The 144,179-nt window shown below is 37.7% G+C and overlaps 1 protein-coding gene and 1 long non-coding RNA gene across 4 annotated transcripts in view; both read left to right on the top strand.

The window, feature by feature from the left end:
• Positions 1-1,774, top strand: part of LOC131188512 (uncharacterized) — a 5,919-nt gene extending 4,145 nt beyond the window's left edge. The window contains exons 3-4 of the long non-coding RNA XR_009152792.1: positions 334-392; positions 1,334-1,774. This is a non-coding gene — a long non-coding RNA (uncharacterized LOC131188512). The remainder of the gene's footprint in view (positions 1-333; positions 393-1,333) is intronic.
• Positions 1,775-6,631: 4,857 nt separating this feature from the next.
• On the top strand, positions 6,632-107,071 carry SIPA1L2 (signal induced proliferation associated 1 like 2). 3 transcript variants are annotated; one of them, XM_058166486.1, is made up of 22 exons: positions 6,633-6,907; positions 33,716-35,367; positions 39,099-39,232; positions 44,197-44,385; positions 46,962-47,136; positions 48,215-48,318; positions 59,630-59,787; positions 60,856-61,432; positions 68,627-68,901; positions 76,107-76,364; positions 77,631-77,714; positions 79,333-79,430; positions 80,555-80,658; positions 82,429-82,814; positions 84,225-84,449; positions 90,838-90,955; positions 92,961-93,180; positions 95,006-95,137; positions 98,625-98,678; positions 99,575-99,692; positions 102,234-102,315; positions 105,862-107,071. In XM_058166486.1, the coding sequence occupies exons 2-22, from the start codon at positions 33,912-33,914 to the stop codon at positions 106,006-106,008; spliced, it is 5,094 nt and encodes a 1,697-aa protein (XP_058022469.1). In that variant the 5' UTR covers positions 6,633-6,907; positions 33,716-33,911; the 3' UTR covers positions 106,009-107,071. The 3 variants fall into 3 exon arrangements, 2 of the variants coding, with proteins under 2 accessions (XP_058022469.1, XP_058022479.1); XM_058166496.1 differs by lacking the exon at positions 98,625-98,678 and having other exon boundaries at positions 6,634-6,907; XR_009153147.1 differs by lacking the exons at positions 95,006-95,137; positions 98,625-98,678; positions 99,575-99,692; positions 102,234-102,315; positions 105,862-107,071 and having other exon boundaries at positions 6,632-6,907; positions 90,842-90,955; positions 92,961-93,097.
• Positions 107,072-144,179: the final 37,108 nt, after the last annotated feature.

Genomic DNA, 144,179 nt, shown 5'->3' on the forward strand with positions numbered 1-144,179 from the left:
TTGTAATAGCAGGCGTGTCCCACTAGAAGTCTGGAAAATGCATTTTTCCCACTTGTAGCTTCAAAGTCATGTTCAAAGGCAGTCCCAACATAGAGTATGTTGCAGTAGTCAGGATACCTGGTTAATGCTATAACTAGAGCACCAGCCAGAGAAAAGCAAAGAGTTAATTGGAGCCAAGAGTCTAGGAAAATTTCAAACTCAAACAGCTAATTCTTCATGGAGAATGCAATCTCATACACAGTATTGACAGTAATGTTTCAAGATGCTAAATTTTTATTGACAGTAGTACTTCTGTCTTGCTAGGGTTTAATGACTTGAGTTCTTTTCATCCAGCCTCTCACAGTCTCCAAGCAGCCACTCAAGACTTCGATAACATCTTCAACTTAGCCAAGGTAATAATGTAAAGTTATTTATACTCTTTGTATTATAAGAATAGCCCCAAACGGGTGGGCTTCAAAAATTTTAGCAAGGGGTTCTCTGACCGGTTGCTGGGTGGGCATGGCCATGGTGGGCATGGCTTAGTCGGCTTCCTGCACCATGGCGGGTGTGTGTGTGTCACTTTTTTCCCTCCCTGGGCTCTGGAAGCTTTCTTCAAGCCTCCGGGAGGGTGAAAAAGGCCTTCCCAGGCTCTGGAGGCCCTCTGGAGGCTGGAAACGAGCCTGTTTCTGGCCTTCCCAAACTTCCAGTAGGCTCATTTTTCACCCTCCTTGAGCCTCCATGCATGCCCTGCACTTACCTGCATCCAAAATGGGCCACGTGGGGACTCCTGAGAGGGGTGGGGTGGGGTGGGAGGGGCCAGCTAGGAGTGGGATTTGGGGGTTCTCTGAACTGCACAGAATCTTAACTAAAGGTTCTCCCGAACCCCTGCAAATCCCCAGCAGCCCACCCCTGCCCTAAATGATAGGAGATATCTCCCAATGGTTTCTTATAGATGTTTAAAATCATGAGAGAGAAGACCAAGCCTTGTGTCCTCCCCGTCTCCCATGCTGGACCATGGGCTTGAATTCTGCTCCCCTATGAATACAAACGCAAACCATTCTCTTAGCATAGATAAAACCCTTGTAAAACAGTTCTACCAAACCCTGAACCTTGCTACAAGTCTAGCAAGGAACTGTGGCCCATGGTATTAAATGATATCCAAACAATGAGTAAAGTGGTTTCTGAACGCATGTATATTACACACTTCCTGTTTGATATTTATTTATTTTTTGGATTTTCTTTGCCATTGCACATTTATTTTTGCTTGATTGGTATAAATGTCTCCCTAACCCCTCCCCAACAGATACGCTAAATAATCATTCATAATATTTTTTGATAACTTTATTTCGGAAAGAATAATGAAAATTTGAAAGCGTTGCCCCAGAAGCACCCAAGGCAGGAAAGGGAGAAGCAAGTCTGAAAGAGGTACCGGTCGGTGGATGTTCTCAGAAGTAAGCATAAGTGATGGGTATTAAGAACGAGTCAATATATGTTTTAAAATGACATTTGCAACTGAACCCTACCCTGCCAATAAAATTGACTTCTTTATTTAGCGAGTACAGATCTGGTAGTTGAAAGGCTTTGATTTCAAGTGGAGAAAGCAAGGAGAATGACATTGAAAGATCACCAGCCACGGGCTTTTTAAAATCCTGCTTGTTCTCATACTGTATTGTTGCTCCCCTGATAATGATAAGTATTTGGAACTTGTCAAGCCGTAACAAATGTACAACTTGTGAATGTTATCCTGGCACAGAGAATGCTTGATTAAATTAGTTAATACATCACAGTCCCAAAACTAATTCTGACAATTTGGATAGATACCTTTTCCATCACCTCCACTGAACTCCTCCCCGCCCCCACTTCAGAGTAAGCATGTTTAAAGTCAACAATTTGGTAAAAATCCAAGTCAAAGCCTGGTTTCTTGTTTCAGAAGGGGAAGAAAAATAGGTACGGAAAAATAGGAAATGGAGAGATGGGAAAAAAAATCTAATGGAATGCTTCCTCTGAAAGCATTTTGACAGTTTGCAATAATTATGTGGCCAGAGAAAACTATCTGACTTCATAACATTCATTTTGAGTTGTGCAATAAAATAAATGTCTATTCTGTCAGATTTCTAGAGATTGCTGAACTGATTTATGTGTTAGCCTGACAGTAAGGGGTACAAACAAATAAAAACTATACAAAGAAATATATGAATACATATACAGATTGCCATTCATCTTACAAAGATGGCATTGTAAGATGCCATTCATCTTACAAAGAAGTTTTCAAACTCAAAATATTGCATGCATGCATAAAGTAGTGCCTAAAACCATGAGAAAAAATGAACAGATTAGTCTGAGGCCAAGTGCAGTAATGTTTTTTTAGTAGCCATAAAGTATTAAAATTAATGGAGTAAGCTACCCAGAGTCACTGTGTATGACTTGGGTGGCCATATAAATGTGTTTAATAAATAAACAAATAAGATTGCATTTAGCTGTTCAGTGAAGGCATCCCATTCAAATGAATTCACATTGTAATAGCAACTAATATTTCATGGACTGCTTCAGTTATAATTGAAATGTGATAGGCAGAATGTTCCTATTTTTGTAAGGACTGCAGATTTCTAATATGCAAAATTAATTTTGTAGAACACTGCAGAAAAAAAAATAATAGAGGACACCTAGTGGTAGAGAGTTGTACATTCCTTTTTCCTCAAGACAATGTGCATTGTGTAGATGGTGCAATGAAACTGTATTATACTTTGTAAAACTCTATATAGATTAGGCTTCGTTACTCTAGAATAAATTTACTACTATAAATATATGCAGTGGATTTTGTTGTACTGCAGTGTAGACTAGGAATAGTGCTGATGGCATTTTGTGTGTATTGTATTGCAATACAGCAATATATCTATTAATTATTCCTAGGGAAAAGAGTGGCAGATTATGAAGAAAAAAAGGATCTAAACATAGCCAGAATATTAGCACTTTGTGGGCTAATAAATTCTGAGTGTGAAGACAAGGTATCTCTTGTAATTTTATATATTATTTTAAGAGGATAAAGAGAGATAATGTAGATATTAATACAGTATATATAGATCATTTAAAGAAAATCTATGAGGTCACTAGGAGTCAAAAAACAACTTGATGGCATAAAAATCAAATCAATATGTAAATATACATGAAAGACTTTCACCTACATACAAAATGGATATTATTATTACTGGTTACAAAGATTTTCAGACTGGACTTTGCATTTTCATGTACCTATCAAGTCCTTCCCAAGAACCTGAGATAGGCAGAGGTTATGGTTTGATTGCATTAAAAGTATCATTGCAGGATGTAAACTGTTCCAAGTAAAGCTGCCTTTGGAAATTGACTGATGTGATTTCGTTCATGTGATGATGTTCAAGTATTGCTCCAGATGTTTTGAGGCTACACCCAAGATACTTATTACTATTGGCACTATCTTTGCTTTCTTTTGCCATAGTTGTTCTACTTCTATTTGCAAATCTTTATATTTTGTGATTTTTCTCCAGTTCTTTCTTTTCTATTCTGCTGTCTCTAAGTATTATAACAACCATTATCCAGTTTTCCCCCCCATATTTCTTATCAACAATTGTTAAGTCTGGGGTGTTAAATCTTAACAGTTAAGTGTGGGATATTATGTGGCAAGTTCTTGAGTTCTAAAGTCTCAGAGCATTTTACTTTCTTCATTTTCTATTACTTTATTTACTCTATGTCCCACCAGTTCTTGCTGGTAAGCTTTTATGGCATCTTCACTCTCCATCACATACTCTTCCAATGATCTCTTTTCTTCTTCAGCTGTCTATGTACTTGCAACATTCCACGCCCATCTATTTTTTTTAATAAGTAAAATATGTCAACATTCCTGCATGGAGGAAGAGCATGATTCTTGGTCATTGCTTTTCTGTCTTCTTATCCAGGGATTTAGTTCTGCTTGAGTCGACCACTTTTCAAACTGTGTATCTAATGATGATGATGATTTACTGCTATTCAACTAGTAATATTCATTCACCTACAATAATGGATGATCTCTGCAATGCCTCAGTATACTACATAAGTTGATCATTTCTGATGAAATGATGATCACATGACTGGAACTATGCATTATGTGTATTTATGGAATGTATGAATGGCTCTCTGTTTGGCAAAAAATCTCCCCTCTGAACACAGAGAGATACATTTCCATGGATGAATATGTAACTACATTGAGAATTTACATGGGAGAGTACATTTTAGATGATACTGATGTGAACTTGGCTATTCACAGTAGAGCAGTCAATACAATTTTCATTTGTTGTTTAAAAACAATGGGAAATCCTTCACAGAATTGTTTGCCCCAATAGTTGGATTACTATTGTGTAAAATTTAAAGCAAGGCATCTGAGAAAAAATTCATAGTATAATAAAGCAGGTCAGGAAGAAGTCTGATTGCGTGGGAAAACTCAAGGTGAAAATGAAAACTTGGCTGGTTGCATATTTTAGAACAATCCTGAGTATGTGTCAGTGTCACTGTAGTGTCTGCTCTATTTCAAGATTAGTCATAACAATGAGATTTAGATGACAGTTGGATTTTTGTGCATGTCATTGTATTACTTGTTTCAAAATACAGTGAAAGTCATTCAGCAATGACTAACCCCTATGTCAGTCTGGTAAAGAACTGAAATTGTGACAGGCAAATCATGTGCAAAAACATGTAATAAATATATAGTTTACTATACAAAAACAGTCTTGAGAGAAAACAAAATTCAGCTATGGATCTATACAATTCCCCTGTATTTAGGCAATTCCAGGTCTTAAAAGATGGTAAGAAAGTATTTGGTGGATGAATGATACAGAGTTGAAAAGTCACTTAATAAGAGAAATGGATTTTATGATTCACTCAAAACTTCAAGATTATGGCATGAAGATCTTTATCTGTCTGACTTGGAAACTAGATTTGCTATATAAATCAATGCATAGTTAATCCACTAATTTCTGCTGAGTTTTCTTGCCAGCACTATATTGTCAGATTCAATAAGTTCAGATTTCCTTTATTACAGGATGTGCTTTTCCTTCATTTGAAGAACTAATGCTTTAATAAATGTCACTTGATGCAATGCATTCATATCCTTCTAATATTTTTTACATCCCAGACTCCATTTTGAACTGTGATCAACTATTTGATAAGTTCAAAGGCTTCAAATTCCAATATGTGTACATTTTTTTAGAAAAAAAAATCTAACCATTAGAGAAGCTGGTTTGATTACAGAACAGTGGGAAGACCTTTTAACATATTTTTAAACCAAAGTGACTGCCAGGCATGACATACATTGTCTCGTATATAGTGTGTAAATTTTCTTCTTTGGGAGCAATGTAGGCTGTAAAATAAAATCTGGTCGGAAGTTATGCTGATGCTGTGAATAACTGAACACAATATGTTTGTTGGGAATGTGATCCATAACGAAGTCAGATAGGTGAGAGATTGTTGTTACTATTTGCTCATAGTGATGATCCCAAATGTTCCTGTTACTGTAAATCATTTTTGGTTGGTGATCAGTTTTATAGTGGGATATCTGTTCCAGCAGAGATCTCTAAACTATAGTATATTACAATCATCCCAACCAACAACCTCCAGATGTACTGAATTATATTTTGAACCGGTTTATGTCGCCTGAGGGATGGAGGAGAGTTGTAGTTCAGTAATATGGAGGACCCTGTTCTCAAAGTCTGATCTATCATCTTATTGTGGGTGGAGGCGTTGTCCCCCACCTCTTGAAATTGAACAGCTGTGATCTAGCTCAGGGGTTTCCAACCTTGGCAACTTTGTTTGAGGATTAACTCCCAGAATTCCCCAGCCAGCAAAGCTGGCTGGGGAATTCTGGGAGTTGAAGTCCATCAGGCTTAAAGTTGCCAAGGTTGGAGACCCTTGATCTAGCTTATTTTGGAAACGCTGAGCCTCTCTATAAAAATATGCGCATGTTATGGCTGGAAGGCTACGAAGCCTTCTCCGCAATCTCGGAGTCAGCCTTACTTTTTCAGAAGGACCTAACCATGCAACCTCCTGCCGTTCTTCAGTTCAGCGCCTCATCCTCCTCCATCACGCGGAAGAGAACTAAGAGTTTGCGATGCAGCTGGGAATCCGGCCGCTGCCAAGCCTACCCTCTTAGCAAAAAAAGCCACTGGGAGTCGTTCCGACGAGCTCTGACGCGCATCGCCAAGCAAGTAAACCCCGCGCGATCACTTGCTCCACTCGGGGCTTTCCGCAGATAAACTTTCCCCAGTGAGGGCATCTCTCTCTCTCTCCCCCCCTCCCCCCCCGTCCAACCCCAAAAGCAGAACTGTCAGGAGACGAACCCCGCCCTTGCTGCCTGGGAAAGAAAGACAAAAACAGAAGACGGCGGCGGCGGCTTCCCACGGCAGAGAGAAAAACCATTGTAAAAAGAAAGAGACCGAGAGAGAAAGGAAGGAAAAGGAGCGGCAAGAGGCCGGGCGGGGCCTACGGGAAACGGGGCGTTTCTCCGAGAAAGGGCGCGACCCAATCGCGTGCGCCGAGGGGACGCCTAGAACGACGGGAGCCAATGAGGCGCTGGGGAGGCGTGGCTGGGAAGAGGAGCGAACCTGCCTCTTCTTTCTCCCCCTCCCATCCGGCGGCTGAGGCGGACCGAGCCGCAGCTCGCCTCGGGTGGCTGCGCTACTCTGCGCTGGGGAAACAGTCAGGTGGCGCGCGGCGGGGAACTAGCCGCTGGTCGCCCGCCCCCTCCCTCCCTCCCTCCCTCCCTCCGGGAGAATTCCCCCCCCCTCGCCCTCCCGAAGCGCTCTGCCCGTCAGTCGTTCAAACGCGCGTGTGACTCTTGGAGGAGCGGAGATCTCGGGCGACGGGGGTCAATGGAGCGCCTGGACGGGAAGCAGCCCGCTCGGGCGACCTGATTATGACAAGGAAGGTAAGGCAGTAAAAGGGGTCGCCGTCTCCGCCCGCCCTGCGTTTGTTTCCCCGCGGGGCTTGCAAGGAGGGCGCGGGGAGCCGGGAACGGACGTTCCTTCCCTTCGAAAGGCGGCTTCCCTTCCCTATTGCCGAGGATGCCTTTTTTTTTTTTTTTTGGAGTGATGAAGAAGCTAGAAGACTTTGGGGGGCGGGTGGGGGAGTGTCTTTTGTAGTTTGGGGGAGGCGGGTAATGGCACCCCCGGGGGTCGCGTGAAAGAACGTGTTTGGGGAAAGGGGGTTTGTAGGAGTAAAGAAAGGGCGCCCCTCTTTTAAACGTTTGGGGAGAGGAGGGAAGCGGAGGAATCCCTCAGAAGAGAAGCGTGAGAATTTTTTTTGCATAAATACTTTTTATTTTTTTAAAACAATAAGACATAAACGCTAACATAAAGCATATATACTCCTACTTTACATCAGCTTGGTTTCGGTATTCCTCTCTTATTTACATTTCCCCCTCTTTAATTTTCTTTAATTATACTTTGTCTTTTTTTTTTTTGGTCCCATTATCCCTCATTTCTGTATATATTCCAGAAGGTGAGAAATGTTGAGAAATGTTATTAGCTTGGGCAAGATTGACCCCGAGACCTGCCGCGTCCTCTTTGGGCATCGGGAACTCGACCGTGAATTTCTCCCCCTCTGGAGCCCCCGAGGGAGACGGGATGGGCGGTCGGAAGGGAGGGAGGTGTGACTCTGGAGCGGGGATAAGTGAGGACGCCAGGAGTTGTTGTTTCGCTTGCCTGCTGGGGGGGCTCGGGCCGCTCCCGTGAAAAAAAGAGCAAGGTGTGTGTGTGTGGGGGGGATGCAAAGGGTCGGACAAGCCGCCTTCCAGAACCGCCTTGGCCCCTCTCGCCCTGCAATGTTATAGCTGGTATATTTTGACCGTCGCCACAGATAACATGCACATTATTAATTTCATCCACATTTTGCTTGCAGTGGTAGTGGTTCCTGCTCAATCCACTGACTTCTAAAAAGAACGCTGTCCTTTGGGGATATATAAACTTGTATCTCAGATACGTTTCTCTCCGAGGAGGAATAGCTTACGGTGGACGGAATCTTGCTTCTTCCTAGATGAGGGGAAAAATCTGCCATCTGCTGCAAATTCAGTGGCTGTAATGTTTTATGTATGAAAAATCACAAAGAAATGTTTTTTTCCCCCTCCTGTTGCTGCCAGTTCTTGGATCCCACCCACCCTCTGAATATCTGTGCGCACATATTCCCTTTGTTTAATTTTCTGGATTTCTTTAAAGTCGTTGGTGCCCTGGTGTGATGCAAAAAAAATAGCCCCATTTTATGAATTTTTGTTCAACTTTCTTGTAGAAGGGCTTCTTCGCACTGCTGTTGAGAATTTAGTTCACAAAGCTCACAGCATTGCTTAGACCATTACCATACGTCTCTGCTCAATATATGAAGTAAACTTGTAAAGTGTTGTTTTATTGAAACATATTTGAAGAGTTGTTTATTTGTTTGTTTCCAAAATATTGCTTGAAACATCTATGTTGTGGCAAAGGCTCTTTTAAGTGCATACTTTATCCAGTCTTTTTTTTCCGGTCACTTTTCATTTTAAATGTTAACGCTAGATGGCTTTCTTGTATCATTTACAAAGTACAGCACTCTTGAACCATCTTTTGATTTCTTATGCTCCATTATTAGAATATGGTATCACTTCGTAGTAAATGATTTAAACCAAATATAAATTCTTCTTAGCTTGATCGTTTATGTCAAGACTTTGTTTATTGCATTTGCACTTTTGTTTGAAATTTCTCTAACTTTGTGGTAAACAAATAGTTGGGAAGAAAAATCCACATTTGCATTCAGGGTTTTTCACATTATTTTTCAATTAACATAATTTCCCCAGCACAAAGAAATTAGTAGTCTTACTTAGCTTTACTAGAAGCTGCTGAATTTTTGTTTAACACAGGTGAAATGAGTGCTTGTTAGCATTTAAAAAGAACATAGAGCAGCTCTTTAAGGATTTTGTGGTATGAGGGAAAATAGAGTTTGAAGAAAGTATTGTGTCTTATTGTGGTTAGTAATTATATGAAACGGGGATAAAAAACTCTTTATATGAATACTTGCTAGGAAGTATGCTTGTGATTATATTTCTCCTTTGCTTAAGGTCTGCTTAAACTTTTTCTCTCTGAACATAAATGATTCCAAGATTCTACTTCAATGAGTAGAATTAATATCTAGAAGTCCTGTATGGGATTTGGGTAGGCTTGTAAACTGAGTAGATCTCAACAATGCTGCAAGAACTTTGTGTACTATCTGTGTTTTCTAGATTATTATTGTACCTAGAAAATCTGAGTTGTTTCCAGCTTATATAGTTTGATAAAATCACTGATTGTGTTGCATTACAGTATTAAAACAAGCTCAGATAAATCTCAAAACAACCCAACATTTATATAAACTAATTTTCCAGCAAAACTTTTAACTAATTGATTGTATTAATATTTTTAAGTATTTGATTTATACAACTTTGAAAAGGAAGGATAGGAATAAGATAAGCCAAGATGATCTATTCCTTTGATTAACAAGAGATATCTCTCAATATTGTTTCTAATATTTTGATATCATCAGTCTTTCCAGTTGTAAGGTGGTTGTTTATCACTGAGAAGGATGTGTGAGTAAATTTGTACAGAATTGGTTTGTATGTCTTTCAAATATTTCCCTTGCATCCAGACTTAGGGAAATATTTGTTTATTTACATAGATTGTGCCTTAAGTTATTTCTTCTAAAGTAAGCTCTTGTTTTCTTCTTTCTCGTGGTTTAACAAAGTTTGGAACAATTTGTGTGCTTTATAAAATGTACCTATTGTAAATGGCCATTAGTCTTCTTACTTTCCCCCCCACCTATTAAATCAGTTACCCACTTTGAATTTTAGAAATGTTGGTATTTCAGAATGAAACTGTTTTATTGGCTTCTACTTCCTCTGAATGATTGTTCGATCTCAGTTTAAAAAATAGTGATGTAATATATGTTTCTACTTTGAAGGTGGATTTAAGATGCAGTTTATCCATATGGCAGACAGTATTCTTGAATTCTTGAGGCTGCATCCTATACAGTACATACATTGCTGGAAGAAAATATGATTAAAGAAATTCACTACAGATGTTCTTTGGTTCCTACCTATGCATATTTCAATAAATGATTTAAATTTCTGATAATTGGTTACTAAAGCTAATAGTGTGGTTTTTAAAGAAGATATGTCATTTATAGTTCTTAAATTTCTAAATATAAGTTATATACATACTGATTTTCAAATTCAGTAAAATTGCAAATTCATAGATTACATGTGTTCTTTTAATTAATACTTTAATTAATACTATGTGTTCTTTTAATTAATATTACTTGGATGTTTCTTACTGAACTTCAATTTCACAAGATGTATTTCTAGGATTCAAGGCTTTTAAACGGGGCCTCTGTTTTTAATTTTTACATAGGAAATTTCTTTGCAGGAAATCTTTTGCTACTTTACAAAGTATACTACCTTTTAATTAAATGAAAAATAAATCATGTACAGTATTATGTACATTGCTATGTGCATTGCCTTTTCATTAAGTCTGGCATTTTAGTAACATAATTGAATAATGTAACTAACATAATTGATAAACTTTGAGCAATATGGAACAGGTTTTCTTGTTTGTTTGTAATGCAATTGTTTATAAGAATCCCTAGTCAGTTTTTATAGCAATGAGGTTAGACAGTTTTGAAAACAAATTGTTGCTCTGGAAATACAGGCATGTTTAGGACACCAGCTGCTTCATAACACCATTGTTTTTAATATTCATTTGACACTCCAGTGTCTCTTTCACAATTTAAATACCAACATGGAAAAAGCACACATAAAATGAAAAATTAAAGGATACATTTGTGGGATAGGGAACAAAATGTAATGGGAATGCACTGAACAATATGGAATCCCCAGATACCTATTACTGGTATTTATTATGCTACCGTTCAGTGGGATATAAATCAGTCAGCATATGAGGTGAAAACTACCTGGAAGATGAAGATGAGATCCCTTTGGTGGTATTTTAGACTGAGCAAAAATATTATAATTCCCATACTCCAAAATCTCAAGTTATTCCACCACCTGGTTTTAGGCAAGAGAATGGAGTGTACCAGTTGGACATGGTTGCTTGAAAGTGTCATAAACCCTGTTATGCTGGCATCCAGCACATAACAAGATGGGTATATGTGCCAGTATGGTGGGCAATCCACCATACTTTAGAAATACCTTTTTATATCACCTTTATTATTTTGATAACTAATTCAAGGCGACAAACACACCTAATATTCTGGAAGTTTATCAGAGGGAAATCTAACCTAGAACTAAAGAGAAATTTCCTGACAGTGTGAACAATTAGTCAATGAAAAAGTTTGCCCCCGGAGTTGTAGGTACTCCATTGCTGGAGTTTTTCTAGAAAAGATTGGATAAACATTTATCCGGGATGGAATAAGAACACTTGCTTTGGGCAGGAGGTTGGACTACAAGACCTCCAAGCTTCCTTCCAGCTATATGATTCCTTCCTCCTCCTATTTTCCCCACAACAACAACCCTGTGAGGTGAATTCGGCTGAGAGAGAGTCTTTAGCCCAGTCATCCAGCCGGCTTTCATAGTCATCTTGGCTTTCTTCTCATCTTTGGACCTGGAATAGTGATCCAAATAAGATCTTCATATTTATTAATTAATTAATTATTTATTTATTTGAATTTATATCCCGCCCTTCTCCGAAGATTCAGGGCGGCTTACACTGTGCTAAGCAATAGTCTTCATCCATTTGTATATTATATACAAAGTCAACTTATAAACAGTGTGGATAATCCCTATCACTTTGTACAACTTTTATCAATGGAAGGAAGATTAATTTCTTGTAAAGTTTCTCAGAGTGAACTTACTGAGATACTAATAGTGGTCCTACTGTAATTAGAAAGGTCAGGAATAAAGAAGGCAGCAGATGGAAATTTTTGAAAATCCCTTTTATAGAGATCAGAAATTGATATATGAAATGAAAATTAGAAAGCTATACAAACTCTAAATTATATTTGATTTTAGTTTCTTACCTGAAAACTGATTTCTATCACTGTAGGACTGATAGCTTAAGTTAGACAGCTTAACATTTTTCATTAGCAAAATAAGTGTGCGTCCTTGAAAGTTCTAATTTTTTTAAATTTGACATATATAACACACTTTTCTACTATGGCAAATACTCAAAGTGGCAAATGTGTTTTCTTTCTCTCTCCCCATTAAAATTTAAAAGTGAGACCCAGATTGGACCCAGATTGGTATCTTGGTGAAAGCATCAGGCCAAGAAAACTGAAGGGAGTTATCTAGTCCAGGCAGTTACCACGAGTCAGAAACTGACTTGAAGGCACTGGCTGAGGAATTCTGGGAGTTGAAGTCCACAAGTCTTAAAGTTGCCAAGGTTGGAGACCCCTGTTTTAGATAGCAGGCTGTAAGATATTTCAGTGGAAAACAGAACTTCATGCAGTTATGGGGGAGTTCATTCCAGAACAGAGAACAGCACAAGGTAAAGCTTAAACTGGAGGCATTTTTTAGCAGGTACTTTTTGCAGAGCTTAATGGTGGGACAGGTTCGTAATAAGAAAGGTGCCCCTTGAATTATAATGTATGCTGATCAATATCAACAACTTAAATTGTATTTGGATATTTTGCTACTGCCATTATATGAGCCCTGTTCTTTACGCTAATTAATATCCTAATTGGGTTTTGTATCAAATTCAGTTTCTGAACACTTTTCCAATGTAACCTCTTATACAATATGGTGCATTAGCCATGATGAGTTATTCCAGTACTATAAAAAAATCAGTACCTGTACACATAACTCTAGTTTTCTTACTCCCTTGCTAGTGTATCAGTGTATGTTTATTTTGGCTGCTTTATTATAATAAAGTTTGTAAATTAATACTTGGTTTTACAGATTGCCGTCCTAGATAATTTGGGATAATTTGTGTTGTGCTGTCTTTAGTTTGAAGGAGGAAAACATAATTTAAATAATTGTTTATGCTATATTTCAAGAGTAGTTTGTGGAAGATATGCCTATGACAGGATTCATTTTTCTAGATATTGCAGAACACATCATTTGATGACAACTGTGGGAAATTTATATATTGATTGATTATGCCTGATGAAGTCAGTGTTGAGTTTTTGCAACCATATATATATAAGGTGTTTTCTCCATGGTAATCAGTCCCTAACCTGGTCCTTCAGGCCTTATAATAGTATATTCATCATTAGTATTATTAACTAATTAATTTTGCTGGTTGATTGTCCTCTTTTTCATTCTACCCTACTCAGCATTAAAATCTTCTCAAAGTCTTATGGATCTGAAATAGGATAATTTGAGCCTGCTTATGTGTGCCTTGGGTGAGAATTCCAGATTGGTTTGTTTGATAATATATTTGTTTTTGCAATTAAATGCTGAAAATTTAGGATTCTTAAACATGCTACATTTGTATTAATGACAAAACTTTTTTTTCATTGTAACACTGAAATTAAAATTAAAACTATTGAAAAAACTAGATTTGACTATATTAAAAAGAGAAACTTTTATTTAAACTCCAGTTCTAATATTTGAAAAAAATGTAATAAAATTTAATTGTTTGAAACAGGCATGTAATGTAAATTTAAGAAAAATTGCCAAAGTATGTGATAAAGAGAAGTGGTTGATATCTCTATCAATTTTGCTAGCAATTTTTTTCAGTAGGGGGTTGGACCAGTGGTGGGTTTCAAAATTTTTTGCTACCGGTTCTGTGGGCGTGGCATGGGAAGGATACTGTAAAATCTCCATTCCCTCCCCAATCCAGGGGAAGGTTACTGCAAAATCTCCATTTCCTCCTGATCATCTGGGACTCAGGAGGCAGAGAATAGATGAGGGGCAGGGCCAGTCAGAATTTTTACTATCGGTTCTTCGAACTACTCAAAATTTCCGCTACCGGTTCTCCAGAACTGGTCAGAACCTGCTGAAACCCACCTCTGGGTTGGACATAAGAATGCTCAGTTTGCTTTCTGTATTTATCTAACTAAGCTATTTAAAAGAACTATATCTTACCTAACTAGTTGTCTTAAATAGTTGCCAATATGTTGTTAGGTATGAGTATATAATCATTCTTAAATATTTGGACAAATACATAATAACTAATTAAAACTGTGCCAGGAACTGAACTTTTAATTGCTTAGTATAATACCCAATGTCTTACATACAGTAAATGAAAGAAAGAATAGAGTGCAATTTTTAGGGAAAAAAAGATTATATATTCAATTATGTGCATTCAAACTATAGAAATATGATTGGTAATATTCTGTTTAATTGAGATAATTTTAAATAGAACGTTTAGAATGTTTGTAGAAATGGGTAGTCTTGTATATTTGAAAATAATTAAAGGATTTTTTTATTCCTTGGTGTTGTACAATTGTGACAATAAATACACTGGGTAGATAGATTCTATGCTCAATTAAGCTTGAGTATTCAAAATAAACCTTTGGAATTACTTTTTTTTCCCCCTGAATCTCTTTTTATCCAGTTATGGTTGGTAGAACTTAGTACAATGGTAAAAACTAATTCAACGGAGCTGAAATGCACTTTTTATTATTTTAAATTTACTAAATCACCTAATTTAGAAAATTAAGGAAAGAATTATCTACATTAAAGAAGGAAAATTACATAAACATCTGATAATAGAAATTTTAGATGTGGAGAATGCTTTGTAGTATCATAGATCACAGAGTCCAGCCTCTTGTCCAATGAAGGAATGCATTATTATGGGATCCCTGACAGATGGTCCCGTGACTTTTGTTTAAACACTCCCAGCAAAGTAGAGTCTATCTCATGAGCAGTGTGATCTACTGTTAAACTGTTTGTACTAATAGAATCTATTTTGCTGACATCCTATGTTCCCTCTAAGTACTATCTGCATTTATGTGCATGCATGCACATCACTCATGAAACTTGCACAGACAGTAAAAGGCAGACTATGTACAAAATTCAGATTAATTAATAAATAAATGTAACCACATAAAACCTCAGGCTTACAGTTTGCAAAGAGTCCTGGGCAAGCTTGCTGCTTTGGCTTAACTGCAGCGGCAAAGGTTGTTTGGTAGCACTGCAGGGTGAACAGAGCTGGAGCTCATGGCAGGAGTTCCTGATCAGTCAATGGTGCAGGAGCACTAAGTGTTTGCTCCTGCAGTTAAATGAGCTGGTGTCTTTTGCCCAGGGCTTTCCCAGTCTTGGAGCAGTAGAGCCCCAATTGCATGAAGGGAGTCCCCTCCCTCCAAAAAAAGGTTGAATTATTTTCTCTCCTTACTCCCCCTTCCCCCCCACCAAAAAACCCCCATTTAATGTCTTCCTTCCCTCCTTTCAGAAAATGTTTAATTAATACTAATTAATTAATATCTGTAGAATTTTTACATGCAAAAAAGGTTTGGAGTTATTGTTAATAATACAAACGTCAGTTTTTAAACATTTAAATAAGTCCAGAATACATCCAGAAAAGAAGGAAAGAATCGGGAAAATGAACAAAAGAAGGCTCTCTCTAAATACCTTTTAATGCTTTTTTTTCTTTTTCTAATTTTTTTAATTGCACATCAAATTTCAAAGGGAAGGGGAAAATTATAAATGCTTACAAAACATTGATTGCAATTATCAGTGATCAGTGACTAGTGAGGTTAAATTATAATGTTGTTAGCATGTATGCCGGGGTGAAATCTACTTACCTTCCTTACCAGGTTTGGAAGTGCACGCGCCGCGCATGCGCAGAAGGTAAGAAACACATTTTTTACCTTCTGGTAAAAAATCTGCTCCGCCATTGCTACTGAATCACCGACCTACCGGTCACGATCACTACCGGATCACACAATCTGGTCCGATCCAGGAGCATTTCACCCTTGGTGTATGCATTGAGCCAGTTAAGGCACTGGGCTAGGAACTGGAGATTGCGAGTTCAAATTCAGCCACAAAGCCAGCTAGGAGAGGGTGAGGGTTGGTCCAGCCATTCATTCTCAGCCTTAAGAGGAAGACAGTGGCAAACCACCTCTGAAAAATGTGGGGATGGTTGCCAGGAATCCAAATGACTTGCAGGCACAACTTTTTAAGTGTATACAATTATTATACTTTCTGGTTTCTATCCTTGAAGAGATATGTAAATATGCTAACATGTTATTATTGTGTGTATTTCCAATTTACTTGTATACTCATATTGTGGTGCACAAATGTATAGTTGGTTTGGGAGAAACAGAACAAAAGTCTCCCCCCCACCCGGCATATGGCATGTCAGAAATTAAAGGGAATGTTGCTGACATTCAACTAAAATCTACTTCTCTGTAATTCAAAATCACTGTTTGTTGCCTTGGAATAATTCTGACCATTGTAGAGAACTCTCATGTCTCCCTGCAGTCTTCCTTCCTCCAGGCTAAACGGGGCCAAGATAGTTTGTTATCCACCAAAATACCTAAATTCTTTCTTTATATACTCCTGCCCAGTATGAACACTCACATCATGCTTTTGATTTTTCTGCCCCAAGTGAAAGACTTCGTGTTTGTTATTGTTAAAATTAATTTTACTGATTTTTGCCTTTGTTCCAGTTTGTCAAAATTTTCTTTTATTTTGATACTGTCTTTTAAGATTTGTGTCCATTCCTTAATCACTTCTGCATTGTCTAAAATGTAATGATGTATTCTAACTCTTCATTCAAGTTATTCATAAATATGTCAAACAGCAGGATAGAATAGACTAGACTAGGCTAAGTTAGGTTGGGCTGGGTTGGGCTGAACTGGATTGGACTGGACTGGACTAGAATGGAATAGAACAACAGAACAGAACAGAACAACAGAGTTGGAAGAGACCTTGGATGTCTTTTGGTCCAACTCCCTGCTTAGGCAGGAAATCCTATACCATTTCAGACAAATGGTTGTCCAATTTCTTCTTAAAAACATCCAATGTTGGAGCATTCACAACTTCTGGAGGCAAGTTGTTCCACTGATTAATTGTTCTAACTGTCAGAACATTTCTTCTTAGTTTTCAGTTTCTTCTCTCCTTGATTAGTTTCCATCTATTGCTTCTTATCCTGAGAATCTTAAAAATATCCCAGTGATAACATTGTTTGACATTTCAGCTTGATGTGGAGCCATTGTTGTATGTTTGCTGGATACAGTTGGTCAACCAGCCTGATCATCCAGTGTATATGGTCTGGTTCACATTTGCCATCTTCTCCATTAGACTCTGTTTGAGATCTATCTTGTTTACAGTGGAGGGAATACTCAATTGCCACACTAGGGAAGTTCACAAATAGCTTGTGGCATTTGGATTAAGAGGCTTGAGCAGCACTAGCATCCAGTGATGCAGTTAAGAGACTACTCCATCAAAATCTTGAAAGAGTGCATTGAAGCACAAAAGTCAACATGAGCAAAAGCAAGACGACCCTGTCAATGACCAGCCCATCAAGTTTCTCCAAAGAAGATGAAGGTAAGAAACACATTTTTTACCTTCTGGTAAAAAATCTGCTCCGCCATTGCTACTGAATCACCGACCTACCGGTCACGATCACTACCGGATCACACAATCTGGTCCGATCCAGGAGCATTTCACCCTTGGTGTATGCATTGAGCCAGTTAAGGCACTGGGCTAGGAACTGGAGATTGCGAGTTCAAATTCAGCCACAAAGCCAGCTAGGAGAGGGTGAGGGTTGGTCCAGCCATTCATTCTCAGCCTTAAGAGGAAGACAGTGGCAAACCACCTCTGAAAAATGTGGGGATGGTTGCCAGGAATCCAAATGACTTGCAGGCACAACTTTTTAAGTGTATACAATTATTATACTTTCTGGTTTCTATCCTTGAAGAGATATGTAAATATGCTAACATGTTATTATTGTGTGTATTTCCAATTTACTTGTATACTCATATTGTGGTGCACAAATGTATAGTTGGTTTGGGAGAAACAGAACAAAAGTCTCCCCCCCACCCGGCATATGGCATGTCAGAAATTAAAGGGAATGTTGCTGACATTCAACTAAAATCTACTTCTCTGTAATTCAAAATCACTGTTTGTTGCCTTGGAATAATTCTGACCATTGTAGAGAACTCTCATGTCTCCCTGCAGTCTTCCTTCCTCCAGGCTAAACGGGGCCAAGATAGTTTGTTATCCACCAAAATACCTAAATTCTTTCTTTATATACTCCTGCCCAGTATGAACACTCACATCATGCTTTTGATTTTTCTGCCCCAAGTGAAAGACTTCGTGTTTGTTATTGTTAAAATTAATTTTACTGATTTTTGCCTTTGTTCCAGTTTGTCAAAATTTTCTTTTATTTTGATACTGTCTTTTAAGATTTGTGTCCATTCCTTAATCACTTCTGCATTGTCTAAAATGTAATGATGTATTCTAACTCTTCATTCAAGTTATTCATAAATATGTCAAACAGCAGGATAGAATAGACTAGACTAGGCTAAGTTAGGTTGGGCTGGGTTGGGCTGAACTGGATTGGACTGGACTGGACTAGAATGGAATAGAACAACAGAACAGAACAGAACAACAGAGTTGGAAGAGACCTTGGATGTCTTTTGGTCCAACTCCCTGCTTAGGCAGGAAATCCTATACCATTTCAGACAAATGGTTGTCCAATTTCTTCTTAAAAACATCCAATGTTGGAGCATTCACAACTTCTGGAGGCAAGTTGTTCCACTGATTAATTGTTCTAACTGTCAGAACATTTCTTCTTAGTTTTCAGTTTCTTCTCTCCTTGATTAGTTTCCATCTATTGCTTCTTATCCTGAGAATCTTAAAAATATCCCAGTGATAACATTGTTTGACATTTCAGCTTGATGTGGAGCCATTGTTGTATGTTTGCTGGATACAGTTGGTCAACCAGCCTGATCATCCAGTGTATATGGTCTGGTTCACATTTGCCATCTTCTCCATTAGACTCTGTTTGAGATCTATCTTGTTTACAGTGGAGGGAATACTCAATTGCCACACTAGGGAAGTTCACAAATAGCTTGTGGCATTTGGATTAAGAGGCTTGGAGCAGCACTAGCATCCAGTGATGCAGTTAAGAGACTACTCCATCAAAATCTTGAAAGAGTGCATTGAAGCACAAAAGTCAACATGAGCAAAAGCAAGACGACCCTGTCAATGACCAGCCCATCAAGTTTCTCCAAAGAAGATGAAGGTTAGTTGCTGTGACAGCTCCTTATGGAACTTCATGGCTGAGCTGACCCAGTGAAATCTGTTGTAGCCAGCTTAGGAAGGGAAGGAGCTAATACAAGAATATTGCACATTAAATCTCTGGAAAGAAGAGAGAAGCTGTACTGTACATTTGCGGGAGAAAAAGGATGGCCATAAGCTCCAAAATCTAACCCTGCAATTCCTACAAATTCTTACTATTTGTGATTTTCTTACCTGGGACAGAACTTCCATAATGAGGACCAATTGTTTATATTTTGTAAAAATATAGTAGTTGCATTATACTTAACCATGGTATTAATAATTAAGCTATTAAGAATAAAAACAATATAGACAGTAATTGTATAGTACTTTAAAATATCTAGCACAGGTTGATAACTCAGGAATCTATTAGATCTTGGTTTGTTAGTGGAGTACTTGTACATGCAGTTTCTTGGATTGTAAACAAAACGAGGAATTTGCTTAGGTGAATTTTGTGTGGGTGGCAGACACGTTTGTTTTGTTAAATGGCCCTGAACTGTTTTAGGCTCCAGTTCTGGATGGGGTTAGGTTTTCTGTTTTCCTAGCTGTTTATGGGTATGAAGGAGAAAATAGATCCCTAAAGTGTCATAGATCTTGGGGCGGAGGGGATGGGATTTAACAGTTGCTTCTCTTAAATTCCAGGTTCATATACCAGGCTTTCTTCTTGATTAAGATTCTTAGATCGAGAATAATCAGTCAAGTCACTGGCTTGAAGAGCATGATGAATAGTAGCATCCATGAAAAGGTGGAGGCAAATGCAAGACCTTTTCTTTTTTGTATGCATTGATATCTATGTACATTCGAAATCAGGCAATGTTTGCATTGCAGGACTCTAGGACTCTCCCCTGAAAATGCCGTTACAAGGCACATCTATTCCTGGTTTATTTATGGTTATACCAGTAAACAGGAACAAATTAAGAGTACAGTATGCACAAATCATTCACTAAAGTAAGGGGTCTCCATAAGTTTGGTTAGTTTAATGTGAAAATGTGTTGTACCAATCTTGAAATGTTGCTACTGATACTGAATGTATTCCAGCTCTATAATATAAGTACTATAGGAGTTCATGGGATTTCTCCAGTGGTTACAGCTGTCTTTAAAAATAACATTAACTGTTGGGTGTGTGTGCATTTTTTGCATTCATTTGATTTGTTGTGAAGGTGGGAACAGCTGAGCAACTGCAAATTGTATATGTTTATCATAAGCTGAAGCAGTTGGAGAATGTTATTCTACCTCTTTACATCTAACAAAAGCAGCTTGATGGTTGTTAAAGCCAAAATCATTTACAGTTCCAAGCACACATTGTACATATTTTGTCCGCAATCCATATTTATGTAAGAGCTGAAAGAAAAGTTGTGTGTGTGCGCGCGCGCACACACACACACACACACACAGTTTGTATATTCTCAAAAATGTTCAGTTACTTTTTATAAATACTTGGTAAACCTTGATAACTTTCGTAAGCATTATTGGACTGTAAGGAATAGAAATACTTTCCAAATGTTGAATGTTTATAATGTAGAATTATGCCTATGCAAAGTGACACAGATTCAGTTGGTGGGCTGTGAATTTATTTTACAATTTTTATAATGCTTGACTCCCAGCATAGACTATTTGTGGTGATTACCATATCCACTTGATCACAATGAATGAAATGTCATAAAATAATTGAAAATATCCTAAAGCAATAAATCATCCCATAATTTAGTTTAAAAAAAACAAACCAAGATGAAAATCAAAGGGAAAACAACATATTATTATTATTATTATTATTATTATTATTATTATTATTGTTGTTGTTGTTGTTGTTGTTGTTGTTGTTGTTTCGATTTCTATACCGCCCTTCTCCCAAAGGACTCAGGGCGGTTTACAGTCAAAGTAAAATCAATTAATACAAAGGAAAATTTAGAGTTTATCTAAATATTTAGATATTTAGACGTATGATATGACATGTGACATATGATAAATATCTAAATATTTAGATATTTAGACATATGATCGATAAATGTGAGCTGCACTGGTGGCTGGTCTGCTTCTGGATCCAACGCAAGGTATTGATTGTATCAACTTTAAATCCCTTTATGGAATGGGACTAGGCCCGTGATGGTGAACCTATGGCACGTGTGCCACAGGTGGCATGCCGAGCCATATCTGTGGGCACGTGAGCATTGCCCTAGCTCAGCTCCAGCGTGCATGTGTACGCCGGCCAGCTGATTTTCGGGCCTTCTGGGCCCACCAGAAGTCAGAAAATGGGCTGTTTCCGGCCTCCGGGTGGGGCGGGGGAGGCCATTTTCACCCTCCCCAGGCTCCAAGAAAGCCTCTGGAGCCTGGGGAGGGTGAAAAACGGGCCTTCTGGGCCCACCAGAAGTCGGGAAATGGGCCATTTCTGGCCTCTGGAGGGCCTTGGGGGTGTGTGTGGCAGAGACCGTTTTTGCTCTCCCCAGGATCCAAGTAAGCCTCTGGAGCCTGGGGAGGGTCAAATATGGGTCTTCTGGCCCACCGGGAACCTTTTTGCCATTGCGTGCCAAAAGCGGGAACGCAGGGGTTGCACGTCCATGCGCGGGGTGCAGGGGGGCATTGAATTATGGGTGTGGGCACATGCACACCCGACCCCCCCCACACTCCCCACGCTTTTGGCATGCGACGGCAAAAAGGTTAGCCATCATTAGACTAGGCTACCTTAGGAACTGTCTCATTCCAATGGGTTAGACTGCCCCACTCGCTCCAGCAGAAGGAGTATGGTGCAGTCAAGGAATTTCAGCTAGTGGGTTCCAGGAGAAAAACTTTCTCTGCCATGGTTCCCGCCCAGCTTGCTGCTGGAGGTAGGATCCACTCCTACTATCTTGGCCTTCTGAAAGGGCTGTAAATCCTGGCTCTGTCAATTGGTTCTATGCTGGAGGTGGCTGGTAGACTAAAAAATAAGACCCTACCTCCATATTTCCCAAAGCACGGGTGTCAAACTTAATCGTGTCATGTGACATATCACAACTTTTCCCCCCTTTGTGGAGCTGGGGTGGGCATGGTCTGTGTGTGACACACCTGGCCCGTGGGCCACCAGTTTGACAGGTCTGTCCCAGAGTCACTTTGATAGTGAAATGGACAGCATATAAATAGATCTAGTGATAATTTAGAACAACCAGTTTTCCATTTAGGCTGTTCCAGTTTGCTAAGGTATAAATAAGGTTTTTTTTTAAAGCTTACCAGAGAAGTCTAAAAGGCCCAAGGTAATAGGTCTTCCATGGTCTTCTTTCAAGGAAGAGCATATGCAGAATACCTTTAGTCAAAAAATGCAACTCTTGGCCTAATGTATATGGGAGAAGGTATTCCTTCAATTAGGCAAAGTAGGCAGGCAGGGCCCAATCCAGCAACACATTTTTATGTAATAACAAGCCTGATTTGACTACAGAAATTCTTTGGGTATGATATGCTCTGGCTGAAAGACATCTGATAACATCTCTTGACTTGATTTGCTTTGCTTTGCCAAAGCTCAGAAGTCATACTATTTGAAATAATAGATTGACTTGAACCACTTTAGGTCGGTACTGCTATTAGCATCTTCTCTTAGCTCTGGCCAAAATGTTTCTAGGCTGGATACAGTAGCATGAGGATTGCCCTAGCCCTCACCAATGTTGTCTAGACTTGAACAACTTTGACCTCGCTGCCTAAGAGTGCTTTATATTAGGTTAGAGAGATTTACTAACCTTATTCTGTTTGGTGGTTAAAAAAAAGTTTTAAAATGCTAAATGAGTCAAGCTATCTAGCTAAGCATCTTCTCCAAATTTACCTCAGCGTTATCTGTTTTATCTCCAGGTGCCTCTGCTGAGATTAGGTAAGTAGCTAGTAGCTACTAGCAAAACAGCCTTTCCCTGGTAGCACCTGGTTATTGAATTACTTCTGTAGCGAAAAATAAATTTATCAGTTCTCTTTGTTTATTTATTTATTTTATTTTATTTTATTTTTCAGATTTATATACCGCCCTATCTCCCTAGGGACTCAGGGCGGTTCACAGGCAATTAAAAACAAACATATAAATACAATTTAAAATCAGACATAAAAAACTTATTCAATAGCCAGATTGATAAAAAACAATATAAATACTAAGAACCCCATTAAAACCAATAAATTTAAAAACTAACCCAGCCCCGCGCAAATAAATAGGTGTGTTTTGAGCTCGCGACGAAAGGTTCGGAGGTCCGGAAGTTGACGAAGTCCTGGAGGGAGTTCGTTCCAGAGGGTGGGAGCCCCCACAGAGTATTTTACACGTTACCATGTAAAGTTTTTTAAAATGTTAAGTTTCAAAATGCACTGGTGTCTTTTAGGACTTTGTACTGCAACTGTTTTTCCTTGGTTTTATTCGGTGGTATTGTGTCTGAATTTTATAATTTTTTTGCTTAAATTGTAAATTGTTCTGACAGCTTTCGCCTAAAGCTCGCTTATAGCACCTTTAAGAATAGAACTAATTCTCAGGGGTGCAGTCGCTCTTTTTAGAGCAGTATAAATGGCTCAGTTAATACATAGATGGAAAAGGGGCCAGCTTCTAGAACTGCAATTCTATATACATTTATTGAGAAATAAACCAGATTTAATTTAGTAACTAATTTTATGTCAGAACTTCCTTGTCAGTTAGAAAAACAACGCAGAGGTGTTCTTGGTTGATGCTTTTATTGTGACAACTTGTGTCACCTCACCCTAGTCAGCAGTGCTTAAACTTTGTCATCCCAAATCAGCTCTAAAATGCTGCCACCGATGGAATCAAAAGACATTTTGCCAGTAAATGCCCATCACATTTCTAAGCCCAAAAATCCAGATAATGTTACTGACCTCCCTTTGAGTAGAAGCCCTCCAGCAACTGAATAGAGCTCAGGCTTCAGATACCAGGAAACAATACTTTATTTAATGCTTTCCAAAGAGCTCTGAAATATATCTTTCAGGTTCAGTTGGACTCGGAGCACTGGCTAATTTTGATGATCTTGTTGATCAATTTGCCTAGTCCAGTGATGGCTAACCTTTTACTCGTCATGTGCCGAAAGCACAAGTGCGCATGCGCGACAGCACCCCATAATGCAATGCACTCCCCTGTGCATGTGTGCATACCCCACATGCTCCCCTGCCCTCCCCCCCCACATGAGCGTGCAACCTCCCGCCCCCTGTTTTGGGCCTAGTAGGCCTCCCTGCAGCCTCCTGGGTGGTGGAGCTGAGCTGGTCCAGGGCTCTGTGTTTAAGCTGTGGCACATGTGCCATATGTTCGCCATCACAGGCCTAGTCCATCGGATCATAAACTACCCAATTCATGTCTCTAATCCCATTGCTTGCCCTCACTTTGACCATCTAGGGATTTTGTCATTGTATTTAACTTCTTCCTTGTGTTGTCCATTTTTTTGGGGGGGGATAGATTGGCTACAGATACATATTACTGAGATTTGTTGGAATTTGTCTTTTTCATCAAAGAGCTATCACAATTGCTAATTATAGCTAATCACATTTCCTGCGCTGAGAGTTATTTCTGATAGATAGGTGACCATGTATATTTGTTTAACAAACAGATTTTATAAATCAATAAACTTTCCCGTCATCACACCATGGCAAGCCAATCCTGTTTTATCAGAAAATACTCTGAACTTGCTGACGGTTTTGGAAAAGAGGCAAATATGTGGCAAAGCAGCTGTGTAAATGTGGCTTTAGTAAGCTATTTTTTTCATTCCTCCTCATGGGAACAGCTTTGAGAGGTTGTAGAATTTTTTTTAAAAAAAACTAAGTTCTATTGGGAAAGTCAAATGTATTTCCCCCCTGTTGATATGAGGGAGGGTGAATTTTAAATCTAAATTGACTTGGATATTCTGCCTTGTCTTGAGCTTAACTCTTTTCATTTGTATATTGCATGGACATATAAGCATGGAAAATGAGACCTCTGAGAAAGAATCTTGATTAGGTCTATGAACATGTTTTAACTGTAATGTACACATATTGAACTCTAGCTTGTTTTTCAAAAACAAGCATCATAAACTAGGATCCAATTTGAGATGGTCAACAAGACAAGAAATTTAATCTTCCAAACTTTAATACTTGTGCTGGAGCCCATCTTCAAGGAACTTCTCTCTTTCTCTCTAGAATGTGTGAAAGAGAGAGAGGGAAGTTCCCCAAGGATAGGCTCTAGCAGAGTCCGAAAGTTTGGAAGACTAAACCTCTTGTCCCCAACTCATATCTGCTCCTGCAACATTATCCTGGGACACATATATTTGCCTTCATCATAAACTAGGTTTGTTCTCTAGAAAGAAACAAGCCACGTGAGCATTTTTCTTTGTATTGTCAATTAGCAGAATTCTTACTGATCAAGATATCAAATATTGAAAATACCTACTTATTTGTCTATCTCATTCTCTCCCTTTTCCCTTTCTCTCTTAGCATGATAGGAAACAAAGCCCTTTTCTGTTTTCATTGCTACACAGAGTTGAATTTCCAGCTTGGAAACCATAACAACAAAAAACCTATAGTTAAAGAGAATATGAAATTGTATTTGCAGGATGTTTGCTGTATGAACGGAAGGAAAGGTTCCTTTACAAAGATCATCTCATTGTGCTGAATATATTGTAGGCTAATTCAGTTTTAGCCTAGTTTAGAGACACTAGCTGAAAACTAAATATTACATTAGTTTGAAGAGAAAGCTTGTAAATTTTAGAATCTTGCCCTCACAAGCAAATGTTGGCCAATGTTTAGCAAGTAGTTCTCCAACAAATAGAAAATGTTCTAATGTTTTTTTTTAAATGCATTCATTGATTTTACACACACACACTATTTATTTATTTATTTGCTTGCTTGCTTGCTTGCTTGCTTGCTGGGCCTTTGGCAGTGTGGTGATTGAAGTGTGGAGATGGCTAAAAGTTCCTTTTACTCTGGAAAATTTCTTCCTCTGTATTTATTCCTTCCACTTTTTGATGGATAGCTTGGTACAGCGGTCATGTGCATAATATAGAGTCATGCTGCACAAACTTGATCTTCATTTTTTCCCTACTAGGCTGATGATTTACTGGTAGATATGCCTCTTTCAAAATCAGCTTTCTATTTGCTTTTTATTGAAGTGTTTTTTCAACCAACTAATTGTGTTCTGTTTTATAATGGATGTCTTTGCATCCATTATTTTTTAGCTTCAGAAAAAATGTCACAAAGATTTACTTTTAGATCTGACTTGGCACCTTTTAGATATATCCTCAGTTGCCCTCTCCACTCTTCACTTTATTTGTACTTTCTTGAGACTTCCTTTGACTTCTGGACTTCCTTTGAAACACAATACTGCAATGTTATTGGGCACCAGCTCTGTTCTGATAGCTTTAATTGTAAACATATTAGAGATGGGAATTATTTAGGTTCCTGAGGAGTCATCTTAACCAATCCCTGTTCTATAAAAAGACAATCTCTTCTCATTAAATATTAATTTGAGCAACCGGTGGTACAATAAGGCTCATTGTTCTTGCAGAAAAGCTCCATTTTATTTAGCTGAGTGCTACAGCACTTCAAAAGTAGTAGTCAAAATTCCAAATAATTACAAAAAGTTTCTCAGATTAAAGTAAGAGCAGCGTCTGTTTTTCCTTTTCCAAAATCCACTACATCCTAGCTAAAGCCAGAGATCTCTGAATATGAAAAGCATCTTTAAAGCTGAAGATTTAAAGTTGAACATTGGTTGAATGAAATACTTGCTTACAGAAAACGACACCTTTTTAGGGCTTGAAAAGAAGGGATAGCAATCTTTAGAAATAACGCAAGATAAAGTCTAGATCAGGGGTAGTCAACCTTTTTATACCTACTGCCCACTTTCGTATCTCTGTTAGTAGTAAAATTTTCTAACCGCCCACCGGTTCCACAGTAAAGCGCCGTGTATCGTCGTCTGCACATGCCTCTCACGCATCGTGGATTGGGGGGGCACTGGCTACCAGCTCTGCTCGTCTATTACAGCTGGGTGGTGTGGGGGGAGCTGCACGAGGTATTCTGGGACGAGGCTCTTTTATTTGCTGTCGCACTATAGGGCCATTTAGTGTCACTTACGTAACGTGAACTAAACTTATACACGGGTGATACAAATAGTATATTTTCAGAAATTTAAATTGTCACGGGGAATTTTATGAAAACCTAATGAAAATGTTTTTAAATAATGCTATGATTTTTTAAAAAAAAAGTCAAATTAAAAAAAGGAAAGTGCTTCAGTATCGGACAAAACCCCTACCGCCCACCATGAAAACTGGAACGCCCACTAGTGGGTGGTAGGGATCAGGTTGACTACCACTGGTCTAGATTATAGATTCTAACTTGGGTTAGAATAGTAGGACCATTATTTGGAGAAAATGTGTGCTTTGGTTGTGCACGTGCTTATAGATACAAATAAGAATGACAATTTGCTCTACCTTATTATATGAGTATTATATGAAAGTCTTGATTGACTTGTACTACCCAATATGACTTGAAACAATGTATAGGGACCTATCCGGTAGTAATTACTGTATATGAAATACTGTAACTTGTAACATAAGAGGAGAATATGATAAAGGGTATGATTTAGCAAATGAAATGGAAGAGAAAAATAAGTTGCGTCTGTGAAACTAAGAGAAAAGGAAAGAATGTAATAGGTCTGCATAAAAGTGGTCAAATCTTGCATCGGCAAGATTTGCATCGGCAGATAACCATCCAGCCACCCTGTTTGGGGTGACTCACTCTCTTCTCCATCAGAGAGCATTGGAGGACTCCTTAAATGGGCGTGCTGAGGAGTTTGGACAATATTTGTACGATAAAATCGCTCAGATTCGGGAAGGTCTGGAATCAGATTGGGTAGGGTCGGGCGGAGGAGGCAGGTCTAGAGGTTGCTATCTGGGAGGAGTTCGATACTGTGGCTCCTGAGGACATGGGCAGGATACTGGGGAGGCTGAATGCGACCACATGTTTATTGGACCCGTGTCCCTCCTGGCTGGTACTGGCCAACCGGGAGGTTACACGAGGCTGGCTTCAGGGAATTGTCAACGCTTCTCTGATGGAGGGTGTCTTCCCTACCGCTTTGAAAGAAGCGGTGGTGAGGCCCCTCCTCAAGAAGCCCTCCCTGGATCCAGCTGTTTTAGCAAATTATCGTCCTGTCTCCAACCTTTGTTTTGTGGCAAAGGTTGTTGAGAGCGTGGTGGCACGACAGTTCTCCCAATACCTGGATGAAACTGTCTATCTGGACCCGTTCCAATCCGGCTTCCGGCCTGGTTACAGCACGGAGATGGCCTTGGTCGCGTTGGTAGATGATCTCTGGAAGGCTCGGGACAGAGGCTGCTCCTCTGTCCTAGTCCTATTAGATCTCTCAGCGGCTTTTGATACCATCGACCATGGTATCTTGCTGCGGCGGCTCGGGGGGCTTGGGTTGGGGGGCACTGTTTACCGGTGGTTCTCCTCCTACTCTCTGACTGGTCGCAGATGGTGTTGGCAGGAGGGCAGAGATCGGCCCCGAGGCGCCTCTTGTGTGGGGTACCACAGGGGTTGGTTCTCTCGCCTCTTCTGTTCAACATCTATATGAAGCCGCTGGGTGAGATCATCCGTGGTTTTGGGGTGAGATGTCATCTGTACGCTGATGACACCCAGCTGTACATTTCCACCCCTAACCACCCCAACGAGGCCGTCGAAGTGATGTCCCGATGTCTGGAGGCCGTACGTGTCTGGATGGGGAGAAACAGACTCCAACTCAACTCTTCCAAGACCGAGTGGCTGTGGATGCCGGCATCCCGGTACAGCCAGCTGATCCCATCGCTGATTGTTGGGGGCGAGTCGTTGGCCCCCACGGAGAGGGTTCGCAATCTAGGCGTCCTCCTGGACGCACGGCTGTCTTTAGAACAGCATATGACGGCGGTCGCCAGGGGAGCTTTTTATCAGGTTCGCCTGATATGCCAGTTGCGTTCCTTTCTAGACCGGGTTTCCCTCTGCACAGTCACTCATGCCCTCGTCACGTCCCGCCTAGACTACTGCAACGCTCTGTACATGGAGCTCCCCTTGAAGAGCACCCGGAAGCTCCAACTGGTCCAGAATGCAGCTGCGTGGGTGATAGAGGGAGCACCTCGTGGCTCCCATGTGACACCTCTCCTGCGTGGTCTGCACTGGCTTCCAGTGGTCTTTCGGGTGCAATTCAAGGTGCTGGTTACCACCTTTAAAGCGCTCCATGGCATAGGACTGGGTTACTTACGGGACCACCTACTGCCACCAGTAGCCTCCCATCGACCTGTGCGCTCCCACAGGGAGGGCCTCCTCAGGGTGCCGTCGGCCAAACAATGTCGGCTGGCGACCCCCAGGGGGAGGGCCTTCTCTGTGGGGGCTCCTGCCCTCTGGAATGAGCTGCCTCCGGGGCTTCGTCAACTCCCCGACCTCCGGACCTTTCGCCGCGAGCTGAAGACTCTTTTGTTCCATCGCGCAGGGCTAGCTTAAATGCAGTCTTTTAAACGGGGTTTTATTCTTATTTTAGTTTTTAGGCCATAAATTGAATCAGTTTTTTATATTGTTCTTAACTTGTATTATATGTATTTTTACTGGCTGTGAACCGCCCTGAGTCCTCGGGAGAAGGCGGTATACAAATCAAATAAATAAATAAATAATAAATAAATAAATAAATAAATAAATAAATGGAGCTGGTATGCAGAGAGATGAAGATATAGGCTTCATTATGAATGAAAGAGTTGTCTGATGTTAGAAAGTATGGATTGGTCTAACCCAGGTTGCTGCTAGATTAGCAACACTAGAAACAGAGGTACAGAAACTAGTCTGGTCCATTTCATAGACATGCATAGACATGTAGTAGGAAGCTTTCAGATGTAACACAGAAGAGATGTAGAAATTAAACTTTGATTATCCTATATACAGCTTGTCTCTTATACTCTGCATATGTCGGATTTCTTCTTGAACAATTTTTCTAATTATTTCATTAAAACAGTTTTATTAAGGCCTGTAAGGATTCTATACTGCCAATATTTCACAGAGAGAAGCCTAATGGCTGTCCTATATATAGATTAAAATATAAAATTATAGTATTGGGCTGAAGCTGGCAAAAACAAAGGTATAGAATCTAAGGCCAGACAAAACCATTATGCAAATACTGTGCAGATATTCCTCAACAACAGGGCCTCTGGTGGCTCAGCAGACTAAGTCTGTCTGTTATTAACACAGCTGCTTGCAATTACTGCAAGTTCAAGTCCCACCAGGCCCAAGGTTGATTCAGCCTTCCATCCTTTATAAGGTAGGTAAAATGAGGACCCAGATTGTTGGGGGCAATAAAGTTGACTTTGTATATAATATACAAATGGATGAAGACTATTGCTTAACACAGTGTTAGCCGCCCTGAGTCTTCGGAGAAGGGCGGGATATAAATGCAAATAAAAAAACCACATTCAAAATTAAGAAAGGAGTGGCAAAAAGTCAGGTAAGGAAAAAGAACTTGATACATAAATATGGTTGGGTTCATAGCCATTATGAATGCCAGTAGCTGATTTTCATTCTAACAGAAATGTTTGCCTCTGCAATAAAAACTATGTATATTTTGAAACTTGACTCTTTAACTCATGAGAATATGTTTGTATTCCTAGAGAGAGCTTTATTGCTATGCCCAGTTAGTAATGGTTGCATGTTATGCTCTAGTGAGTGGTGATAATGGAAAAAACAGATTTGTGTTTTGGGAACCTTCTGAATAAATATGAAGGAGAAAAATATTCAGTTAAGGCCATAAATGAATGGGTGGGAATGCAATGAAAAAACAAAGAAATGACTGGGCCATATAAAAGGTCTAGACGGAAAATTTCTGAAGGTTTTGAATAAGTCTATTATGTAGATACATATATCAAAATAATGAATATAAATCTAGATGCATGATTGATTTATATATGAAAGATCGAGAACATGGGTGAGGGATACAAGAGTGATGAGTGTTTAATGTAGGACAGACTATTTTATATTAGTGTCAAGAGGATTTTGGAGGAAAAGGACATGGAAGAAAAGGAAAGAAAGGGAAAAAACATAGAAAGTCTGTAGGTAGGAAGGCACAAGTTCCATATGAGGTAGATAAAGGATATATTCTTCTAACATAATAAGTGGAAAATGGATTTACAGAAAATGTGGAAGCTGAAAAGAAATAAAAATAATATAATTTACAGAATTGTGAAGAAGTTATGTTAATGGGAAGTATGCTGAGTATATTGCATCTCAGTATTTCTTCCCACTATGTAGGAGTAGCCATGACTCTAGGATGTCACAGATCTGGCATCTCAGAGGCAATACCATCCCATCAAGAGACAACACTGGAGATACCAAATAATCCTAATGAGCAAATAGTGACACTGTGTTGCTTCTATTCAATTTCAGCCTATTTTATCCTATCCAGACCTGACAACTTCCAGATACTGGGCCAAGATTTTCAGTTGTTTCCAGGATAGCTCATAGTAACCATGTACAGATGGTGTCACCAGTGTATTAATAGTGTCATACCCCAAACTAAGGGAAGACCTTTCCTTCCAGTTTGACAAAAAGCTGGGAGAAAGATCCAAAGCATGAGCCCTCCACAAAAGAGCAACTGCTTAGCTGATCTTTCTCCCTCCTGGGCCTGAAATTGCTCACTGGAGGAGGAGCAGAACCATCCACTGAGCAGTGTTTCCATTCTCCAATCTAAATGGTCCAAGAGATCAGACTGGTCAAATATATTAAAAATTGTTGAGCGATCTAAGAGAATCAGTAGGGATCACTATCTCCATCCAGGTCTCAACATGGATCTTCCACAAGAGTGATCAGAATCATTTCCAAGTTTGAATCCAGTCTGAAAGAGTTTAGTTTGTCCACTTTATGTATGTTAGCTGAATACTAATCACAGTCTTACTAAATTTCTTCAAGAAGATAAGACTATAAACAGAGTAATAGCTGGCAAAAACAGATGGATCAAAGATAGCCTCTTGAAGAGGGAGCACCCATAGTCTCTTTCAAGACTGCGGTCACTCTACTTCCTAAAGAAAAATGTGTTACCAGCTTCTAGGTCCAATCCACCATGTTCTCTACCAGATCTCTTAATGAGCAGAGAAAATGATGCATCAACAACTCCATAAGTGGCAGGGAAAAATTGGGACAGCTCTCTAGCTACTTCTTCAGAGTCCATGGATTACTAAAACAGCATGTGCTATGGGAGGAAGAAGAGTTCAAATGATTGTCTTGCTTATGATATGATTAAATCATGGTGTGTCAGACTCTGATGACTGAACCAGATCAAAACACTCATTGTATTGTATCATTTCTGCAAAATAAAGTCATATGTCTCACACTGCTCATTCATGTTTAAAGAGGTGTCAGAGTTCCAGATCAGTTTTGTATATTTAATATGCTGTTAACATTTCCTATTGTGGGTGTGAGTATTAGTAAAAATCCTGTCTGCTTTACTAATATTAGTAGAGGATTGTTCTGACCCATGGATTTTATATCCTTTAAAAAAAAACAAGGACCATTTCTTAACTATTTATGTTTGCAAATGTCAGAACCTTTATACGTATTAGGACCTGGGGGAAGCTTCAGTTTTGACAGTCTGTTATTTGGTAATTTAATCAAATCTATCAGTGGAATCACTTTTTGCATAAAATTAGCAAGTCTATTCCAATTCTCAGATCAGATCCCTCTGATGATTTATATGGTTTCCATAAATGTGCAGAAAATATTTTAATCAAAATTGATTCAGAATTGATTCTTCAGTTCAGAAGTTCAAATTAAATTAGATATCACACCGGAATTATAATCAGATTATAATCAGATTTGGCTGGTTTGCACATTTCTACTTTGTATGTGTCTCCCCTTAAATTATGTAACATAAAATCTTTAAAAAATGCAAATAAATCTGCTATCATTCATTAATACATAATTTGATTCAAGTTGGAAATGTAATATTGTCTGGTCTGAGATATTTTTAGAAATGTAAGCATGAAAGTAATCTGTATTCAAGTTTCCGTAACGGATCTTTTAAAAGGTGGAGGGTTCTTGTGATCAGAAAAGCTAGTGCTAGCCAATAATTTAACATTGCAGTGAAGATTGGTAGGAACAGACTGCCAACATTCATTCCCTGGGGGTTCTGTGGCAGAATTATTTTACTTTCCTTGTTCTAACTTTAACTCTAGGTAATTTGCAATCTAGATAAAGTACAATAATTATACAGTATATTATAAACAATGTGAATATAGCAAACTGTAAATATTAAATATTCATTTTTAAGCTATTAAATATTAAATCTAATATTGAAGGCTCTAGAATCAATCTCTGTAGAGAAGCCATGCATTTACAACAGTTTTAGCATAGGAGAGGAGCCACTACAGAGATCAGGGAATAGTTGGATATTCAAAATTGCCTCACTAGTTTTATGAAACTGCCTATTTACACCTAGCAATAATAGAACAGGCTGAATTTAATTAAATTATTTAATTATTTACAATTATTTATTTACAATTTTTGGTGATGGTATATTTGTAAATATATGTTTTCACATTCAAAATATATGTTAATTTATTTTCTTTCTTTTTTTAATGTGGACAGATACAGAGAATGAATCAACTCCAGATTCTTTCTTGATCAAAATATATGAAGACTGAGAAATGAATTATATAAGACTATCGTCTGAAACAGCAACAGGATCAAATTTTAATTATATTCTTATTTTATTTATAATGGAAATGTTACAGCAACACCACTGGTCTTGAAGATAAAAGATAATATCCCATTTTCTTTGGATATGAGTGATAAGAAATCTTCACAAGAAGAAAAGCATAGGCCTAGCAGGGGTTCCTCAAAATACAGGGAATCTATAAGAATAATGCAATCAGATGATTATTTTGCCAGAAAATTTAAGGCGTTGAATGGTAATATGGGTCCTCCTATATCCCTAAATACCAGCAACAAAAGTGAAAATAGTAACTCAGCCAATGGTACTCCCGCCGTGCCTAAAATGGGAGTCCGAGCCAGAGTATCTGAATGGCCACCTAAGAAAGAGTGTGTCAAAGAACTACCCAATGCTACCTGGGAAGACAGACCTCAAAGTGAGAGTGGTGGATTAGTAAATGGGGATCAGAATGAAGGACAGCAAAAGGAACAGCTTGATTTGGAATTTGCGGGAGCCAAGTATGGACTAGGAGACATTTTTATCCATTCTCCACATAGAGGACTTCATCCTATAAGGCAAAGAAGTAATAGTGATGTTACAATCAGTGACATTGACACTGAGGATGTTCTGGACCAGAATGCTGTGAACCCAAATACAGGAGCAGCTCTTCATCGGGAATATGGAAGTACTTCATCAATTGACAGACAAGGCTTGTGTGGAGAGAACTTTTTTGCAATGCTTCGTGGCTATACAGTAGAGAATGTTGAGCATAAAATACATGCACCGTTTGGACTTCCTGAATTTTTCCACTGTGACCCCACAATTTCTCCAAGTCTCCATGCGGCAACCCAGATTTCAAGAGGAGAGTTTGTCAGAATTTCTGGACTGGACTATATGGATAGTACCTTGCTTATTGGTAGAGATCAGGAAAAATCTTTCAAATGGAGATTAAAATCAGAGTCAGTAGAAACATCTCTCTTTAAAAAACTGAGAACTGCTAAAAGTGAACACGAAGCACTAAAATTCGCAGCTGAATTAGAGGACAGTAGACTTGAGAAGAATGTTCATCCTTGGAATTGTCAGAAGTGCTTTGCACACTATGATGTTCAGAGTATTCTGTTTAACATAAATGAAGCAATGGCTACTAAAATTAATGTGGGCAAAAGAAAGAATATAACCACCGGGGCGTCAGCTGCATCACAAACTTCAATGGCGGCAAGCCAGATTGGGAGCTGTGAATCTCCTTTGGGAAGTAAAGAGGATCTAAATTCAAAGGAAAATCTGGATGCCGATGAAGGCGATGGGAAGAGTAATGATTTAGTACTGAATTGTCCTTATTTCAGGAATGAAACTGGTGGGGAAGGAGATAGGAGGATCGCACTCTCTAGAGCAAATTCAGCATCTTTTTCTTCAGGAGATAATTGCTCTTTTGAATCTTCCCTAAGTTCACATTGCACCAATGCAGGTGTTTCTGTCTTAGAAGTACCAAGGGAAAATCAACCAATCCACAGAGAGAAAGTAAAACGTTATGTCATAGAACACATTGATCTCGGTGCCTATTATTACAGGAAGTTCTTCTATGGAAAAGGTGAGTGATTTTCTTTAGCATCTTTCACTTTCAAGGTGTTAGGGCTTGGATTGTACGTTCTTTTTAAATAAATTACTGAAAATGCATATTCTTTTGTTGGAGTTGGAGTTCTCAGTCTAGTTTTGCCCTTTACGATTTTACAGAAAACCATAATTAGAATTAGCTTGAAAAACCAAATACGACATCAACAAGGTTCTTAGACTAGAAGCCATACTGTTTCAAAGAACATTGATGTATCTTGACTTTCTTTGTGAAATTCAGGAATTTAAAAAATTCTGTGATATCCCCACTTAGTCTTAGGGCTAAAACATGCTTAGTTCCTTCTTAATTGTGGTGTCAGAACCCTTGGCAAAATAATTGAAGTAGTTTAACTAAGTTAGAAAAAAAATACCTAAATTATTGGGTCTTTTTCTGGTAATTTTATGCTGGTGTATAATATTTAATTTCTGATCAATTAAAAATCCCAGAACCTCTTCATATATACTGTTCCCGAATTAGTTAGTTATGTTGATGAGCATGGCTGGAACATAGTTTTCAAACCAGTTCTAATGGCAGGGCTGTTTTAATAATTTGCTAATCTAATGGCTACAGTCTTACTTTGCAACATGCAAATAGACAATACATATATTGTGTCTACTGCATTTCCACAGTCCACTAACAAAGTTTATCAGTTTAAAAAAATGAGATAAGGGTAATGAAGATTTGTTCTTGAGCCATTTGTGGTGATTTTCAGCAGTTACTGCATTGTTTCCAAATAATTTAACCATTTTGGTTAAAATTTTCCAAATTTTGAGTATTAGATTTTAGTGTTCTGATTCTTCCTTCTCTCTTGATTAAAGATAGAGGTTGCCCTTTGACCTCCTTCATGGATCCTTCATGTTCTTCATGAAGCAAAATGCCTGGTTGAAATAAAGTGGCCTGTCTTGATGCTTTTATTAGTGGCAGTGAAGTAGAATGCTTTCCATTTTGCTGCCTTGAATTGAATTGTTTCTATGATTAGGTTTGAGGTAACTCTGTGAAATGAAGTAGTGCTACTTTGCAAAAGCCAATTTACCATGTTTTGATCATCCTCAATCTGTAATGGTACCCCTTCAACCTGCTTTTCACAATTACTAGCAGAACACAAGGCTGCTGTTGGAGAAGATGAAGCCAAGTAGTTTTGTTTTTTCCTTGTTACCTGGTAGTATTTTACAATTTTGCTGAGCACCTATTGTATTAATCTTTTTCTTTTTTATTTGAACATATTTAAATCGGTCCATTTTGTTTATATTAACAGCTTTCTGAGCTTTAGCTTTCAATCTTAATTTTTTCATCCATCCATCCATCCATCCATCCATCCATCCATCCATCCATCCAGTTTCTTTACTACTCATCTCACCTAAGTGACTGTTACTCCTTGCATAATAGTATGTGTCCTCTTTTATTATAAATCTCAGATCATTGCAAGCTTTTTGAACAATGAAATCAATTTTTTTCTTTTTCTTGACATTGTACTTGTTTGGGGCCATACTTTTAGTATCTCTTTAATTTACATTACATACCCACAGATATATAAAACATGCACCCTACTTTTAAAGTTTATTAATTTCCTAAAATATTTTGCCTTATGTCCTATGTTGAAACATTATGAAATCAATTTAAGGTTGCTGACAGAAAGAAAGAAACTTTTCTGACTGCAGAAGTGGTAGATTCTTAAACTAATTTTTGAAATATAGTTTTGTGTTCCAAACATGTCAAGATTCTTAATACTGTTCTAACTGAAACATTAAATAAGTCAGGCATGTTGGTTCCCAATATTGCAATTGTGCTCCAGTTGTATATTTTTTTTAGTATTGAAACTGAGACATTTATTTACACGGAGAAAATAGGCACTGTGATTATGACAGTATACCATATGTGTACCATATGCAAAACCTGTCATTTTTGTAGAAAAAGAATATTCTAACTTCCAAGAGGAATTTCATGGTGCGAGCAATTGCCTCCTTCGATAGAAAGCTCTTAAAGTTTCTTCCTGGAATAAAGAATATGGACAAATTATTATGAATGGAGAAGGGATCAGTGAGGATATTTTTTTAAGGATGAGAGAACATTTGAGAGAATGATAGAGTTGAGAGAAATTGTTTCTGTTTCTTTCCTACATATCTATGTTAATGGGTTGAATTCCTGGAGAGAACAGTTATGTTTTAGTGCACTCATATCAAACTTTGAATCAGCGGGCTCCCATTTTATATAGTCTTGGAATTTGGAAGTCAAAGCCCTGTTGAATCATAATACTAAATGGATTTTTATAAGTTGGCATAATTTTCATTAGCCTTATATACTGAGAAGAATTATTCGTAGAATAAATTGCATAACAATTAAGTTTGCCAAGCTTCCAAAAGAGGTGTATTTATTTATGTTAGTCATTAAACAGATTTTTTATGGTTGCCTGTCTTAATTAATATAAATCACCTAATGTAATTTAATGTGATGAATAAAAGGACAAAAACAAACAAAAGAAAAATCAATAAAAAATAGTGGAATTCCCCTTAAACATTTTTCTAGCAGAATAAGATTGGTACATATAATGCTGGCTTTTCTAATACCCTATCCACACTGGTCTGTGGGGAAAAAACATATCTTCAAGTCCTTTGAAAGATCAACAGTTTGACATCAGAGTCCCAAAACCATAAAAAATGGGCCAAAATGTTGATTCTCCCAAGTAAATTTCTTTATTGCTGCACACCTATAGACAGAATCTTGCCAAACTGAAACATTCTACTATCTGCAGCAAGCATATATTCTGAAAATCATTATGGAGGGGCTGTCTGTCTTCACCCTTTTTCTCTCACACAAACTATCTGAACTGAGCCGCTTCTTTCTCTGGAATGCACCTCCAACCTCCTGGGAATCCAAACTACTATATTCCGTCATACATGCCCAACATCACCAAATTTAGAAATGAGAAGCTAGAGGTTCAGTTACAAAACTAACAAATTCCTGATCCTAAACATATAGTGCCATGGTTCTAATTGTTCCCAACATAGTGACCTTTGGGGTTTTTGAGCTACACTCCTATCATGCTCAGCCATCTAGCCATTGACTAAATCACATCGGAAGACAATTAGGTGAGGCTGTGTATCCTACTGTCAATAATTACCTTGCTTTGCATGATATTGATAAGCAAGTTGTTAATCATGAAGCATATCTGATAAATTAATACACTTGCATTAAGTGTATTAATGAAGAATACAGGTAAAAATCCATCTTATAGTAGATACAATCCCAAAAGCACATTCTAATAGTATTGGCTTCTTGTGGATGATTAATTCTTACGTTGTTGAAATTAATGACATTTACAATACGTTTACATGTATTGAATTTTGCCTATTGTGAATTGAAGATCTTTTTTCCCCTTTCCTTTTTAAAAAAGGGGGTATTTCCCTCCCTATACAAGTTTAACTGATTTTAGAATAATTTAGATTATTGTTATATCTAAATTAAGAGTATCAGGAAATAATATGAACTTTCTTTAATCAGTATTTAGTTGAAAATAGTATTGTGTAGATATTCTCTCATGAATGTTTCATCATACTTTTAGGTATAAAAGTTGTCATAAAAATAAAGTTGGTATCAGTAATAGAAAAGCATAAGGAAGGATAATCTAATATCAACCAGTGATTTTCATTTGTGATATAAAGAGGAATCTGACTAATGTTTCATTATTATTTTACCCTATTTATACATTACAGAGCATCAAAACTACTTTGGAATAGATGAACATTTAGGACCTGTAGCAGTCAGCATTCGAAGGGAGAAGTTTGAAGAAGGAAAAGAAAAAGAAGGTTTACAATTCAACCATCGTATAGTGTTCAGAACAAGTGAGGTAGGTTTTCCACAGTGCTTCAGAATTGAGATGTAAAAGAGAAACAGATTTTTATAGAATTTTGTATTATGTAATTTACTTTATATTCCTTCAGGTGGACTGTATGGTTCCACGTGTATATAACTGGATGAATTAAATAGGTTCTCTGAATGATCTATGAAGGCTGGGGAAAGTATCATTACATTGTCTTCATTTTGTCTTTTCTGCACATTAGTTCCCAAGGATGGTTGGAAATATTAATCTGTGTATACACATAATATTCTATTAACATGCCTTCATGCTTATTTCATAGCTTAATTAGAGTGAAACCCTCATTTGGAAAAGCTGCCAGTCCAGGGTTATGAATTAAATAATATGTTTAACTGTCAAAAGTTCTGAGGATTCTTGCTTGGTATTTTTTTCAAACAATTTGGCCAGCCCCTTAGCGTTCTGAATAATCTTTTCTGCTTAGGCTTCTGATCATAACTGCAGATAATGTAGATAATGGACTCTTTATCTGTCCATACTTTGGCGATACTTATAGAAGGCAGGATGTGGAGAACTGCTGTCAGTTCTCATAAACAACTCAGTAAAAGCAATTTGGGCAAATGAACTCTAATCAATTATCTTTCAAACAAACTTATCTGACACACATTATTTTAATATTTTAGAATGCAGAGACAAATACACATACATGTATTTCCATGTGTGGGTGCCCTTAACAATATATTTCATGCTTTCATCCATTTTATGTAGCATCACGATCAGTTTTCATTGCAGAGTTTAGTATGCAAGACAACAGTGACCTTGTTCATTCTAATTAATAATTAATACTGATCTTCTGTACTCAGCTTTTATCATTATCTTTTATCTTCTCAATTCAAATAAAATTGAGTAAACAAGTAATAGTGGAATGATAGTTACACTTTATAATGCAATCTTATATGGGGTGAGTAGTCAACTGTACGCTGATGATACTCAGCTGTACATTTCCACCCCGAACCACCCCAACGAAGCTGTCGATGTGATGTCCCGGTGCTTGGAGGCCGTTCGGGTCTGGATGGGGACGAACAGGCTTCGACTCAACCCATCCAAGACGGAGTGGCTGTGGATACCGGTGTCCGGGCACAGTCAGGTGGTTCCATCGCTGACAGTGGGGGGCGAGTTGTTGGCCCCTAGGGAGTTGGTTTGCAACTTCGGCGTTCTCCTGGATGTACGGCTGTCTTTAGAAGAACATTTGACAGCCGTCGCCAGGGGAGCTTTTTATCAGGTACACCTGATTCGCCAGTTACGTCCCTTCCTGGACCGGGATTCTTTATGCACGGTCACTCATGCCCTCGTTACCTCCCGCCTGGATTACTGCAATGCTCTCTACATGGGGCTCCCCTTGAAGAGCACCCGGAGGCTCCAACTGGTACAGAATGCGGCTGCGCGGGGGATAGAGGGAGCATCTCGTAGCTCCCATATAACACCTCTCCTGCGCAGGCTGCACTGGCTGCCGGTGGTCTTCCGGGTGCAGTTCAAAGTGTTGGTCATCACCTTTAAAGCGCTCCATGGCTTGGGACCAGGATATTTACGGGACCGCCTACTGCCACCAATAGCCTCCCATCGACCTGTGCGCTCTCACAGGGAGGGCCTCCTTAGGGTGCCGTCAGCCAAACAATGTCGGCTGGCGGCTCCCAGGGGAAGAGCATTCTCTGTGGGCACCTGCCCTGTGGAATGAACTACCTGTGGGGCTATGCATACTCCCTGACCTCCGGACCTTTAAGCGCGAGTTCAAGACTTTCTTATTTCATCGAGCAGGGCTGGCCTAAAGGGTATTTTAATGGGGTTTTATAGGGTTTTTATAATTTTATTCTATTATTTTTAACTTTTAGCCAAATTGAATTAGATTTTTCGTGATATATGGTTTTAATTGCTGTGTTACTGTTTTATTTTGGCTGTACACCGCCCTGAGTCTTCGGAGAAGGACGGTATAAAAATATAAATAATAAATAAATAAATAAATTATATGTCTGCATGTATATTTACTGATTTTAATAGCATTTATTTGGACTTTCCCCACAATAGTATGTTTAAATATTTTGGGAATAAATTCATAGATGGAGTGTAATGGTTCTTAAAGTACCAAAATATATTAGAATCTCGCAGAAATTCAGAAATTCATTTCTTTCTCAGTTTTAGCAACTAAGGGAGAGAGCTGTAGGGAATAGTTAACATTTTCCAAAGACAAACAGATGGAGAAAATAGAATCAGCAAATATGCAGAAGTTAAGTATAACTGTAAAGAGGATTATAGAACTATAAATAGACTTGGGAAGAATGTTTGGAAGAAGAACTGACTTGGAAAAAATTAAGAGAGGGAAGTAAGTGAAGGATGCCAATTTCTATTTTTAAATACAATGTTGTTGAATATCAATTTATTTGTGAAGTTTAAAAATGGAAGTAGGCATTTTATTAAAGTTAAAAGGAAGGATATTTGAAGTACCACTTTTCTTAAACTATATGCATTTCTTAAAAAATAAGATTTACTTTTGAAATGTGGCTGTTGATAACCAGCAAATTAATTTTTGTAAAAAAAAAGTTTTATTCACAGACCTAAATTTTTTTTAGGGTTATCATAGGCCTCACGAAGTGCCTTTGTAAAATATAATATAAGATGCTCAGAATTATGCTGGCTGTCACACAGAGGTATATTTCTAAGAAAACATCAGAAAAGTGAAATGAAATGCAGGTGTTTGAGACAAACTGACTTTAAAATATTTATAAAATCAAGGTTGGCAACATTAGACCTTGCAGGGAATTATTTTTCATTCTGGAGATGACTCAACTTAGTAGCAGTATCGGTGAACCGGCCAACTTCTAAGCTGAGTATAGTTGTTTATTCTGTCCTTTCCAATTGCTCCATTTTTAGTTATCAGAATGGAGCTTTCTTGTGCCAGTCCCACTTATCCATCATTATCATAACTACTCTCCGAACAGATCATTCTTAGAAGTGAGACATAATTCTCCCAAAGCTCTACTTGGTATGGAAATTTGAACAGAAATTTCGTCTTCCAATGTTAGAATTCAAGAGACATCTATTGAAGCTAAATGCACAGAAATTCAGACCTCATAAAAGGATTTAATTTTGGTCATTATACAAATAATAGTTAAACTATACAGTTCCCTGTCTTCAACATAATACATCGGTTTAGATCAGGGTGAAATTCATTTACCTTCCTTACTGGTTTGCAAATGTGTGTGCGCATATGCAAAGTCTTCTGCACATGCATGGAGACATAAAATGTCACAAAAAAGCGACATCATGATGTCTGCGCGGGTGGGCGGAGCCTCCTACAGCCGCCACTACTGGTTTGCCCGAGCCAGATAGAACTGGCTGAATTTCACCCCGGTTTAGATAACCTGGAAAAATCGATGATACCAGTGTTCATATCTGTTTAAATGAATGAAAGTAGCACAGCTTAACTACTAACTTCTAGGAAGGTTTATTGTCTTCTTGTACATGTCTGAATTTACTGAATGAATCTAATTGACTTTTCTCTATCACAAATCATTGTGAATTAACAGCACTTCTTATGTTCTTACCATCAAGATCCCTCTTGGACTTCTTAAGTGGTAGTACCTCACCAACAATTTTCTTAATGATAGAGTGGTTTATAAAACAGGTTTAAAGTAAATAAAATTTTATCTACTACCTTACTCCAGAAAGCTCTTCATAGAAGATCCTGCTTGTTCTCTACACTATATCTTGCAACAACTGAAAAGTGTAGATCTTTCAGCAAAACACTGCTATGCTTCAATATTAGAAGCATTTCAAAAGCATATACCTTTGAATCTGTATAATCATTAATCCACTCTCTATATTTTATATAATACACATGTTTGGGAGAGCGAGACAAACTAATTTGATCTAATAGATCCTATCTGCTTGTCTCATAATATATTGGCAACACCACTATTGAATCCAAGTACACAGCATGAAAGACAAAGGATATTGAGGCAGAAATATTGCAGGGAAGGCTTGGAAATCAAAGTTTTAATCATCCTCATCTAGGAGGTTGGAGATCAAGAATTTAATTCTTTGAATGATTCCTTGGTTGTTAATCTAAAAGTGTCACACCATAACTATAAGCAATTGTAGTGCAATGTAAACAGAAGTTCTAGAATCTCTTTATTAACAGATTCTCTTTTGTCCTGTCTACTTTGGAAGTTCAATAAATTTCAACTTCAGGCCATATCAGAGAGATGAACTTTCAAGCAGTTTGCTGATAAAATTTATGCAATTTATTTAAAATGGGAGTGGAAAGTTTCTGGTCCTCCAGATTTCAACTGCAACTCATAATATCCATGATTAATGCCCACAGTGCCTGAATCTGAAGACAGTTGAAAGTTTGCAACACCTAGAAAGACACAGTTTCCCTGTTTTATTCAGGGGACTGAATAAAACATGATGGCATTATATTAATTTAAGTATGAAAGTGATGATATTTATTTATTTATCTTGAATCAATGGCTTTCCACCAAGGAGCCATGGTGGCGCAGTAATTACAATATAGTATTGCAGGCAAACTGCCCATAGCCAGAAGTTCAATCCTGACTGGCTCAAGGTTGACTCAGTCTTCCATCCTTCTCAGGACTCAGATTTTTGGGGCCAATATGCTGACTCTGTAAATTGCTAAGAGAGGACTGTAAAGCATTGTGAAGCAATATATAAGTCCTAAGTGCTATTGCTGTTCTTAAGAGGGGATGGGTTGGAGGTCAAAATAGGCAATTGTAACTCTGTGGTCAAAGACTTTGAATGTGGACTGGCTTCGCACACATGCACAAAGGACTGGGATTGTCACAATTTGCTTGGTTCCTTTCAGATGCCACTGATTTGAACTAGTTTCACATCATGAATTAAGCATCAGTGTGTCTACATTGTTAGTTGCTGAAGACTGCATTTATATTAAACATATTGCAATCTATTTTCTGTTGCTACAGCTTACAGCACTGCGAGGAGCCATTTTAGAAGATGCCATTCCGTCTACTGCTAGACACGGCACAGCACGAGGCTTACCTCTTAAGGAAGTGCTGGGATATGTAATTCCAGAACTGAATATTCAGTGCCTGAGACAAGCTTCCAACTCACCCAAAGTGTCTGAACAGCTGCTTAAGCTGGATGAGCAAGGGGTATTGATTTTTTTAAAACATTAGTATACCAAGGTGTTATTTCCTTTTCCTAAATAGAGATTTGAGATTCTGATCTTACCTGTTTGAGGAACCGAAGATTTTCACTGCAGCGACTTCTGTTAGATAAATAACATAGTAGAAAAAGGATTTTTGCATTAATAGTGAAGCAAGCACATTCAGAAAGCATTGTGCTAAGAGCATCAAATTACATAAAAGGAGAAAATTATTGTCTTACTAGTCTTTCACCTTTTCCAATTTTCCTTTTCTAATTATAATTAGCACATTTTATTGTGAATACTAATCTTCCTACTGATGTGGGAAATTTGATGGCTCAAACAACAGATATTCTTAATTGGGACTATCTAACAAGTTAACACTGCATGAGCAATGAAATGAATATATACTTTAAATGCAGAGTGAATAAAGGTGCGATTGTCTGGCCTAATGCAGAAGATCTGACTTTCTGCAACATTAAAAGGCATATTTATTTATTTGAAGTAAACTGCGTATATGTGTGTATATCATGTAAATATTATGTGTGTGTGTGTGTGTGTATGTGTGTGTATATGTGTGTGTGTGTGTGTGTGTGTGTGTATATATATATATATATATCAATAAAAATAAAGGGAACACCTACACAGCAACACAATGTACTGTATTTAATTAGAATATTTCATTCCTTCAAATCTAGGATGTCTTACAGTATACAATAAAGGGAACACAAAAATACTGTAAGACATCCTAGATCTGAAGGAATGAAATATTCTTATTAAATACAGTACATTGTGTTGCTGTGTAGGTGTTCCCTTTATTTTTATATATATATGTATGTATGTATGTATGTATGTATGTATGTATGTATGTATGTATGTATACACCTATACATATATATAGAAAAAATGAAACCACTGTTTTAATTACCTTTGTTAATTGATAGAACGTTTATTTAGCCATCTAAATCATATAAGTTGTATAAATATGCTCATGTATAAAGACATATCTTTTTCCAGGTTGAGGTATATTTTTGTGCTTTTAAGACCAGAATAAAATTAAATTTGATTTAATTTCATTTAATTTAGTTAAAATTGAATGCAGTTAATGTCACAAAAGAACTAATGTATGAACATTGGAATGTGACAAATTAATAAGAATGTGGAGGAAGTAGGGTGAGTTTATTGTGATGTCAGGAAAACAATTACAATACAAAAAATTATTTTTCTCTCAAGTGAGAGCACGGTTACCCCCCAATATTCTTCAAATAGCTAGGAAAATAGAAAATAATTATTACAACAAGAAATGTATCAAATAGCAGGAATTTAAGTAGTGAATAAATGAAAAAAAATATTGTTAATTGTCATAAATTTCTGGAGTCATTAAATTCCTTGAAGTTTTTAATAATAGCATCTTTTATATAACATGTATTCTATTTGTATATTATTTTATTTATAAATGGCTACTTACAATAAACACATTGCATGTTCATTGAACCGGATGATTGTAGTTGCTGTGATAATTGCTTATGTTTGCCCTATCTTATATCAGATTAATAGGTTGCATTCTGGGAAAAGTAAGTTATTTGCTTGGCAGATCTATTCCATTACCACATTTCATTTCCACACCAATTAAGAGTATTGTCCTAGCCATCTAGAGCTTGCCTTTACTTGATGTACAGATTGGTTGTGTATCATTGCAATTTTTTTCTCTAGGCGTAGACATATTTATAATTTCCCCACATACTTTTCTTAGGGAATGAGGATCTTTGTTTATAAAATAATCCACAGATCATTATGCTGGGACTAGAGAGAAATATATTTCATTTGGTTTCAATCAGAGCTGTAAGGCTCAAAGAACTAATTTTTTCTATGCATGTCCATAATGAAAATTCTGGGTAATATGATATTGCGGTAAGAGAAAAATAAAAGTTCTGATGGACAACTTGTAAATGGAAAAGTCTTTCAAAGTTAATTTGCAACATTGGGCTTGCTTTAGTCATCTAAAAATAGAAGATGCTGTGATTATCCAGTACTTCATAGTTTAGTACTTAAAACATCTAATTTGCCATTTCATTACCGTATTTTTTAGAGTATAAGACGCTCGGACTATAAGACACACCTATCTTTTTTGGGGAGGAAAACAAGAAAAAAAATCTGCCTCTGCCTCCCAGCAATTTGCCTCCTTGCAGCAAACAGTGGAGGCCTGCACAGCAATAGGCAATGGCAATCCCTGCAGCCTGAAACAGGTGAGGGTTGGTAGGCTGATCCAACCGACAATCAGCTGCTTGTGCTAATCAGGTTGCGCTAAAGCTGAAACAGGCTGTTTGCTCTTTGCTGCAAGGAGGCAAATTGTTGGGAGGCAGAGGCCAAAGGGTGGGGGCCGGTGGATGGACGGGTCTACAGTCGGTGTATAAGACGCACCCAAATTTTCACTCTCTTTTAAGGGGGAAAAAGTGTGTCTTATACTCTGAAAAATACGGTATTTAAAAATGTTTTACACACACCCCATTTTTTTTAATATAATGGAAAAGTGGATGGAAGATGGAAAAATACTTACTGCTAACTATTTTTTCCTAATTTCAGCTAAGTTTTCAACACAAGATTGGAATCTTATATTGCAAAGCAGGCCAGAGCACTGAGGAAGAAATGTATAACAATGAGACAGCGGGTCCTGCTTTTGAAGAATTCCTTGACCTTCTAGGTCAAAGAGTACGACTCAAAGGATTTAGCAAATACCGAGCACAATTAGATAATAAAAGTAAGTGGAAATGACAAAGTGCAATAAAATATAAAACTGGTAATGAAATATTGCATTATTTTTTTGCTAAATTAGCGCCTGGGGTTTTTTCCCCCTTCTTTTCTGCAGAAGAGGCTGTTCATAATGCCCTGCAACCGTCACTTTGGACTTAAATGCTTCCATCTCCCTTTCTGGTCTGTCACTATAAGTGCCAATTGTTTTATGATGTGCAACCTTAAGATATAAAGCAAAAAAAAGTGGGAATTAGTAATGTTGCTTCTAATATGTAATTGATAGATTTTGGGAGGGGCTGGTGTCTCAAAGGGTTTGTATTTAATTAACAGCAGGTTATTTATACTGGAGGGGGAATGATGGCTCAGAGGTTAAAGACACTGAGCTTGTCAGTTGGAAAGCTGATAGCCTGGGTTCAAGACCCAAGCACTGCACAATGGGGTGAGCTCCTGTTCTTTGCCTCAGTTCCTGCCCACCTAGTAGTTCTAAAGCATGCCAATGTGAGTAGACAAATAGGTGCCACTTCGGTGGGAAAGTAACATTGTTCCATGCATGTCGGCCAGTGGTTAAATCCAATTTTTTTTACTACCGGTTCTGTGGTGGGCTTGGTGGGCGTGGCAGGGGAAGGATACTAAAAAATACCCATTCCCTCTCCACTTCTGGGGGAAGGATATTGCAAAATCTCCATTCCAACCCCACTCTGGGGCCAGCCAGAGGTGGTATTTGCCAGTTCTCTAAACTGCTCAAAATTTCCACTACCGGTTCTCCAGAACTTGTCAGAACCTGCTGGATTTCACCCCTGATGTCGGCATATAGTCATGCTGACCACATGATCACGGAAATGTCTTCAGACAATGCTAGCTCCTTTGGCCAGAAAAGGAGATGAGTCACACATGACTGGACAGGAAAACTTTTACCTTTCTTACTTTTACCTGCCAGCAGTGACCAGCTAGCAATGACCATACACCAGTTGGTTATATAGGTTGAAAAAAGTTTAGCATGGGAAATAAAATTCACTTGAAGAAAATGTACTAAACTGTACTTTAATGTCTATATTTATGTACTCATTTTTGGAATTTCTTTTCAGCTGATTCAACGGGAACTCATTCTCTTTATACGACCTATAAAGATTATGAAATAATGTTTCATGTTTCAACTATGCTTCCATATATGCCCAGTAATAGGCAACAGGTATGTCTGCTTTGGAATCTTGTACAAATATTTGGCTAAGTAGCAGCAACAAAAAAAAGCCAGCTTGTAATATTTTTTTCCTGTTCAGTTGTGTACGATGAACAAATTACAAAAATCGTGATTCATTTAACTTACTGTAATTAAATATTCTAATTAATTGTGATATATATTTAAATTTTAAAATAGATCAGGCAAAAATAAAAGAATTAAAAAGGAAGAGATTTTTCAATTGTACAGTATTTCCAGTATTCAATGATATAAATAGTTACATTTTCCAAAACAAATCTCACCATCTATTTTATAGTATTATACCATGCATTTGGTTTATTTTTAAATATATTTTGTTATGCTTTGCTTACTACACTATTTGTACCTTATACAATTGGAGCCTATTCTGCAGAAAATGTAATGTCTGAAAATGGTTTATTTCTAAGTACTTTTTAAATATCTTAAAACATTAAAGGTGGCTAAAATGACATGGTACAGGTAGTCCTCGACTTACAACAGTTAATTTAGTGACATTCAAAGTTACAACAGCACTGACTTAACAATTGCAATGATTCACTTAACAACTGTGGCAAGAAATGTTGTAAAATGAGGCAAAACTCACTTAACTGTCTCACTTAGCAACCTAAATTTTGGGCTCAGTTGTGGTTGTAAGTCGAGGACTACCTGTAACCAATTTCATCAAGTATTAGGAGTTTTATAGAATTTGTTTTATTGAAGTTAATATTTTTGGCTCTAAAGGATTCAGATTAATAATTTTGTAATATTGTGTTTGTCTGTACTAGTTGGTCTAACTATAATGAATTGAATTCAAAGCTCTGCACGTGCTTTGGGATTATTTGGAATATTTTATATGCAAAGAGTGATTGGAGGTTTAAAAATCGCTTTGAAAAATAATGTTACCAAGGATTATGGGTTTAATACTAGTAAATAAGAGCTATTCACAAATGAGATTACTGCTTAAAATGCAACTTTTTGTATCTTATGATATGTGCAGTTCGGAGAACAGATGTTCATAATTCTACACACCTGTAGAAAGAATAATTACACATATATTCCAGGTTGTCTGGAAAAATTTCAAAACCTAATCTTTTGTTGATGAGAAGATTGGAGAAAATGTTAAATGTAATATTAGCTATGATAGATTTATTAGGCTATGCAATTACACCTGGAGAATATTTCTAATTATTTGAGAATAACAGTATTCAGCAAAAGTGTGTAGATATTTTAAGAATAAAAGAGATAGCTTTGTAACCATGTAGTCTGGCCTGTAAGAAATGAAAAATTCCTTTTTGAAACAGTACAGAGAGAGGGAGAGGGAGAGAGAGAAAGATTTTTTTGGAGAAAAAAGGAACAGGAAAGATTAGGACTAGTCACAACTAAATTCACAAACTTCTGAACATGTTGGGCAAACATACAAGATATGGCTTCTTGAATTTTTTCCATCCCTTTAGCAACAGAGTAATAGACTCTAGCTATCTCTATTGTATTCTGAGTAACAAGGTAACTGCACTTGTATGTGATTCTGCTTTACCTCTGAGTGTCTAGGTCAGAGGTCAGCAACCCACGGCTCTGGAGCGGCATATGGCTCTTTCATCCCTCAGCTGCGGCTTTCTGTCGATGGTCAGCGCCAGAATTTTGAGAGGAGCTTCCGGTTTTGGCGGGGGGGCGGGGGGGCGGAAGCATAGCATGCCAGGAGAGACTCTATGACAAGGGGCGGATTTTCCGGTTGGCTCCATAATTGATAGGGCTTTTGGTTAGGACAGGTAGAGGAAAAAGGACATCACACTAGGAGGAGACTCTATGGTGGGGGAACCAGACTTGCAGTCAGCTCCAGAATTGAATGGGGGGCTTCCGGTTAGGACCTTTGTGTCTCTTTGAGGGTTTAAGGTTGCTGACCCCTGGTGTAGGTGTATATGTAGATTGGAAAGCATAGAACTGGAATGACCAGGAGGGAGGGAGGCAGACTCCAAACATTATAGTAAATTTTGTCCCATTTTGCTCAGTCTTTATTTTATTTTATTTATTTCTAATTTATTTATACTTATCAAGTTTACACGCTCTGCATCTCACTCTGCAAAGTGATTCTGCAGAGTGGTATCGGGACTTTTAAAGAGAAATGCTGCTAATTGACAGAGTCCCGAGTCCCTTTACATAATTTATTTCCAGCATTCTGTTGGATTAGAAATATTTTTGGGGAAACCAATAAAACTTCCCAATTAGGTTGTAAATCATTGGACTGAGAAAGGTCCAAAACATACACAGAATGTACTGTAGAAGGGATAGTTTGAAAGAGGATATGTGAGCTTTTTATTTAATTTTTTTCTTTCCAAAATTAAAAAAGCCAGAGTCAGGGAAATCTACTGATTTGCTCAATCAAAAGGTATGCTCTTTTTTTGATGTTAGAGATCAGTGTTAAGGCCATCCTTCTGCTAAGGTTAAGGACTATAAGATCTCTGCTAGAATGATGGTATTCAATGGTACTGAAAGGTTAATATTATTCAACCTTTCATTCATTGCAATAAATATCCTGTCAAAAATTCTGGGTGCCATTAAGTAGAAAAAGAGTACCATTTTTTTCCTGGGCACACACATATTCATTTTGTTTTTTAACTTATACGCTATAGTAAATATTAGCTGCAATAATAGTATTAGTTAGTGCTCATCAATAATTCCTCATGTAATTGAATAGAGATATCAAGTGAGATCTTGCAAGCACTAGTCCTGAATACTCTACTAAATTAATATTTCATGGATGAACAGGTGGAAATAATGCGTATCAGATTTTCATATAACAAAAATAGGACAGAGCTAACGATTTAGAAAAGAAATGTGAAATTTTGAATTTTAAGATAGTTATAAATTATCTTGAAGTAGCCTAATGAAATTTAACAAATATAAGTGCAGACTTCTTCCTTAGGAAACAAAAATTAAAATGCATAGATTTTAAAATAGTAGATGAATATGAGCCAGGTCTCAAGTTGTCCAAGCTCTGGACCTACCTGGCAGTAACAATGCCAGGCGTGTGGGCGAGTGAACAAACTGGCTTTATTAAGCCGAATTCAGGCACACAAACGAGACCCAAGGTTTGACACCAGAAGTATAATACGACTGCAAAAAAGGCAAAGTATATTTGATCTAAAACTGTAAATTGCTTAAGTGAATAAACATGGCAAATACAATTTTAGACTTATATCAACAGAAGAATATTTTCCAGATCGTGGCTATGCACCATGAGTATTATGTCCAGTTGTGGGCATTAAAATGCTGCCTAAGCTATGAGTGGGGCATGAAAGGCAGACAATAGCAAAAGGACATGTCTTCTGGAAATGGTTACTTAGCTGTTGTCAAATTTTGATTTTAAATAGGTTTGTTTCCAATTGTAGGCAGGAACAACAAAAAACTCTATTTTATGTTGAATGTTGTTTATTATAGCTTTATTGAATTTGAAACTGTGAGCAATAACCTTTAGTCTTCCTAGATCTACATCTTCCATATGTATATTGTATCTGTCACTGAAATTATGGCATTTCCTTAGCTACTCATAGCATTGTTTTTTTTCCCTTCCTGGTTTTTCTTCCTTCCCTTTATTTTATTTCCAAATGTCCCTTGATTCCTCCCAAGAGAAATTAAATCTTGTTTTAGTTTATCTCCAGCATATTGCAACACTTACTTCCAGAAGCAATCAATCCCTCTTACAATGTTAGTAAACATTAATCAGTCTTTATAATTTGTACTGTCTTGTTAAATTTAACAGTAGTATCCATAACTTCTGTAGAATTAAAACAGTGTGAGCACTGTTACTGGACTTGTACATTCGAGTAATAGTGATATCTGAAGATATAAGTGCCTTTAATTGTATTTGAATGCTAGAGATATGTCTCCAGAAGATCTGATAAGCATACTCAAATAGCTAGCCCTAGTCAGCCTTAGTATGTAAAAATATAATTAATGAATATTTACACACCACCTTGTTATCTAGTTGTCAAATAAATAATGTAACATGTCCACAGGTGGATTCTAGACATGGTATAATAATCATTCTTTTCCACTAAGGTGCAATAGCTGATATTCCTCTGCTCTGGTCCTGTTAGACCTCTCAGCGGCTTTTGATACCATCGACCATGGTATCCTGCTGCGCCGGTTGGAGGGATTGGGAGTGGGAGGCACCGTATATCGGTGGTTCTCCTCCTATCTCTCTGACCGGCCGCAGACGGTGTTGACGGGGGGGCAGAGGTCGACCGCGAGGGGCCTCACTTGTGGGGTCCCGCAGGGGTCGATCCTCTCGCCCCTGCTGTTCAACATCTATATGAAGCCGCTGGGTGAGATCATCAGTGGCTTTGGGGTGAGATACCAGCAGTACGCTGACGACACCCAGCTGTACTTTTCCACCCCGGGCCACCCCAATGAAGCTGTTGAAGTGCTGTCCCGGTGTTTGGAGGCCGTACGGGCCTGGATGGGGAGAAACAGGCTCAAGCTTAATCCCTCCAAGACGGAGTGGCTGTGGATGCCGGCATCCCGATTCAGCCAGCTGCAACCGCGCTGGCTGTTGGGGGGGAGTTATTGGCCCCAAAGGATAGGGTGCGCAACTTGGGTGTCCTCCTGGATGACCGGCTGTCGTTTGAAGATCATTTGACGGCCGTCTCCAGGAGGGCCTTCCACCAGGTTCGCCTGGTTCGGCAGTTGCGCCCCTTCCTTGATCGGGATTCCTTATGCACGGTCACTCATGCGCTCGTTACCTCTCGCTTGGATTATTGTAATGCTCTCTACATGGGGCCGCCCTTGAAGTGCGTCCAGAGGCTTCAGTTAGTCCAGAACGCAGCCGCGCGGGTGATAGAGGGAGCTGCACGCAGCTCCCATGTAACACCTCTCCTGCGCAGGCTGCACTGGCTACCTGTGGCCTCTCGGGTGCACTTTAAGGTGTTAGTCACGACCTTTAAGGCGCTCCATGGCTTAGGACCTGGGTACTTACGGGACCGCCTACTGCTACCACATGCCTCCCACCGACCCGTACGCTCTCACAGAGAGGGACTCCTCAGGGTGCCATCCGCCAAACAATGTCGGCTGGTGGCCCCCAGGGGACGGGCCTTCTCTGTGGGGGCCCCCACACTCTGGAACGAACTCCCCCCGGGCTTACGCCAGATATCTGACCTTCGGACATTCCGTCGCGAACTGAAAACATATCTTTTTATTCGCGCGGGGCTGGCTTGAATGAAATTTTAAACTTAAATTTTTAGCAATTTTAATGGGGTTATTGGTTTTATGGTAAATTTCTTAAATTTTTCAGGCTCATTTAATAAGTTTTTAACTGATTTTAATTTTGTATATTGTATATTGTTCTTTGTTGGTTTTATTCTGCCTGTACACCGCCCTGAGTCCTTCGGGAGAAGGGCGGTATAAAAATCAAATAAATATAAATATAAATAAATATATTCTCAAAGAATAACCTGCCTGGTCTTACAGTATAGAAATTCAGGGCTCGAATTATTTCATCCCATCGTTTGTTCAGATGTGATTAATCAAAGTTGTTATCCATACTTTTTTCTTTGTGTAAGAATGGATTAAATCAATCTGATGCTTCAGTATCTTTTAATACTGATTAATACGGTGTTTGGGATATATCGACTTTGGCCAGGTCTTATTAAAATGTGTGATATTATTGTACCTTGTTATAATTTAACTTCTCATGAAATTTTACAGCTATTCTAAGGTTGCGTCGCAATGATTTTTCATTCTGTCTTTAAACTGAATGAAGAAAGATGGTTTATCCTTTACTATATATCTCTGGTGTTTTACTTTAATGCCATACAACAAAATCAGCACAGAATTTACCTGATTGGAGTGATTTGTTAGTCCAGAAAATAGTCAATCAGTTAGTCAGTTAAATAACTTTATTTAAGTTACTTTCGTTGCTTTATCTGGAACAAGCTAGCCCAGTTTGTAAAATATAGATAGCTTATGTGGATATGTGTGCATGTGCATGTGGATTAAGGATCAATGCCTCCTGGGGCATTTAACAAATAGAAAGAAATGAATAAATGGTACAATTGAATGTTAATGAAGCATGATGAGATGATACTGAGCTAGAGAAGAAAGGCAAAGTCCTATAGTAGATTACTTTAGATCCATTAGAAATGCATTGGGTACTTCTTTTTAACATTCTCTTAACAGGATGTACCTTCATGACAGGCTGCATTTTCATATTAATACTAAATTTAGGTAGATCATGTAAGTGAAAGTATGGTTTTCATCCCTTATTTGAAAAATGCTATAGTAATGTGCATGTTGGAATTGAAGGAAAAAAGGGATAGAACCTCCTGTTAATATTGGCTGCCTTCTTGGAAGTAATGCCAGGTGATCCATATGCTATATTGTACATTGGGTTATTTTTTAAACAGTGATTGCATTGATTAAGTTGGAAGGGCAGATAAATCAATAAAAATGATCAATGTGTGGAAAGGAAAAAAAATCAATTTTTTTTAAAAAGGAAATGTTTGTATGCCTCTGTATGTTCCTTTCTTTTTTCTTACATTTATTTCTACATTTAGACTCATTGGTCTGTTTTCCTGATTTGTTTATCTTGGTAATAATGGTAGTTGTATTGATTTAAATGCACACACACAGGGTATCTCAGGCCTTATTCATTTTTAAGAATTTGAGAATGTCATTCCCATTTTATTTTAATTATTTATTTGTACCTCATCTTTTATTATTTTTACAAATAACTCAAGATGGCAAACATATCTGACACACCTCCCTCTTCCTATTTTCCCCACAACAACCCTGTGAGGTGTGTTGGGCTGACAGAGGGTGACTAGCCCAATATTTGAAGCTGTTCGAGCCAAATGTTTATCATGCCAGTGAAATGGAAGTGTAGGGCTGTGCAAAAACTGTCTCTAAATCAGTGGTCACTAACCAGTGGTTCGCGGGAAAATTTTGTTGGTCTGCAGAGAAATCTTTGCATTTCTCTTGAGGAGCCCAGCCAAGGTTCCCTGCGCCACTCGCGCTTCAGCGCTTTGACTCCCAGAGACAGGATGGGGTCTTTCAGGCAGTTAGCTTGGCCACCTGTTAGCAGAGAGAAGCAGCCGGAGTCCCCCCTGGCTTTGCTGCCCATTGCAGACGCTAGATCGGCCCCCTGCAAACTCTCGTCTCTTGAGGAGCCCGGCCAAAGCTTCCTGCGCCACTTCAGCGAGCGCTCCTTGAGAGACGAGAGTTTGCAGGGGGCCAATCTAGCGTCTACAATGAACAGCCAAGCCAGGGTTGATCCGATTGCTTCTCTCTGCTGATGTGTTTCCTGGATGCGATTTACCGCTCCAAGCTCCAAGCACTCCAAGCCCCAAATGCCCCCTCATCTGTCCCCCGCAGCAGCTCCCCTCCAGCCGGCAGGTCAAGCCCAGCTCCGAGCCCTTTGTCTACTTCAAGCCATCCCCCATCGGGGGGACCCTACAAAGCCCTCGCCACCCCTTCCATTCTTCTGCCTCCAGCCAGCCTTTTGGATGAGGTGGAAATACTGGATCTTCAGAAGTTGGGTGGCTATGGCTGGGAAGAAAAGGAAGAAAAGCAGTAGCAGTTCTAGGAGGAGGAGGAAACCTGGTAGTAGGGTATCTTTGCCTGACTTTTCCGCACAAAGGCTTGTCTCCTGCTTGGCTCTTTCCCCTTCTTTCCCTGCGGCTCTTTCAGGGGAAAAAAAAAGACCCTTCCTCTTTTTGAATCCAGCTGGCACTTTCCAAAGTTCACTTTTCCAGCATTAGCTTTCAAATCCCCTTTGATTGTGATTTTTAAAAATTATTATTTACATCAGCCATCCCTTTCTGACATCTCCTATTTTCTCATTGATTTCCCCCTCCCCAACCATTACTTTCCCAAATCCTCCATTTGCTTCCAACCTGCTTTTTTTTGCCTGTGTGATTTAAAAACAAAGATTTAGAAACACCAGGCTTTAAAGACTTCTCTTTGTATTGGATTGGTGGATAAATCTCAGGTATGAATATACCTATGCATTTAATATGGGAATGAGTATAAATTCTTAAAAGAAACTTAGCATGAAGCGGGGGAACTGAGATTTGTTAGCTTTGCTTTCTTTGCTTCATTGCCTTGTTTATGTTGTGCAAAAAATAATAATCGTGCATCGGTTAAAAGTGGCTGAGCCTCCCTCCCCCAGTGGTCTGCGGGATTTAAAATTATGAACTTGGTGGTCCTCGAGGTCCAAAAGATTGGGGACCCCTGCTCTAAATGACATCATTCCCACTAACAGAGTATAAATTTCAAGGACCTGCCTCAGTGCAAGGCCTTTGCCCAGAGATCTTTTAGCTAAGGCTGAGCACACCCCTGCCTTTCCAAAGAAAAATGGAGCACAAGAAGACAAATTCTATGAACTATATCAACATAAATGGATGCTGTCTGCAATGGAGTACATTCTGATGGATTGATTGATTGTGCCATCAAGTTGGTGTTCGGTCTTAACCAGTGGTGGGTTTCAAATTTTTTTACTACCGGTTCTTTGGGTGTGGCTTGGTGGGCGTGGCATGGCTAGGTGGGTGTGGCAGGGGAAGGATGTTGTAAAATCTCCATTCCCACCCCACTCCAGGGGAAGAATATTGCAAAATCCCCATTTCCTCCTGATCAGCTGGGACTTGGGAGGCAAAGAATAGATGGGGGCGGGGCCAGTCAGAATTTTTACTACCGGTTCTCCGAACTGCTAAAAATTTACGCTACAGGTTCTCCAGAACTGGTCAAACCTGCTGAAACCCACTTCTGGTCTTAACAAACACATAGATTTTTGAACAGGACAGTCTGTCCTCAGTCTGATCTTTCAGGTCTTCCAGCAGTGCACACACATTGCTGCTATAATTGAATTCATCCATTTTGCTTCTGGTTGTTATCTTTCCTTTCTCCATTTGCAGAATTATACAGTAGGCTTCTCCAGGGAGCTTAGTTCTTTGCCTAATGTGCCCAAAGTATGATAATTTGAGCCTGGTCATTCTCAAGGGAGAATTCTGAGTTGGTTGGTTGGTGATAGGATCTGTTTGCTTTGTATGGTATCCATGGTATTCTCAGTAATCTTCTCTAATCTTCAAAGATGTCAATATTCTTTCTATCCTGCTTCTTGATTTTCTTGTTCTTTTGTGTGACAATTTTCACAGTCTTAGATCATTGTCTGCACAATCCTGATCTTTCAGGTTTACAACACATCCAGCAGCTGAGTATTTTTCCCATGGCGTTCATTGCTCCTGTATCAACTACTAATCTGTGGTGTGTTTTTTGATTGCTGGTTCCTTTATTGTTGATATTAATTCCTAAAAGACAGAATCTGTCCATCATTTCAGTATCTTCACTATCAATTTTAAGGCTGGTTGTTATTCATTAGTTTGATTATTTTATATATATTTCATATTATTCCTATTGTTTTCTATGTCTTCCTTGGCTTTACTAACATTTCAATCAGAATATGTTTTTTTGGCTTGTTTATATTTTCCTTGAAGTGGGTTGAGAGTTGGAAGAATTTCTTTTCTCTCAGGAATTAGGATGAGGCTATTTGGCACGAAAACTTGGCCAACTTTTTATAAAAATATGTTTAAACTAGGAAAAACACTTTTTTTTTTTGCTCCAGAGTGAAAATAATGGCATGTGAAAGTTGCATGAGTTTTTCTATTTTTTTCTGACAGTGATTTATCACTATATTATTTCATATACCAATATGAAATTCATAGGTTTTATTCCTTGGCTATCAATTGTTCTTCATTTTGGAAAAATAAACTGGCACTAATATATTTCACTTCCCTAAAGATAATTCAGTATATTGTTATATTTAACAATTTATACTCCATTAAAATGAGTGTGTGTGTGTTTGTGCAATTATAAAATGAATTATAGGTACAGTAAGACTATTATTTTATTGCTTTTCATTCAGAAAACTTTGCTTTCAACAGATGAGGTTTTGGCTTGGACTTCTCATAAGCTTTGTGCATTGTTTCTGAAGCGGTCCGGATAATTGCAATAATTCACAATTACACAAATGACACAAATGGATTCTAATGACCTAGTTCTGTATTTAATGGTCACTCAGAATTAAATGGATACCCTTTTTCTTCAAATGGTCCATTAAACTGAAGTTTAACAATGGTTATTTATGATGTCATGACAAAACTTCCATTAATTTTAATAAAGCTAGATTATATTCTTTAGCCATCTTTAACAGTTTCTGTCAGATGAATATTTTCTCATTATCCTCTCATTTTAAAAGCGTAATTAAGTTGCCATTTAACTGAAACAGGTTAAATATAGGCTAAGTTGAATCTCTACAGTTCAGTGACCTTACTGGTTACTATACCAAGTAAATACAGGAAAAATCTTGCAATAATGCTAAATAATTTTGAAACTCAGGTGCCACTGGATTATCTAGTTTTCTACAGTAGTTTCTTTCTCTAAAATCTGTGTTTTTAAAATAATGCAAAAAATACCCCCAGCTTTTTGTTTGATATTGTGGCACTCATGTGAAAATGCATTTAAAGAGGAAAATAGGTTTGTGTCTACAGAATTCCTAGAATTTGATATTTCTAATAGGGTGGTTTTTTGTTTTTTGTTTTGCTTTTAAATAATTGCAAAATGGTCAGTATTATCAACTTTTTAATTCACTGTAAAGAAAAGCTTAGTAAAGAAACAATTATAATTTTGTACTTTGGATGTGAAAGATTAAGAAATATGGAGTTCTTGGTACTGTCTGCACTTGGTTGTTTTCTTGCAGACATTTCATTACCAAACTAGTTAACATCATCAGTGCTAAAAAATCCAAACTCGGTAACATGATCAGTGCCTTTTTTTTTTTTTTTAGCACTGACATTACCTAGTTTGGCAATGAAACATCTGCAAGAAAACAACCACGCTGAGAGAGCAGTAAGGACTCCACAGTTCAAGCATGAGCTACTACAAATATTCTCTTCAAAAATTAAGAAATTGCATTTTGGGAATGAAGAACAACAAAATAACAGGGGGCTGTCAATAAATGTGGCTTTCTATTTCATGGTGCACACTTGAATATAATTAACAATTCCCTTTCTTCAAAAGCTATTATATTTCAAATAGATATGAGAGATAGATTATTAAATATACATGGGAGTGATTAGTGTATCATTATTGATTTGTCACCTCCGTGTGCAATAATACATTTATCATGATTTATCAGACTGCATTTTTTAATATTACTTCCCATTTATTTAAATAGACACTTTTTTCCTTAGCAGTTACAAGAGTTGAATTTTCATAATTAAATCTTTTCTTTCTTTTCTTTTTTTTTCTTGTCGTCTAGCTTCTAAGGAAAAGGCATATAGGAAATGACATTGTTACTATTGTCTTTCAAGAGCCTGGAGCACTTCCTTTTACTCCAAAAAATATCCGTTCTCATTTTCAGCATGTCTTTGTCATTGTCAAAGTCCACAATCCATGCACTGAAAAAGTGTGTTATAGGTGAGTACAAATGTGTGGACCAATAGTTTTTGCTTCTTGAAATTCATTAAGCATTGTATAGGTTTTCCTGAATTTTAGCATTTTCCGCTGTCATCTACAAAACCTGATTATTAGCAAAACTTAGGAAAGTAATTTAGTCACAATAATTAGTTGAGTCAGTAATGAACTTTCCTTAGAGAAGTAGTTTCTACAGTATTCACAGAAGCAAAGGAAGTGATTCTTTTCCCCTGCAGCCTCCCCACACCTTCAATATTAGATTTCCCCCCTCCCCCCCCCAACTTTATAGAGTAGTTCTTAGGGATATCTAAAGGCTATAGGGGAGAGAAAACCAAGAGCAAATCTTATATATAAGCAGAAGTATGCTTTTGTTCTATCCCAGCTTGCTTATTGCAATAGCAATAGCACTTAGATCAGGGGTCTCCAACCTTGGCAACTTTAAGACTTGTGGACTTCAACTCCCAGAATTCCTCAGCCAGCTTTGCTCTCTACAGAGAAACTTGTTATACAAAAGGTCATGAATTGTGCAGAAATGGACAAATTAATGCTGAGTTTAAAAGAGAAAGAAGCATTGATATTTTATAATGTATGGGAACAGTGGTATAAATGGATAGAATGGAGACAGATTAAAAATAGTTAATTATTAATATATGCAAAAGATAAAACAAGAATGTAAATACACACAATTTAGTTTTTGTAAATAATGCACAGAGTATTGTTATAAGAAAAACACCACAAATAGCTGTTAAGTGATAAAAAAATTTATGTTTTTAATGTAATAAAAGTTCAATAAAGTATTTTTTTTAAAAAAGTTTTACTAGAACTCATGTTGTGATGCAATGATACAACAGAAATTTAATGGTTGAGGACTAATTGGCTAATAAAGCATATATTAGAATTTGCAGCAAAATGCCATAATTAGAATGAGTTCTTCAACCTTCACTGCTGCTGCTGCTTGGTCACCAAATGTCTATTAAAGAGTATACAAATTGTTAAGGAAAAATAATTTTTCATTTGTACAGAATCATGATATGAACAGTAATACTTCTTCATTCTCTATTTATTTTTTAGCGTTGGAGTTTCAAGATCAAAAGATGTTCCACCTTTTGGACCACCTATCCCTAAAGGAGTAACTTTTCCTAAGTCAGCAGTTTTCCGGGACTTCCTTTTGGCCAAAGTTATTAATGCAGAAAACGCAGCCCACAAATCAGAAAAGTTTCGAGCCATGGCAACCAGAACACGTCAAGAGTACTTGAAAGATCTAGCAGAAAATTTTGTTACTACTGCTACAATAGAAACTTCCGTCAAGTTTAGCCTCATTTCATTAGGTGCAAAAAAGAGAGAAAGAGTCAAAGCAAGAAAGGATGCTCATTTATTCAGTGTTGGAGCAGTAATATGGAATGTGATAGCACGGGACTTTGGTCAGTCACTTGATATTGAATGCCTGCTTGGCATCTCCAATGAGTTTATTGTCTTGATTGAAAAGGAGTCAAAAAATGTTGTGTTCAACTGCTCCTGCAGAGATGTTATTGGCTGGACATCTGGGTTAATGAGCATAAAAATCTTTTACGAAAGAGGAGAATGCATTCTTCTGTCCGCATTTGATAACTGTGCTGAGGACATCCGAGAAATAGTTCAAAGGCTCGAAGTAAGTATATGTTTCAATGCTTTTATTCTTCAAAAGTTACTGATATTTTTAAGAAGCTTAAAGTTGAATGAAGTTAAGCGACAGCACTATGTGTGTGCTTCAGTAAAAGAACACTGCTCTACCTCTCAGCAGAGAAGCTATAAAGAGGAATGAGCACATGTCTATTCATCCTTCAATGTGCTCATTGGATCACAGTAACTATTGTGTTTTTTGAATTTTTACGAGCGTGTGTGTGTGTGTGTGTGTGTGTGTGTGTGTGTGTGTGAGTGAGAGAGAGAGAGAGAGAGAGAGAAACCATTATCAGACATATGTTAATTTCTTTTATGTTAATGACCTACGATTTCAGTGACGTTTTGAAGGTCCTTTAGCACTGACGGCAGCTGGATGACTTTGGCCCATGCCAAATACGTACATAGATTTACGTATGAAACAACTTCAAATAAATTTGACCAGCTTGCTGCTGACAGATGCCACACATCAGCAATGCACTGCTGCAACTTTCATGCAGATTGCCCTTCCAATGTTGCATTACAATTTTTAATCAGATGAATTATTTGCATTCTTAATCAGCAACGATTACTCAGAAGGCATTTTAGCAATCCTGTAGATTTCAGCCACAAATGTGGTAATAATAGGACAACTCTAGAATATAACCCTAGGGAGATAGGGCGGTATAAAAATGCGAAAAATAAATAAATAAAATAAAATAAATAAATATGAATTAAGATTCCAGTTCCTTAATTGCATACTTAGTCTCAAATTGCAATTGCATCTAACTCTTACCAGGCATTCTGGAAAGTGTTTACTATTAATGCAACAAAAGTTCCTATTGTTTAAAAATAACTTAATGACCTTGCTTAATGACCATTTGTTCAGAGGCTATTTGAACTGACAACAGAGCTGAACAAGAGGTATTTATGACTGATTCTCAAAGTTCTGATTGTCACAGTGTTCTTACAATCACATGATAAGCAGTCCAGGTGCTCAGCAATCACTTTACAATTCTGATATTGCAGCATTGCAAAATCTGAGGGTCACCATTTGCAACCTACACTGCTGACATGCTTAAAAATGGTGTGTGGTTCATTTAGCAATGACAACCAGAAAAATTGGAACCACATTTGCTAACAGCACAGTCACATGACATTGTGTGTTACAAGTATGTCATTTAGTGTTGGAAATTCCAATCCCAATTGCCATCGTTAATTGAGGGCTGCCTTATTTTAAAGCAACTTTCCACTGTTTCCTGAAATTTATTTGGAAATTCAAGTAAACATTGTAATGTCATTTTTAGAAATTTCGAAAGAAGTGGATTACTGGTTTAAGAACCTCAGATGGTTCCTCCAGAGCCCCTGACAACTGTGACATTTCAGTTAAAGCAACAGCATTAGTATCAAAAAGCCCAAGAAACAAGTGCCTTAATTGACTTAAGAACCCAAGAGCATTTTAGGTTAAAAACAGCTACATTCTGATAGGTTCATCCAAAGTAAAAGATGATCCTCTAATGAGTTAAAAGATCCAAGCCTGGCTGTGATTCAGTATGTTTCAAATAGTTCTTGCAACATTAAGTTCTGTTATGCTAGGACAGTCCCATGTAAAACAAATGATGATAAACTAATCTAGAAATAGCTAGGGTTGTTTTCAGTGCATTATGTTCCAAGCAAAGCTGCAAGTGATATATCAGATAAAACTGTGCAAAAGTCCTGCTTGCCATGGTCGAATTGTAACCCTAATCCACTCAGATAAGACTAGGAGCATCATAACACTGTGCTTCCAACTCTCAGCCCTCACAGATGTTCTGTGGTTGATGGTATCAAAACATCTAGGAAGACAAGAACGGTCATATTTCTGCCATCCAAGTCCCATCCCAGATCATACATGAGGAAACTCAGAATTTCTGTCTCATGTTCACATCCCAATCCAAATTGCCCCAGATCCAGATACTTCCAAGGCCCTCTGTAACCCTACCACTTTTTCAATAATCCAATAATCCTTTTCCTCTCTATTCCAAAGTATAACCTCACAAATACAATGCTTCCTCAGTTAAGGATTGTTTTGGAAATATGAGCTATTTGGAGGGAAATATGCGAGGACTTACAACTGCTGCCATTCCTAAACTGTGTTTATGCAACATGTTCAACCTGGTTGGATTGAGCAGCTCTTATTTACATGACAAACTTTGTTAATTTAGTCTTTATTTTTATATTCTTCTTTCATGTCTTAGCGTGTTGTATGAACCAAATTTGTTTGGTTAGGGTTTAAAGTTCCTTACTGTGTGAATTCAATAAATTTACCATATTTTTCAGAGTATAAGACGCACCTTAATTTTTGGGGAGGAAAATAAGAAAAAAGCTGATTGGTGAGTGAATCAGCCTCCCGGAATATCCCCAATCAGCTGTTCCCAGAATTTTAGCAACAGGTTCCTTGGTTGTGAGCTCTGTGCCTTGCTTTTTTCGGCTTCTCTTTTTTGCCTCTGAAACTTCTGTAACAGCTTCAGAAAAAAAGCCTCTGAAGCTCTGTTTGGGGGCTTCTTTTCTAAAACTCCATTTCTGGTGCTTTTTTCAGCTTCTGAAACCTCCATTTGAGAAGCTGGGCAGGGCTACTTTTGGAGTATAAGATGCAGCCAGATTTTTCACCCTCTTTTTGGGGGGAAAAAGGTGCATCTTATACTCTGAAAAATACGGTAAGTTTATTCCAGTAACAAAGAATAGAATAGAATAGAATAGAATTTTTATTGGCCAAGTGTGATTGGACACATAAGGAATTTGTCTTTGTGCATATGCTCTCAGTGTACATAAAAGAAAAGATACGTTCATCAAGGTACAACATTTACAACACAATTGATGGTCAATATATCAATATAAATCATAAGGATTGCCAGCAACAAGTTATAGTCATACAGTCATAAGTGGAAAGAGATTGGTGATGGGAACTATGAGAAGATTAATAGTAGTACAGATTCAATAAATAGTTTGACAGTGTTGATGGAATTATTTGTTTAGCAGAGTGATGGCCTTTGGGAAAAAACTGTTCTTGTGTCCAGTTGTTCTGGTGTGCAGTGCTCTATAGTGTCGTTTTGAGAGTAGTAGTTGAAACAGTTTATGTCCAGGATGCGAGGGATCTGTAAATATTTTCACGGCCCTCTTCTTGATTCGTGCAGTATACAGGTCCTCAATGGAAGGCAGGTTGGTAGCAATTATTTTTTCTGCAGTTCTAATTATCCTTTGAAGTCTGTGTTTTTCTTTTGGGTTGCAGAACCGAACCAGACAGTTATAGAGGTGCAAATGACAGACTCAATAATTCCTCTATAGAACTGAATCAGCAGCTCCTTGGGCAGTTTGAGCTTACTGAGTTGGCGTATAACTGAGTTATAAAGCTATCCTTTATAACAATACTTATTGAAAGAAAGCATAAAACAGGAACATTTCTTACTTTATTAAAGACCTCACTTTGTACAATTAGATAATTGTATTTTAATCTCAGATTTTATTTTATTTTTTTAAAAAAACCACTGTTCTTCAAAATTCCAGTACTCCCTGACACCATCCTTTCCCTCAGGTTTCTCTTTTCGGACTGGATAGTGTTTGGCTGGGTGTAGAATTAAAGATACAATAAACAGCGACAGAATTTACAAATTTCAGAAGGATAACTTTACAGTTTAAAAAAACAATAACATAAAAGTAGCAAAACAAGTTTAACAAGGTTTGCAAATGATTACTTAAGTTTCCAAAATAAAAAGAGAATGTATCTGGTTAAGGCAAATTTTCCTTTTGGCATTTCAGTGGCGTTTTCTCTAAATTCCTTTTCAAGCTGAATTCTTTTAGTTTGTTTTCTTTGTGTTTCCTAATCATCATACAACTCAAATCAAAGCTGAGTTCTGGATGAATTTCTTCCTTCCAAGGATAGCACAGGAGGCTACAGAGATTTCCTTCCAATTGGCATTTTACGTCTCTGCAAAACATGCTTTCCCCTGACCTCTGAATTGTGTCAGAAAGATTCCTTCTTTCTATCTCAGTTCTTATTATTTCTTCCAAACCTTCCACTGATCAATCCCTGTTAATTTGTCAGGTTCCTTTATTTTCCTTCTTGCCCAGTACTAGGTTTTCAGTTAGTTCCTAACCAAACCATTCCATTTGCTCCTTAAAAGTTCATAATCTATGCAGACGGTGTCTTCTGAGGAAACTTTTCATTGGCTGATGAAAGTTATATACATTTTGTGTATATAAAGGAGTTCCAGAAGGGATGCGGTGGCTCAGTGACTGAGACATTGAGCTTGTCGATCGAAAGGTCGGCAGTTCAGTGGTTTGAATCCCTAGTGCCGCGTAACAGGGTGAGCTCCCAGCTTCTGCCAACCTAGCAGTTTGAAAGCAGTTTGTAAAAAATACAAGTAGAAAAATAGGGACCACCTTTGGTGGGAAGGTAACAGCATTCCGTGCGTCTCTGCCATTTAGTTATGCCAGCCACATGACCACAGAGATTTCTTTGGACAGCGCTGGCTCTTCGGCTTTGAAACAGAGATGAGCACTGCCCCCTAGAGTTGGAAATGACTAGCACATGTGTGAGGGGAACCTTTACTTTTACCTTTACCTTACTAAACATTTCAGTGATTAGGTTTGATGCACTGCAACAATCCTACTGTATGCTCATCAAATATTGTAATCCAAATACTGCTTTATCAACGCTAAACAAGGCAAAGATTACTGCAATTCAGTTATCCTGACGGAATTATGGGGATAGGCAAAATAATAGCAGGGGATAGTGGCATTCCAGAAACACTGTGTCCTTTTTTTCCAGTGGGAGCATCTAGGGAGCAAAGTTCATATGTCCTGTCACATTTTTTTGAAAACTTCAATTCCATAATACAGTTTTCCATCCTTGACAACTTTAGAATATTTGGACTTCACCTCTCAGAATCTGTGAAATAGATGGGGCAGTTTTCCAAATTCAATAAATAAATAAAAATTGGAAGTTGGAGTCCACCCATCTTAAAGTTTGTTTTTTATATATATCAAATTTAGAAACCATCCAGCACCATAATCTGTTATTACTGAGGTTGAGAAACATTGCCACGTTTCACTCTCATGATGTATGTGATTATTTCTCTCCAGCGATTGGAAATAAAGCGTTGGAAGGTGTTGGTAAAACTGGAATTTATATAAGTGAAGGAAAGAGGTTTTTTTAAAATATTTCCTTTAAACTTCAGAAAATTATAGATGGTTTTAAAAACCATTTAGAGGAAAATGGGATGGCTTTCTTAAAATCAATATGTAATTTGCTAATGGTTGATCATTCTTATTATAGAAATCATTTTAATGCTTTATGACAAAAATATAAGATGGAATGAAAGATAAATAGGTAATGTATGTAGATGTTTCAAGAAACGTGACTAATGACTTAGAATGCTACTGCTCCAATTCTTCCATGTTTCAAATACGTGTAACCTAAAGGAATTGTCAGATATAATTCATCATCGAGGAGATTTCTTCCTCTGGCTCTTGAGTTCCCTGCTTGCTGACTTTGCTTTTACTTAATCCTCCCTATTTGCTTATTATCTGTTTAGTATAGAAATTGATAAAGTCCTCCAATTATTAGTTTTAGGAAGATTTGAAAAATAGTAAAGGTAAAGGTTCCCCTTGTACATATGTGCTAGTCTTTCCTGACTCTAGGGGGCGGTGCTCATCTGCGTTTCAAAGTTGAAGAGCCAGTGCTGTCCGAAGACGTCTCTGTGGTCATGTGGCCAGCATGACTCAACGCCAAAGGCGCACGGAACGCTGTTACCTTCCCACCAAAGGTGGTCCCTATTTTTCTACTTGCATTTTTTACGTGCTTTCGAACTGCTAGTTTGGCAGAAGCTGGGACAAGTAACGGGAGCTCACCCCGTTACACAGCAGCACTAGGGATTCGAACCACTGAACTGCCGACCTTTCAATCAACAAGTTCAACGCCTTTAGCCCCTGAGCCACCTTACTCTGAAACCAAACTAGGCAAAATCCTAATAATAGCAATATTTGAATCAAGATTTGTAAAATTTAAGAAATATTGGAGATCAGAGAAGCCAAATCTTATTTTTACTTTTGGGTTTAAATGCTGAATTCCAGAATTGGAGGAAAATGATGGATTGTAGTGGAATATATGAGATGTATAAAATAATAAGTATTATGTGTAATTCTATTAGGGACTTTCATATTGATTCTTCACAATGTATCTCCTAATAATTTATAAACCTAATAAAAATCATCAGAAAAAATTAAAGTGAATATCAAAACAATTGTTTAGTTTTGTTTATACATAGAATTAATATTTGTTATTTTTAAAATATTCTACTTTTAAAAAGAGCTGTCTCTTGGAAGAGAAATTATGGAGACCTAAATAAACTTTTTTTCATTGTTTAAGATTTTCTTCAAGTTTGTTAAAAAAAACACTGAAATTCACCAGAGTACAATGAATTAAAATACTGTTAAAAAACTGCATCTGCAAGGATTTATGTGACAACCTTTGCTCGCTTTGCACATTACCTGGAATAAATAACATTAACTCAGGGCTGTCTGTTTTTGAGTAAATATGCCCGGGATTGAAGATCCCATGTTGAAATTCAGAGTACATTTTTCTAAACATCAGGTCTTTTAAACACAAAACTTCCTGCTTCCTGAATAACTGTGCTAGAATTACACTTTTAGGAATAGTAGCTCTACCATAATTCTGAGATATTTATAGCTGTTTTGAAAAAAAAAAGTGTGTGTGTGTGTATGTTTTTGTAGGTTTTCATGGGTATAGGTATGTATGTCTTGGCACATTCGGATCTTTTCCCGTGTAAGGTTGAGTATCTTGGCGACGTTTTGATGAGGTCTCACTCATCATCTTCAGGCTGGTGCTTTCGGCTTCGTGCTTATGCGAGCTTCGTGCTTGGCTCGCACAAGCATGAAGCTGAAAGCACCTTCCTGAAGATGATGAGTGAGATCTCGTCGAAACGTCGCCAAGATACTCTCAACCTTACACGGGAAAAGACCCGAATATGCCAAGACATACATACATACATACATACATACATACATACATACATACATACACACACATATAGATACCCACCCACATATACATATACACACACATTTTATCATGAAGAACGCTACATTGTTGCACACTAAGTGATATGTAGTAATGTTCTTGTTCTTATCAAATCTGATGGTTCTTTAGATAGTAACCAGAGGATGTGAAACAGCAGAAATGACCTTGAGAAGAAACGGCTTGGGACAACTTGGATTCCATGTCAACTTTGAAGGAATTGTGGCAGATGTGGAACCGTTCGGTTTTGCGTGGAAAGCAGGCCTGCGTCAGGGCAGTCGCCTTGTAGAGATCTGCAAAGTAGCTGTAGCAACACTCACTCATGAACAAATGATTGATTTATTGCGCACGTCTGTGACGGTCAAGGTGGTGATTATTCAGCCTCATGAGGATGGTTCACCTAGAAGGTAAGACATTAGCATGTGTATCCTTGAGCTTACATATGAATTTGCCCTTTATATACAGGCTTTCCTTGCTATGATGACATTGGATACAGGTAGTCTTTGACTTATGATCACAAGGGAGCCCAAAATTTCTGTTATTAACTGAGACACTTGTTAAGTGAGTTTTGCTCCATTTTACAACCTTTCTTGCCTCAGTTGTTAAGTAAACCACTGCAGTTGATAAAGTTAGCAACCCAGTTATTAAGTGAATCTGGCTTCCCCATTGACTTTCCTTGTCAAAAGGTTGCAAAAGGTCATCGTATGACTTTGGGACACAGCAGTGGTCATAAGTATGAACCAATTTCCAAGCACCTGAATTCTGATCACGTGATCCTGGTGATGCTACAAAGGTTGTAACTATGAAAAATGGTCATAAGTCACTTTTTTCAGTGCCATTGTAACTTTGAACAGCCACTAAATGAACTGTTGTAAACCGGGGACTACGTGTACTTTCCCTCTGTAAGAGAATGAATTAGGAATTATTTGATTAGAATGTAGCAGTCTCCGTTTTTTTAAAACATTGTTTTAATTAGAGAATCTTTTGGAGAATAAAAAAAGGAAAATATGGATTTTTTAAAAGAATAAAAGCAGGAAAAAAATAAAGAAAAGTGATAGTGAAGAAAAGAATGAAGAAATGAAAAAGAAATAGAAAAAGGAATGGCTTTCAATCTGCTTTACAGCAGTTATAAATGCATTCAAATTTTTTTTCTTCTGCCTCTAAAGCTTCATCAGAACTCCCTTTTCCCCATAATCTATCCTTTCTCATTGTCAACGCCCAAAATCACAACTACATTTTCCCCATTTTCAGCAAAAAGTCCATAAATGGTTTCTAAAAGAATGGAGTGATATCATATTTGACTCTTACGTATTTAACAATATAACACACACAACACCTGGGCCGTATAAAGGCCCATATTATCTAACATATATTTTCTTTTAGTTGTACACTTAGATGTCTTCAGGAATCTCACAAGCTTTATTGGTATTTCTTAGACTAGAGTTCCATTATCCTCTCTCACAACCTGCCCCTGCTACCTGGGTAAGCTGCACTGGCAGCCCTCGTCCTGCGTTCTCCAGAGCATGATAATGGAGTGACACTGGGCCTGAATCTAAAGACTGGATGAAGCCATATAGACCCTAACTAATTATTTATCTTGGGCCATTTAGAAACCATCTAAGTTAATAGTTATTTACCATAACTTGTGGAAAAAGATTTCAGAGAACAGTCGTCATCTGTTTGCTTTTGTCTGCTTGGAATCTCCTGTCATTGAATGACCCCAATTTTAATCCTATGTACGTGGGCACAAAACCTGCCTCTCCATACTCAGTGTAATTGAATTGACCCCTACCTTGTTTCCCTTGCCCTCTTTTCTGAAGTATAAAGCGACAAACATTTGTTGCATAGGAAAAGCATTCCAATTGTGAACACTTTTGTTGTCCCTCATTTGTTCAATCGTGGAAATAACATAGGGACACACGCACACACACGCGCGCGCACACACACACACACACACATGAAAAGCATATAAAACCAAATTAAAACCATAATATTTGAAAATACAAGAGTCAGATAAAATACCTAGCAGCCGTGATATTAAATAACACCTTACGTTGTCAAGACTAAACAGGACAGGATTGACTTAACCACTTTCCCAAAAACTTAGCAAGGAAGGAGCATCCTAACTTTGCTCTATGGAACTGGGACTACCACTAAGAAAGCCCTTTTTCAATTGTCAAATCCCCTGACGTTCTAAGTAGTAAAAACCAGAAGCGTACATTTCCAATTAAATGTACAAGATAAGCAGGTTATACTCAGAAATGATAGTCCCAAAGATAACAAGGACCTGAATCATAAAGAGATTTATAGATCCTCACCAGCAATTTTAGCTGTACTCAGAAGTCTGTGGAGAACCAATGCAGCACCTCCAAAACAGATGTTACTTGGCTAAAATGCTTCTTGTCTACTCCTAAATTTTGAATTGGTTGCAGTTTTTGAATAATCATCAGAGTCAGCCCCAAAGATAAGAATTTGTGCAAGAATAAATGTCACCAGGGCATCCCTCTCCCATTACACTTATGTCTGGTGTAATGACTAAAGATAGCAAAGGTTTTTATGGCTGTAGTCTCTATCTACTAGCCAGGCAGGAACTATAAATCAGTCTCCCATGTTATGGATCTATTTCTTCAAAGAGATTGTGATCCTATCAGGAGCCAGTGTGGAAACTAGATAACTGATACTGCCATCATTCTGGAAAGTTGATCACCTGCAGACTAGGTCTCTTTGAAGAACTTCACTGCTTCTCTTCTGCAATCTTAGAATTACAGCTACAGCAGCACCTAAACCAAGTTAAGAGGAATTCTGGCAAAACAATTCCTTTCCACAACCAGACTACTATAATAATGCACGCCAGATCTGCCCATTCATCTCTGTCAAAGGACAGGTTGCAGATTGATTCAGGCCAAGGCTCTCAGTGATCTGGCATCCAGGACCTTCAGGGCTGGAAGTAGTGTTCTTTAAAATGTCAATATGTGTACATGGCATCATGATGCAAATCCAAGTGTTAATCTATTTCAATTCTAAAATTGGATGCTAGTAAACAAGTTGCAAGTTTCGTTTCATCAGATTTTTCAGGGGACTGTCATGGCCTTTCAAGAGGGGCACCACAGGAATATTCAGCCCCTGAACAGTCAAAATTAATTTACATTGCAATCAGTAAAGAGCTTCATAATGTTCTCATCTGATTCTGTTCTCTCCCCCCCCCCTCTTTTCTTGGGAATTCCTTATGGGTATACTCATTGGATGCCCATCTTATCAATAGAGGATTTATCTTCTGTTGCTGGGAGAATGATCTGTTTGAAATCTGAGAGCAGTGAATAATGATTTTAGCCAATTAGTTTCCTCTTACAGTTAAGGATTGTATTTCTTTGAATCCAAGTTCTGAGGAGTTCTGATACATGCACTGTTCAGTATAAATGATAAATTTGTGTTGTTTTGTTTAAATATCAGAAGCCAGTAGTTGGAGGTGAGGAGGAGGCAAAGGATATTAGAGGGAGGTTGCAAATGCCGTTTGATTTTGCTTGTGCTCTTTATTTCTGGTTAAGAAGGCTGTAGTCTTATGCTCTCTTGTCTGGGAATAAGCCTAATTAGACTAAGTTGGACTTAGATCTGATTAGGGTCATAGAGGGTTGCATATAGGAACTTATCAAACATTCAACAAAAATAGAATGTGGATTAAAAGAGGAGAAAGGAACTGTTCATATTTTAATTACATGGTGAGTTTATAGTTTAATTATCTGTAAAGAGACTCTAATCATGCATAGGATTACCTGGGAATAAGGTCACCTCAATGTGAGCATGGAGGAGGGAAAAATGTTTGTGTGTGTCAAAAGAATCTGTCTATCAACCATAATATAGACCAGTATGATAGATATGGCTCATAGTCTTCAATGAAGAGATTTTCATCCATCAATGGATTGATTTTGGATAATAATAATAATAATAATAATAATAATAATAATAATAATAATAATAATAATAATAATAATAATAATAATAATAATAATAATAATAATAGAATAGAATAGAATAGAATAGAATAGAATAGAATAGAATAGAATAGAATAGAATTTTATTGGCCAAGTGTGATTGGACACACAAGGAATTTGTCTTGGTGCATATGCTCTCAGGGGACATAAAAGAAAAGATACGTTCATCAAGGTACAACATTTACAACACAATTGATGATCAATATATCAATATAAATCATAAGGATTGCCAGCAACAAGTTATAGTCATACAGTCATAAGTGGAAAGAGATTGGTGATGGGAACTATGAACGATTAATAGTAGTGCAGATTCAGTAAATAGTCTGACAGTGTTGAGGGAATTATTTGTTTAGCAGAGTGATGGCCTTCGGGGAAAAACTGTTCTTGTGTCTAGTTGTTCTGGTGTGCAGTGCTCTATAGCGTCGTTTTGAGGGTAGGAGTTGAAACAGTTTATGTCCAGGATGCGAGGGATCTGCAAATATTTTCACGGCCCTCTTCTTGATTCGTGCAGTATACAGGTCCTCAATGGAAGGCAAGTTGGTAGCAATTATTTTTTCTGCAGTTCTAATTATCCTCTGAAGTCTGTGTTTTTCTTGTTGGGTTGCAGAACCGAACCAGACAGTTATAGAGGTGCAAATGACAGACTCAATAATTCCTCTGTAGAACTGGATCAGCAGCTCCTTGGGCAGTTTGAGCTTACTGAGTTGGCGCAGAAAGAACATTCTTTGTTGTCCTTTTTTAATGATGTTTTAATGATAATATTATTATTATTATTATTATTATTATTATTAATAATAATAATAATAATAATAATAATAATAATAATAATAATAATAATAATAATAATAATAATACATAAAGTGGAAAAAGTTATAGAAAATGACAAGGTGAAGATCTTGTGGGACTTTTGAACACACTTGGAACACAACATGCCAGATATCACAGTTGTCGAAAACGGAAACGTACAACTTATTGACATTGCGGTACCAGGAGATGTCAGAGTCAAAGAAATAGAACTGGGAAAAAATCATGAAATATTGCGACCTGGCCATCGAAACTACACGGCTATGGATGAAACATGTAACAGTGATACCCAGTGTCATTGGGGCACTTGGTACCATGTCCAAGAATTTTATAAGACACATCAACAAATTGCAGCTTTCTGCAATAACACCAGCGGAACTGCACAAAACTGTGCTACTTGGAACATCGTACATCTTAAGAAGGTACTTGGTTGATACCTAGGATGGTAGCAACAACCCGTATCAACCATTAGCACCAGTCAATGGTATTTGTGATGCATTTTTGAATGTTCAGTTGACTGACTTTCATGTTTAATGAATAAAGTAAATAATAATAATGGTCCATGATCCATTTTGGCCAAATAGAGGAAGAGCAAAAAATCAGCTCCTAATTGTCAAGATGATATTGAAAAACTGCAAGAGAACAAAGACCAATCTGAACATAGGTTGAATTGATTACAAGAAGGTATTTGTCTCCATAACCCATAATTGGATAATCAAATGCCTCGGATTAACAGGAGTAGTAGAAACATCAGAAGCTTTGTGCAAAGAACAATGGCACAGTGAAAGATACAGCTGCTGGTGAATGGTGATAGGAAGAGGTTAATATCTAGAGAAGAATCTTTCAAGGAGATTCACTTTCACCATCACTGTTTGTTGTTGCATTGATTCCTCTATTAACAATGCTGAACAAGTCAGGCCATATCTGTCTAACATCAAAAACATATGCCAAGCTATCTCATGTCCTTTATATGGACAATTAAAGCAATATGTCAAAACATCATCAGCAGAATTGTTGCTCAATATTGATTATACATACTGCCAAGATATTGCAGTAGAGTTTGGACTGGACATATATGGTACCCTCACTATCAACAAGGGAAAAATACTGAAAACTGACGGTCTCAAGATTTCGTACATAAAGAACATCAGGACTCTAGATGAAGATGATCACTATAAATACATTTGTAACCTTCAAGCTGACAACATCAAGCACTTTGAAGTCAAGGAGTAGAAGTGAATACATCATGAACGTGAAGAAGATCTTAAAGTTCAAACTCAGTGGAGGAAATGCCATCAAGATAATTAATACCTGGGCAATTCCAGCCATTAGATACACAGCTGAACTAAATGTAGAACTAAAAGACCTGGGTAGTAAGATTATCATACTTTTTCACAATGAATCATGATCTTCATTCATGCAGGGTTGTTGACACACTACTAAACCAAAGAAAATAGGTAGGCATGGAATTTTGCAAATAAACTAGACAATTGGAAGAATATTTGAAGGACAGTGAAGAAGGAACTGAAAGTTACTGAAGCTAGTATACCATGAAGACTTACTGAATATTGAAGATATTAAACTTGCCTATAAGAAAAGAAGAAATAGAAAAAGACATCAAACGGCAAAGTATTGCATGACTGGTACATTAAAAAACAGGCAAACCAGACAACAGCAACATTTGGCAATGACTAGGAGCAGGAAAACTGAAGAAAGAGACACAGGGGCTAATTCTGGCTACATAAGACTAAGCGTTAAAAACAAGTACATATAAAACCAGAATTGAGAAAACAGCCACAAGATAGTAAATGCTGTCTCTGCAAAGAAGCTAATGAAACAGTGGATCACCTAATTAGCTGCTGCAAGAAGTTTGCACAGACTGATTACGAAGGACATCATGACAAAGTAGCAACAATGGTGCATTGGACAATCGACAAGAAATATTATTTGCCTGCCAGAAGAACTGGTGGAAGGAAAAAACAGGCAAAGTAATAAAAAAGGAAGAAGATAAAATGCACTGGGACCTTAAAATTCAAATAGACAAGCATCTGTCACATAACCCCCCTCCCCGACGTAACAACTGTCAATTAGAAAAACAAGGAAGTACCTGGTGACAGTAGAATGGAAGAAAAAGAACTGGATAAAATCACAAAATGCAAAAACCTACAAATTGAAGTAGAATGATTAGAGCAAAATAAAGCAAATAGTCATAGGCACTTGGAGGTAATCTAAAAACTATTGGAGCACTACTTGAACACTATCAGCAATGACAAAATCACAATCAGTCAATTTCAAAAAGCAGCTTTTCTCGGAACAGCACACATCCTGAGACATTGAGACAGTATCTTTAATACTATCAAACAACTTCTGCCTATCCCAGATCCTTGGAAAGACCTTGATTGTGGATAAAAATGCCAAATCCAGTCTAAATATTTGCACTGACTGTGCAACCAACCATAATAATTATAAAGGTACAAATATACATGGGTATACATATTTGTTTCAACTTCGTTTTCAACAAGTTAAAATACTATTATAAGTTCCTCAGTTTATGTCCTCTTGTCTTTCAACCTTCCAAGTTTTGAAATACCACAGTTTACAAAACTTGACTATTCTTTTTATTTAGCAGACAGTTAATTATCTACCAAACATGCACCTTATGTTTCATGCAGTTATGAATTCACCGCTCTTCACTTTGCGATGTACTTGTATGAATAAGCCGGTGGTAATAAATTAAACTTACCTAGAATGAAATGGGACATTATTGTTATGGTAGAAAATACCTTTGTGATTCATTGCGATGTTCACCTCTTCCGTAGGGGATGCTCAGAACTCTGTCGAATTCCCATGGTGGAGTACAAACTTGACAGCGAAGGCACCCCATGTGAGTATAAAACTCCTTTCAGGAGGAATACTACTTGGCATAGGGTGCCAACCTCTGCTGGGCAGCCTCTCTCTCGTGCCTCTCCAATCTTAGGAACAACTGACAGACTGCATTGCCAGCAGCTTCTTCATCAGGCACAAACTGCTATTCCTCGCAGCACCTCTTTTGACAGAAAGCTTCCAGATGGCGCAAGGTAATATACGCTCTTCCAGCTTATATTTTCTAAATGCTGTATCAAGTGAGCCTGGGCTCTGTCCGCCGTTTGTTTTTTTTCCTTTTTCTTTTTTTCTGGAAGCGAATAATAGTCAGTGCTGGTAATGATGATACTAAAAGGAAGATGCAGTTTTAATGCATATCTCTGCCTGGAATATAAAAACTAACAAGCTTCTTTTGACACCCTCAGATGACTAACCAATAGAACAGAATAGGTCTTCTTGAGAAATAAAATTGAGGAATAAATATTTGACAATAAATAAATTTGATTCTAAATTGGACAATTTTGGGTTTCAGGATTTAGTGAGAATGTCTAAAGTACAGATTTCCTGATGTTTTGCCAGCAACTGTGGTTGCCATTTTTTTACAGAGTGGTCTGCTATGCATTTTCTCAATGGAAAGCACGTTAGTATTTAATATGAAAATATTCAGGGTAAATGGGAGACTGAATATGATTTTCCTTGCTCAGGACTCATAAAGAGTTACTGTAATGCAGTCTGAAACTATATTATTATAGAGCAGAAAGGGAGTTAAGTGTACTATTGAGTCCAGTCAGTTGTTCAGTGAAGGTTATTTTTTTGGAAGAGCACAATACTGAAGTAATTTTATTACTTTAATAAATTACTAATAAATTTTATTATAATTCATTATATAAGTTGTCATTAATTGTGAAATAGTTTGATTATTAATGAACACTGACGTGAAGAGGGCATGCAGAATGTGTACTCTTTTGAAGTTTCAGTGATTTTCATTGGAACATGAGTCCTTTGGAACATCAATCAGTCACTGGAAGTCATAAATGAATAAATAAGTCATAAATGAGTCATTGGGACATAAATCAGGCTGACTGCCTGATTATTACAGTTGTTTATATAGTGGTTCACCTGCTTTGAAGTTCATCAAATTTGTTACTTGATGCATTTTGACCCAACATTTTTGTCCCAGAACTTCTTGTTTGTTTGGTACTTGACTCAAACTTGTCGCTGCCAGTTGCCTTGTGATTAATATTGTAATTTCCTTATGGGGAAAAATTGTTTGGTACTCGCCATTTTCAGTACTCATCTCACATACTGAGATCTCATTGTATAGTCAAATCCATTACATAGTTTAAGTTTTAAAACTATTGTATATGAATACTTCATATACTTAAATATAAAATTTGTTCATGAGGAATTTTGTTAAACTAATAGGATGCCTACCGGATCACTACATATCTCGCCACATCTTAAATTATTCATTATTTCAGAAGTTCTCCAAGCAACCAATCATCCTCCAGTGATCCAGGACCAAGCGGGAGTAGTCAGTGGAGGCATCAAGTAGGATATGATGGGTACTTGTTATTTTTTTATATCTTGATTGTGAAAAATATATAATGAATAATATATATGTCAAACATTCAAACTGCTTGTAGCCTTTATGAAGGTTTTTAAATAATTTTATAAAGGTTATTGAAAGATGAAATACAAATGAAAATGAAAATAGGGGGAAAAGGGGGAAGGGAAAAGGGAAAGAAAGAAGTGTAGAGTAAAGGGAACAGAAAAAAGAAAAGTATTGACTTCTGATTCTTTTTAGCACAGTAGGATAAAATAGTAACCTTACTGCCTCAACTTTTTACTTTTACATTCTTAAGATACACTAGCCATTTCCATAACAAACTTGAGTAATCAGAAAAACTCCAAAGTTTCAATTTTTTCCGTCTCAAGCACAAAATCCAAGCAGAAACAAAGATGTGTGCATGTGTGTATGTGTATGTATCGATGTTAAATTTACTGACAAAGAAATAAAGGGAGACTAGTATAGATCTATTTCAAGCTATTTAGTTCTCATCAGCTAGCCATTCCCTTCTGGAATTCGAACCTTGGCTTTCTTGCATATTAGGCAGATGTATTAACCACTAAGTCACAGATTCTCCTCTTTGTCAGCTGCACCAGGGGAAAGATCAAGTGGGTTGTATTATATATATATAAAACTATATATAACTATATATATATAGTTTTTCCAGCCATTTATCCATTGTGGGAGCCTCTAGGAAAGTTTTGTTGAAGTAGATAACATCCTTGCAGAAATAAATTAGCACCTTCAATTTTCACTTTTCTCAATCTCTGAAAATTCAGAATTAATTCCCACTTGCCTCTGCCATACCATCTCAGAAAAAGCAGTTACCCTTTTAGATATACTATATTTGTGGCCCTGTGTGCTGCAAAGCACCTTTTTGCCTTTGTTTGCAAGCCACTACAAAGCATTGCTACTTAGCTAAAAGGAGGAGAACCGTACTAATCCAGTATAAATGAAATGCAGATGTCAGCTGTAGTTAATAGAGATTAGAAAAGAAGAGCCGGGGTGATGCAGTGGTTAGAATGCAGTATTGCACCGTTCTAACTCTGCCCACATTGCCAGGAGTTCGATCTGACCGGCTCAAGGTTGACTCAGCCTTCCATCCTTCCGAGGTCGATAAAACAAAGACCCAGATTGTTGAGAGCAATAGAATGACTCTGTAAAACTGCTTAGAGAAGGCTGTAAAGCACTTTCAAGTGGTATATAAGTCTTAAGTGCTGTTGCTATTGCTAAAGGAGAATATTTATAGCTTGGGGTTGAAATGAGGAGTCCTTGGTGCTTTCTGAGCTTGGTTGCATCACTAGCATTGATGATGATTCCTAGTTTGGGTAATGAAACATCTACAAGAAAACAGCCAAGCTGAGAAAGTACCAAGGACAACTCAAGAGATTAGAAAATATTCAGTTCTATTCATATCATTATTAAATGAATAATCCTTCAAATTAAGCAAAAACTGTATTAATCACCAATGCATCTTTTTTTTTTGGTTGTTCAATCATCTCATGAAAGTAATATTTAAAATGCTCTGCCATGGGAGCAATAAATGGTTCATACAGAAGGAGTAGTTTTCATAGTGACTTAGAAAACCTACCGCTTTCTCTTTCCACTTAAAGATGCCAGTCTCCTTTACTTCATGACCATCAAGGTCTCCTGGAGAGCGAAGAAGGCAGAGAACATGAAGAATCTTTGGAAGGGTCCAGGCATCCCAACGGTAGTCAAAATTCTTTTACAGTCAAATGATTTGTTTGCTGAATTGTTCATTTCTATGAGCTTATGAAGAAAAGGCAGGATATCGGTATAAATAAAACAAACCCAGCTGTGTGTCATCATCAGTATTCTGATGGTGACAAATTCCAAACTTTTGTAACTCCCCTATTAGTATTTTTATATAAATCTGTGTATTTGAAAGTATACTTACTGAAATGTTGGAGAATAAAAGATGAAAATACAGATGACTTCTTCTATATTTGATGGAACCCTAGGTAAATTGAGTAAATTTACATTCACCAAAAATCAGTCCCAAAATTGGGTGAAATTTGGAAGGGTTAAAGTGATAGCATGACAGCACAACTAAATTTACAAAATGTGGGGTGATCCATAATTTCTGCATAATATGTTGAAACGTTATTTACATGTTCTTATAATCTTTCTCATTAAGTTGCGAAGATTTTTATAAACTTTCCTATTTTGTCTTGTGGATACCTGTTATTTAATTATATTATCTAGCACAAAGAATGGAATCAACTATACATGTCTCTCAATACATTTTCTTTGAGGATAGCTTTTTCCTCCTAGACAACATGCAATGTCTTTTCTTTTCTTTTTCCAAAAAAACTTCTGGGATTAAATTTAGGGTTACTTTCTCTGTAAAATTCTGGATGACAAAATTCAGAATACTAGTGATAGCAGGGAAATACTAAAATCTTTTTAACTCTTTCTTGCTATCAAGTGGCTATGCAGAGTTTTGGATCTGTAACTGATAGCCCTGTTTAGAGCAATAGTCTTTCATTTTCTACTTGCTTTTTCCTGATCACTTCCATGCTTTCTTTATATTGAGGATCAGCATAAGGGTGTCAGTATTGATTTTGGGGTTTTGCTCCATTCCATAATTTATTAGGATGATATTGCCAATGTGTATGTGATAACTGTTTCTTCTTATCCAGAACTGTCATAGCTAATAAATCATGTATCTCTCAGGGCAAGATATGATTCCAAAAATTCCAAGGAGCGTCCTTGTTTTAAAGCAAACCATGTAATGTTAAGATACTAGATTTTTTCCCCTTGTACCTTATGCTTGTGTTATTGGATATTAAAACAAATAATTAATCATGGCAGAAACGAAGTGGCATGCACCATCCACCAAAGTTTTGAGTTCCTATAAAGACCGGGCACTACAGAAAGAAAACAGTGGGAAGGATTCACCAAATAAATTTTCTCATGTAAGTTTTTTTTCCTTGGGAATTCTTAAATAGGAATCTTTTTCACATGTGTCTGAACAAAGCCTGTGTTGCAAAAGTCAGAAGAAAAGTGAAAATGCTTGGAGATTTTGAGTTTACTCCTTTGATGGAAGGATGATGTTTCATCATAGTTTTCCAATACAAAATCATGAAATAGGAAATATAAAGAGCAAATTGTAAAAAAAAAAAAAAGTTAAATGAGCTGTTATGTTAATGTATACATTTCTATCAGTGGTGGGTTTCAAAAATTTTTACTACCGGTTCTGTGGGAGTGGCTTGGTGGGTGTGGCATGGCTTGGTGGGTGTGGCTTTGTGGGCATGGCAAGGGAAGGATACTGTAAAATTTCCATTCCCACCTCACTCCAGGGGAAGGTTACTGCAAAATTCCCATTTCTTCCCAATCAGCTGGGACTTGGGAGGAAGAAAATAGATGGGGACGGGGCCAGTCAGAATTTTTTCTAGCGGTTCTCCGAACTATTCAAAATTTCCTCTACCGGTTTTCCAGAACTGGTCAGAACCTGCTGAAACCCACCTCTGATTTCTATATTCTCCAACTTGTTTTGGCATAATTTTAATGAAATAACTCTGAGAAATGAATTTGAGTATAGAGACGGTCACTCAATAGTATCTACCAGGTTTGAATATGAAATAAAAGGAAGTCTCTTCTAATAAAACATAGTAAGCCTCTTTGATGCAGAAATAGCTGTAAGTAATCTTTCTGGCCGTGACCTCAAACAAGCACATGATAAGGAACACATCCTTGTTTCTAGGCCACCAAATAGTTTAAACACTAAGTGAAGTAAGCATCGCTCTCCATTCTGAGAAGAACTTAATAAACTGCATATTCAGAAACACATACCTTGTTATTTTTGATGGACATTCTTATATTGCCATATCTTGGAATAAACAAAATAAATGTTTATTTTGATTATGACTATATGATTTTATTACTTTTATATTTTATTTTATTAGGGCAACATTAAGCATAGATTGGTGCACCTAAATAGAACTTGTCCCTATGCATAGTATATTCCTGTAAAATTTTAGTAGTAATGGCAATGAGCAAATTACAATGAAAAATATTTCCAGATGAATTTAATCATCTTGCAGACATGGCAGAAGGGAAGGAGAACTTTGCATTGGCAGAGGTTACCTGCTTAATGTTGGATTTAGGCCACAGAGAGAAAAACAGTTACTATAGTTACAGTTAATGTTTAGTTAATAGCCTCAGATTGGGGAACTTGTAGCCCGCCAGATGTCATTGAACTGCTCCTGGCATTCCTGACTCTTGGCCATGCCAGCTGGCTCCAGATTAGGGTAAAAATCCTAACTCTTCAAGTGTCATCTGGAAGAGCCTAGTAATTGGAAGATGCAACACCCCTTCTTGAATTCTGAGCTTATCATTTCAAATTCTGAACATAATTCATTTTGTACAATAAAGGAGAATATTTGCAGCTCAGGGTTGAAATGAGGGATACTTGGTGCTCTATTTCTCTCTTTTGCTGTTTGCTTGCAGACGTTCCATTACTCAAACTAGGTAATAACATCAGTGCTCAAAGAGGACCGAGAGTCCCTTACTTTGTACAGTTTTATATAATCTTATAGATGGTGTTTGAATATGTGTTAATTGAAACACTAATAAGGCAATGGGGGGTTGCTTTAGATTTATTTGGCATTTCGAACTAGTAATGTGTTTTTCATTTCATTGATCAAACTGCAGATAATGGAAATAAAACTATATTTCTCTTTAAGATTGGAGACAAAAACTGTTCCAGCCATTCTAGCAGTAATACTCTATCCAGCAATACATCAAGCAACAGTGATGATAAGCACTTTGGCTCTGAAGATCTAATGGACTCTGACTTGCTTGGATTAACGTATATTAAGGGAGCTTCTACTGACAGTGGAATTGATACTGCTCCTTGTATGCCAGCTCCAATGTTGGCTCCGTTGCACATTTCTGGAAGTCGGTTAGGGCTTCATGGACGGACAGATCAATGGGCTGAATCATCTGAAACTCCAGGAGCAGATGATGACATGAAAGTGTATGCTGTCCACAGTTACGCTTCAGCCATCTCTAGCAGTCATATAGGTGATGGCAGCATGGGAGACCTCAGTGAATTATCTTCACATTCTAGGTGAGTTTTTCCGCCCAGTGTTTTTCAGGTAACTAAACTAAAATCCTGAGTAATGTGTAAATTTGCTTTTCCTTATTTTATACTTTAGTGGGAGTGTTTTAAGCTTATATTGTGAGTGTTACATTTCATAAATTAAGGAGAAATTTGTTCTTGTAAATCATGAGTGTCTGAATTCGTTTTGTATGGTGATGCCTATCTAGTCCAAAATTTTACATACTTTTTACATTTAATAAAGCTAAATATGTCCTATATGCCCAGATGTTGGGTAAGATTTGGCTTGAGTTATTGTTACTAGGGTGCCTTAAAATATATCAAACTTGTCTTCGTTGAGCAATGTAATTTAGATAACATATTCTGTACAGATATTATAAATTGGGTTCAGCTTTTTCCCCCCCAGTATCTTCATTGCATTGGTGGGATTCTCCCTCTGCCATGGGAATCTTCCTGTCTAGTCGTAGGAGACAAGTTTTGCATAAAATGCATTCTAGACACCGATTAATGAAGAATTATGCCTTATGGCAAGGATTAAATTGGATATCATTCTGTCTCCTACAGCCTATTATGAAATCAATTTGCATCTTTTTACCTGCAAAAGTCTGAATATTCCATGGAAGGGTTGCTATTTTGTATCAGTAATTACTTTTTCATGGCATTAATGTGAAAACTTTTAATTTGGATTTAAAGATATGATTAAAGTACTTTTGCATAATTTTATGATCTCAAGTCATTGATCATAAGTGTGATGTGATTTCCTTTATCTCCAGTCACATATGCACAATTTGTGTAAGTCATGAACTAAAATACAGGTTCATGTTTTTTTCATTTTTTTGAATGCCATTATAACCTCAGTCAGTAAATGAATAGTTGTAAGTTAACTACCTGTAGTAACTAGAGAGAAGACATTCTTGGACATAGTATTTTCTGTCTATAATATTTTTCCAGGAACACTCATGATACATTGAGGTTTTTCTAGTGCTAGAAAAATACTTAACCAGTCTTGTATTGTTTTATTTCTGTAAGATCAGTACCAACTTTGGAAGTTTTTTTCTGTGTTTCAATTTTTGCTATTTTTCATTATTTTAATTGTAATTTTTGAGAGAGAGATTTTTTCTAACCCAATACATAACTAAAATAAGATTAGTAGTATTCTTATACTACTACTTACTGAAATCAAAGCAATAAGAATTCAGCTTTGGTTGGATATGAACTCTGCATTACATAAATAAATTACATGACATATTGTTGACTTTTAAAGACTTTATGGAGTGTGTGTGTGTGTGTGTGTGTGTGTGTATTTTGTGTGTGTGTGTGCTTTTATGATAAATAACAGCCAACGTTTTTCCTGTTTCACATTTCCTCCAGTAGTACTACATTGAATATTTTATTGTGCGAATTTCCCCCTTTTTCTAGTGGGTCGCATCATTCTGGAAGTCCTTCGACACATGGTCCTAAAAGCACTGGATCATTAGATACCTCCAAAGTATATATAGTCTCACAAAATTGTGCTCAACCAATCTCTGGATCCATGGCAAAATGTTACCCTCGACAAGGAGCAATAAACAAATATGTTATTGGCTGGAAAAAGTCAGAAGGTAGCCCCACGCCTGAGGAATCTGAAATTTCTGAATGCCAAGAGTAAGAATCTTTTTATTCATATGTGAATAGAATAGAATAGAATAGAATAGAATAGAATAGAATAGAATAGAATAGAATAGAATAGAATAGAATAGAATAGAATTTTTTATTGGCCAAGTGTGATTGGACACACAAGGAATTTGTCTTGGTGCATATGGGAGAGAGAAGTTGGAATTTGAGAAGGGAAGGTGGTTATGGAAGAGAAAAAGAAAAAAAGAAAAGGCAAATTACATAATGATGATTTCCTAAGAATTAAAAGTAGATAAGGGTTCAGTACAAGTAGCGCCTCTGGCTTCTCCTTTTAGGTACTTTCAGACAAGATTTTTATTGAGCAATTTGTCTGGTTTATACAGGAATTTAAGGGAATCTTAAATTTATAATCTATTACTCCATATTCGTCCTGTTCATTACATTTATACGTACAAACACACACATTCACTTACGCACACTGAAAGAAACCTGTGCAACAATAGGTTGACAAAATAGATGCCAGCAATTCATCTGACAGTACTCATATTTCATGGATTTAAAGCTGAATTAGCATTTAACTTGTATCCGCTCTACTAGAAGATTTGATATATTAACAACTCCATTAATCGTGTCTTCCCTTCTGTGTAAAATCTTTTGAAAAATGTCTCTCTCAACCATATTTTATCAGAGCTAACTGTGCCCAGCTTCTTCAAGCTCTGGTTATAAGCTTTAGTTACTGGTCCTCTGATCTTCTTGCTTAATCTTTTCTGAATCTATTGTAAGCTCTCTGGATTCTTCTTAAAGTGTGTTGTTCAGAACCAGACACTTTAAGCGTTTGTGGTGGGCATTCATTATTTGGTAATATTACTCCTGCTGAAGCAGTCTTGAATTGGGTTTGGGTTTTTTTACAGCAGCATCACACTGCTGACTCCTATTGTTTTCAGTTAACTACTCTTCCAAGTTCAATTTAATAGGACAAAATCATTGAAGAATTAGAGGATCCAGAACTGATCCTTGTGGCAGCCTACTTGATGCTTCTTTCAAATGAAATGTAAATCTTTGAAATACTTCAAATTTGAAGTATTTTGGACAGTGTTTTTATTATCTTCAAGTTTCAATCCTGCCTCTTTATCCTCCTCATAGAAAACTTTTTTGTTGTTCTATACCAAAATAGGTGCTGATTAGCTTTGTCTTTTGTTTCGTGTCCTCTTTACTGAGTGAAGTAAAGTAAAGTAAAGTATGTTGGCTTGTAAGATAATGTTCAGATTAGAGTCCTAACTTGCATAAAATGATGTGATCATACTTGGATTAGAACAGCTTTGGTTACACCTGTGCAATGTAACTGCGAATAGTATTGTCCTTATAGTTTTAAAATACAAAGTTTACTAATGGACTTTCTGTGTAATTTGTTTCACATTCTGTTTGGCAGAATTAGTATACAAGAGGTATACAAGAGGTAACAGGGATTAATATTTAGAAAATATATACCTTTACAGGCAGGGGATGTATAGACTGTAGTTTTCCTGTTTGGCAGGTTATTGAGAAATGTATTAATGTGAGACATATACAGATACATTTACTGATATATGTGTATGATTAAGTGAATAGTCCTAAATTATAGAACATTGTATACAAATACAGAGTTTAATGTTACTTGCTGAATGGGATGAGTGATATGTAATTTTTAAAAATGTGTGGAAAAAAATAGAATTCTTACCAGATGCTTCATATTGGTAGGAGTATAGTCACAAATGTTTCTTATCTCCTTGGTTTTTTAAAATTTCCATTTAAAAAATGATTGTGGTGATGTTAGAGGTGTGATGGTTGGGAATATGAATGCATCTGTATTTTTGGTATGCAGATGATATGGTGTTCCTGGCTGAGAACCTGAATTATTTGCAGGGAATGTTAGATTAACTGTATGAAATAAGGAATATGGAGCTGAAAATGAACTTCTATTGAAGTTAATGGGAATTGTGTTTGCTGGGAAAGATGGGATAAAAATTGCAAGTTAGGGATACATGGGAAACAATTAGATTAAGTAGATTAATACTTCACTTAATACTTTGTGTACTGTACTTTGGTTTACTGCAAGATAAGGAAATGATGATGTACAAGTGCTAATAAAAATGTAAGTGAGTAGTATCCTCCTGTTAGTAATAGTTTATTCAAACTTGTCAAGACTGAATGAATGACCAAAGAAAATAAAAAATGCTATTTATATGGATGGCCTTTTACCCTTTTTAAAAATTCCAAGAAGTTGGGTATATCAGGAAAAAGCATAAATGTTGAATGTTCAGGAATTCAAATCAGAAGACAGATATGTATTAAAGTCTTCAGTCAATTCATATCTTCATATCTTTTTGAAAGATTCATGTCTTCCTGAAAGATCTGCAAGATCTCGTTTTTGGAACGTATCTCCACATCTTGGCTACGGGGACAGGATTCATCAATAAGACTTTTTATTTGATTTTCTACTTATTTTAAGCCAAATGCTCTTCGCAAACTTGCCTGCTCATTCCTTTGGATTTTTGAGTAGGAATGAATGTTCTTAATCCAGGTGCAGATCTTCCACCTTCTCTTCTGTTCTTTTTGAACAAATCATATCCTGTAGTCATAAAGCCCCAGGACTCCACGGTGCCTTATTAAACAAATATTTGCTGTTAAGAGTGTAGGCTCACCTTGTTTATTTCCTCTACTCCAAACAAGATCGCATAGACAATGAAAGGCAGAGATTTTATGAGATTTTGCTTTTTCAGATTTGCCTTCCAGGGATTTCAGAGACCTATTTCACAAACACTCTCACATTCTACAGTGCAAAACTGAAGTCCTTTTATTTTCCTTCATTCTTAGCCCCCAACCCCCAATGCAAGATGCGAACTGTCTTGTTCTAACAGTCCATGATACAGGAAACCTAATTGCTTCTTTTGATATTTGCATACCCCATTTTTAGCACAGAAAAGCTCATTACAATCATGATCACTATAGAGAGCAAACAAAGGAGAGGACAATAAAAACACAGTAACTTCCAGCTTGTTTTTATTTTACTAAATCTTGGAATGGAATGGAATGGAATGGAATGGAATGGAATAGAATAGAATAGAATAGAATAGAATAGAATAGAATAGAATAGAATAGAATAGAATTTTTTATTGGCCAAGTGTGATGGGACACACAAGGCATATGCTCTCAGTGTCCATAAAAGAAAACTCAGTGTCCATAAAAGAAAATTCATCAAGAATTCTAAGGTACAACATTTAATGAGAGTCATAGGGTACAAATAAGCAATCAGGAAACAATCAAAATGAAATTAGTCTTGTACAATTAGGAAATTATTTATTTAACCAATTTATGTAGTCATGCATAAGTGACTTCCAGGCAGCTTATAAAATTTTAAAAATCTACCATATAATAAAAAACCAATTTAAAAAATCCCTATTTCACCTCCCCATCCCATGGCAACAATAACACAGTCAAATCAGCCACTTGATCAGTTCTATCTTCATTTGAGGTCCCCAGACTCACCCACTAAAAAAAAAATACAATTTTTAGGGTCTTTTGGAAAAGCAACAATGAGACAACCCTACATCAGGGAGATATTGTTAAATATCATGTCTATGGAGATTCTCAGTCATCCAGGTCATGGTTGTCCCAAAGGTGCTTTTTCAAGCGGCAACTGGACTTTCTGGTTTTTCTTTGAAGACATTTTGCTTCTCATCCAAGAAGCTTCTTTAGCTCTGAAGAAGCTTCTTGGATGAGAAGTGAAACATCTTCAAAGAAAAACGAGGAAGTCCAGTTGCCCTTGAAAAAAGCACCTTTGGGTTAAATACCATGTTTAGATGTATGTTTCTAATTGTAGAAGTCTATTTATCTCTGAGAAGTATGTAGTCACTGATTTTGTTGGAATTGATAGCTATTGGTATTAAAGTCTTCAGTCAATTCATATCTTCATATCTTTTTGAAAGATTCATGTCTTCCTGAAAGATCTGCAAGATCTCGTTTTTGGAACGTATCTCCACATCTTGGCTACGGGGACAGGATTCATCAATAAGACTTTTTATTTGATTTTCTACTTATTTTAAGCCAAATGCTCTTCGCAAACTTGCCTGCTCATTCCTTTGGATTTTTGAGTAGGAATGGATGTTCTTAATCCAAGTGCAGATCTTCCACCTTATCTTCTGTTCTTTTTGAACAAATCATATCCTTTAGCTGTAGTCATAAAGCCCCAGGACTCCACGGTGCCTTATTAAACAAATATTTGCTGTTAAGAGTGTAGGCTCACCTTGTTTATTTCCTCTACTCCAAACAAGATCGCATAGACAATGAAAGGCAGAGATTTTATGAGATTTTGCTTTTTCAGATTTGCCTTCCAGGGATTTCAGAGACCTATTTCACAAACACTCTCACATTCTACAGTGCAAAACTGAAGTCCTTTTATTTTCCTTCATTCTTAGCCCCCAACCCCCAATGCAAGATGAGAACTGTCTTGTTCTAACAGTCCATGATACAGGAAACCTAATTGCTTCTTTTGATATTTGCATACCCCATTTTTAGCACAGAAAAGCTCATTACAATCATGATCACTATAGAGAGCAAACAAAGGAGAGGACAATAAAAACACAGTAACTTCCAGCTTGTTTTTATTTTACTAAATCTTGGAATGGAATGGAATGGAATGGAATGGAATGGAATGGAATGGAATGGAATGGAATAGAATAGAATAGAATAGAATAGAATAGAATAGAATAGAATTTTTTATTGGCCAAGTGTGATGGGACACACAAGGCATATGCTCTCAGTGTACATAAAAGAAAAGATATGTTCATCAAGAATTCTAAGGTACAACATTTAATGAGAGTCATAGGGTACAAATAAGCAATCAGGAAACAATCAAAATGAAATTAGTCTTGTACAATTAGGAAATTATTTATTTAACCAATTTATGTAGTCATGCATAAGTGACTTCCAGGCAGCTTATAAAATTTTAAAAATCTACCATATAATAAAAAACCAATTTAAAAAATCCCTATTTCACCTCCCCATCCCATGGCAACAATAACACAGTCAAATCAGCCACTTGATCAGTTCTATCTTCATTTGAGGTCCCCAGACCCACCCACTAAAAAAAAATACAATTTTTAGGGTCTTTTGGAAAAGCAACAATGAGACAACCCTACATCAGGGAGATATTGTTAAATATCATGTCTATGGAGATTCTCAGTCATCCAGGTCATGGTTGTCCCAAAGGTGCTTTTTCAAGCGGCAACTGGACTTTCTGGTTTTTCTTTGAAGACATTTTGCTTCTCATCCAAGAAGCTTCTTTAGCTCTGAAGAAGCTTCTTGGATGAGAAGTGAAACATCTTCAAAGAAAAACGAGGAAGTCCAGTTGCCCTTGAAAAAAGCACCTTTGGGTTAAATACCATTTTTAGATGTATGTTTCTAATTGTAGAAGTCTATTTATCTCTGAGAAGTATGTAGTCACTGATTTTGTTGGAATTGATAGCTATTGGTCTTATAGCTATTGGTCTTATATATATATAACACATATATATATATATGAGTGAAATATTTTGGAATTTTCAATCTGCTTTATTTTAATATGTGATTTAACCGGGTCTTTATGAAAATCAGATACTTTGTGTAATTGTTACACCAAACAGTTTTGTCAGATTTCTGGTATTAATAAAACCATGTCTTTGTAATAGAACCAATTATAATTTCACACATTATCCCTGGAACTTAACTAATAATGTAAATAACATTCTTGGGGATAAGTGAGCTTTGTTCTTTATTTTGATCTTGGATTTTAATTAAAATGTATTTGAGAATATATTGAAAAGAATAAAGCGCTTTTTATCTTGTAGGTGTTCTCTGAAATGTCAGATGGAACCCTAGAGCTAAATTCAATTGGCAATGGCTTCCATTAACACAAAAAGGGGGAAGAATTACTTCTGTGTTCTTTAATACTAATTTGCCCCCCAAATGTTCTTTTGGGTGTTGGGGAACACTTTGGCGCCAAGGGCGAGAAGGAACAAATATAATTTGTCAGCAGATACCTACTTGCATTATACACTTTTATGTCCCAGTATTTTAAGGGATTATTTCTTCATTGAACATTTCAAGACTGGAAATGTTTCTTCAGATAACTGTTCTTTAATATCTATTTTGATCGTGATTGTTCATTATTAATTTTAGTTTTCTGTGCTTAGTTTAAATGTTTTACAAATTAAAATTTCTAGTTGTACTAGGACTAGAATAGAATTAAGCACACACATACACACACATTATGTGTGGGTATGTATGTGTGTGACATGAAGAGGAATAATTATAAAGATATTTAGATAGGAACACATTATTAGTTAACTAAAAAAACTTGTCTCTGTGGGATGTATAATTATGTTGGTGGCCTTTCTTCAAGTCAGCTTCAAGCTTCTGTCAGGAGTATAGTTTCTGAAGGCCAGCAAGCTCTCTCAAAAGAAGAATTTCTGAAGTTGATGATGCAGAATAACATCTCTGCAGAGGATGGAAGAAGAAAGGTTAGCTATTTTTAAAAATATATATTTACTTCTTAGAGGCTATTATGCCCCAAATCTACTGACATTGCTAAGGGTTCAAAACTGTTAGCAATGAGAAAGGAAGAGAAAATAATTGTGAGAAGTGGGATTGTACAATGTATTTAGAAGAAATATTTTGCAAAACCTAGTGTATGAATGGGGAATCCCTTCTCAAAGCATTCAAGCTCTGCATTTTCCAGAAAGCTTTTTCATAACTGCTTTTAAGCCTTGTCCCCAGTTCCACAGATAACATTGTCTTCAAAGCTATGCATAATTAGCTAAATAAGAAATGCATTATATGTTTATTTAAGAGCACATATATGTATTGTCCAAGGGATGCAGTAGCTCAGTGACTAAAACACTGAGCTTATCGATAAAAAGATCAGCAGTTCAGCGGTTTGAATGCCTAGTGCCATGTAACAGGGTGAGCTCCCGTTACTTGTCCCAGCTTCTGCCAACCTAGCAGTTCAAAAGCACGTAAAAAATGCAAATAGAAAAATAGGGACCACCTTTGGTGGGAAGGTAACAGCATTCCGGTGCACCTCTGGCGTTTAGTCATGCCGGCCACATGACCACGGAGACGTCTTCGGACAGCGCTGGCTCTTCAAGCGATGAGCATCGCCCCCTAGAATCGGGAACAAATAGCACATATGTGCGAGGGGAACATATATGTGCGAGGGGAACTTTTACCTTTACCTTTATTTGTATAGTAAATTAGAAAAATGCAACATTTGTATCACATTTGGAAAGCTGCACTTAAAATCAACTTTACTGTACATTATTGTAAAAAAAATCATAGGTGCATTCCAAATAGTCATGCATTCTGGATTACTAAACATTTTTCCCCTCCCAGAGTTGATTCAGATTTGTGAAATAAGAATAAAATTCTTAGAGACATGTGCAGTTTAGTTTACCCGTGCTTAAGAATTGGTCTTTCTTAGCATTCAGATTTTATGTTGTGAATGTGGAACAGTGTATATCAATAGGTGGCAAAAACGAATTTATATTCACATAATATAGTGTCTTTCGCTTTCCAGGATAGCGGGAAGGACTAACCTTAAAGAATAAAGCTAATTGTTAGCTTCCCAAGCATCTGAAATCCCCAGGGAAAGACCTGCTGCTCTGTGCTAAGGCTTATAGATTGACACTTGGTGTGACATGGAGATAGACCTTCTCAGCAGTGGCATCTACCCTAGATAATAGCTTTCACTTTGCAACATGCTAGGGTGATATATTTTATAGACTCTTTAAAATATTGACTTTCTTGTATTGACTTTCCTCGGACATGAGCTCCATCCCCTATTCATTTATTATTTGGTTCATTAACTTTACAGAGTTTCACCCTGAAATGATTTTGCAGTATAGGAAGTAGAGATATGTTTGTTTTATTCTGTATTATTTTAGGATTGCACTATATTTCATGTAGAATTGATTATATTTATTCAGTATTAAAACTTAGTCTTACTCATTTCATGAAAACATAATAGCAATAGCACTTAGACTTACATACCGCTTCACAGTGATTTCCAGCCCTCTCTAAGCATACAGAGTCAGCCTATTGCCCCCAACAATTTCGGTCCTCATTTTACCCATCTTGGAAGGATGGAAGGCTGAGTCAACATTGAGCCTGGTGAGATTTGAACTGCCAAACTTCTGGCAGTCGGCAGTCAGCAGAAGTAACCTGTGGTGCTGTACTCTAACCACTGCGCCACCGTGGCTCAATTCTTTATTTAGCAGTGGCTGCATATTGTATTCAACCATTTGGAGCTAATTTTCTACTTTCCAGTAATTCATGATGGGACAAGCTTGTATATGAGGAGAAAATTACCTTTGTCATGATGATACACTCTAGTTTCTGATGCTAGTGAAGCAGTATTGAGCAGGCTATCTCTAGAATAAGATTTATTTTTGTGTAAACTAAAAATCTCATCATCTTTATGATAAGTGTTCAAGTCTGTGTACTAATTTGTTCTCCTGAAATGTTTAGTTTTCATTCTATGGCAACCTATCTCCAAGGAGGATACTGTACCGTACTCTTTCTGATGAGAGCATATGTAGCAATCGGAGAGGATCTTCCTACGCCAGCTCACGGAGTTCAATGCTAGACCAAGTGTTGCCAAACGATATTTTGTTTAGCACTACGCCACCTTACCACAGCACCTTACCTTCTAGAACAAGTTTAAACAATGGTAGTGGAAATCTGCGACGTAAGTTGTATGTGTTCGTACGTGTGATGCATCTACTGATTTTATATTCGATTTTCAGTTAGCAACATATCTTCTGAATGAAACATTTTTTAAAAATTGCTTTACATTGATGGGAGCATTTGATTCACCTAGCCAGGATTGTTTGAAGGTGGGGTGGAGAAGAGTCAAGATGGCAGGCATGAATTGCGCAATCAAGCCTTTGCCCCTTAGGTTACAGGGTCATGCCTGTCATCTTCATATTTTCTTCCTCCTCAGTTCCTTTGCATTAACTGGAAATAGCTGTCCAGAGTTTCAGTTAAAGACATCAGACTAGAAACCTGGAGATTGTAAGTTCTAGTCCTGCTTTACACATGAGAGCTAGCTGGGTGACCTTGGGCTAATCACTGTCTCTCAGCCCAACTCACCTCACAACATCGTTGTGATGGGGAAAATAGGAAGGATTATTAGGTATGTTTGCCACCTTCAGTTATTTCTAAAAATAATAAAGGTAGAAAATAAATATTAAAATCTGTGAACTGTAGCTACAAAGGATATGAAATTCCTCTACTGAACTACTTTATAATATCCTTTAGACTACTGTAGAGATTCACAAACTTTTGGTACAGTCTTTAGATTCCTCTACAGGTAGTTGCTAATTTATAACTTTTAACCATGTTTCTTTGTATATAAAATACTATAAATTGCTTCTTCAAGCACACAAACTGCATTTAAATGAATTTTAAATTAAACTTTTTGTATATACAGTATGTGCGCTTTTGAGTCATTGACTCAAGTGGAATCCTTGCACTTTTCCTGGCAACATTTTTGAAAGTAATTTGTCATTGCCTCCTTCTCAGGGCTGGCTCAAGTTGTCCAGTTGGCTTCATGCCTAAGGGAGGGACTAAAACTCATTGCGTCCCATTTTCTTGCCTGGTGCTTTAACCACTACACCAAATTTGGTCAATCAGTTAAACTTTTTCAATTAAATTCTTTTTTTATGCTGTGGCCCTCAACTCAAAATATTATGTGCACCCAAGCTTTAGATTATTGTAAATGACATAAATTGTTTGTACACGTTCATAGATTTAGGAACAGGTTTCATCTACTAATAGTACAAACTCTATGGATATATTCTGCCGGTATGGGAAGCATTTTTACCACTTCTCAATCTCAATTGCATTCACCGTTTGTTAACAGGAGCTAGGAATAAAATGAATTGTTCAAAATTTGAATAAACCTGAAGGAAACACTTGCAATCTGTAGGTATTATTTGAAAGATTATTATCTAGGATATGAAAATTAGATTATTTTCTTCAGTCAGTTGAAAATGTACAGCAGAAGGAAACAAAAAGTTTTGACAAGAAGTAGTTGGTTTGGTGATAAATACATAGCATTCATTATATGAGATGTCATATTTAGTTTTACCAGGGGCATTGAAAATCTCTGACAAATTCAGGGGCGGATAACAATTGCCAGGTCAAGCAGCTCAAAAACATCTGTGTACTAAATATAATTGCATAAACTTTCAATGAAACACAGGAGAACACATCTAATTAAAAGTAAACTCTGGTGCAGACTTTGAGACGAATAAAGCCTTTTTTTTTCTGTACTCAATCTGGCCAGTGAAGAATAAAGTGAGACTATTCATCTACCTTGAAAACTATACTTATATTCCATCTTCATCCTATTCTTCCAGAAAAAGAAGGAGCTGTTTGAATTCTACAAAATAGTCATCCCACCTCTTAATGGGCCTCTTTTGTAGCAGTTGCCTGATGCTCATATATTTCAATGTTTTTCTTTTCTTTTCTAATGTATTATCTTAAAGTCCACTTTCTTTTTAATGTAGATGAACTGTGGTTCTCAGATGGATCTTTATCTGACAAATCAAGATTCAATGATCCTGGCTTAATGCCCCTTCCAGATACAGCAACAGGATTAGACTGGTGTCACTTAGTTGATGCTGCACAAGCATTTGAAGGTAATGTGCGATCAATGTAACTGCTGCTAAATTATCGCAAATTAAGAGGCCACCCTCCTGTTATTACCAGAGGCAATGTCACTCAAAAACATTTGATAATTTGGAAATTTCGTGCATGCTCTCCTAACCCATCAGCTTTCTGTTCCTAAATCTGTAATTCCCAGTTGATAAGTGGATTGTATAGGTTTCATGATCTTATCACACTTGATTTCATTGAGGGCCGCATCAGGGTTGTGTTTGACCTCGGGGGGCATGGAGGGCGTGGCCGGGGTGGGTGTGGCCAGCTTGATGCCACTTGTATCGTCGGTGCCTGTGGTGGCCCGAACGCTCTGCCAACAAAAATGGGTTCCTGAGCTCCATTTTTGGTTGTGCACCCCTCCTTTGCTGTTTCCAGGGCAGCCCCACAGGCCAAATCTAAGCAACCTGCAGGCTGGATCCTCCCCACAGACCATGAGTTTGACATCCCTGGTCTATCAGATTGCTGTTAGGTGCAGTGGACTTAAGACAAAATATATAGCTACAAGACTAAGAAAATATCCTTTGTTAAAAATGAATATTGATCATTTTTTCTTCATATTTACTTGGCCACCTATCTCACAGTCAAGTGACTCTGGGTGGTGTACAACAAAGTTAAAAACAATGTCTACAAATTACCCGCCAGGTAAAGACTTTTCTGAAGTCGTTTTTCTAAACATAGTTTCTGTTATGTCACAATAAAGCTAATAAACAGGTAGCAGGACAGAAATTATGATAGCTAGATGATAGCTAGAGAGAGAGAAAGAGATTGTTGCAGAATCTCAACAGTTACATGATTGCAATTTGGGTGTTCTGCAACCCATGCTCATTTGTAACGGTCACCAGAATTCTTTGGTTATATGATCACCATTTGTGAGCTTCCCATGACAGAAATAATGGAGAATTTGGCACTAAAATCAAGTCATGATTGCATGATTTACTCATTTAACAACTGCAGGTGATTTGCTTAAGGAACTGAACATTTTCAATGTGGCATGGTGATCTTTCATTTAACCACATCACTTATTGACAAAGTTGCTGGTCTCAATTATTGAGGACTACCTGTAGTTTTCTGTTATTCTATTCTATTCTATTCTATTCTATTCTATTCTATTCTATTCTATTCTATTCTATTCTATTCTATTCTTACGCTTGGTTTTATACATACATACATGCTAATCCTCTTAAATGGGTCCCTTTAAATCTTTTAAAATGTTTGTCTTTTGGTTACAAAGACCTTAGTTAGAAAGACTAATATAACACATTATATTGAAAGACATAAACAATCTAAAACGTGTTGGTTGGAAAAGGTGCTACCAGGGTCTTTTTAACTAGAAAATGTCAAGACTTCTGACATTTTGCTACTACAAAATAAAACAGCTTTTCTTCTAATGTATCATTTATTAAACTTCGTAAGATAAAAGATAAAAAGATAAAAATGCTTAAAAAACCGTCTTCCCTAAAAAAATAAAATAAAGCATAAGCATACTATAAAGAGGCTGTTTTTATCTTGCCCCTGAGCCCATTTCAATATCTTACGTTGTGTCTTGAAATGTTGCCAACTTCATTCAGGACAGCATCTGTACTCTTCCAGATGCCTGCAGTGGTTTCAATGAATTGTCTTGACTGAACATGGTGGATTAAATTCACAGTTGTATGAATAAAAGGATGTTTGTGCAATGGTTTTCTTGCTGGCTTTTCATGATAAGATAATGCACCCTCTAAAAAGCCTCTCCTGAAATTTGCAAATTCCTGAGTGGTGCATGCTATGGTTATAAATAGATTCAGTATGTATACTGGATATGTGTGCGTGTACACACACACACACACACACACACACACACACACACACACAAGAGTGGTTTATCTTTCATTGTCATTTCAAATGAAAAAGAAGAGAGACCAAGCTTCAGATTTTGATTAAAGCATTTGCTTTTGCCTAAATTCCAATAGATCTTATGTAAAATAGAAAATGAATATAATGAAAAACTGCATATCCTAGTGAACTTCATAAGCTTAATGAGACCTTGAAATTTGATTTCTCCTTTCTGTTTAGACATTCTAACTAGAGTAGCACATTCATTTTCAATTTAGACATAAAAAAGGCAGTAATTTTATAAACAAAGAAAATACATCTATGATACTATAATTTACTTTTAAGAAGTAAGTATATTGTTGATAATAAGTTTTTCTGGTTGCTTTACACAGATAAAAGTCATGTGGCTGTTATATATTAAGACTATTACAGTATAACAAAATGAATAGAATTTATCTTACAATGGAAGTTATAGGATTCTGTTTTGTATTCAGTTTCTGGGATGCTAGGTGGAAATAACTACAAATATCACACAAATCATCTCTCTTTAATGGTGAATTATATCCATATAACTGTTTTCCAAAGTAGCTTCAAACAGTACCCCTTCTATTCATAACACACAGCCCTATTTCCTCCTTTTTAGCCTTTTCTTTTTTGTGTGTCTTTCATAGCAGTTGTTTCACTGTATTAAAAATTAATATTCGACAAACATAACCTCTTATGTAATTATAGCTCACAATAATAATTATTCAGCTAGTAATACCTTCAATGTATTGGTTATTACCTTGGATATTTGCTCATTCAGCCAAAGTCTATAGCAGTTTCTCCCAAAATCAAGGCTAAATACATGAAGCAAATGGAGAATGAAGAATAAATCAAAAGTGAATGCTCATATCTTGCTATAAAGAGAGAGATAGAAAGTAGCCAAAATATCCAAATAAACATTGTTTTGTGCACTGCCTTTTCTATCAGTTTTCAACATGTACTGATAAACTATAGATCGAAAGATTAAAATAATGTACTTAAATGTATTTAGTAGAATTAAAAACATTAAAATAAGGATGAGAAAAGAATATGCTGTATGTTTCTGTGTTTCATTATTTCAGGACATACCAATAGATGTGCAACGCAGTTTCTCTTTTCTCACTCTTTCAGAGTAAATAATTTCACTTTTGAATGTACTCGTGTTTTATTACAAATTTGACTTGTAAAACAAAAAGGAAAATGAAATGCTGTTTTTTATTTTAAAAGTTCAGCTATACTTATAATTCAAAACCAGGCTAACTCACAAACCTATTTAGTAAACTTTACTGCCCTTTCTCTAATATTCCTAACTAATAAATATATCTGAAAAAGAAAAGTGTTACTGTTTTTGTTCCATGTTTTATTTTATATATTCTGCAACTACTTTATTATAACTACTAGAATTGTCAGCATCCAGATCTATAGAGGAGAACATGACAATGCTAGATTGATGATGAAAAACATTGAATTAGAGGTTTTTTTTAATAGAAACCCCACAGTAAAGTTTACACAACATAACCCTGTAAATTCCACAAGATTGAGTTGTTTCACATAAGTATAGCAAGTGCCATAATCCAAAGGTAGTTCAGTGGACTTTGTTTGTTCATAGGAAAATTCTAAATCTTATTTCAGATTATGACTCTGACGAAGAACTTGGGCCAATCTGTCATCACACTTCGTTTCTAGGTGATGATCTGGGTAGACTGTTGGATATTACATTATTTTTTTTAAAAAAAGTATATATGCTTTTATATGTTTGCACGGTTGCATGACAAGGTTTGCGTCTATGCAAGAACAGAGGAAGGCATGCTGTGGTCAGGGCCAAGACCTAGAGACAGAATGAATTCAGTCTACAAACAAATGATCTTTGCTTCTACCGAATACAAACGTTGCATGGAAAAAGCTCAGAGTTCTGTTCTTTCTTGTTCTATAACAAATGTGTGCGTGCCATACTTTTTTTTTTCCTTTTAGTACTGGGTATAATTTTGGCTGCCACACTGCATGCCTTTCAGCGGGGAAGCTTATTTCCCAAAGAGTAAAGCATGTATTTTGTCCTTGGAAAGGAAGTAATTTAAAAATCATTGGTGTAAGCAGCTTTCTTTTTATGACTAAAATTGATCTGCCAGTGATAAGATCATAATGAAAATTTTAGCTCATTGGAGTTCAAGTGTATAGGTAATTAGTTCCTTTATTCAAGTAAAATAGTAGATCGGATTTCATATTTTTAAATGAAATACAAAGCTTTTTTTCTTATGAAATATCTGCTTTGCCTTAAAGTATTTTGGTTTAGAATTTCTGTGAGTTTTGGGGAAATGAGATGAATAATAAATAGTGAAAATAAATGTCAGTTACAGCAACTCTCAAGCTGTAATTAATGAGCATGCTTTAGTATTTGTCCGGAATTCCAAGGGATGGGGAATGAGGATTTAAAGAAATGGTTGCAAGCATTTTCTTTTCTCTCTCTCTCTCTTTTTTTTTTTTTTTGGCTATATCTGGATTCAGCTCTTGATCAGTTTTGTATTCTGAAAGTATTTCTAGGTTACCTTTTTTTAAGTTATTTGCTTATGCATTTGCCTTTCTAGATCAAAGAGTGGCATCTTTTTGTACCCTGAATGACATGCAGCATATGCAGGCTTTGGAGAATAACCAAGCCTTGGGCTCAAGTCCAACAAATGGAAAAGACTTCATTGATGCTAATGGGTATGTAAAGTATGTACAGAGAAGGCTTCTTCCCGCATGATTCTACGACTTGGATTTTTGGGGCAATGTCCAAACCCAGTAGCAGCCAGTTCATCTGGATGCCATTTGCAGCAGACTGTCTCCGCCGTGAGGCACCCTGTGTGGAATTCCCTTTCCAGCAGAATACAAGGAATTCCTTCCACATTGGCCTTTAAGAAGACCTCAGAACATGGCTTTCTCAAATGACTGTTGACAATGTTTAGTTATGCAGTGCAAGTCTGAATTCGTAAGGTTTTAAATAGTAGTTTAATAATTAATTTGTTGTGGATCTGTTGTTTTAATAATAGGGCTGTGTGGTTTTTTTCCCCTTGCTCAGATCTTTTGATAGTGGGTGGTCTCATAAATAGTCTCTTGTTTCACCTTTGTTATTTTTCTTTGCTGATAATCCATTTAGGGAGAAAGCTTTTGAACAGAAGTGGGAGTCATGATCTATATTTTTCTGGCTTTAAGAAAGCAAAGCCAAGTATATACTGCAGGTAGCATCTGCAGTTTATATATATTGAATTGCTTGTTTGAAGTCTGTCTGAGCTATAAGGAGTTCAGGTACTTTTCTTTCTTTAAAAGGCCAGGAGTCACATGCATGTCATCAAAACTTATTTGGTTAGACTTGTTACGGCACAGGAAACAAGTCTAATGGCATCACAATGTCACTTGAAACGTTTGGCTTTTCTAATTCTTCTTCTTCACTGCCATAGCCAGTGTGAGGCATGTACACAGTATAACAATGTTATACAATCGTATATTGTATAACATTACTTGTTTTTCCGAATTTGACAGCTTCCTTCCTATTCCCTTGCTTTTTCTCCACTCCATCACTTATTCTCTTGCATTTGTTCACATAATTTCAATTAGGCACAGCAGTAAGCAATCTCAGTAGAGCCTGACGCGCATGTTTTTTATTGGATTACATTTTAGGGAGTTAAGTTTTGTTGCTTTATTGTTTCCTCTCTTTGTTTTGCATTGTGATCCACAAAATTGAGTTGGGCAGCTATGTCTGTGTCTCGGTTTGTCTAACTATCTTCCCAAGGAGCGAATCCAGCAATGCTGGTCTTGCTTACATTAATCTTTTGTCAGCAGAATGTGTACAATACTTGGCAGCTTCTTGAAACCATCCTCTTTCCTTGCAGTTTCCATCACTATGATTTCAGCTACTGATTTACATCCTTCCTTATTTACTTAATTCGTATGCCACCCATTCCCAAAGGAGGCTAACAATTTCAAAGGCAAATTACCTTGGGGTGGGGTGGGGGAATATCACCCTTTCTTTTGGAAAATACAGAAATATATTAGGAGCAAGAAAAATCGTATTGGTTGTCTCTCCACTTTGTAGTTGTATCTCCATTGTGGGATTTTGTCCTCCATAATAAATTTATTTACACTGTTACTCATATAGCTTCTGAAGATTTGTTCTAACACACTTCCTTCTTTGGACACAACTCTACAGTTTTCATAGCAATATAGAAGTGATTTGCCTTTGACATGGTTTTTGCTTTACTTCCTAATCTACCTGATATCCCTGGTATTTCTTGTGGTCTCCCATCCAGTTATTTATTTATTTTATTTATTTTGTCACAACAATATATGTAACTATCATACAGAAAGGTTGATTGGAAAAACAATAAGCCAAGGTTTACTAGGCATTACTATCTAGCCGGGTCTATTAATCCATACTTCACTATGTCATTAAGACTAATTGTTTTGGATTTTTGGTAACAGAAAGCCTTTAATTAATGACCAGACAAGGCTTTGGCAGATCATGGTGTTTTTTAAAATTATTTAATTGCTCTTTTAATGGCTGCCCACCCTGGGTGGCTTACAAAATCCAGAAATAAAAACAGGTAAAAATATAAAACAGCACAGGCAACTGGACCAAAACAACCCTAACAATAACAGGAAACCACAACAGCGCCCTTACAAACATATTAAGCCCTGGCCTAAGATTTGAGACAGGCTTTAAGGGGTTTCTCAGAACCCCAGGAGAATGGAGTTTAGCACATGCTTTTCATTGCATTTAAACCAGTGATGGGTTTCAAAATTTTTTACTACCGGTTCTGTGGGTGTGGCTTGGTGGGTGTGGTATGGCTTGGTGGGCGTGGCTTGGGAGTGACAGGGGAAGGTAAAATGCGCAAAACCCCCATTTCCTCCCAATCAGCTGGGACTTGAAAGGCAGAGAATAGATGGGGGTGGGGCCAGTCAGAATTTTTACTACCAGTTCTCTGAACTACTCAAAATTTCCACTACCAATTCTCCAGAACGTGTCAGAACCTGCTGAAACCCACTTCTGATTTAAACCCAAAGAATGTATCTCAGCAACTTTTCATTTGAGATTGGGTCTTTTACTTTACATGTTTCTGAATTAAAATCTGAGTGCTTTTATATGGTTTTGAAAATCATAATATACTGTACATTGTTCAGTTGTTATGTATGGATGTATGGAAATGTTTTACTAGGAAATCTATATGATATTTTGAACTAACCCCAAAGTACATTTTGATTTTTTAGGGAGGATAGTCCTACTACTTTGACTGGAAAAGTAAACCAGCTAGAAGTGATCCTTCGACAATTGCAAACTGATCTTCGAAAGGTAAAAAAATAAAATGTCTTCATTAATATTACATCGTTTGACTAAAGATACTGTAGGATTTCTGTCTAGGACCTGCACACTAGCTTACATATTATATGAAAGCTATACTCGTGTGGTACTAGCTGCTCTGCCATTAGAAGCAACGTGGAGTCAGCATACTGCAAATAGGGTAATTAGCGGTGGTGAAGTGAATTGAAAGAAAAGCTGTGTGCTGTGACCTCAAACCACATCAGGCCATTGAGCAAACCACATTTTGCCCTTAAAATTATGGGAAATCTGCACATGACTTCTGCTTTCTAATTTAATTGTTTCCTAAAGTGTTCAGATGTCTTTATTGTAATCTTTTCTTGCAAAAGTAACTTTTTTGAAAGGCAAAGATGTATCCTGAGATATAAATTCAAATAGTATGCCATAGAGGCTCTAGTGAATCACATTGCTCTATTGTCCTAGACAGATCAGTGTCTGCCTTCATGGAAGGCAACTGTATTCCTGGGTCATTTTTGACCCAGGAAGTAGCCCTGGGAGGATTGGGGGGGCGTATATTTTAATTGGGTGGCCCCTTGGCTTCCATGGAGCAAAAGCCATTTCCATACCCTCATTATAAACTTAACTAGAAGGCTATCATGAAAATAATTTGAACAGGAATTTATTTTACAAGTGTTGAAATACACAAAAAGGATGTGTCAATTTAATTACGCAATACTTTCAATTTAGATTGTTTTTGATGACCCAGATTGTTGGGGGCAATATGCTGACTCTAGAAATTGCTTTAGAGAGTGTTGTAAAGCACCATGAAGCTGTATAAGTGCTATTGCTATTGTAATCTAAATGTGGTATGTTGACTGCATACCACATGAATAACAACAGTATAAAAAATACTGTACTCACCTCAGTGAGGTATGAAAGTATAGATGTACTGTTTTTCCAATTACACATAATGGTGAGTGAGATTACATACAAATTTTACAGTTCAGTGCTATCTGACTTTTGAACTGTCAGTGGAATCCTGTGTAAGATTAATTAACACACAAATATCTTTTCAAACATTGCAAGGCATAATTGCATAACATCAGTTAAAGACCTTACAGTATTGTGTAACTAGAAAAGTTGATGTCTCAAATTAAAATTTTCATAAATATACAGCTCACAGAGCATCTGATTGCAGTAGATCTGATTAATTAAAGTCACATCTTGTACAGTTTATAAAAAAGAATGGTTGGGAGTGATTTTTGGGAGGTGGTTGGTGGCATGAACTGCTAGTTAAAATTGACCCCTTAGAGCAGGGGTGTCAAACTCGTGGCCCACAGGCCCGATGCGTCATGCACTGGCCATGTCCACCCCGGGTTTAGCAAAGGGGGATAAAGTTGCGATGTGTCAAGTGAGGACAATGTGATGAAGACAACAAGTTTGACACCCATGCTTTAGAGAAACATCCTCCTGTGTTTTGTTTTGTTTTTTAAGGAGAAATGCAGAGAATTGGAGGGAGATTAACTGGCATATCCACCACTTTTCCTCTGACAAACTCAGTATAGGAATAAAGTGTCCTTTTACTCTGAAAAAGATGTATTTGTTCCTCTTTCCCTTTGTTCCAAGCTGCAGTTCTTCCAGATGCTTAGCATTTCATCTATTTTGAACTTTAGATCAGCTTCTAATGGGAAAGGTGAAAATTTGCTATCACATCTAGAATATTCCACGAGTGTAATATTCATTCAAGAAATTGTTTTCTGAATCCCTGTTAAACTTAATAAAAGAAATAATACCAAAAAATCTCAGTCATGTTCTGAGAGTAGTGTGCCAAATTAGAGAGTGAAGTTCTAATGTTAGGTTTTTATATACTAGACCCGTGATGGCGAACCTATGGCACCATATTGGTGGGCACGCAAGCTCAAAAGCAGGCCTTCCAGTCCTACCAGAAGTCAGCAAATGGGCAGTTTCCAGCTTCCAGAGGGGGGTGGGGAACACTGTTTTTGCCCTCCCCAGACTCCTAGAAAGGCTCTGGAGCCTGGGGAGAGTGAAGAACGGGCCTACTGGGCCCACTGGGCCATTGTGTGCCCAAAGCGGGGGGAATATGGGGCTGCATGAGGCGCATAGAATTATGGATGTGGGCACACACATGCGCAACTCCCCCCATTTTTGGCATACGATGGCAAAAAGGTTAGCCATCATTGTACTAGACAGTAACGCAATTTTATGCCTACAAGCTACCATGTCAACATATTGCAGCTACTATGACTGGCTCTGACTATTCTCCTGTGATGGAGCCTCAAAATATGAAATAAGCAATGCAAACATTTGTATATACTATGGTTCAGTACAGCCTATTCTTAAGCATTTACAAACACATATTTATTTCTGTAATAATGCAATGCAACGCACAGCAATGCAATACCACACAAATTCTTTTTTACATAATATTCTTTTAATTCTAATTGGATGCTACAAATTTACCTGTGCTTTTTGTTTGAATAATGAATCTGATTATTCACATAGTATTTGGAAGCTGCTTCATTCATTTATCTGATATATGCTTTCCCCCATATTTCTTGTATACCGAAAGAGCCAGAAAGAGGGCTAAGAAAATATCTAAAGATCCCTCAAATCCTGTTTCAACTTCTCTCCTCAGGACGCCTCTATAGGGCATTGCATGCCAAAATAACTAGACACAAAGACAGATTTTTTTCTGCTATGCCATCACTCTGCAAAACACATAATTCCCACAACACTAACTTAAGGACCTCTGATCATGTAGTAGGTGTTGTGACCTAGGCCCAAATAGTTATTACCAGACACAATCAACACAAACAAACATATTTTATTAGAACAGCTGAGAATTACTTCATTCTCAGCTTAGTCCAAATTAAGCCCAAAACAAAGTCCTTCATAAAAAGTCCTTTGGCCTTATCACAAATGTTTGTCTTCTTTGGCACCTGCCAAAGGCTTTTCTTGGCAAGAACCCCATGAAGTTCAGAAACAGGAGACAAGAAACAATTGTAGCAACGTTGCTTTTCTACAAAGAACGCAAGAACCTTTGCTCTTTTAAGCCTTATGGGAGGGGCCAATCATCTCCTGGCCTTACTCCTGAGTTGTCCTTTTTGCTTTAGCTGCTCTTGCCTTCTGGCAGCTGTTCACATGCGTGCACTAGGAGCAGGCTCCTCCTGTTCCTCTGCTGTCTATCTCTGGAGGCTCCGGAGTCCGTGCATCACTCCCAGATGGCCCTGGCCCCATCTCTACCTCTGATGCAGAATTTAATTTTGTCTTGTTGTCTTGTTTGCAAGCATGTTTACGTCTTACACCTTTTTATGAAATGATGTCTTTTGATTGATAGCATGGTCCTATCAATGACACAGAAACTTGGTTATCCAGTCCCATTTAGCTTGTTTAGGCAGCAAGGCTACCTTCTTTAAAATCGAACAAATTGAGATAAATGGAGAATCAGAATTCCACTGCTATCATTGTGACCAGGAAAATAAATATGTACATGTTTGTTATCTGTGCTACAAAAAGAATGATTATAAACATGATTTCACTCCTCTTTCTATGATCTAGGAAAAGCAAGACAAGGCTGTTCTCCAAGCTGAAGTCCAGCATTTGAGGCAAGATAATTTAAGACTTCAAGAAGAATCACAAACAGCAGCTGCTCAGCTAAGAAAATTTACAGAATGGTTTTTCAGTACAGTAGACAAAAAATGCTAATATCTGAAATTTGAAAAAGTGCTGCTGAAAAACTTAATAATTTTGAATTTGCCTAATATTATTTTAATCAGCCTTCAATCTTTTAGACATTTTCTGCTATAACCTCCACCCAGGCCCCTTCATTTGAACAAAGCTACAAACTATTAGAAATTCTTTATATCCAATTGAAGAAGAGAACGAATGACATACATTTGCTTTCGTTAAAATGAATGTACATTCCTGGTGTCATTTTAGACATTTTAGAATAAATTTATGGTTTGAGCTTGCCTGGAAGAGAATGGTTTTGGGGTTTATAGCCACTCCTTTAGGTGCTCCAGTGAAGTTGTTTAAGCAATTTACAGTAACTTGGGTTTCAGCATTGTAAGATAAAGAAAGTAGACGTATACTTTCATGTTTAAAGGTGCTCTATTTTTTGTATGTACAGTAGATATTTCCACAGTCACATTGTCATAGCAATAAGAATGGAAGTAGAAATAAATAGTCACAAAGCTGTGTTTATTAATAAAAATAGCACTGATAAGTTTAAGAGTAGTTTGGATGCAGATATATTAGGAGTTATTTATTTGCAGAAAAAAAATGGTGCCTGAATTTAAATTGTGTTCCGATTTTTCTAAAGATACACATGCCTTCTATAATGGCTCATTTGATCAATTCACTGTCAGTGACTTTATATAATTCATATTCAGCAAAGATGGTTATAGAGAGCCTAATTATAATAATCCTATGTGATGTGAACCAGCCAATCATTTGTATAATGCCAGATTTGTTTATCTTTGTACAGAAGCTTTGAGCATGTGACTTGTATTTAACATCTTTTATTTAAGCTTATTTAACCTCTTTAATTTTATAAAGCTTTTGTTTTACCTGCACTATGGTGAAGAGGGGGTTGCAAGCTACAGTGTGTGTTTAGCTTGCCAATATGGCACTGCAGAGTTCTAGAAGAGTCTAACAATTGAATGCTGCTAGTACACAACTTGTGTTTGTATGCTTTAACATTTTAACTGATTTGTTTGAAATGAATATACATTGCTTTTTTAAAAAAAATAAATGTTTAAAATATCAACCACAAGCAATAGTCCTCTGTTTTCACTGACTAACATTACGGTTGGATTTCATTACAAAGAAGAGCATAGTAGAATATTTTTGTGATCTACACAGTTCTATACTTAGTAGTAGATTTCTGCAGGGGCCTGGAGGTTGGATTTGATAGTTTCCAAGAACTTAATAGTCTGACACCAAACTGATACAAAACTTGTGACATTTGCGGAACTATAATTCCAACTCACTTTTCATACTTTTTAACATTTTTCAGTAAAGGAGAAATCAAATATCAATGCTTTTAGTTCTACACACATATGAACAACGAATATCATGGGATTTAGTTTTCTATTAAACTATTGATTGAGAATATTAATGTAAAAATGTGATATATTAAAATATTCCCTGTGGTTTTAAAATTGTAATATATTTTTTTCTTAATGTTAAAAATTTTTTTCTTTGCATAGCATTCTGAACACTGGCTGCCTTTTAGAAATCCTGCTTCAAATGTATTAGCTCAGACATTTTATAAATATTAAATAAGATCATGCAATTAGAAGAAAGGAAAGATGAGGGACACATAGCCACTCCTCCCTTAATTCTGCCACTGTAGTGTGTTCAAGGTCAACACATCATTTTATAAAATTTGTCTTTAAAAATTATAATTTAATGTAAATTTTAAAACTTGTGTTTTCCTATTGTTCAAGCATTATATTATACCCAAAATTCTTTCCCCATTCAACCATGCAATGTTTCACATATTCATTCTCCAAATTCAATTTCATTAACAATTTATTAACCTTTGCAATAACACAGTCCTCATTACCACACAGTACAATTTCGAATTCATTTTTACAAAGTCAAACTCATAGCTTTTTTTATCGGGTTAAACATTTCTTAAGTACATAAACCAGTGACAGACACATCCTTCTGACTCCAACTCTTCTTTGCACTTAAGGGTAGGTTCATCTTGATTAAAAAGTATTATTTTACCATAGGCCACTAGTCTGTCCTTGCCATTGTTTCTTTTCTGAAGGAGGCTTCCTGAGGTAACATCCAAAGAGATACCTTTGTAAAGAAGATTTTTACAAATTAGTTTTGAAGAGATGCTTTGTTTGAAATGTTGTTGAAGGAAAGCAGTTCTTCAAAGCTTTGCATAGTCCTTATAGGCACTGCTTTATCAATGTCTGATATTAGCCTAAATTCCATTTAATGTATGAGAAAGAGTGAGACAAATACATGTAACAATGGAAGCATAAACCTAACTCTAAATTTAAATAAAGGCTTCAGTTAGTCTAAAACCAAAAAAACTTGAAATAATTTGTATGTTCAGATGTACCTCTGAAACGAATTTGGATTAGTCTATCGTAATGATGTTGCTAGGTGACACGGTGGCTCAGGGGCTAGGACATTGAGCTTGTCGATCGAAAGGTCGGCAGCTCAGCGGTTCAAATCCCTAGTGCTGCTGTGTAACGGGGTGACTCCCATTACTTGTCCCAGCTTCTGCCAACCTAGCAGTTTCGAAAGCACGTAAAAATGCAAGTAGAAAAAATAGGGACCACCTTTGGTGGGAAGATAACAGCGTTCCATGCGCCTTTGGCGTTGAGTCATGCCGACCACATGACCACGGAGACGTCTTCTGACAACTCTGGCTCTTCGGCTTTGAAATGGAGATGAGCACCGCCCCCTAGAGTCGGCAACAACTAGCACGTATGTGTGAGGGGAACCTTTATCTTAATGATGTTGCTTACCTATTCTACTTAGTGTGTACTCTCTGTTTCACCAAACTCTCTCACACAAAAGCATAAGTACAATTCTTCTTCAATTGTATTTTGAAAGATAATCTCAAGTCATGTGATATGGTCTGCTTCAGTTGCTGAAGGCGTTTTTTTTTTAAAAAAATGGAAAAGCTGTGCATTAAACTCTTGCCAGCTTAGAGGCAACTTGATCTCTCTCCATTTGAAAGTGAGAAGGTTTTCACAGCGGAACCAAATATGAAAAGAAACATCTGCAATAATAATTGTGTATTCATGCTATAAGGTTGCTCAGATTACAGTATTAATGAAGCACTTCAGTGTTTAACTGACCATGTCTGCAATAAGTTCTTAGATGGGATATATAGAGACATCAGTACACAGAAAAATACCTCAGTGAAAGCACAGCCTGATAATAAGCATTACTTGCTTTTGACAGAAGGCATGTAGCACTGAAAAAAAACCAATTGGAATCCATACAAGTATCTGATGTATGTTTAGCCAGAATAAAATAGGTGACAGCTCCTGTAATGTAATCAGGAAGGCCAAAGGCAATGAACTGATGGCTCAGTGAGGCATCCAACAGTTTCAAATAATTCAGAAGAAATTTTAGCTCACTGTTCAGTAGAATTCTGACACTGGATTTAAATGGTTGCATTCTCTAAATCTTCCTAGAAAGTAAATTACCTGCAAAATATAAAACTGTGTCTTAGGCAACCGCAAACCTGATAGTTTTATTGGAATTAGGCCTTGAAACAAATACTGAGGGGCAAAAATTATTATAAATCATTGAAGTTACTGGATGTGAGATTTTAATAGTCTTGTACACAATATGGAGAATTTGATAGGTTTAATTAGGTGGGACTTTTGAAATATAAATATACTGCCAGCCATTGGATCCTTACCAGCTCAAGGTTGACTCGGCCTTCCATTATTCCAAAGTCAGTAAAATGAGGACCCAGATTGTTGGGGGCAATACATTGACTCTGTAAACCACATAGAGAGGGCTGTAAAGCACTGTGAAGCAGTATATAAGTCTAAGTGCTATTGCTATATAAGTCTTAAGTGCTATTGTGATAATAAATCATAGAATATTGCTTCTTAATTTGGGAAAGTTAATGTCCCATAAACAATAAATATGTTAACTTACAAAATATTTGTTTGCTCGATTGATTTATATTTCATTCTTTCTACTTTCATGAGCAACTGAAAAATGCAATATTATTTTAGCAAAAAATGCTAAAAATAAATAAAACAGAGCAAAACCTTAGTATTAGAATCAACGAATCATTAAAAGCCGAGTGACAGAGAAATTTATTTTTTACTCTGCTTTATCTAAACACCAATAGAATAAAGTTACGGAAATACCTTGGCAGAATGTTTCCCATGAATGAGATGATGACACTGAGTAGCAAGAATATTTTCAGAAACATGTATCCTATAGATTTATTTCATTTTATTTTTATTAAACCTATACGGCCGCCCAAGTGACACACAATGTGTGGTCTTGACAGACAAACACTACTTCAGTCTGATGGAACTCTAGAGGAATTAAACTATATTTAAAGTAATAATAACAGCATCCATGCAGCATTATTGACAGACTCTGCTTCATACCAGAAAGATAGGTCAGCGTGGAATGTTGCAAGTAGACCAGGCACCTGAAGAAGAAAAAAGGACATTGGAAGGATAGCTGAAGGATAGTGAAGAAGATACACGGATAGCCTGACTAGGTGGCTCAGTGGCTAAGACACTGAGCTTGTCGATCAGAAAGGTTGGCAGTTGGGCAGTTCGAATCCCTAGTACAGGTCTCCCGTGTGAGCAGGGGGTTGGACTAGATGACCTCCAAGGTCCCTTCCAACTCTATTACTGTTAATTAGCTAATATACCATAAACTGAGTACAGGAGAGACAAAACTGGCCTACCAAAAAAAAAAAAGCATATGAAGAATAGAAATAGAAAAAATAGAATAGAAAACACTAAAGTAGGTAGTCCAAGACTGAGTGGCTGTGGATGCCGGCATCCCGGTACAGTCAGCTGCAACCGCGGCTGACTGTTGGGGGCGAATCATTGGCCCCAATGGAGAGGGTGCGCAATTTGGGGGTTCTCCTGGATGGACGGTTGTCTTTTGAAGATCACTTGGCGACCGTCTCCAGGAGAGCTTTTTACCAGGTTCGCCTGGTCCGCCAGTTGCGCCCCTTTCTAGACCGGGATGCCTTATGCACGGTCACTCACGCCCTCGTCACTTCTCGCCTGGACTACTGTAACGCTCTCTACATGGGGCTCCCCTTGAGGTGCACCCGGAGACTTCAGTTAGTTCAGAATGCAGCCGCGCGGGTGATAGAGGGAGCCACTCGTGGCTCCCATATAACACCGATCCTGCGCAGGCTGCACTGGCTACCTGTGGTTTTCCGAGTGCACTTCAAGGTGTTGGTTACCACCTTTAAAGCGCTCCATGGCATAGGACCGGGATATCTTCGGGACCGCCTTCTGTTACCACATGCCTCCCACCGGCCGGTACGCTCTCATAGAGAGGGCCTCCTCAGGGTGCCGTCAGCCAAACAGTGCAGGCTGGCGACCCCCAGGGGGAGAGCCTTCTCTGTGGGGGCACCTACCCTCTGGAATGAGCTTCCCCCAGGACTTCAACAACTTCCAGACCTCCGGACCTTTCGCCGTGAGCTTAAAACATATCTATTCTTTCGAGCAGGACTGGCTTAATAGGGTTTTTAAATATGGATTTTATTGGGGTTTATTTTATATTTTGTATTGTATTTTAAATTTAGGCTATTGGAATAAGTTTTTTAAATATTGTTTTTATTGAAATGTATCGTTTTTATTTTATCTGCCTGTTCACCGCCCTGAGTCCTTCGGGAGAAGGGCAGTATACAAATTAAATTATTATTATTATTATTATTAGCTGCTGCAAGAAGATCACACAGACTGATTACAAACAGTGGCGTGACAAAGTAGCAAAAATGGTGCATTAGAAGATCTGCAAGAAATACCATTTGTCTGCAAGCAATTGGTGGGCCCCCAAAACGGAAAGCAATTGAAAAAAGGAAGGCGCTAAAATGCTCTTAAGACATTAGAATGCAACCACACATCTGTTATGCAACACCCAGACTTAACCATTGTTCATAAGGAAGACAAACAAGTCTGGATAGTGGACATGGCAGCAGAAGAGAAGAGAAAGCACTGGAGAAAAATCACAAAGTACAAAGACCTACAAATAGAACAACTGTAGGAAAAGAAAGCAAAGATAGCACAGATAGCAATCGGCAGCTTGGGTGTTATCCAAAACATCTGGAAGCACCATTTGAATACCATTCGCACTGACAAAATTATCATGCAAAAGACAGCTTTACTTGAATCAGTTTGCATCCTGCGACAATACCTTTAAAATTATTAACAGCAGATTAATAATCTGCCTATTCCAGGTCTTTGGGAAGGACTCAATAGGTGGACAAAAATGCCAAAATAAGTCTCAGCAGTTGGCTGACTGTGTGATCAACAAAAATAAATAAATGTATGAGTGGGCCATCTTAATGGAATGCCAGGCCCCTGTAGAAAACATTTGCCATTAGGCTCATTCAGTGGTGGGATTCAGCCAGTTTGCACCACTTCGGGAGGACCAGTTGTTAACTTTCTGAGCAGTTTTGTGAACTGGTTGTTGGAAGAAATTAGGACAGAGAACCGGTTGTTAAATTATTTGAATCCCACCATTGGGCTTATTCCTGGCTATCTGGATCAGGCAAACAATATCTATGAAAAGTGGCCTCTAAGATATCCAGGACCTAAGCTACAGTATATAAAATTTTAAAGGGAGTGACCAACATCTTGTATTACACTCAGAAAGAGACCAATGTAGTATCTGCAGCAATTGTGTAACATGGCATTGTTAAGACTAACCATACAAGCCCATGGGAGAAGCCGCTGCTTAGCCAACAAAGTCCTACAATATTTAAGGCTTTAGAGGTCCATTAAATTTTCTTGAATTTGAACTTATAATTGGAAATAAAATGGTATGGCATGACAAAAATAATATACACTTGTATTTAACAGACATTTGCAAAATAACTAATACATCCTCCCATTCATCTGTTAAACTGAGATTATATTGTACCTAAAGAGAAATTTTCCAGACAACACCATTCAATTAATATTGACCATAATGAAACCTCTGAGATCTCATTGTCTGTCTTCTGAGTTATGTAAAAATGTGGTACGGGGTAAATAAGAACAGTTCAACTGTTTCCAATTTTCCAGTCACTTAGAAATTATCAACTGATGTTTTCAAAATCCTAGATTCTCAGTTTGCTTAATATGCCTGGTTGACAATTCCAATCCAGCTCCGTCACTAGGACAGACGTATAGTCTTCTGAGCTGTCAGACTCATACTGGAGCCCATCCTCAGGGAACTTCTTTGTCACCAGAATGTGAGCCACCCAGACTGAATCTGCAACATTATCCTGGGACATGTATATTTGCCGTCATTTGTAACTTGTTAACATCATAGCAGTAAAGCAAACAAAAGTTTTCATATCTTTCTAAATGCCTCCATCCCCTTAACAGCAGCAGTAATCTGTTTAGAAAGAAAGCTGGCATTTGAAAAGCAATTGTTTCCCCATATTATTGCTTTCCAAGTACCACAATTCTTTTTAAAATACTAATTTCCTTTTGATAGAGACAACAGCTTGATAAAATCCTCTTGTAAAATATTATGACTTTTTAAAAGTATATATTTTCCTTGAAGAGAGCATGCAGAATATATATATATATGTTTTCTGAGGTTTTCGCGGGTATTTGTATGTAGGTCTTTGGTTATTCGGGTTTTCTCCCGCGTAAAATTGGAAGTGTCTTGGCGACGTTTTGACGAAGTCTCATTCGTCATCTTCAGGCTTCAGCTTCGTGCTTCTGGGAGCTGAAGCCTGAAGATGACGAATGAGACTTCGTCAAAACGTCACCAAGACACTTCCAATTTTATGCGGGAGAAAACCCGAATAACCAAAGACCTACATATATATATATATATATCATTAAGGGGTTAATGGAAGAGTCATGTTTGGGAAAGAACTGAGGTAGAGAACTTGATCAACATCTTTAAACATTTGAACATTGCCTTGGGAAGGAACAGGTGGCTTAAAATGGAATTTCCATTATCAGTGAGAAGCATTTATTATATCTATTTAAACTTTCCTCAGGATCCCTACCAGATGCTACCTTTTGACAGACAAGAGTATCAAGTAGGTAAATAGAACTTCAGGAAAAATGACTGACTGAATAGTTTGCTTATCTTGAGATGAGGGTCTTCAGTTCACCTAATATTTTAAATCTTCTAAGTACTAGCTTAAATAAATCATCCAAGAAGCTGCTGTGCTTTTGATCTAAGTTTATGATTTATAACCTGCCTTTTGAACCCAGTGCTCTGTAAGTTAAGTGGAGCTCTTTTACAAACATTACAAACCTGCCTTGGTATGTGATAGAACCTTTTTGGGGGGAGGGTTGAGTTAAGAAGGAAAGAGTTTTGTCAGTCATTCTTTCAGCGCGCTGCCTTCTGCTCTACATCTTTCCTTTGGTGCAATCCTCACATATGGCAGCCATTCAAAGTTCAATAGCAGCAAACTAGCAGTTCCTTCTACTTCGCCTTCCTTAGTCACCCTCCTCTCCCTTTGTGACTCCCTTTGAACTTAACCCATCAACCTGGCACCAAATCGCATCTGTTTTATAGCACTCTTTAACTGAGAAAGCTAATGTGAACAGGGGGTCAAACTGCACAGTGTCACTATTTCCAGGAAGCTATTACTGTTTGAAGCGGGTGAAAGCTGCTCTTCTATTAGAATAGTTTGCACAGGAGGAGATTCCAGATTTTTTGGTCTTGTTTAGTATTTGTTTTGTTTGTTGTTGTTTTCTGTTAAACGTTTGTGTTTTAACTTCGGAAATAAAAGAAAAATGTATTTAAAAAAGGGAAGAGATTCTAGGAAAAATAGCAACATCTTGCCCTCATATCTTGGACTTGCTCTTCAGAAATCTAGAGTGGTATAAAGAGAAGGTCCTAATGTCTTCTGACAACTTGTTTGTTTCCTTACTAGGGTTGCTAAATGTCCAGCAATAGGAGATATGTTTTTTATCCTCGTATCTTCTGTCCAATAGGCATAGCCTTAAAATTGAATATTTTCTGGCTTTTTGACTAACCTGTTTTTTTTACTTTGGATTGTTTTAACAAGAGTAGTCATTCAAACTTTGTAAATCTTCTACTACTTTTCCCCCCTCATCTGCCAACAGCCTAGATTTTCATTATTTAATTTATTTCCTGATTCCAGCAATTGGCTTCAAGCCGGCCCCTTCAAATCTCTAGTCTATATCTGTAGACTGCAGATCACATGTCCTATTTTGATGGTAGCTTGAGAAGCCTGTCATCATCCATTTTATATTATTGCTAGCAAGTTTTTTTTATATAAAGATTGTGTTGGAAAAAAACTGTGATTAAAAAAATGATCTTTCTGATGCTGGAAAAAGTTATTTTATGTAGATGTACAAGTACGTTTTGCAATAATTTTTGTTGTAGATGTCAAGAAAGTTAAAGAGTTAGTATGTCATCACTTCCCTTTGTCCTCTTTCCCAATTGTCCATGTTCTTCTTTGTCTCTTCAGGTATCTGATAGCCCTATTCCTAATCACTGCTTCTACACAGTGATTCTTAAAGGTAAAGGTTCCCTCGCACATATGTGCTAGTAGTTCCCAACTCTAGGGGGCTCATCTCCATTTCAAAGCCAAAGACCCAGCACTGTCCGAAGATGTCTCCGTGGTCATGTGGCCAGCATGACTAAACGCCAAAGGCACACGGAATGCAGCTACCTTCCCACCAAAGGTGGTCCCTATTTTTCTACTTGCATTTTTTACATGCTTTTGAACTGCTAGGTTGGCAGAAGCTGGGACAAATAACAGGAGCTCACCTCGTTATACAGGACTAGGGATTCGAACCGTTGAACTGCCAACCTTTCGATCGATAAGCTCAGTATCTTAGCCACTGAGCCACTGTGTTAGTGATTCTTAGTTATCATTAAAAATCACTAAAAATGGACTTCTAGACCCCTGAAATTTATGACAGAGAATAATTTCTTCTCTTGACAATAGATTTTCAAAATGACCCTGAATTTATGTAGTTGCTTGAATCTAATCACATTTTAAAAAGCTGAATACTTAAGATATGCATATGTGGAAGCATATCTTATGACTGTATGACTGTAACTTTGTTGCTTGTATCCTTAAGATTTATATTGATATTGTTTCCTGATTGCTTATTTGTACCCTATGACTATCATTAAGTGTTGTACCTTAGGATTCTTGACGAACGTATCTTTTCTTTTATGTACACTGAGAGCATATGCACCAAGACAAATTCCTTGTGTGTCCAGTCACATTTGGCCAATAAAAATTCTATTCTATTCTATTCTATTCTATTCTATTCTATTCTATTCTATTCTATTCTATTCTATTCTATTCTATTCTATTCTATACAATCTTTTTTAAGAGGAAGACTTATTCCTTTTCTCCAAAAGAACAGGTTCAGTTTTCTCTAGCTTTACAACATTTTGACATGCTTCTTTCTAAATCATTGATCAGGAACTATCTTTCATCTCCCTCAAGGCTCACTTCAAACAGATTGTCTCTATTATTTAAAAATCATACACATTGGGTTAAGTGATTTTTTAAATTATTTTTATTTGAATTTATATCCCGCCCTTCTCCGAAGACTCAGGGCGGCTTACATTGTGTTAAGCAATAGTCTCATCCATTTGTATATTATATACAAAGTCAACTTTTATTGCCCCCAACAATCTGGGTCCTCATTTTACCTACCTTATAAAGGATGGAAGGCTGAGTCAACCTTGGGCCTGGTGGGACTTGAACTTGCAGTAATTGCAAGCAGCTGTGTTAATAACAGACTGCATTAGTCTGTTGAGCCACCAGAGGCCCATGATATAATGTGATATGTATTAATCTTTATAAGACATGCTTTGGGTTGTATATATGTGTACATAGAAATTGGGGTATTGTATCATTTCCCCAAAAATAAGACATCCCTTGATAATAAGCCCAATCGGGCTTTTGAGCGCATGTGCTAAAATAAGCCTCCCCCCCAAAAAAAGCCCTCCCCAAAAATAATTAAATGCAAAGCTGGAAATCAGGTAAGATGACAAGAGGAGCCTCATCTTGCTCCACGCGTCCCAAAATAATAAGACCTCCCCGAAAATAAGGCCAAGCACTTATTTCGGGGTTCAAAAAAATATAAGACAGGGTCTTGTTTTCGGGGAAACATGGGTATATGCATATAAAAACATTTTTTTTCTGTGATCTCATAGTCCTTCTGCAAACTAATACAATGAACAACCAACTTCTACTTCATAGAAACATAAGTATTTTTCCATAATCTTGGCAACATGGAATCGATCATTCAGTTGAACCAAACGCATGACATCAGCTTCCAAAGAATTTCCCCCCATCCAATATCTTCATAATAGGCTGCACCATCAGATCAGCATCAGAAAGGTGAGAATAACATAGGAGATGCTGGGTATACAGGTAGTCTTTGACTTATGACCACAATTGAGCCCCAAAATTTTGTTGTTAAGCAAGACAGTTGTTAAGTGAGTTTTGCCTCATCATATGACCTTGCTTGCCACAGTTGTTAAGTTCATAACATGGTTGTTAAGTAAATCTGGCTTGGCCATTGACTTTGCTTCTCAGAAGGTCGCAAAACGTGATCGCATCTTGGGATATTGCAACTGTCATAAACACATTCCAGTTGCCAAGCATATGAATTTTGATCACATGACCACGGGAGTTACTGCAGTGGTTGTAAGTATGAAAAACAGTCATATGTCACTTTTTTCCAGTGCTGTTGTAACTTTGAATGGTCACTAAATGAATAGTTGTAAGTCAAAGACAGTACAATCTGTGCCTACTTGGCTTAGAGCAGGGGTGTCAAACTCAAGGCCCACAGCAGTGGTGGGTTGCCCCCAGTTCGGACCGGTTCTAGAGAACCGGTAGTAAAACCGGCGGGAGGCTCCACCCACTGACCCAAACGTCATCAAAACTCTTCTGCGCATGCACAGAAGCGCAAGCAGGCATGATGTGAACCAGTAGTAACGGTAAGTAGAACCCACCCCTGGCCCTCAGACCAGATCCAGGCCCTGGGGTGCTTAAATCCAGCCTGTGGAGCTGGCCTGGAAATATCAAAGGACCAGGCCGCGGTGCCTCTGCTGGCCAAAATGTTTTTGGCCAGCCAAGTGCTGCAGGAGGCATCCAGCCCATTTTCGTCTCTCCCCCGTTCCCACCCACCCACCCACCCCAAGGAGAACTACAATTTATTTTTTTATTTATTTATTTAAATTTTTATACCGCCCTTCTCCCGAAGGACTCAGGGCGGTGTACAGCCAAGGTTAAAACAATTAAATAGACAAAATTAAAATATCAGTTAAAATACATATTCAATAATGGCCAAATTAAAACTGTCAAATTGACCCAGCCTAAAATACCCCATATAAAATTAGTAAAAATTAAAAATTTGAAAATTTAAAAATCAAGCCAGTCCCGCTTGGATAAATAAATAAGTTTTTAATTCACGGCGAAAGGTCCGAAGGTCAGATAGTTGGCGCAAACCGGGGGGAAGTTCAATGCTGATCTGGCCCTTGAAGAAATCCAGTTTGACACCCCTGCCTTATGTCAACCCTGTGCTCTGGGTAGGACCCTAGCAACTTTTAGTCAGAAGAAATATGCTCCATTTCCAGTCTGTATTTAAGAAGCTTGGCAATGGAAAGATTGCTATTCTGGAAGTGCCCCAAGGGCTAAGCAACAATCATGAAATAGTGTGAAAACAATGGAGGGAATGGAATTTGCAAACTCTTTGTATATATAAATAGACAGCTTTCATGCCTGCCCCTGCTTTCATCTGCAAAATGTGTGCCGGGAATTCGGTTCAACTATGTAGTGAGTGTATTAGGCAATTCAGGAATGCTACAGCACCCCCTTGCCCCTTGCAGTATCTTGAAGATTGTTTTAATGGACCCATATAATTGTTCAGACATTTTTCGATACTTCTTTTCCAAGTAAATGAATGTATAGCACGGTAGAAACAGTTCAAATTAGACAAACAAGTCTCTTACATTTATCCAAGATGCAAGCATTTCAGAGTTTCTATCGCCAGCTTTTGGTTTCAGGGACAGGATTCACTCCACACACATTCAATATTTGCACCCTCTTCACAATAAATTCATGGCTCCAGAACTTCAGAAGCATTTCTTTATTAGCTTTTGAATACTGTATTGTTTTAAAACATTTATAATTACATTCCATCACTAAATGGAAAAGTATTCTATTAGCTAATTTTTTTTAAAAAAAGAAACACTTCCTATTGCTTCTCTTCCAAACTGAGTCTTTATCACTAGTTAACTCTATAGATTTTAACAGATTCTAAATAGCCACTTCACGGATCTATTTCTTCAGTCTATTTAAACCCATGATGGAGAATCTATGGCAGTGTGCCAGAAGTGGCACGCAGAGCCATCTCTCTGGGCACGCCAGCCGTCGCCCATTGCTCTTCCGGGTTCCAGTCTTTGCGTGCGCAGGAGCACCGGAAACCATGCCAGGAAGCTGAGCTTCCGGTTTCTGGAACACGCATGCACATCGGCCAGCTGATCTTCGTGCACACATGATCTTCGTGCACACATGCGCCCCAGAAACCGGAAGACCAGGGGAAGCTCAGCTTGCTGGCGCATGCATGCACACCAGGGAACTGCTCTTATGGTTTTCAGCACTCCCACATGTGCGCACTGCGGAGTGCTCTTACAATTTCTGGTGCTCCATGTGCACGCACTCCCATTTCGGCACTTGGTGTCGAAAAGGTTCACCAACACTGGTCTAAACATGGGGGTGAATAAGACATTTTATATTTTAATAACATGGTGGGGGTTTTTTTACTTTCCTGATGGAAATTTCTCAACATATTGGAAACAAAACCAACTGGAAACAAAACCAAACAAAACCAACCATAAAAAAAAAAGGTTGGATTAATCTTGGTGTGAAGAGCAAGTTTTCTACATTACATTCCACTTGTTGGGAAAACCTCACCTTCCTGGAAATGTTTCAAACAAAATGATTTGGTAAGGACCAGCAAAGGTAGCATGAGAGTAGAAAATAAATCTGAGAATTTCAGAAGGCATAGCCAATCCTGGAAAAAGAAAAAAAGGCTAAACCTTGAGCCCTTGTGACCACATGTCTAGGCCCAACCAGCTTCAAGGAAATGAGGTAGAGAATCGCAAAACACTTGGACAGTTGCTCAGCTTGCCAATATGTTTTCTACCAGAATAGCAGTAAACATGGGCAGGATCTTTTGGTATGCCCTCCAAACAGCCCCAACTAAGCAGAGAACATATGCTGTGAAGTCACCGACTGTTGAGATGAAAGTTTTGAACAGATGCTATCCTGCCTGGGAATTAACAACTAATAAGAGCCCAAAGCATTAGAATTTTAGGAGATAGGAGAGGCTATGAAACCAATAGGTGAAAGGACATATTGCTGTATGTTTAAAGAAAGGATTTATCACTGAATTAGCTTGCTGAAATAAATCATTTGTCCTCAGATGGATCAAAAATATACAATTGGCTGTATGTGATCAGATGCTGGAAAAATTGCTAACCTGACCTGGCTTTCTAGAATAGAATAGAATAGAATAGAATAGAATAGAATAGAATAGAATAGAATTTTTATTGGCCAAGTGTGATTGGACACACAAGGAATTTGTCTTGGTGCATATCTTCTCTATTCTATTCTATTCTATTCTATTCTATTCTATTCTATTCTATTCTATTCTATTCTATTCTAGACCTGGCTTTCTATTATGATTGACTCTTATTGATCTAAAAGAAAGGGCCCTGTAATATTGTCTAAGAAAATTTTAGAATAAGGAAGATCTCCATTTAAAAGGCTTTTTAAAAAGTTAAATTGTAACCAATTTGACAAGTCAGGCAGCAACACATTATTATTAAAAATGGCTTCATATTCAATTAATTAAAAAAATGAGAGAAGACTCAAAAAGAAGATCTTCTGGAAGTGGAGAATGCAGTTATAAGAAGAGAAAAAAATACAATTGAGCAATCAGCATTTTTGAGAACTGTTTAACAGCTGCTAAAATAACCGCTGTGAATATTGCATATGTCATCAAGTAAAACTTATTATGGAGTGGACAGAATCACTACATAAGAAACAGATGAAAAATATGAAGTATCCTATAGAATTTCTCAATTTGTCTTCACACATACTTTCTGTATGAATACAATAATAGGTCTGATATGACATTATTTTGGCAAGTTCCATAGAGACACCCTTTCAAGCCACTTTTGACTCCTGGAGACTGCCTGGACAAATCATTGCATTTTCTTGGCAATGATTTTGGAAGTTGTTTGCTGTCTTTCTAAAGCTGAGAGAAAAGTGACTAGTCCAAAGTTCTCCATCTGGCTTCAAGCCTAATAGAAATTAGAATCCACAATTTTCCAGTTTCTAGACCATTGTCTTTAATCAAGGGATGAAATCCAACAGGTTTCTGAAAGGTTCTGGAGAACTGGTAGCGGAAATTTTGAGTAGTTCAGAGAAACGGCAAATACTACATCTGGCTGGCCCCAGAGTGGGATAGCAATGGGATTTTGCAGTATCCTTCCCTTGGACTGGAGTGGGAATGAGGATTTTGCAGTATCCTTCCCCAGGAGTGGGGTGGGAATGGAGATTTTGCAGTATCCTTCCCCTGTAGTGGGGTAGAAGTGGGGATTTTGCAGCATCCTTCCCCTGGAGTGGGGTGGGAATAGGGATTTTGCGGTATCCTGTCTCTGGAGTCAGGTGGGAATGGAGATTTTGCAGTATCCTTCCCTGGAGTGGGATGGGAATGGAGATTTTGCAGTATCCTTCCCCTGCCACATCCACCAAGCCACACCCCGGACCACCCCAACGAAGCTGTCGAAGTGCTGTCCCGGTGTCTGGAAGCCGTACGGGTCTGGATGGGGAGAAACAGACTCAAGCTCAATCCCTCCAAGACGGAGTGGCTGTGGATGCCGGCACCCCGGTATAGTCAGCTGCAGCTGCAGCTGGCTGTGGGGGGCGAGTTATTGGCCCCAATGGAGAGGGTGCGCAACTTGGGTGTCCTCTTGGATGGGCGGCTGTCGTTTGACAATCATTTGGCGGCCGTCTCCAAGAGGGCCTTCCACCAAGTACACTTGGTGCGCCAGTTGCACCCCTTCCTTGACCGGGATGCCTTATGCACGGTCACTCATGCCCCTGTCACTTCCCGCTTGGACTATTGCAATGCTCTCTACATGGGGCTGCCCTTGAAGTGCACCTGGAGGCTGCAGCTAGTCCAGAATGCAGCTGCGCGGGTAATAGTGGGAGCAACTCGTTGCTCCCATGTAACACCAATCCTGCGCAGTTTGCACTGGCTCCCTGTGGTCTTTCGGGTGCGCTTCAAGATTTTGGTTACCACCTTTAAAGCGCTCCGTGGCCTAGGACCCGGGTACTTACGGGACCGCCTGCTGTTACCTTTTGCCTCCCACCGACCCATACGCTCACACAGAGAGGGCCTTCTCAGGGTGCCGTCCGCCAAGCAATGTCGGTTGGCGGCCCCCAGGGGAAGGGCCTTCTCTGTTGGAGCTCCTACGCTTTGGAATGAACTTCCCCCTGGTTTACGTCAAGTGCCTGATCTTCGGACTTTTCGCCGTGAGCTGAAAACGCACCTATTTATTCAAGCGGGACTGGATTAAAATTTTATTGGGGTTATTTATATTTTAAGGTTTTAAATTGTTTTAAATTTTCGGCCACATTATAATATATTCTTTTTAATCTCTTTTAATGTGTATATAGTGAATTTTTACTTGACTGTATACCGCCCTGAGTCCTTCGGGAGAAGGGCGGTATAAAAATTGAATAAAAATTACAAAAAAAATTACAAAAATTACACCCACCAAGCCACTCCCACAGAACTGGTAGTAAAAAAAAATTGGATTTCACCACTTCTTTAATCACTATACCAAACTGACACTTCCACCTCTCTTAAGGCTGTGTAAATCTTTTGATATATGTCCTTTAAACCTTTGTTTTACTTGAGTCAGTCTTACAGCTGTTTCTGCTTCCAGGGCAATGGCTTTGTAACTTTCTCCCAGTGACAATATATGCATAGCCACTTTCCTGGAGAAAATATGACCATAGAAAGTAAACCAGTGACCTTGGAAAATATGTGACTGATTTATTAATTTGAAATGAAATATTTTCTGGGTTCTTCTGCATATTGCTAAACACCTCTTTGAAAGGATTTGCATTACCCCAATATGCATTTTACATTTTTATTATTCACAGATAGGGGAATTTAATCTTTTCTTTTAAAAATTCATCATAACCTGCAACCATTCAAACACTCAAGAAAGTAGCCTATAATAAAATGTCACATTTAAAATGAAGGGTGGGTTAAAGCCACAGCAGGTCTTTTTAAAAAAATCAGTTTGGAAAATTTCCTGTATTTTAGAACAAAGTTTTAAGGACAAACAATAAAATCATGAGTTTAAAAATAAAGCCCAGAGGAAAACTACCTACTCAAAAATGATTTTTAAAAAAGACTTCCAGGTTTTGAACAGGCAACATTTGTTTTGCTAAGTAAAAATCCTAGCCACTCTGTTGTTACTCCACTACTGAGAAAAAGGGTTGGAAACTATTAGAATACACATAAGCTCATTTAAAAGGGTGGTCCTTCTACAAAATAGCCAGTGAGTTGCTGAGTTTGTCTGCCACAAATTCAAGTATTCAAATGCAAATGGACAGGAGCACTCACTCAAAGAGATATATAAATGTACCTTGGAAGTAGAACAGGTCCTGGGCACAGTTTGAAAGTTTCTGTCTATTGTCTATTTCTGTCTTCCAGGAACAGTTATTTGCCCATTCTTCTGATGGTACAACCAATAGTAAAAATAAGTCCAAAATCTAAGCTAGAAAATGACCTGATTTAGAAAATGGCCATCAAATAAGTAGTGGATTCCACTTACCTTTGCTACCGGTTCAGAATTATGGGCTTGCGCATGTGCAGAGCATCATGATGATATCCGGGCAGGTGGCCATAGCCTCCTGCCGCCGTCACTACTGGTTCGCCCAAACTGGGGCGAACCAGTAGAAACCCACCACTGCATCAAATCATGCTTGACTCTTAGTGATTACATAGATATTTTTTCTCCATGATGATCTGCCCCTAACATGGTCCTTCAGCTCATCCAATGACACTTTTAATTACCAATGTAACTGAATCTATCCAACTTGCTGCTGGTTGTCCTCTTCTTCTCTTTCCTTGGCTGCCCATAATATTCTCAGGAATCTTCTTCAATGCTGAAGTTCCAAAGTGACAACACTCATCCTATCTTGCTTGTTTAAAAGGCCAACTTTGGCTTCAGGAGAGCAACAGACACCTCGTGGCATTTGTCCTAGTGCCTTAATTCAACTTACTTTGGATCATCACCATTTTGTATTGTTAATAACAATTATTTACACATGTTCAAATTTCCTTCTCTACATTATCTGTTATATTATTCGTTTGAACACAGTGTTATCATTATTTCAGTTTAAGAGCATCTATTAGACTACTATCTGCTTTTGATATTGCTGTTGCTTCCTGTTTGTGATTTACAAAATATGACATGCTTGGCTGCTCATTTTATCATGTCTTCCAGATTCCAAATTTGTCATATTATAATCTTACTAGCTCCAATATTTCTCTATTTAGTTATGTTTACCTACACTTTCTGTATCATTCTGCTGCATGTTTATCGCTTTCTCCTTTATTGCATCATAAATCTTCATAAACTGTGTGTATTCAGGCTTCATAGTACACTGATATAATATCAGCCAGGAATTTTCTTCCCTGTGTTTTCCTTTCTAAGCCATTTTATGATTCAATTTTTTGACATGAAAAGCAATTTATAATTCCTTGGAATTACATTTTTAATACTGACTGCCATTTTTTTTTGTTCATACTACTATTCATACTATTTGCATCCACATTCTTTTTAACAGAGGCTGCAGTTAAGTGGCAGTCAGTTCTGTGCCAAAAACTATCATCACCATGCTGATCCATGAAGAGAAACAATACAAAATTCTTAACTGGATAAATTTTGCTAGGACTATGTAACTTTTATTATCTTCAGAACAGCTGGATTGTAATAGATGAAAAATATTTGATTGTTGAATAAAAGTTCAAAATGACCAAATATATGCTTCATACCTATTCAAGAAGGAGAAGTTTATTGAACTATACCTTGTGTTTGCTCCGGGAAGTCGGGGGGGGGGGGTTCTGGAGGGAGGGGGGAAGGAGGGGGAGGGGGGGAGGGGAAAAATTTAATTGTTGTCGTAAAACTTTTTCAATTAAAAAAAAAAGAAGGGGAAGAAAGAGGATCCAAGAAATGATAGTCAAATTAGAAAGGGTACTAGAACAACTTGTCAATGTATTTGAACACAAAGAATTTTGATAAAGTATTAAAATAGATTTTCAAAGCAATACATGTGTGAGGAAAAATGCTGTCTTTATAAGAACTGTGACAGTTACTCAAGATTGTGTCATGTCAGACTAACCATATTTCACGAGACTCACGACGTCATTGGTGGAACAAGCATATATTGTGCTGTAGCTTTAACTTAGCAAAACATGTAACAGAGTCTTATAACAGAATGGACAGGATAAATAAATATGGAGTAGCATACCGTAGTACACTCCAGTGAATTCTCTCCCCTTCCAGATTCAAAGGATCCTTTGTATGTGGTTGCTAAAATAGTTTTTGCATGAACTTGGAAATATCTAGTAGCATCCTTCAGAGTTCTGTCCTCACCATATATTATTCACCATCTTTATAAATGCTCTAGCCTAGAGGACAAAATAGAAGGGAAACAAGTTCATAATATCCAGATAACATTCAGAAGAGGCTTAAGGAGACATCTCTTTAATTCACTTGAACCATAAAAAGAAGGAGGAGGAGGTACAGCACAATCAGATTTGCATGATGCTGTTGTTATCGCCAACCTTGTGTTTTAGCTTTTGCAGGGAGTTGATTTCATGGTCTGATCTACCTAGCAGTGCTGACACTTGGGAGGTTGGTTTATAGCACAGAGAACACAACCACAATTCAGAATAATCTCAACTGTCTAGGACAAGTGTTCAACAAATGATCCTGCATCATAAAAATCAACTGCATAGATTCTGAATAGAGAAAACTTGGGTTGATAAGGAATGCATTTGAGAAAAATCTAGGAACCCTACTGAAACATCAGCTAAGCATGAACAATTGTGTGTATAGCAACTTTAAAAGATATTGCATACTGGGTTATATTAACACAACCATAGTGTCTGGCTTATGAAAAGTAACTCTTCTACTATACATAGCTAGGACTTGTACCTGGACCACTAGGTTCAATTCTGGGCAGAGATGAAATGCTCCCGGTTTGGACTGGATCGGCCAATTCTGTAGTGATGGTGGCAGGCGGTTCGGAGAAGGATTCATTAACTTCTTTAATATACATAATAACAAATGAAATCAATTTTACAATACCAATAGCTGATTCTTCTAACGTGGTAGAAGTTACAGGCAAAACACAAGCAGAGTATAGCAGACTAGTTCAGAGCAGGCAAGCCCAGACTTGTTTAGTTCTCAGCCCAGAATCAGACTCAGAGCTTAAAGCTGCAGGGCTAAGCCAGGCCCAGACTTCTTACTTAAGTTTCTGTTTCTAAACAGTCCCCATTGGCTGACCTATTACCATGCCTATCCAAAGTCCTCATTGGCTGACTTAGAGTCTCTGCCTATTCATTGGCTTATATATTCCAGTCTATGAATATTCATACTCTGACAATTTTTATCCTGCCATTCTAAACGTATTATCAAATCGATTTACAAAGCAAAAAAGAACAACCCACAATATGAAACTCTGAACTAACCAAAAGGACATCGCCAGTCAATAGCAATTTAATTCCCTTCTGCTTGTTCCCATCTGTTTTCTGTGTGACTTCTCATCTGATCTCTTGACCCTAGCTTCAGCAGGATGAGGCATAAAATTTCATTATATAACCCCAAGGTAGCTGCTGTTATCTCCAAGCTTCTGTCTTCATTTTAAATTTCTAAGTACAATCTGAATATGGCACTATCTTTGCTATATTTGAGGATCTCTTCTTTGGGTTTTGGTTCTTTTTTTAAAAAAACCTACTTTTTGAGATCTTGGAGGCTCGTGTGTTTACAAAGAGCGATTTTAAGAGAATCCATTCAGAGACCTTTGTCTCAAGGAAGCAGTTACCCCTTTCTGCAGCATTGAACAGTGCTGAGGATCTTCAGAAGTCTGGGATACTACAGCTAGATAGGTTATTATAAGCCCTAATCTTCTTATTGGATCATACAAAACAGGTATCTCTTCCACCTTTTCCTTCCTTAACAGAAATGATTAATGGCTTAACCCAAGCATGTTACATTTAGGAATTCCTTGTTAGGAATTTATAGCATCACCCAAGCCTTTTAAGGCTAATTCAATGCTGACAAAAATGGAATTTGTATTGCCAGAGTGATGAATGGGTGAAGCAAGTGCATAAATGCTCATTATCACTTTCTTGGAGATAAGAAACATGAGAACACTGTTGCATCCTGCATGAAAAAAAACTGTCAAGAAACACGCATAGAGTCACTAAAATGCTAATCTAAGATGAAATGCACAAACACACATAGGCATAACATAAAATTCAGAGAGAAAACTTTCAAAATTAACAGAACAATTACTTCTGTGATTTAATCATTTTTCCTTTGCATTGCTTGTATAGCTATTGTGGAACGTAAGTAAGTCAAGGTACAGGTAATCATTGACTTGCAATCATTCATTTAGCAACTGTTCAAAGTTACAACAGAACTGAAAAAAGTGACTTACAATCTGTCCTTGCAGTTACAACTGTCACAGCATTCCCAAAATCATGTGATCCAAATTCAATCACTTGGTGGCCGGCATGTATTTATGATGCTTGTTTGCAACATCCCAGGTTAATGTGATTGACATTAGCGACCTAGCAACTTTCCAACAAACAAAGTCAATGGGAGGAGCCAGATTTGCTTAAAGTTTGGATGATCCACTTAACAGCCACAATTTGGGCGATTTGCATAACAACCATGGCAAGAAAAAAATCTGGTAAACTCTGGTACAACTCCCTTAAGAACTGCCTTGCTTAAAATGGAATGAAAATTCTGATCCCATTTGTAGTCATAATTCAAGGACTACCTGTGCACTAATTTTGTCAGTCCCTACCCTTCATTCCTGTGCAGATATTGAAAAGACACAGACCTGCCTTCAACAAATCAGTTCTCATTTCATCCGAACTGTCAGAGGTCAGTCCTTAAACTGTACCCTGAGCTATTTCTGGATCTTGGCAGAAAAGGGATTTTCCCATCATCTTGTTCTATTTATGTAAGAATTAGCCTGTGTTTTGGGAGCTGTGAGTGGGATAGTACCAGTAACATAAAGGGAGTGATAGTAAGAGTCTCTGGTGATTCTCAATCATCCAGGTCATGGTTGTCCCAAAGGTGCTTTTTTTCAAGAAGCAACTGGAATTTCTGGTTTTACTTTGAAGACGTTTCGCTTCTCATCCCAGAAGCTTCTTCAGTTCTCTTCAGCTTCTGGGATGAGAAGCGAAATGTCTTCGGAGAAAAACCAGGAAGCCTCTTGAAAAAGCACCTTTGGGAGCGATAGTGAGGTTTTCTATATTTCTTTTGTTTTGCAAGAGGTAGGATTTGATTATTTACTTATTTATATTTTTACTTATTTATTCAATTTCTATAGCTGCCCAACCTCAACCAAATGAGTCTGGGTGGCTCACAGCTCTAAAGCTCTAAAACAGTTAATAACAGTAAAAATGTCTCTTTAAGATAGATATGCTCCAGTATTCTCGCCTCAGATGGAAGAAATCACACCACATCATTTCAGCACTACAACTGCCATTAATGGGCAATGTCATCAGAGTAAGTTCTAACGATTGCAGAAGAAAAGAGTGCGTTGCACGCCATATGCGGCTTTGTGGTTGTAAATTGTGGGGCATTTGGCTAAGACTCACAAATGGAGAGGGCTCCATCTCAGAGACAGTTCAAATGAACATATTTTCGGTGCTGTAAAACTAATCAATTAAAACTTAATCCCAAGATCTTATTTCAATAGAGACGCTGAAAATAGGTTTTGGGCTAATCTGCATTCAAAGCAGATTCCAAGTAAAACTGAGCTCGCGTTCCTCTTTTAAATGCATTCCAGCCTTTGCTTTTCCCAGAATATGCCTGCAAACTCAAATGAGTTAATACAAACTTTTTTTTTCCTCCTGCCCATCAATTTTCCTTGAGAAACACACAGTAAGCACATGCACTTTCCCAACAAAATCATTATCCTTCCAGGAAACTATATTCCTGGAAAATACTGTGGAGACTTCCTTTTCTGGAGTTTTGGATACTACATATTATGCCAGTGTCTTTGGGGGGCAAGCAACCTTATGTAAAGCTCAGGAAACCATTCTTGCTTCCCTATAATTGCATTTTATTTTTATTTTATTTTTGTTCTTTGCATTTCTAATGTCTCTCTTTCAGATTTACTTTAACAGCTAGATTTTTTCTGTGCAATCACTTATGCATTATTTTTTGTTTGTGAAACTTCACTTATGCACTACAAAAATGAAAAACCCTCCTTCTGAAGATCTTGTAAATTGCATTGTATAATTACTTTTTCTTTACTATAAATGCTGTGTTCAGAGCAGTAGTGAAATCCAAATCTTTTTACTATCAGTTCGGTGGGCGTGGCTTGGTGGGCATGGTAGGGAAGGATACTGCAAAATCTTCATTCCCTCCCTTCTCCTGGGGGAAGGATATTGCAAAATCTCCATTCCCATCCCACTCTGGGGCCAGCCAGAGGTGCTATTTGCCTGTTCTCCAAACTACTCACAATTTTCGCTACCGGTTCTCCAGAACCTGTCAGAACTGACTGGATTTCACCCCTGGTTCAGAAACTTGTTTTGCAATTTGTCTTCATCCTCAGGGATCAAAGGCCGTGGTGGCTCAAGGCTATAAGAAGCCTGTTATTAAAACCAGCTGCCTGCAATTATTGCAGGTTCAAGCCCCACCAGGTCCAAGGTTGACTCAGCCTTCCATCCTTTATAAGGTAGGTAAAATGAGGACCCAGATTGTTGGGGGGGCAATAAGTTGACTTTGTAAATATACACATAGAATGAGACTATTGCCTTACACACTGTAAGCCGCCCTGAGTCTTCGGAGAAGGGCGGGATATAAATGTAAACAAAAAAAAAAAATAACTTCATCTATTTCTTTAATATTGGCACTCACTTTTTTGTATTCTATTCACATAAATTATGTTCAACTTAGCTTTATATTTTTTTCCTGACATACTTAAATGCTGAAGTGGGTTAAAACATACTTTTTATTCATTTATTTTAACAAACTTTCATTCCTTGCACAAACTTCTTACTACCTATTAGCTTTCGAAGATTTGTGAGTCTGAAGCAGTGGTGAAATCCTCCCCAGTTTGCCACTGGTTTGCTGCCCATGCATGCGCATGCGCAGTGTGCATATGCATGCAGTGCACACCAAACGCATGATGCACATGCAGGTGCAATGCACGCCAAACACACACTGTGCCCGCATGCACAGTGCACACCAAACACACACTGCGCACGCACATGTGCAGTATGCACCAAATGCACGCTTTGTGTGGAAAAACAAGGCTTGTGAAGGTAAGTAGAACAGCAAGTGGGGGGAACAGCTGTGCCGCGTGATTTAGATTCGCTAGAAAGCAGGATTTCCTGCTTTCTAGCAAATTTAAATCACGCGGTACAGCTGATTGTCAGAAATACGAACTGGTTGCTGTTTTTACTACCAGTTCGCCTGAACTAGTGCCAGCCGGTAGCATTTCCCACTGGTCTGAAGATTTTTTCCATCGGTTTCCCCAATTTTACTAAACATTCTACCAAAGTACATACATCAATGTTTGCCCTATTTTTGTGATAACTTCAAATCATTAACTCCATTTTGTTTATCAGACATAACTACCTTGACTACATAAAATTTCAGATCCATCTTCTACATAGCAACATAAAGTCTAACATTCACTGCAAATAAGTAGGTTCTCAAGCAATAGCATAGCATCATCTACTTATGAAAATACACATATGTTCACATTGCCCATCAGGACATCTCTATTGTCACCACAAATATTTGTATACATTCGGCCATAATTACATTAATCTGGCAAGGGGAAAATACAGAACTTTGATTTATTCCTTACTCAATGTTCAACAATTCACCAAGCATACCAATTATTTTCCCATATGTTTTATTTCATCAATCACCACTGTTTCTGGATTCAGCCATCAGCCTTCATACTCACACAAACATTTCATAATTCTATTCTATTCCATTTATTATGTATCTTCTCTCAATAAGCATGCACAAATGAAATAAAATATTTTTTTCTCAATGGCTTGTTTATTTGAATTTATTAGCCACCAAACTCAATGGGGAAGTATAAAGAGCAGAAGTTCGGTGTGAATATCCATGACCAACTCACGCTGCCCTTTTCAAATGTTCCTTATTTTCTCTAATTTCAGTCAGAATTCAGCAGGATACCTGCCCACGCATTTAATAAAGGAGTATCATCCCCCCCACCCCCGCAACTGTGTTTTTACTCTTTCTGACTACCTTTTCCCTTCTATAGAGTCAATTATGTTCCAAATCTTGGATACACACAGCTACTTGCTTCTGGATTTGCTATTCATTCAAGAACCTGAGGTCTTGGTGTTGTGATCCAGGGCAATAGGATTTATTTAAATGAGCCACACCAAGGAACCCAGGTAGAAACCTAACAGCCCATATTACTAATGATATTGGCTGCCTCTGTAGGACATGTACATGGTTACCTGTTAAATGCCATAGTCCTGCCTTCACTGTTTTTTTTACAAGAAGAAGAATAAAAATTTTCCTAAGGGCATAATGGAATGGATCTATTGTTTTCAGTAATAAATGCTGATATCTTTCAAATTTTCAAACCAAACATAACCAGTTCTGTACAGCAGGATGAATATTCTGGGTTTGGGGTTTTTTTTGTATGACATTTATTTATTTATTTATTTATTTTTATTTATTTATAATTAAATTTTTATACCGCCCTTCTCCCGAAGGACTCAGGGCGGTGTACAGCCATCTTAAAATACAACAGATAAATAGCAAATTTAAAAGAATTTAAAAATAAATATTAACAAGGCCATCAACTAAAACGGTCGAAGACCGGTTTAAAACCCCTTAAAATACAGTTAAAAACAATTTAAAATATATATTAAAACATACTTAGGCTAGTCCCGCCCGATAAAATAATAACATCTTCAATTCCCGCTTGAAGGTCCAGAGGTCGGGGAGTTGGCGTAAACGCGGAGGCAACTCATTCCAAAGGGCCAGTGCTGCCACAGAGAAGGCTCTCCCCCTGGGGGCCGCCAACCGACATTGTTTGGTCGACGGCACCCTGAGAAGGCCCACTCTGTGGGAGCGCACAGGTCGTTGGGAGGTTATAGGTGGCAGAAGGCGGTCTTGTAAATATCCCAGTCCTAAGCCATGGAGCGCTTTGAAGGTGAGCACTAACACCTTGAAGTGCACCCGGAAGGCTACCGGCAACCAGTGCAGGCCGCGCAGGATAGGTGTTATATGGGAGCAATGCGGTGCTCCCTCTATTACCCACGCAGCCGTATTCTGGACTAGCTGGAGCCGCCTGGTGCTCTTCAAGGGGAGCCCCATGTAGACAGCATTGCAATAGTCCAGGCGGGAAGTGACGATTTATGCTAAGATCCTTCTGGAGTTCCAGAATTGCTGCAGCTTGGAGCAGATACACTGTACCATATTTTTTAAAAAGATGTCATTTGCTATTAATCAATTGGACTATTATTGATTTGATTTCATTTTCTTTGACTTTGCCACATTTCAGAAAACAGGTGTTCAGGGCAGAGGTGGGTTTCAATAGGTTCTGACCAGTTCTGGAGAACCGGTAGCAGAAATTTTGAGTAGTTCAAAGAACCGGTAGTAAAAATTTTGACTGGCCCTGCCCCCATCTATTCTCTGCCTCCCGGGTCCCAGCTGATCAGGAGGAAATGGAGATTTTACAGTAACCTTCCCCTGGAGTGGGGTGGGAATGGAGATTTTACAGTATCCTTCCCCTGCCACACCCACCAAGCCACGCCCACCAAGCCATGCCATGCTTACCAAGCCACACCCACAGAACCGGTAGTAAAAAATTTTTAAACCCACCACTGGTTAAGGGCCATTTTAAAGCAACAGAAACCTGTCTTGGCTGCATTCAGTATTTTCTTGGACTATATACCTTTTCTCCTTCTATATACTGTAGGTTCAGTTCTCTTCAGTAGAGTATTATTATTACTCTATCATTAGTATTTCTCTCACTTCAATCTACATTAGGCAGCAACTTAGAACTATGAATAGGCAGCTCCAGCCAAGGAATTGGAAGACCACTCATAATACATGGTCTCTCACACTCCCACACTTTCTTTTTCTCACACCACATTAGAAAAAAAAAGGAAGGGGGGAGAATCAATGAAATGGAATCACTCAGGAGGAAAGGGAAGAATGGAAAGGAATTTCAATTGGATGGCATCTCAGTATTTGAATATAAAGCCCTTCTGACGTAGATGTGAACAGTGGTGGTATTCACTTACCTTCGCTATTGGTTTGCAAATTGAGCGCACACGCACTCGCTTCACTCGTGTGCGGCACCTCTGAGCATGCACAGAGCATCTAAAACGGGACGTGATGACATCTGGGCAGGTGGGCAGAGTCTCTCGCAGCCGCCTCTACTAATTCACCCGAAATGGATAGAACCAGCTGAATACCACCACTGGATGTGAAGTAAAAAATAGGCTTGCTTTTGCATAAACAAAGAAAAATGGATGGGAATGAAGATCTAAACATCACTGGTCTGTGCTGTTCATTTTGTATTTCCCTCACATTTTTTTTACACAGAAGGCATTTAAATAAAGTATAAATTTACTCCTTTTGTGGACATCTTTCTCACACTTCGTTCTCTGTTTATATTCATGGTCTTCCCTGTTGCAACAAATAACAGGGGAGTCCTCATGTTTCCAACTTTTCACCCTATAAAAGCTCACAGATGACAGTACTCTAGTTTTAATATTTAGATGTTTTAGTGTCTCCTGAAACATCTGATAAACTGAGCCAGTGTCAAATAGCCCTGAGTAGAATTTTCCCCCAAAGAGCTTCAGGCATGTCTTTTTACAGCCACAAAACAGAACTACCAAAAACCAAAAACCCAACAACAACAACAAAAACAGAGGGTTTTACAAGTCACTTAAGTGTTTTTAGGAAGGTAGAATATAAGAGTCTAGACCATGGGTTGTCCAACCTTGGCCACTTTAAGGTTTGAGGACTTCAGCTCTCAGAATTCCTCAGCCAACCATAGCTGGCTAATGAATTCTGGGATTTGAAGTCCACAAGTCTTAAGGTTGCCAAGGTTGGACACTCTCTGGCCTACATATTTTTTTATTTACTGGGTAGGTCCAGAATATCAGAAAAGGGTCCCTGTCCTTCCAAAGAAGCTGGCTTTTGTTCACCCACAGATTAGATTTATTAGATAACCATTTGTCTGAAGCGGTGTAGGTTTCCTGCCTAAGCAGGGGGTTGGACTAGAAGACCTCCAAGGCCCCTTCCAACTCTGATATTCTGTTTTCTGTTACTTTCATTTCTTTCCAGGGATGAGCAACTGAATGCTCTTTCGTGACAGAAACTAATGTTAGCCTAAGGAAATGTGTGGATCAATTTACAATTTCATGATAGGATACTTTTCAGATTGGTCGATTTCTTTGCGAGTAGGGATTTAAATGTCCTTTAGAGTGGGGGTGGCTGGGGACTGGGGGGTGATTAGTGTAAATTTCTGCCAGGTTCTTCCTAAACCTCCCTTCCCCATTCATCGGCATGAATCCTCTTAGTTCTGCTCCTGGTTCTCACCATTATTTCTTTCTCGCTTTGCCAACATTTTGTTTCAGAGCTGGTCAAAATCTACTTCGGTGTAGGAAAGGATAAGTCTTTCCAATGAAGCAATTAAAAAATTGCTGAATGAAGGCTTTTGGAGTATGTGGGAGGTAAGAAATGTTTTTTTTGGGGGGGAAGGCAGAGCTATGAAGCCTACAGGTAAACTTTTCTCTCCTCCTCCTCCGTGGCTCTTATTTTTATAACGACCTCTGCATTTCTGATATGTTAGAACAAATATATATTAGAGCAAATATACACAAATATATACATAAAAAATACCCTGGTGGGCAGTTTTGTATTTTACGCTCATTTCATTTTTGTTACTATCATAACTACAGAAATAAAGCATTGATGCCATATCTTCCCCCATACTAGCTCTGTTTACCGGAGAATATAGAATTCCCTATTACTGCAAATTTCAGATTCCAATTCCTCTATCTCTGGAAAGTGTCCAAACTGAAAAAGATATTTAGTGCTTCATCATTTCCATCTCCCAATGCCTCAAAAGTGGTTTTAATGTAGTTAATTATCTGTTTTTATACTTTTGCCAATTCAGAAATACTAAGAACAAGCATATCACTCCTATTCCATGCAAAAGAAAAGAAAGACAAATCCAAGGAGTATAACACAGGTTAGTCAATTTCATTCCTGAACTGCAAAACCATTAAACCGGCATTCCACTTACAAGACCTGCTTAGTGTAGCTGAAGTTTAAGAGCTAGGATGAGGAAAATTGAGGCAGGAGTTTCAAACAGCCTGCCTCCTCTTTCAAAAATTCCATTGTTTTCAATTCAACCAGTTGATCTTCTACCACAGCTGAGGCAGAAGTAAATCTGCTCAGCTGCTGAAGAGAGATTAAAAATGTGAGATCTGAGTGGTACAGAGCTGATCCTGGAGCAAGGCAGAATAAAGTGCCATGAGGTACATCCTGAAATACTCTAGGAAATACTTTCAAATCCTCACTTTAAACAATCTGAACCTGTATTCCTGCATCTGTGCAATCTGCATGTACTGTATATGATTTTTTAAGATGTAAAGCAGAGATGGATTTCAACAGGTTCTGACCAGTTCTGGAGAACTGGTAGCAGAAATTTTGAGTAGTTTGGAGAACCGGTAAAAAAAAATTCTGACTGGCTCTGCCCCATCTATTCTCTGCCTCCCAAGTCCCAGCTGAAATGGGCATTTTGCAGTAACCTTCCCCTAGAGTGGGGTGGGAATGGAGATTTTACAGTATCCTTCCCCTGGAGTGGGGTGGAATGGAGATTTTACAGTACCCTTCCCCCTGCCACACCCACCAAGCCATGCCCACTGAACCAGTAGTAAAAAAATTTGAAACCTACCACTGATGTAAAGTTATGCTCAAATTTTTAAATGCTTCAGTGGGTACAACAGTGACCCCATAACATTATAATAGTTGTTTGTCAACTACAGAGATGTGGTCTTGACATCAGCATCAGGTTATTCAATGCAATGTGAAAAACTTTCAGTGAATATGAAAACACCAAGCTCTCTTCCAGAGTTATTTTTGAGCTCTACCTTTTAACACAAATCAATCATCTCAGCGATTTTTCATTTTGTACCATTCAGTCAGCCCCAGATTTAGCTTCTCTTATCCCACAAGTGAAAATACTTTATAAAAGATGTGAAAAATGTTAGTCTATGAGTTATCTTTTTCTTTTAAATACTCACCTAACTTAAAGGAAGTTGTTTAAACAGGGTAATTGTGGTAGATGCTATTGGATTGCTGCAAGGCATCCCTTAAATAATAGACTGATGGGGAAATGAAGTTCATCTGCAGCAAATAGTTTTCTTAATGAAGCAGGTAAAATCTCCTTTTTTTGTGCTCGGTGTCTAATGTTTTTTATGAACTTTTCTTGACAACAATATACTGGTGGCTTGGAACTGTCTTCTCCTGGGATGTCTTTTGACTGCAGTACTTAGTGTAGCCTATAGATCTGGGAGACTAACCAAACCTGACACTTAAAACCTCATACAAGGTCATCTGGATGCTACTAAGCTTTAATTATAGCAAAGCGTTTGCCAAATGATGCTGGCATATATAAATATGTACTTGCATAATTCTTAAATTCAGGGCTTACAGTAGCTTCCAAGAATATTATTAGAGCCCAAGGGCATACAAATGGAAGGTTTCATTTTGGGATATAATTATTCTAAAGAGACTAATGTGTATTTATTTCCTTACTAAGCTTCCTAAGGACTGAGGATTTTGTTTCTCCTTTATCTGAGAACATTATATGTATTGGAGTTATCAATCCAAGTCTTTTTCTATGGGTCTTGGCAAACTAAATATTGCACAATAATCAATGGGAATCGACAAGGACACTGTTTTCTCACTGTTGTTGTAATGCCATGTTTAATTTCTTACTTTCTGTTATACTATGAAGGCAATTATTTAAAATCAGGAGCTGAATATTGTTCCCCACTGTTAAAAAAAAAAGTGGGGGGGGGAAGGAAGGTGGATGAAAAACAATTTCATTAAATTAATGGCTTTATATAAATCTATGCAGTGACCCAACTTTGGAATATAGTATGTCATCCTAGCAACATTGTAAGGCTGGAAAAAGAACCAAAACTCATCAAGGATAAATCATTTACTTTAAAGAAAAAACGTCTTGGTCTCTTGCCTCCGAAGTCCATTCCAGTCCTGCGGTCTATGTTTTCTATGTCTATGTCTACTTACATTCAAAAGATATTAAAGAGAGACATGACAGAAACAAAATCAAGCATTGTAAGGTGATCTTACAATCTAGAAACTTGAGGTCACCATATCTGGACACTAAATCCCATCAGCTAGGGAACTATATTTGGTGGATACTAGGTGGTGGGCCTTTTCTGCTGTGGCTCCTGCTTTGTGGAATATCCTTAACTCCAAAGTAATAGTTTTTTTAACCATTGACCTTCCAAAGATCCTTTAAAACCTGATTGGGCCATTAGACGTGGGGACTTCAAGGGACTGGACAATTACCGAGGTAGCTTTGTTCTTTACAGGTTTTTTAATAGTGGTAATAATGAGTATTGTTATTTATTTATTTATTGATTGATTGATTGATTGATTGAATTTATATTTCCGCCTATTCGCCCATGGCAACTCAAGGTGGCTTACAGAATATTTAAAACAATAAACAATAAAAACAATAAAAACTAACAAAAAGAATCAAATAAATTAATATAGTGCAATATAACAAAATCAACCCCCCATCTCCCACCCTGGCGACAGCAGATCACACGAGCCATTTAATGGGCTCCATCCTACTTTGGGTTCCCCGTGTCAATTTATTGTTACTTAGCCTTGCTTTTAGTGGCCCAAAATCACTTATTTTTCAGATGGGGGGCTGTATGAATTTGACAAATAATTGTGACTATATTTATTATAAATACTTCCTCCCTCAATGCAAAGCTGTTACAATATGCAATATGCTATCGTCAAACCCTTTTCTCTACTCCAATGGTACCTATGCATAATGCCCCCAGAAAAGATTTCTCTGAATGACTAAATGGATTGCCCTACAAATAAGGTCTAAGTATTCAATTTGCCCAGAAGGATAATTTGGGTGGTGGAGGTGTGGCATTTGGGTATGACAATCAGACAAGAATACCTGCAATCAGGTAAACAGCTTAGGAAATCAAGGAACATCCCTAGGTGTACAATAAGAAAGAAAAAAATTGGCAGGTATGCAAGATTTAAATCATATTTAATGATAACACAACAAACAAGAAACTGACAAGGCCTTCTGACAAATAAATAAATAAATAATGAAGGCGCCATCCTGTTATTTGCCTAAGAGACAGAGCGAGAGACACTCTGTATTCTGCATTCACAGCCGAACATTTCCTTAAGGAATAAGACCGTTGAAGGTGTAAAATGATATGAATCATCTAATCTTCTACAAGTACCCGCTTCTCCTGATTGTCAGCTATATGACTCAAAGGCTGTTGATATAACAATAAAGCTGTTGTACTATATATACATCACTGTTGTGGGCTTTGATACATTCACACCATTACACGGAATGGTAAATGAAGAGATGGGATGCATTGTGAGTCCCCGAATGGCGCACTCCCATCATTCTGTCCCTTCACTTTTAATGTTCCGAAAAAGTAAAGTCTTGGTTATTTAAAACAGGCCCTTTTGGCATGAGAAGTCTGGTTTTTAATTAATGTTTAAACTGATTGTATTTTACTCACAAGATCTTACCTAAGTGATCTTATGGATTTGATGGAGATTAATATGCTTTATATTTTGTTGTTTTTATAGACAGAAAATTGTTTGCCCTATAGGGTAAGTAAGTCTAGCTAGCATTGGGGTGCATGCTTTAAGGTCATTAACATTAAAGAAACTAATATATGTCTGATAATGCGCTCTCCCATCCCCCTCTCTCTTTCTTTTGAGCTCAATGAAATTTTTGGCCTTGCCACATAAATGCATTCATAGTAATTGGCTAGTTTCTTCCTTCATTTGCTGAAAAAGCTTCCATTGCTCACAACTAGTGGGGAAAAAGTCATTTCAATGGCTCTCATAAACCTTATGGCTGATAAGGAATTCCAAATATCTTGAGACTGAAAGCTATAGAATACAGAGCAGGGATTTTGTGACCCTCCAAATATTGCTGAACTACAAATCCTAGCAATCTCAGCTATTATGCCTAGTGATAATAGTAACTTGCCATTCCGTGACATTTGGAGAAACACAGGTTCCTCACCTTGGATTTAAAAGGACAAGTAAGAAGCAGAAAATATTGATTAATGGGTTATACATACTGCTGAAGAATTAGATAATGTACGGTAAGAATCACGCGGAACATAAGTTAATACAGGAAAGTTATGGTGGACTCAGGTAGTTAAACTATGTAGCTTACAAAGTGGCAATTGCTGTTTAAAATACTTCCTGTGCTGAAAGATTTCACCTGCAATGATTGACATGGCCTGTAGTAGTCATCACAATTTTCAGGCCTGGGTAATGCTGGGTCCAAGGATAGCAAAATTGGATATTTATCATGGAAGAAATCTGATAGAAGATCTACTGCCTTAATACCTTTTACAGCCGATTTTGTGTATCTAAGATCTATTGTACTCTAATTCTTACTAGGCATAGCTTTGAAGTGTGGAAGGTAGGTGCTGGTACCTCATTTGGAGATCCCTTTCCTAATGTTCATCTCTATAGAAGTTAGAGGTGGGCAACTATTGCCTTTTTATGACATGTGGTCTTCAACTCCCAGAATTTTTCAGCCAGCATGGTTGGCTCAGGAATTCTGGGAGTTGAAGTCCACAGGTCATAAAGGGACCATAGTTGCCCACCCCTAATATAAGTGGTATATAGTGATTCTGTTTCTGCAACCATTAATATAATTGTTGATGGAGTTTGAAGACATAGAGAAATATTTCCATTCTGATGGATCAAGTTTGGAAGTGCTATAGATATAAGCTCAGAATGAATGCAAGGACCATGGCCAATCCCAGAGTATCCAAAGCATTGAGCTCCTGATGGACAGCAAGAGGAAAATATGTAATTACATAATCAGTGAAGAAACTTACTCTCACTATCAAAGTAAAGAGGAAGTGAACAAAGCAGACTTACTATGGCCACATGGCTGATTATATTCTGAAGATGGTTCTCTAGAACTGGTGTGCCACTGGAGATGAATATAATGCAGTGTATCGCTCCACTGGAATGCACACTGAAGCTGAACTTTTTAATTAAAACCCTCATTCTTTTTAATTCCCTTCCTAAACTTTTTGATTAAAAACACAACACATTTCTTTATCTTAGAAATGCAGTCAGGTGGCTGAGCTGAATTTTGATAAATACTACTTGTCGCTGAGATCTACAATATTCTTCTGTTTTTCCATGTTATTCAGGGCCCAAGCATTTTGGAACACTGTTCTGTAGTAAAAGTTTATACATTTTAGCAGTTACATCAGAGGTGGGTTTCAGCAGGTTCTGACCAGTTCTGGAGAACTGGTAGCGGAAATTTTGAGCAGTTTGGAGAAGTAGTATTCAGTATTCAGTAAATACTACCTCTGACTGGCCCCGCCCCCATCTATTTGTTGCCTCCCGAGTCCCAGCTGATCGGGAGGAAATGGCGATTTTGCAGTAACCTTCCTCTGCCATGCCCACCAAGCCACATCCACCAAGCCATGCCACGCCACACTCACCAAGCCATGCCCACAGAATCGGTAGTAAAAAAATTTGAATCCCACCACTGAATTACATGTTCACCATTTGTACACGATTTTATTTTAAAATCAATCTTACAATGTTCAAAGCCATAAACTCTTTTGGCTATTTTAAATTTTGTAGATAAGCTGTAGATAAGAAAACAACTGACAACTATATCCATCTTCCAGCAGTTTTTCTCTTCATTTTATTTTGTAGTCCTCTTAACAAAATTCTAGTATTTCATGATGTTAGCCATTTGTGTTTGCCTATTATTCTTGTCTATAAAATGCTTCTTGGGCTAAGAACCACAAACAGATGTTTTTAGGTGCAATCTGGGTTTGTATCTATTCCGTTTTCATTGTGGCATGTCTAATATAATGATTTATGAGAAGATTAATGAGAAGAGCTGTGGTGGCACAGTGGTTAGAACGGAGCACTGCAGGGCTAACTCACTGCTCACTCCAGGAGTTCAATTCTGAGCGGCTCTAGGTTGATTCAGCCTTCCATCCTTCCGAGGTCAGTAAAATGAGGATTGTTGGCGGGGGCGGGGCGGGGGGAATATGCTGACTCTGTAAACTAGGGGTCTCCAACCTTGGTCCCTTTAAGACTTGTGGACTTCAACTCCCAAAGTCCCTCAGCCAGCAAAGCTGGTTGAGGAACTCTGGGAGTTGAAGTCCACAAGTCTTAAAGGGACCAAAGTTGGAGACCCCTGCTGTAAACTGCTTAGAGAGGGCTATAAAGCACTGTGAAGCAGTATATAAGTCTAAGAGCTATTGCTATTTTTTTTAAAAAAATCACAATAATCTTGACTTTGTCATACTAGAAATAGCCATGCCAGTCAAATCTCATGCTTCTAACTCTAAAAGCCTGCTACACAACAATTCTTAGCCTATTAAAAAAAATACCTTTCCCAAATATATGCAAATGTTGTGGAAGTTAATATTCTTATAAAACCCCTAATTTCACCACAAATAAGAGATGACAGCATATTCCATTGGAGATTGTAGTCCAGACCAGGGGTCTCCAACCTTGGTCCCTTTAAGACTTGTGGACTTCAACTCCTAGAGTTCCTCAGCCAGCTTTGCTTTGCTGACTGAGGGACTCTGGGAGTTGAAGTCCACAAGTCTTAAAGGGACCAAGGTTGGAGACCCCTGGTCCAGACCAGGGTGTTGAGACAGATCAGGGACTTCTGTGTTTTAAAATAGAGCACTTCCTGTCATCCTTGCTAATATAAAGCATGCTTTTCCTTGGGACAACAGCTGAGAAGAAAGTCGAATCTCCTTGGCATGCCAGGTCCCAATGAAAACCTTGTAAAAGATATTGTTGGAAATCATGCTTATCCTTACACTGACTTTCCAGCTGGTCACAGAGGATTGCTTAAAACTATCTCCATGACTTTTAGAAACAGCTTTTCAAAAGCTTTAATTAGTTCAAGAATGAAAATACAGAACACCCCACCCAGTTTGTGAATGGAGTTTTTTCAAATGAAGTAGAATGTAGTCCCCCTAATAGAACTCGCCTTGCGAATCGCAACTGTTTTTCTTTCCATACAGTAATCTATAATATTTGTAATAAAACTTTACCAGCCTTCAGCCTTCAAAGCTAAGACATAACAGGGGAAACTACACAGGCTTCATATCTTCCGTTTGAAATTCTCTAATGTGAGTGGAAGATGAAGCTTCATTTAGTTTAGTTAATAAGCTCCTTCTTCTTTGTGTTTTTTTTTTTCAGTGAGCCCTGTGCAGGATGAGAATTAACTCTGGTGCTCTGCTGATGCGAGGTACTTTCCGCTAATCCTGGAATCTTAATATCTAAGAAAAGGCAGGATATTTTGTATGAAATCCAATAACAAGAGTGGAATTTTAATGTGTTAATTATTCATCCTCAGCTGGTGTTCTTAGAATGTCTTCCTGTTCCGAACATGTATTATGAATGGTTTCAGCTATACATAGAAAGGTCTAAGGGGCCACTGCTTCAATTACCTGCCATAAATTAGCTGCCTGCTGTCTTGGAAAGGGATTACCCACCCTGGTGCATGCGAAGGAAACATATGGGTGATGAGGAGCAACAGCCTTTCAAAAGGGAAGCATCCTTAATACAACTCAGCTTAGATATTGAACTAGGTTATCACATATAAGCACAAAGGTTTCAAGATGCCTCTTATGATCAGAAATGTAAATGCTTTGCCATTATAGAGGCAAGACTCGCCTTTGTTTCTCAGACTCAGCAGTTCATCTGACAACCATTTTCCCCCACATCATCTGGCACCTTTCAGTCCTAGTGCCTCAGGCTAGAAAATTAGTTAATTGGCAGCAAGTCACCAATTAACAGGACAGGTGGCAACTCAAGAGCAGATCCACCTGACAGTTCACTTGCTTGACACCCAGCTGAAGTTTCCCATTTAACTGCCCTGCTGTACTGACAGGGAGAGGAGAGAGACGAGAGGGGGAGGGGAGAAGAGAAATGCCTGATTCTTATACAATCTGCCCATCCCTCAATGCTGTTGTCTCTACCTAGGAAAATAGCAAACTGTCTTCTGCTACAGGAGATTATCGGTCAAGCTATTCCATACTGTGGATGTTGAGAAGAAGCTGTCTGGAGTTCAACCCCCAAACTTTCTTAAGAGATACAAACCTGTGACTTCTAGTACCTTCTTCAGTGAGGTTCCTAAGGTTCCAAATATATACTCTTAAAATTAATTAGCCATTATTATAGCACTGATGTTGTTACCTACGGTAGTTTGCATAATAAAATGTCTGCAAGGAACCCACAAAGCTCAGAGAGCACCAAGAACCCCCTCAATTAGCCATTAGTCTGTTTCTACTTACATACTGAAAGATACTTATCTGAGTATCTTTCTTTGCCCAGTGACTACCATCATTTAAGCCTGTTGCAAGTAGCCTATCCCTCTCACAGGGGTGTCAAACTGGTGGCCCGTTGGCCGGATGCATCATGCGCACCCCAGCTCCACGAATGGGAAAAATGTCACGAAACGTCACATGATGGCAATGTGACGCCACTAGTTTGACACCCATGCTCTACAACAGAGTTGGGGAACTATAGCTTGT

The sequence above is a fragment of the Ahaetulla prasina genome, chromosome 1 (genome assembly GCF_028640845.1).
Source record: "Ahaetulla prasina isolate Xishuangbanna chromosome 1, ASM2864084v1, whole genome shotgun sequence".
Classification (NCBI taxonomy): Eukaryota; Metazoa; Chordata; class Lepidosauria; order Squamata; family Colubridae; genus Ahaetulla; species Ahaetulla prasina.

What these genes read in the sequence shown, in the direction of transcription:
- SIPA1L2 (XM_058166486.1), top strand. Translation starts at nt 33,912, where the DNA reads ATGAGTGATAAGAAATCTTCACAAGAAGAAAAGCATAGGCCTAGCAGG. An exon ending in AGCACAATTAGATAATAAAA is followed by an intron (nt 47,137 to 48,214) that starts GTAAGTGGAAAT and finishes ATTTCTTTTCAG; the next exon opens with CTGATTCAACGGGAACTCAT. An exon ending in AAATAGTTCAAAGGCTCGAA is followed by an intron (nt 61,433 to 68,626) that starts GTAAGTATATGT and finishes ATGGTTCTTTAG; the next exon opens with ATAGTAACCAGAGGATGTGA.